The 117,070-nt window shown below is 42.7% G+C and overlaps 4 protein-coding genes, 1 non-coding gene and 1 pseudogene across 20 annotated transcripts; 3 read left to right on the top strand and 3 right to left on the bottom strand.

The window, feature by feature from the left end:
• Window positions 1–21,475: 21,475 nt before the first annotated feature.
• On the top strand, window positions 21,476–79,605 carry Zdhhc20 (zinc finger, DHHC domain containing 20). Of its 13 annotated transcripts, XR_003950906.1 has the most exons (15): window positions 21,476–22,244; window positions 33,848–33,874; window positions 38,311–38,414; window positions 46,666–46,786; window positions 53,698–53,767; window positions 54,647–54,679; window positions 55,577–55,697; window positions 62,127–62,162; window positions 65,245–65,386; window positions 68,993–69,119; window positions 71,389–71,478; window positions 72,712–72,756; window positions 73,102–73,217; window positions 74,640–74,716; window positions 75,661–79,533. XR_003950906.1 is itself a non-coding variant. In XM_006519658.4 (14 exons), the coding sequence occupies exons 1-13, from the start codon at window positions 21,842–21,844 to the stop codon at window positions 74,675–74,677; spliced, it is 1,428 nt and encodes a 475-aa protein (XP_006519721.1). In that variant the 5' UTR covers window positions 21,476–21,841; the 3' UTR covers window positions 74,678–74,716; window positions 76,753–77,257. The 13 variants fall into 13 exon arrangements, 8 of the variants coding, with proteins under 8 accessions (XP_006519721.1, XP_006519722.1, XP_006519723.1 ...); XR_003950907.1 differs by lacking the exon at window positions 62,127–62,162; XR_001781165.2 differs by lacking the exon at window positions 74,640–74,716.
• A 1,492-nt stretch (window positions 79,606–81,097) lies between these two features.
• Window positions 81,098–81,244, top strand: Gm22738 (annotated as a pseudogene).
• Window positions 81,245–83,219: 1,975 nt separating this feature from the next.
• Window positions 83,220–86,079, bottom strand: Mrpl57 (mitochondrial ribosomal protein L57). 2 transcript variants are annotated; one of them, XM_006519478.1, is made up of 2 exons: window positions 85,994–86,079; window positions 83,220–85,798 (listed from the first exon to the last, which is right to left on the bottom strand). In XM_006519478.1, exon 2 carries the CDS (start codon window positions 85,788–85,790, stop codon window positions 85,482–85,484), a length of 309 nt encoding a protein of 102 aa, XP_006519541.1. In that variant the 5' UTR covers window positions 85,791–85,798; window positions 85,994–86,079; the 3' UTR covers window positions 83,220–85,481. The 2 variants fall into 2 exon arrangements, with proteins under 2 accessions (XP_006519541.1, NP_080677.1); NM_026401.2 differs by having other exon boundaries at window positions 83,562–85,798; window positions 85,985–86,068.
• Window positions 86,016–105,749, top strand: Ska3 (spindle and kinetochore associated complex subunit 3). Of its 3 annotated transcripts, none has more exons than XR_383169.4 (9): window positions 86,016–86,297; window positions 89,345–89,406; window positions 90,106–90,271; window positions 91,745–92,153; window positions 95,556–95,662; window positions 100,642–100,727; window positions 102,252–102,364; window positions 104,229–104,332; window positions 104,776–105,749. XR_383169.4 is itself a non-coding variant. In NM_198605.3 (9 exons), the coding sequence occupies exons 1-8, from the start codon at window positions 86,195–86,197 to the stop codon at window positions 104,328–104,330; spliced, it is 1,236 nt and encodes a 411-aa protein (NP_941007.1). In that variant the 5' UTR covers window positions 86,144–86,194; the 3' UTR covers window positions 104,331–104,332; window positions 104,776–105,746. The 3 variants fall into 3 exon arrangements, 2 of the variants coding, with proteins under 2 accessions (XP_006518922.3, NP_941007.1); NM_198605.3 differs by having other exon boundaries at window positions 86,144–86,297; window positions 102,164–102,364; window positions 104,776–105,746; XM_006518859.4 differs by lacking the exon at window positions 102,252–102,364.
• Window positions 105,750–107,326: 1,577 nt separating this feature from the next.
• On the bottom strand, window positions 107,327–114,118 carry Sap18 (Sin3-associated polypeptide 18). Its single transcript, NM_009119.3, has 4 exons — window positions 113,953–114,118; window positions 113,710–113,819; window positions 110,691–110,813; window positions 107,327–110,385 (listed from the first exon to the last, which is right to left on the bottom strand). Exons 1-4 carry the CDS (start codon window positions 114,079–114,081, stop codon window positions 110,229–110,231), a joined length of 519 nt encoding a protein of 172 aa, NP_033145.2. The 5' UTR covers window positions 114,082–114,118; the 3' UTR covers window positions 107,327–110,228.
• Mir3077 (microRNA 3077) lies at window positions 113,820–113,883 on the bottom strand. The gene has a single exon (NR_037238.1). It is a non-coding gene; the product is annotated as a microRNA 3077 (primary transcript).
• Window positions 114,119–117,070: the final 2,952 nt, after the last annotated feature.

Below are 117,070 nucleotides of genomic sequence, written 5' to 3'. Positions count from 1 at the left end.
GGGAGGAGCAGAAAGAGGGGGAGGAGCAGAAGGAGGGGAGGAGCAGAAGGAGGGGGAGGAGCAGAAGGAGGGGAGGAGCAGAAGGAGGGGGAGGGACAGAAAGAGGGGAAGGAGCAGAAGGAGGGGAGGAGCAGAAGGAGGGGAGGAGCAGAAGGAGGGGGAGGAGCAGAAGGAGGGGGAGGAGCAGAAGGAGGGGAGGAGCAGAAGGAGGGGGAGGGACAGAAAGAGGGGAAGGAGCAGAAGGAGGGGAGGAGCAGAAGGAGGGGAGGAGCAGAAGGAGGGAGAAGAGGGAAGAAGCAGCTGATGACTGCATTCACCTTGAGAGGGGAGAGAGCACAAAGATTGGCCTGAGTCCCCAAGAAAGCTCTGAGCAGTATACAAATTAAGACAAGACACCAACCCATACTTACCAGATTGGCAAAAAGTAGGATGTGATCTAGGAGTGTTAGCATGGACTCAGGAAACAAGATCCCTGTGTCTGCTGGCTACACACTGACAATCTTAAGGAAACTTAGAGCAAGCCTGCCTCCTGGCCAAATGTCCCCAGAGAAACATGCTAACGGTCAGAGGGTGGCTCCAAGGGCTTCCTGTCAGGACTGCCTGCACCAGTGTCCACCACTAAAGAAATAAATTGTGCCAAGGAAGATGGCACTGAGTTAGAACTGAACAGCAGGAATATAAGTCCATGTAGTAAGCTGAAGACGCAGGGGGTGAGACCTAGACCGACCACAGTTTATGTAAATCAGCAACTAGAGCTACTGACGTGGCCCAGCAGATAAAGGTGCTTGCCACCAAGCCTGACCATCTGAGTTCAAGCCCTGGAACCCACCTGGTGGGAGGATAGAATACGGTCCTACAAGTTGTCCTCTGACTGCCACATACATGTGCACTATGGATCTCTTTGAGTTCAAGGCCATCCTGGCCTACATAGAGAGCTCCAAGACAGCCAGGGCTACATAAAGAAACCCTGTCTCCAATAAATAAAACTTCAAGAGCCTATGAGATAGTTCAGTGACTAAAGGCACTTGCTGTCAAGGCTGATGACCTGATTTCAGTCCTCGGGACCCACATATTGGAAAGAAAGAACTTGACTCCCAAAAGTTGCCTTGTAATCTCCACATGGCCCTCGCACCCATAAATAAGTAAAAATAAATACATAAATAAAATCTTAATTTAAATTACTTTTTAATGTAGGCACATTAAGAATCATCATAAGAAAGAATACATGTTCTCAAAATGTGGAGTTCAAATTGACAGTACAACCTCAGCCGGGCGTTGGTGGCGCACGCCTTTAATTCCAGCACTCTGGCGGATTTCTGAGTTCGAGGCCAGCCTGGTCTGCAGAGTGGGTTCCAGGACAGCCAGGGCTATACAGAGAAACCCTGTCTCGAAAAAAAAAGAGAGAGAGCGTGACACAGTACAACCTCGTCAGCACCGTAGGATAATTGAGACAAAAAGAGAAAAGTGATCGCAGTCTCAGTGCGGACGCTTTCAAAGAAATAGAATTCAACACGAAAGTCCCACAAGATGGCGCCCTTGCATCCCAAAACCATGCCCAGGCACCCGCACGGAAGAAGGTAGGAGCAAGGCAAGGACTGTCTCAAAGGCCAGTCTGAAAGAAAACACTGCAGGCAGCATGAACTGCCACGCCCTGGTGAGTATTCAGAAGACTGCGCCTGCTGCCCGCTGGTTGGCGACGGGCTGTATTTGAAGAGGAAGGAAATGAAGCCCGGGGCAGTTCCTTCCGAGTCTTCACCACCAGAGCTTTTCTGATGGCGGTGTGCCTTTGTTTTGGTGGAATCGATCCTCCTTCCACGAGAGTGAAGTGAGAGATGACGTTTTTTTGCTTACAGCATTCGGGTTTGCAGAGGATTTGTGAGAAGTATTTGATGGTGAGAAAAACACTAATTCTAAGGCCCAGAAAAAGACAAACTATGACTATTTTCTCCTCAAATATATTGAGTCATAATTTTATCAACTATCATTACAGCATCATTTCAGAGACTAAAATCTGGAAATCACATAAATATCCAGCACCATGAAGAGGGATAAGTAGATTATATGATTGAATTCTTGGCGACCACTTCAAGTGTGAGAGGGTATGCTGGGCTAGTCTTCTGTTAACTTGACACAAGCTTGAGTCACCTGAAAGAAGGGAGCCGCAATTGAGAAAATGCCTCCTTAAGATCCAGCTTTAAGGGTGTTTTGTCAATTAATGATCATGGAGGAGTATCAGGCCCATGTGTGTGGTGCTGTCCCTGGGCAGGTGATCCTGGGTTCTATAAGAAAGCAGACTGAGAAGTCAGTAAGCAGAACCCTCCATGGCCTCTGCATCAGCTCCTGCCTCCAGGTTCCTGCCCTGTCTGAGTTCCAAACCTGACATCCTTTGGTGACGAACAGCAGTGTGGAAGTATAAGCTGAATAAACCCTTTCCTCCCCAGCTTGCTTTTGGTCATGGTGTTTCATTGCAGCAATAGAAACCCTAATTAAGACAGTGTATAAATTAAGTTGCAGGATCCTGCAGATGGAAAAGGGATTGTCTCACTGTTCCAGCCTCCTTTTTCCATACACACTGGGCTCTATGATGCTAGGCAGCGACCTGGGGATGCTGGTTGCCTTTACCTGCTGGCTGGCAGCATCCTGACCTCTGCCCACAGTGAGCAGTACAAGGGAGGCTTCAAGCCTGGGGTTGGAAAACAAGCCCTGTGATATCTCCAGTCTCGGCCTGCATCCCTGCATCATCCCTGCAGTACCAGTCTCTGGCTGCTTTTTTTTTTTTTTTTTTTTTTTTTTTTTTTTTTTGGCAAGCCTAGAACCAACTCCATTGTTTGTGCTCTCCGAAGCCCCACTAGCCTTTTCCTCTGGGCATCCTTTCCTAATCGCGTAGGACTGACTGTTCCTTCAAGCCTCTAGACTACAATAACTCCAACCTCTTGCCTTTATGCTCAGGCCGTGAACATGATAGTTGCTTCCAGCAGGGATTTCTCTGTGTTACTCCAGTGCTCTCTCTGGTTAAAATTCCCTAATACCTATTTCAAACACTTCTTTTTCTTTAATCAAATTTTCTGTTATGCTTTTTAAATTAATTTATTTATTGTATGTGCACCGGTGTTTTGCCTGCGTGTGCGTCTGTGTTGGATTCTGGAGTTACAGACAGCTGTGAGCTGCAGTATGGGTGCTGAAAATTGAACCCAGGTCCTCTGGAAGAACAGCCAGTGCCCTTAACCAATGAGCCCTCTCTCCAGCTCTGCTGTTACAATACTTAATGTGGAGTATGATAAAATGACCCTGAGCCAGGAAATAAAAATAGATGCCTATCTAGAGGGAGGACTGTCTTAGTTACTCTTCTATTTCTGTGATAAGACACCATCACCAAGGCAAATTGCAAAGAGAAACGCTTATTTGGGGCTTAAACTGCCATAGGGTTAGAGCTTATGACCACCGTGGTGTGAAGCACGGCAGCAGGCAGGCAGGCATGGCATTGGAACAGTAGCTGAGAGCTCTCATCTTGAGACACAACCATGAAGAAGGGAGAAAGAAAACATTCAGAATGGGCTAGCTTTTGAACCTCAAAGCCAGACCCTAGCAACACACTTAGTTTAATAAGACCATGCCCCCTAGTCATTTCCAAATAGTTCCAGGAGCATTTGAGGACCATTCTCATTCAAACCGCCACCCAGAGAACAAAGGCCACAGTTCATTTCCTTCCTCTTCCTTCACCCAACAGCAGCTGCTTCTGAGCACTTGTAAACATTCACCAGGGTGTGGCAAGTCTAAAGACTTGGTGCTGTGAATTCTGTGTGAAAGAATTTTTTATTTTGTTTTTGTTCGTTTGTTGAGAGGGTCTGTGTAGCCCTAACTGTCCTAGAACACACTCTTGTAGACCAGGCTTTGAACTCTCGGGTCTGCCTGCCTCTTGTCTTCTGAGTACTGGGATTAAATGTGCATGCCACCATGCCCAGCTACTTATTTCATACCAAGCCTACCCATATATACATGTATTATGCATAAAATTTCACTTAATCCCCATAACAAATGCTATGAAAATGGCACTCGTTATATAGTAGCAGAACCTAGTCTGAGGATAATAGACAAAATCTACAACATCCATTGTTAATGAAAGATGAAATGGAGACTTGAACCCAAATATCTGATTCTACAATCTGTATTTTCCCTACTAAACCCTTAAAGACCTTGTTATGGTCTGGATGCCATTTGACATCCCCAAAAATGCATGATTGAAGCTTGGCCCCCAGTGGAGTGATGTTTAAAGGTGGTTGTGGGGCATTGGACTATGCACAGACAACCTGGTTTCCGGTCAAGGCTAGATGTTGAACCCCTGGACCCGGTGGTGATAATTCACCTACATGAGATGGAAGGAGTTCTCTCATGTCTCCTAGAACCCTGCCTCCTGTCCAAGTTACTGCCCCTTCAGCCCCCACAAGAGAAGCATGGTTAGTAGTCACGTAGACAATGTCCCAAGCTTCTGACCTTCAGGCTAGACTCCTCCCCAGTTACTAGCAACAGAAAAGATAACAGCATACTATAAGAGGGCCTGCTTGGCCTCACCTCACTCTCTTACTCCTCTTATATTTATACTCTTCTTACTTTCTCCTTTCCTCTCCTTTCTCTTCTCTCTCACTCTCTTCCTCTCTCTCCTTCTTACTTTCTAGCCTTTCTTCTTTCTCTCTCCTTTCCCCTTTCTCCTCTTGGCCATGGCCGGTCTCTCTCTCTCTTACCTTTTCTCTTTCTCCCTGCCTTTCTACAATAAAGCTCTAAAACCACAGACTGTCTCTGTTCATCAAGGCCCGCTGTGCAGACTCTCGCCTGTATGGGAACCTCTCCCTCTATGCCCTCTTTCCCATAACTCCAGGGCTACAGGGTGTTGCCCCCAGGGAACCCAGTCAGGGAATGCCCCTTGTCCACCCCCCATCAAGAGGGGTCAGTGGTTTAGATGACCACCCGGGACCGAGTGGAAAGCATCTGACAGCCCTCCCACGTCTGCCTGCCCAGAGCATAGGAGGAATTCTGGCAGGACATGGGCTATCCTCCCTTGTCCTCCCTCCCCTGCCCCCTTTAGTTCCCACAGGTGGTAGGATTTGGAAGAACTGGGACTAACTGGAGAAAGCTAGGTCACTGAGTTGAGGTGGGGTGCTGGGGCCTTCAGAAAGGACTAAAATACTCTCGTGGCTCCTTGATGGAGTCCTTATGAAGGTGAATAGTTAGAAGACAGTGTGTCTAGAGTTTAAATCACTCTCTCCCTTTCATATGCATTCCTTCCATGATGCCCTCTGCAATGATGTAGCTAGAACTATCCCTGGGCTCCCCAGTTTCCAAGACTGAAGCCTCCAGCTTCTTATGCCTCATCAGTACGCCAACTGAAAACCTGAACACAGAGTTCAAAGTCAATTTAACCTTAACTGTGTTCTGGGGATGGGAATGAAGCTTAATGGTAGAGTACTTGCTTTGCATGTTCAAGGCCTTGGGTTCCACTACCAGCACCACAAGCAACAGCAAACCCCACCACTTTCTCTGGCATAGTTCAATCTCTAGTCACAAATGTCTCTTCTATTTGAAAATGTAGAGTAAGCATAACAGCATTCTAATAACACAATGGAGGGCACTGGTTCTAGCTTCATTTCTGTTGCTGTGATAAAATGACCTGGAAAAAAAAACAACAACTCAGGGGAGGAAGAGTTTATATATGCGCACAATTCCATGTTCCAGACCATGTCAGGGAAGTCACCGGTTCACATCACATCCACAGTCAAAGGTAAAGAGAGATGAGTGCATGCATGCTGCTGCTTGATTGATTGTGTTTAGCTCCACTTCTCCCCTCTTACTCAGTCAGGGCCCCATGCCTAGGAAATGGTGCTGCCCATAGTGAGCTGGGTCTTCCCACATAAATTAAGGTCTTCATAGGCATGCTCACAAGCCAGTCCCATCTAGCAGTTACTCAGAGACTATCGTTTATATATCAAGATGATAATTAAATCTAACCATCGTATGCAAGACCTCGATGATTGAAATCATAAGATTAAAATTTTTCATAAGGAAAGCATGGACCTCCTTAATTCCATATCACTTATAAATGTACATGCATTATTCAATCAATGACTATCGTATGGTATCTTTTATGTGCCTGACATTGTGCTAGGCTCACAGCGGTAAACAAATCAGGTGTAATTCCTTCTTCAGAATCTTATGATCTAAGGAGGAAACTATTTTTAACTGAGTCATTACATACAACAGAGTATGTATCCCACCTAAGTGTCCCCCAAAGGGAGTTAGCATAGACAAGAATATAGAGCTACTTGGGCGTTTCAATAGCCTCTTCTGCCACCTCTTGAAACACTCCCCACCTGCACCTCTGTGTCCATGGCAACAGGTCCACTCTGCTTTGCTTTTAGAAACTTGTCGATCTGAATGACCTTACAGAAATGTCAAGCCACAGAGATGGTGAATCTCTATGTTCCCTAAGGGCCTGATCCTTTCTGATCATGGAACTCTTAAGCCTTTTGTGTGAACTGTGACATCAATATATGTTTCCTATGACAGAAATTGAGTCCAGACTTTGTTTATAGCTTACAGGCCATCAATAACTCATTCCTGGACTGATCAATGAACAAGTGACCACAAGCTATCTGTTTAGATTTCCAGAAAATCAGACACAATAACTCACTGTACTAGAGATGTGTAGCCAATTCTCCCTGAACTGAAACATTCTCTCCTGGAAAGAAGAAAGTAAACATTCAACTTAGAGACTCCGAAACCTTAGCAAGTTACAATGTGAGATTCACAGAGACCTCTGCATGGTTCTAGAAGCAGTGATAAATGCTAGGGAGACAAAGCTTTCTAGTTTCTGCCTCAGAGTTGTTCAGGGAGCTCCAGGGACATGGTTGCCTGAGTCACCACCAGCTCTCTTCAGCATTCTGGTGATCATAGCTGTCTTTAAGTCACCAGTCACCAGCACTACTGCAAGAAACCTCTCTCCCATGCTTCCAAGAGCAATGTGGGGGCTAGACTTGGGAGGAATCATTTCTTTGGTTTATCATCATTGCCCTATCTTGAGTGGATAGATTTCCTCCCTCCCCCAATACACACATTTCCCCAGGAAAAGTCACAAGCAGAAATAAATGTAGCAATTGAAGGTGGGAATCTACCAACTTCAGGAGGCAGCCCAGAGATAGCTGGAGTGGTGGAAACAGATCTTTAGAGGACTGTAGAGAAAAAGGTCAAGAGAGAGAAAGAGAGAGAGAAAGAGAGAGAAGAAGAGAAGAGAAGAGAAGAGAAGAGAAGAGAAGAGAAGAGAAGAGAAGAGAAGAGTGTGAGTAGCAGAGGAGAGAGAGTGTCCACTGTGTCAGCAGTGCCTGCATAATAGAGGCACCTGGTGTTCATAGCCTGGGCACTATGTAGAACACTACCTATTTGTAGCTGCACTTCTGCATGTATGGTGAGCTTGTCTACTCTGTGCATGGTTTTGTTGATATATACACAAGCTTCCTGCTTGTATTGACAATTCTAGCAAACGTGCAGAAGATGGGGTTCCCCTTGGCCTTAAAGGGGTACTGCGTGTTGTTACAGTTTTGTCAGAATCCTGGTACAATTTCTTGATTGATAATTGAAAATGAGAGGATCCAGCACATTGTGGGTGGTACTACACACCTAGGCAGGTGGTCCTGATGCTATAAGAAATCAGGCTGAGCAAGTCATGGGGAACAAGCTAGTAAGCAGCACTCCTCCATGATCTATCTCTGCATCAGTTCCTGCCTCCAGGTTCCTGCTCTGAGTCTCTGCCCTGACTTCTCTAGTTTATGCACTACTATACTTTGGAATTATAAGCAAAATAAATCCTTTCCTCACTTTGGTGGTTTGGATAAAAATGGCCCCCATAAGTCTATAGGGAGTGGTGTTATCAAGAAGTAGGCCTTGTTGGAATAGGTGTGACTTTGCTGGGATGTGTCACTAAGTGGTAGGCTTTGAGGTCTCAAACACTCAAGCCACGTGCAGTGTAACAGTTCTCTTCCTGCTGCCTTCGGATCTGGAGAACTGTCAGCTCCTTCTCTTGCACAATATCTGCCTGCGTGCTGCCATGCTTTCTGACATGATGATAATGGACTGAACTTCTGAACTGTAAAGCCAACCCCAATGAAATGTTTTCCTTTTTAAGAGTTACCATGATCATGGTGTCTCTTCACAGCAATAAAATCCAAACTAAGACCCTCCACTGGTTGCATTTGGTCAGTGGTGTTTATCACAGCAATAGAACCCTAACTCAAACAAACATGGAGATGACACCTTGTTTAAGAAAAAAGCAAAAATTACTGAAAGTCTTGTGCAGCTCACAATCATACTCCAAGATGCCTGTAATGCAACATGTTGCCTACTTGATTTCCTTCCCTATAATCCACAACTCCAAGTTCTAAAGAGATGGTTTCATGCTTAAGAGCCTTACTGTTCTTGTAGACAACCCAAGGTTCAGTTCTCTGTTGCAGGATATTTGATCACATTGTGAACCATAAGATTAGGAACTTGGAAAACCTTGTTGTGCCGTGTCTCAGCCCTAACTCCTTTTATCCAAGCCCTAACACCTTTCTGTTTACTGTAAACAAGTAGTTGTGGTGCGTCTCAGCCTGAGCACACACCTTTAACCCCAAGAGCTCTCTGTAAACAGGAGCTAAATAAAGTCAACCCTAGGTCACCAGGTGGAGCGAGCAACCAGCTGACAGGGAGTGAACTAAGGAGACTGAAAGGAGAGTTGTTGAGGTGAAGGGTATTTAAGACATGGAGGAGTTTTCTTCCTTCTGGGACATCAGTGAAGTAGGAAGGTCAGTCAGCTGGTTGCTTTCTCTGCCTCTCTGAGCTACCAAGCTTTCACCACAGTGTTCTGAGTCTTCATTTGGTAAATTGAAGTTTGAGATTGTATTTTTTTAAAACAACAGTTCCCAATACCCACATTAGTCACTTCACAACTACTTGTAACTCCAGTTCCAAGGGGACCCCACACTCTCTGGCTTCTGTGAGCACCTACACTCTCCCAGTGCACATAAAAATTCACATGGACACACATATACATGTACCAATAAAACAAAACAAATCTTTAAAAAGGGAAAAAAATCCACACTGTCATTGTATTCGTGAGAAATCATCATCAAATGAACCTCAATTAAGGACCCTTCTACAAAATACCTGAACAGCACTTTTCTTTTTGTTTGTTTTGGACTGGGGGTGGTGTCAAGGGGGTACAGGGTCTCACTTTAGAGTCCTTCCTGTCTGGCCTGGAGCTTTACACGTACACCGGGCTGACTTTGAATTCACAGTTTAATCTGCCTCTGCCTTCATGAGTATCGACTTCTTTCTTTCCATTCAGGACTTGTCCTCATCTCAGCTCATTCCTTTCCTGAATGGCTCTCTCTCTCTCTCTCTCTCTCTCTCTCTCTCTCTCTCCCTCTCTCTCCCTCTTAAATAAAAGTGTTGGCATTTGAGTCACTTTCTAACTCTTTACAGTAAATAGACGGGGGCCTGCAAGAGGTGCCTGGGGAAGGGGCACCTGCCTTGAAAGGCAAGTGATTTGAATTCAATCCTTGTAACACACTTAAAGGTTGAAGGAGAAAACTGACTCCACATAAACAGTAATAGTAAATTAAATCTAGCAAATGGGCCAAAATAAATGCTATACATATTTTATGGTGCTGAGTATGCATATATGTTTATGTATATGTATATATGTACATATACCCACAAAAAACGATTGTTGAATCAAGCTACTACACCTGTTTTCACCTCAAGTACTAGTTTTATACATAGAGCATTTGGGGCTTACCTTTAACAATTTGTAACATGCAAAATATTGTCTTATCATCATGCTGTGTCATCAAGAACTAAAATGTATACGTCCTCTCTCTCTCTCTCTCTCACTCTCTCTCTCATAAACACCATTCCTCTCTCTGATCCTGTGAATGTGATTGTTCTGAATCCACACACAAGTGAGAATACTGCCTTGTCTTTCTGGTCCTCTTGGCCAGTACTTTTCCAAAGTGTTTATCATGCAAAACAAAGAAAGACTGAGAAACCACATCCAGACTTGGGCTGACTAAAAGGGCCCAAGGCCTACATACACGTGAGAAGTCCTGGAACAGAAAATGGACCTTGGGAACTGTGACATCCCAGTGAAGTGCATGGCTTAGGTTATGCTGTGGGACATGCTAATTTTTGAGTGTGGATAAATATTTGGCAGTTATGTAAGCTGACATTTGGGGAAGCTGGGGGAAGCTTCTACAGAAATTCTCTGTAATATTTTCCAACTAATCTGTAAAAGTAAGATGGTTTCAGAAGTTTAAAAAAAATTTAAGGGGGGGGGATAAAAAACCTTCAGAAGCTAAAACTGTCTACTGAAGCATGTTTTCATCCACTGTATAAAAATTCACCATCACAGATGATATAGATGCTACGGGGCGAACCAACTCAGCCCTGGATCTGGGCCTGGGGGTGGGGGGTGAATGCAGGGGCCACTCTCCCAAGTGCTGCAGTCTTTGAGGGACAGGACCAGCTCCCACACCCTGTTGCTGACTTTGTAGTTAGGCCACCCTTGCTCCCTCCAAAACACAGAGTCGTTGGACCTCTTTGCTCCTCTTCCTGTTGGATAACCATGTGGATAAATCTCATGTCTCTGCTTCTCACTGCCTGGTTAGTTGAGGATGGCCCAACCTAGCTTGTTAGGGCCCATGACAGGTCCAGGTTCTGACCCGTCATCGTCAGCACATAGGTCATGAGCACTCCCCCACAGCCAGTCCTGGACAACCGGGAAGGAGCGAGAAGAGTCTCACCTGAGCTCGTGGATGCTAAGCTTCAGAAACGGAAGCTGTGGAGTGAGCCCCAGAGCACCCAGAGGGATGAAGAGCCATTAGATGTGGCTTTGCAACAAGCCATTAAAATCAATCAAGTTGCCAGTCCTGGTGGCATAGGCCTCCTATCCAAGCCATGCTGGAAGCTTGAGGCAGGAGGATCGCAAGTTCAAGGCCTGCCTGGCTACAGAATGAATTTGAGGCCAGCCTGAGGAATTTTGTGAGACCTGGTCTCAAAATAACAAGTATAGAGAAGGCCAGGGTGCAACTCAGGTATCCAAGGTGTGTGCCACCCTTGATTCAATCCAGTACTACAAAACCAAAACCACAGCCTCAAGTGTGTTAGGCAGAGCAGGTGATGAGGCTCGATGTCTCAGCTGGAATCCTAAAGAAGTAGGCTCTGATGTCACTGAGGAATAGACTTGCCAGTGAGAGCAAACAGGCTAAGTGTTGAGGTCTGCTCCCTCACCCTGTATAGCTGTAGCCATTGCTCCATGCCTGCCAGCTATTTCATAGTGGTACTATAACATGCCTGCTAGTCATTGACACAGAAAAATAACTTGAGTAGGGTCATGCCGATCACATACCCTGTTATTTCTGTAAGAGGTTTGTTAATCTTAAGAAATTCCAAGCTGGGCATGGTGGCGCACGCCTTTAATCCCAGCACTTGGGAGGCAGAGGCAGTCGGATTTCTGAGTTTGAGGCCTGCCTGGTCTACAAAGTGAGTTCCAGGACAGCCAGGGCTACACAGAGAAACCCTGTCTCGAAAAACAAACAAACAAAAAAGAAAAGAAAAGAAGAAGAGACAAGAAAAGAAAGAAATTCCACAAAGCTTTACATAGAACTCATCAAGTTAAAGGCCAGTATGAACTTTCATGTCTAAAATGGCTCGAATCAGAGCTTACCACTGGACAGCATTTCCTGCCCTGAGAAATCTTTGTTGTCATCATTCAGATAATTCTGAGCTACGTCCCTGATATATCCCTGATCCTATCAGTATTAGGGTGTGTATTCAATAAACATCCCTGTCTGACAGAGATGGGTGTTCATTCATGTGAGTCGTGGAGAGACTTTCTGTCCCAACACAAAGAGCAAACGTTTCCTTCTCCAGTGTGCTGACTACTTCCGTGTACTCCCAACAGAAGGTGTGGCCCAGGTTAATGGTGTGTCTTCCTGCCTCTACATTCTAGAAGTAGATCTTCTCAACTCAAATTAAACAAATCCCTCACAGATGTGTCCTCAATTTGGGGGTTTTAGTTTATCCCAGATGTCGTCGACAAGCAAGAACGGCCATCACACTGTGGAGCAGACCAGGGGTGAGGTGAGTGTCCCTGTGGGCAGGGTGAGTGGGAACCCTGAACGGACAGCAGCCAAGAGGCTTGGCCGAGGGAGAGGGGCTCTTGGCCAGCGGTGCTGCCTCTGCGTCTCAGCTGTCTCTCTGCACCTTGCGGCTTTCCTTCATCCTGCGGTGAACTGATGATCTCATTTGCACTACATGCTCTTCAAAGCTCCTTGACAGATGGTGGGAGTTGGAATGTTACAGGTTGGGAACCCAATTTATCTTTGGTTAACCTTCGCTCTGTCAGTGGGCATTTTTTACCCACATTTTTTTTTTATCTCTGTGTATTACCTAAAATTCTTGTGACTGGTAAATCTTCCACCAACACAAAGGTTAAGGATGCTATTAGATCGCACTGGAGACCTAGAGCAGATTTTTCCACTTTGCTGTAAACTGCCTACTTGATATTTCCACCAATGTGTGTGTGTGTGTGTGTGTGTGTGTGTGTTTATTTTAAATGCATTGGTTTAGAATTCTCTATTAGTATAAAACAACATAAAACTGTTACCATGTCGGGGTGGGGGGGTGCCTTTAGGGCAACAGGAATCTATGATACAGGGCCATAATCACTCATATGAGTCCAGATTAAATTATCTCTTATTCCCTTTGAGATAGATGAAAGTCCCGTTTTTGTTCCAACGCCACCTGTATGGCTAATATTTATTGTCAACACACATTCACCAAGGAGAAAAGTCTCTGGGCACAGCTGGGAAGGATTATCTATATTAGATTCATTGGAGCGAGAAGGCTCAACCTGAATGTGGGAGCCACTGCTCTGTGGGCCTAGGTTCTATACTGAACTCAAAGGGGAAAGGGATTCCAGCCCTGAGCACATGCAGATATAGAAGCCTTGAGCTCTTGCAGCCATGACGATCTTCTTTGTGTGAAAGGCTGTACCCTTAAACTGTCAGCCAAAAGAAACATCTCTTTCCTTAATTTGCTTTGGGTTGAGTACTTTGCCCCAATAATGAGGATGCTAATTAGTTCACCACCAAAGTCTGTTCCTGCTCTCATGGCTCCTCCCAACACCTGCACTAAAGAATGAGGACTTACACTTACGCTGTGAAAGAATCTAATTCAGAGTAAGGAGAGAGAGAGAGAGAGACAGACAGACAGACAGAGACAGAGAGACAGAGAGAGAGACAGAGAGAGAGACAGAGAGACAGAGAGAGAACTGGTTTATTGCTTGCATAGAGTGTTACTGATTTCTTTGTATCCGGCCACTTTGCTGAAGCTGTTTATCAGCTGTAGGAATTCTCTGGTGGAAATTTTGGGAGGAGGGGTTTACAAAATCTCTGTTTCCAGAGAAAGATGAGATGAGGCTACATCACTGTGGTGGTTTGTGTGAACCTCAGATAGATCCTGAGTTCAGTGCTAGCCTGGTCTACAGAGCAAGTTCCAGAACAGCCAGGATTACACAGAGAAATCCTGTCTCAAAAAACAAAAATTTAAAAATTAAAAACAAGGAAAATGTACAACCTTGCTTAGATACAAAGGAAACTTATGTAATCCCAGAGACGTTCCTAATATTGGAGAATAGGAAGTCAGATATTATACATATAAAAGTTTCTCCTGGGCTGTGTCAGACTGACAACTGGGGCACTTTATAGCCTGAATGGCACTTCCATCATGGAGTCAGTTGTGCTAAGATCTGGGCCTCTGTTACAGAACTCAGGATCTGGAAGGTAGGAAATGTGGCAGCCTTGGGGCCACACCCAGTGCTTATCCCAATTCTCTCTGGGGATGTATTACTTGTGAGCCGTGCTGGTCACCATCCAGCACTGTCTTCTTCAAACACTTTAATTAATTATTATGCCCTTCTTTTTCTTTTTCATCTTTAATAACCCATCCAGGTGAAGTGACTGGCATAGCACCATCTTGTCCTGACTCATTTTGTGGTTGCTTAGACAGTTCTCAGCTTTCTACTTCCCCAACAGTCATGTCGGGCCTTGACAACGCACTTGAGAATTCCACGTCCCTGCATGGTCCAGATGTATTAACCAAATAATATTTTCACAAAAACCAAAATAACTGAAGAAGTCATACGTCCAAATTAGTTGTCATGTTACTACCGTGCTCCCATCAAAACAAATGTTGTAAGGTTACTCTGACCCTCCTGTACTGTTATGTACAATAGAATACATATATTGTATTGGTTTAATCAGTGTAGTTGTCTGTATCTTTCTCTTGTGGATTTATTATATACAGGGTGAGCATAAGGTGGGGCACAGGACTGGAGCACATGCTTTTTTTTTTTTTTTTTTTTTTTTGAGGCCCTACATAAACTCCCTAGCACACATACAAAAACTCGCAAAGCACACGCACCACCCCCATCCCCACCCCATACACCATCAGCAGGGTGTCTGGGAGTCTAGAACCTGGTCCCTCAGTGAGGAGTACCTGTGAATTGCCTGACTCTACGTTCTCATGCTCCACATGCCTCAACTTGCCTTTTTAGGGTGATAGACTCTACAGAGTCATTTGTTCCTAAAGCAAGACACAGCTCTCCTGCATTTCTCTGGGGGAAAAAAATTGGTTTTTTTTTTTTTATGTTGGTAGTGTGTGGAGGAATGATTCCTCATCCCTTGTGAATTCCACCACGGAGGACTTGTAATAAAAGGTTAGCAACAGAAGAGCGTCCAGATGTATTTACTATTATGTTTTATGTGACACGGAGCCTTTAGAAGTGAATGTCCAAACAGGGAAGCCCGTCTGTTTTTACATGCGATTGGAAGAGAAAAGGTGTGATTTAATGGTAATAAAACAGGAGCTTAGCAAGGCCTGTCTGTTCAGATGCCTCATGGAATCTCCATGTCTCCTGGGCTAATGGTTTCTTTTCCTGTGGTTCAAGGAGGACCCTCTAGTGTGGGGGTTGTATGTTCCACAAACCCCCAGGCACACTGCAGTCTTCTGCTACTTCCCAGCCTCTTTGGTTTTGGTTTTTCAAGACAGGGGTTCCCTGTGTAGCCCCGGCTGTCTAGGTGCTTGCTCTGTAGACCAGGTTGGCCTCTGACTCACAGAGATCTCTCCGCCTCCGCCTCCGCCTCCGCCTCCGCCTCCGCCTCTGCCTCCGCCTCCGCCTCCGAGTTCTGGGATGTGCCACCACAGCCTGTCTTCTGCTGCTGCCTTTTACTTGCATCCTTTCTTAGTATTAGATGTCTTGATGTGTTTTGGGATTCTGCTTTAATTCAGAATATGAACTCTTCTTCGCTCGTTTCCTTCATTGAGACATGGTCTTAACATATCTCAGTCTGCCCTCAAACTCAGTCTGTGTCAAAGACTCGTGGGTGCTGGGAACCCGGGTGTCTGCTGCCACACCTGATTTACCTTAACTCTTTCCACACCCACACCCACACGGCTTATCTAAGCTTATCTAAGCCCCGACCCTTCAACCCAGAGAGAGTGCTTGAACTATATTTAGGTCCCTGCTGGTGGTTGTAATGGAGAACCCAGAAACCAGTCATCAGGCTAGCTGACAGCTGGCAAAAAGGAAGGAGGTGGAGGAGGTCAGAAGGGAGGCCACAGTCTGAGACTGAATACATTGTTTTCCCTATTTCTTTCTTTTCTTTATTGTTTTGTTTTGGCTTAGGCTTTTTGTCCCACCCAGCAGGATCCAGTTATTCGTGGGTGCGAGGGGGACTGCAAACCTGAAGAGAAATGAGCAAGAAAGAGAAGCAGAGACCAAGGAAGATTCCTGTCAAGGTCTCAGTTTATTAGGCTGAAACGCCAGGTTTTAAGCACACAGCAAGGGGAATAGGGAGGGGTTGAGGGGGAATTAATTCTAACTAAGAACAAAGAAGTGGGCATCTGGGGACATGAAGGCCAAATTCAAACTGCAGGCAGGAGGCACTCTGAGTCTTATCTCTGGAATGTAGATCCCTCCTTAACAGCCTTGGGTGTCAGGCTGGGCTCAGCACATAACTCAGGTCCTTAAGAAGTCTTGGGAGTCAGGAAGAGATAAGGAAGAGGGGACTATAATTCAGCTTTTTACGGCCTCAGGTGCCAGGAAGGGAATAGGGAGGAGGGGGTGATGACTGGCTCCTTAGCACAAGGCCATTTGGCTTATTAGTGTGGGAAGCTGTGAAAGGCCTACTTTCTCACGGTATGGTCTCCAACAGCTTTTTTTCGAGACAGGGTTTCTCTGCTGGCTGTCCTGGAACTTACTTTGTAGACCAGGCTGGCCTCGAACTCAGAAATCTGCCTGCCTCTGCCTCCCGAGTGCTGGGATTAAAGACCTGCGCCACCACTCCCAACCTTATTTCTTTTGTTGGTGTGGGACGATAAAGGCTGAGGACAGAGAATGTGATCTTTTCAGTTTCCATTTTCTTCTTTTGCTGCTGTTTTTTGGAGTAATCTGAAGTTAGGGATGGCTTGTCTCTGCAGCCCAAGTTCAGGTTGTCCTCAACTCTCCTGTGGAACTGCCTCCCAGTTGGTCTCCTGGTCTGAAGTTTTTTTTTTTTTTTTCTTCTTTTTACTATTCTTTTACCCGTGGTCAGAGTGACTGTCACTAAACCCAGCTTTTCTGCTCACATTTTCTGCTCACCTTAAGTGAACTCAAAGCAGTTGCAGAGAGGAGTGAAATCATAGCCCAGCAAGGAACAGAAAGGTCTAGGATGCTGGTTCTGATCATTTATTTACATGCAAAAGAACATGAGTTAATGCATGCCCGTGAACACCAAACACAGACACAGTTCCCAAATGTCAGTAGGGAACTACCCTATCCTTGACCCTGCCTTTAAAAGAAAATTACAACCTGCTCTAAAGATGGCATTAAGACCCAGAAGCATTGGGCAGTGGTGGTGGTGCATGTGTTTAATCCCAGCACTCGGGAGGCAGAGGCAGGCAGTTTTCTGAGTTCGAGGCCAGCCTGGTCTACAAAGTGAGTTCCTGGACAGCCATGACTACACAGTCCAAAAAAAAAAAAAAAAAGACCGAAACTGCAGCAGCAGATCTGAAATAGTTTCTATGCCCCTGTTAAAATTGAGTGCATATGTGGCACTCAGAAATCAGAGACTGTTTGGAACATTAGACAGAAACCTGCAAGCATTCATTTTTCAGTTGCCCAATGTTTCTTACCCAGGTGGCACTGGTTCACAATAAATACTCCCCTTTTTTTTTTTTTAAAGATTTATTTATTTATTATATGTAAGTACACTGTAGCTGTCTTCAGACACTCCAGAAGAAGGAGTCAGATCTTGTTACGGATGGTTGTGAGCCACCATGTGGTTGCTGGGATTTGAACTCCTGACCTTCAGAAGAGCAGTCGGGTGCTCTTACCCACCGAGCCATCTCACCAGCCCTAAATACTCCCTTTAAGAACCTTCCAAGGTAGGAGGCAGGATGGTTAATTTCACATTCAAGATTATGTTGTAACTGAGGAGTGCCTTCCTAGAGATAAGAGGAGGCCCTAACCTTCCAGTAGTTAGGAATTTAGCCTTTATTGGAAAGAATCATTATGCCTGTACTAGTTAGGGCAAAGTCACTGGAGTAGCGTTCATCCTTAAGCCAAACTAAGAGAGAAAGGCTGGAAAGTGAAACGCAGGGTGGCAATGAATGGGGATCTTGCAGTGACACAGCCTGTGAGTCAAATAATGCCAAGGACTGTTGGCCACAGCCACAGGGGAAAGAGCAAAGAGGAATTCTTTCTGAACAGTTAGGTGGGGCAGATTCCATCTTTAACCCAGCACACAGGAGGGTGAGACAGGGAGATTGTCAGGCTAAGGACACCCTGGACTATGTCCTGAGTTCCTGTCTCAAAACAATAATAAAATACAAGTAAAAAAGAGTTCTTACTAGCCCTTTCCAAGAGAATGTAGGCCTCTCTTAACACTTTGGCTTAGAGTGTTTTGCTTCCAGAATCTAGAGAATTAATTTCTGTTGTTTTAAGCCTCTAAGCCTCTAGCTCAGAGGTTCTCAACTGTGGGTCTTAACTCCTTTGGCAAACCTCTATCTCTAAAAATATTTACCTTATGATTCATAATGGCAGGAAAATTTCAGTTATGAACTAGCAACAAAAATAATTCTATGTTTGGGGGGTCACCATAACATAAGAAACTGTTAAAAGGTCACAGTGTTAGGAAGGTTGAGACCCATTTCCTGGGCTTGTGATCTGTTATGCTCTTGTAGCCAATGTTATATGTAGGGAGTAAATTAAATCCTGAATGAATGTATGTTGTTGACATGGGTGCAGCCATGTCAAAGACCAATGCTTCAGCCCCATGGGACTGGCAAAGCCTCCTCTGGTTAGAATGAAAATGTTGGTTATGACTAAAAAGTGTCCACTGTCATTTCCACCACTCTCCTAGGATGCTGAGGGCCTGAAGACACCACTATGGAGATTAGCTAAACCTGTCTTGCTCAGCTGTATGCAATAGCCCTCTTTTCTCTTCACCTATATGCAATAACCGGCCTCTTTGTTCCACTGTATATAGTAAGCAAGCTGAGTTTCCAGAGTGTTGTGGAAGGAACGGCCTTCATTTCATATATCTGAATGCTTGGTCATTAGCCAGTGGCACTGCTTGAGAGGGATTGGATGTGGCCTTGGAATGGGTGTGGCCTTATTGGAGGAAGTGTGTCTCACTGGGGGAAGACTTAAAGGTTTCAGTGGTCCAAGCCAGGCCCAGTGGCTTTCTCAATTCCTGCTGCCTGCTGATGAGATGCAGAACTCTTAGCTCCTTCTCCAGCAACATGTCTGTCTGCCTGCCTCCATGCTCCCTGATACGCTGATAATGGACTAAATAAACCTCTGAAACTGTAAGACAACCACAGTAAATGCTTTCCTTAATAAGATTTGCTGAGGTCTTGGTATCTCTTCATAACAGTAGAACATTGACTAAGACACAGGGTCCATCAGAGAGCCCAGACCACCCAGTCTTAGCTCTTCTGTGTATGTCCTTTCTTTGTTCCCTTGGTGACCCATTAGGTCAATCCCTGGAACAGTGAGACTCAGAAGTTATAATGAAGTGACACATGAGAAGTTGCATCTGTTTTACATAGAGGCAGTGAAGGGTGTAAATTTTAGCATAGTTATAAAATTATATAGTTTTATAGTCTTATCTATATAAATAGAAAGATGGCCAGAGGAAAGCGGCTTCATTTCCCACATGCCAGTCATAGCCCTCAGACAGCATTTGGTTGTATTGTTTTGTTTTTCCAGACTTGGTTTCTTTGTGCAGCCCTGGCTGTCCTGGAACTCACTCTGTAGGCCAGACTGGCCTTGAACTCAGAGATCCACCTGCCTCTGGCTCCCACGTGCTGGAGTTAAAGGCTTGCGCCACCACCTGGCAAGACAGCAATATTTTTGTCTTCTTAAAATTTGCTTTTTTTACTTCTTCACTTTACATCCCACTCACTGATCTCCCCCCCCGGCCCCCCCCTCCCCCCCGTCACCCATCCCACAATCCCCTATTGCCCCTCCCTTCTGAGGGGCTAGGGCCCCCCTGTATGTCCCCCACCCTCTCTGGTACATCAAGAGATAGCATTCTTTTTTAAATCTTTAATTTTTTTTTTTTACAGTCCAGTCATTAGCCCCTTCCTGGTCCATCTTCTGACAATTCCGCATCCCATTCCTCCTCCCCCTCCTCCCCTCTCCTGCCTCCAAGAGGATGTCCCCACCCACCCCTCCAGACCTCCCCATTCCCTGGGGTCTCAAGTCTCTCACTGCTGTTTATGTAAAAGACAAAGAAAGGGGGCAGAGAAGGACAGAAAGAAAAGAAACGAGGGAAGAGGCCGGCCAGGGAGCATGTGGAAAGAAAGGGGGGAAGAGACAGCATTCTTTTTTTTTTTTTTTTTTTTCCTGGTTTTTTGAGACAGGGTTTCTCTGTGTAGCCCTGGCTGTCCTGGAACTCACTCTGTAGACCAGGCTGGCCTCAAACTCAGAAATCACTGAGTGCTGGGACTAAAGGTATGTGCTACCACTGCCCAGCTGAGACAGCATTCTTTTTTTTTTTTTTTAAAGATTTATTTTTATTTATATGAATACACTGTAGCTATCTTCAGACACACCAGAAGAGGGCATTGGATCCCATTACAGATGGTTGTGAGCCACCATGTGGTTGCTGGGAATTGAACTCAGGACCTTTGGAAGAGGAGTCAGTGCTCTTAACCACTGAGCCACCTCTCCAGCCCCTGAGACAGCATTCTTAATACTAGTTTTTCTGTCAGTCCTAATTCTGTCAAAACCACCCACCACCCACACACACCTCACTGGGAACTGAACCTATCACCACACATGAGTTTTATGTGGTCTTCCACTGGGCTCCATCCTTAGCCTCCAGATTCCATGTTGTATCTTAATTCTTTGAGACAGTTTTTCTGGGAAAATAGCTGAATTTTACCCACCTTAGTGCCCTAGAGTTGGGTCAATTTTGCCACTAATATGTAGTCAAAAATTTGAAGTCAGAATATGTTTGCTTTTTTTTTTTTTTTTTTTTCTCTAGACAGGGTTTCTCTGTGTAGCTCTGGGTGTCCTGGAACTCACTTTGTAGACCAGGCTGGCCTTGAACTTAGAAATCTACCTGCCTCTCTCTCCCAAGTGCTGGTATTAAAGGTGTGCACTTCTGGGTCCTAATGTCATCTTTAGGGCATGTTGCAATTTTCTTATTGTATACATGTTACTTTAATGTAACAGTAGTGTATGGTGACTAAATATTAATACTCATTTTACTAAGTCTTTATCATACTATAATAGCAGTTACCTTCTTCTTGGAGACTTTAGTAAATAGTCTGTTTTAGCTGACCTCAAACTCACAGAGTTCCACTGTCCTCTTCCTCCTGAGTGTGTGGAATTAAAGGCATGTGCCACTATGCCCAGGGCCAAAACCCAAACCAACCCAAACCAAACTTAAAAACTTTTCATTTGTCCTCAGACAACCCCTGGGCCACACATCCTCATGAGCAGTGGTCCATGCACATCCGCACATAGAATGTAAATAAATGAATGTACTGTGTTTTAAAAGAATGTATGAAATTATTCCTAATGATTGTACATTATGATGTTTCACAGCAAGGCTTCTAGATTCTAAGATTGCAGTCATTACTTAGCAATCTCCAGCTGTAAATATTTGAAAATCCCACTCCAGGAAAGGGCTGTTTCTATATTCTGCTTTCATGGTGTAACCTTAAATGTGGACTCCAAATCAAACTGACCTGTTGTATATGGCTTCCACCTTAAATCTCAGGCTCCTACCAATTCAAACAAAACATGGTGGAGAGAGCGATACGTGGACCAAATTATCCCAGGGGATTCTTCATTGGAGACACATTATAGTCACAGGAGTCTTATATTTAAGTATATATAATATTTTTCTTGCTTGCACGCTTGAGTGATGCACAGCCTTATGTAATAGGGAACCCGACTTGTATGGGTCCTGAAAGACCTAGGGGAAGAGTGTTATACAGAGTGCCACCCAAGGCACACAGGGCAGCTAAGAATTCATTCCTCTCCCCTTGCGCATCCCCATCCCTCTCGTCACCCAGTCCTAGATGGCCTCCTACACATCCTTAGCACTCTCCTCTCTTTTCCACCAAGGCACCCCCAAATCCCATGGGCGGGCCTGAGCAGAAGCCCCGCCCCAACTTCAGGCCCCGCCTCCTTCGGCCGGGTAGCCCCACCCCCTACGGGGATTGCCAGGCGCGGGACTAGGGGCGGAGCGGCAGGATGCGGGGCAGGGGCGGACCCGGTCCAGGCGCCGGGAGGGGCGGAGTTGCAGCGTCGCCCTTCACAGCTCGCAGCGGGATGAGAGGCGGGCCCGGAGGCGGGCCCGAGGGCGGGGTCAGGGGCGGACCCGGGCCAGGCGCAGGGAGGGGCGGAGTTGTGGCGTCGCCCTTCGCCACTGCTTGCGGCGGCGGAGCCTCGGGGGCGGGGAAGCTGGCGACAGGGCCGCTGGGGTCTTGTGGTCCTACAGAATCGTGGGCAGCGGGACCCGGCAGTCAGCAGAGGAACATGGCGCCCTGGACACTCTGGCGCTGCTGCCAACGCGTGGTGGGCTGGGTTCCGGTGCTCTTCATCACCTTTGTGGTCGTCTGGTCCTACTACGCGTACGTGGTGGAGCTGTGCGTGAGTGAGTACGGGAGGCGCGGGCGGCGGGCCGGGCCGCGGGTGGCAGGCCGAGGCCTCGGCGCCGCGTTCTGATTCCGCGGGGCGGCCTGCGCTTCCCCAGCCCGTGGGTTCCACGTCCGAGGGTTCCGGCCCGCGCTTCTCCGGCGGTGGGGGCCCCTGTCCGTGGGTTTCTGCCCACGGCTCGCTGCTCGAGGGGTCCCGAGTTCGGGCCTGCGCGCCGCCCACGCTCCAAGCTTCCGGGTGGCTGCAGTCGCCTTGGGGCTCCCACCCTTCTGTGACGGAATGCTCACAAAGGCCTTTCCTTTTGAACTAGAGAACCCCTTCTGAGACGGCTTGTGAGGTCAGTTTGGCTAAAACACACGCACACACGCACAAAGAAATCTTTTCCTCCCAGATTGTTGCTCCCCAAACTGCGCGAGAAGAAGCGCGTAAGCTGAAAGCAGCCTGGGGGCCTGGGAGGGAGGTGTGTCTCCCGGGTCTGCAGTGTGGGCTCAGCCCCTGGTCTGAGCTGTATTTGACCCTTTTTAATATTCATCTGGGGGTCTCAGTGCTGGATTTACACAAAATGTTGTTTTGAGGCACAAGGAATTGAACAAGAGAGGTGCAAGCTCAATGACTTTTTTTTTTTGCCTGTTTACTTTGTAGGTTTGTATTGCTTATACCTTTAGTTTTAGGGCTTTGGTTTAGTTTTACTTTTGCTATTTTTCTTATTTAATTTTTTTTACCGTATGGTTCTTACCTGATTTCCTGGGATAAAGGAATAGCGTTGCATTATACTTACATGACTTAGCCGATTGGTTCATTGTCATTAACACCCTAGGCCATTACTATGTCAGTGATACTAAATAATTGCCTGTAAGCTTTGAGTGTGCGTTCTATACCTACTGGCTCTTTACTGTGTTCGTCTCCCGTCAGCATTATTAAATAAAACCCTAAGAAAAAGCAGTCCCTTGGTTTCCCAGAAGTGATGTGGTTTTAATTTTCAGACAGAGCCCTCGGTTATCTGAAGGACAGATTTTCTTTGGGGAAAAACATACGGGGTAAATACAAGAATGAAAAAAAAAAAAAATCGGGCTGGTGAGATGGCTCAGCGGGTAAGGGAACTGATTGCTCTTTCGAAGGTCCTGAGTTCAAATCCCAGCAACCACATGGTGGCTCACAACCACCCATAAAGAGATCTGACACCCTCTTTTGGTTCGTCTGAAGTCAGCTACGGTGAACTTACGTATAATAATAAATAAATCACTCAAAAATGGTAGAGCCTAGACCTCAATTGTGGCTTTGGATTTGGCGAGCTCCAAACCAAGTACTTGTTTAAAAACTCAAGTTCTGTTCATAGAAGACCCTGAAGTAGCTGAGCTTCTGCAGGTTTTTATTTTTACAGATTTTTTTTTTTTTTGAGACAGGGTTTCTCTGTATAGCCCTGGTTGTCCTGGAACTCACTTTGTAGACCAGGCTGGCCTTGAACTCAGAAATCCGCCTGCCTCTGCCTCCCGAGTGCTGGGATTAAAGGCGTGCGCCACCACACCCGGCTCTGCAGGTTTTTAAATGGCAGCATCCTTAAGAAAATGACTTTGCTACTTAGAACATTTGATTTAGAAGAAACAGTGTACACCTGCCCTCTTGCTCTTGGGAGGCTGAGGTCCAGGCTAGCCTGGCCTTCAGTGTCTCAGAATAAAACAGCTGGGGCTTTCATCCCAGCACTAGGAATACAAAAGCAGGGGCAGACATATCTATTGAGTTTGAGGCCAGCCTCTTATGCATAGTGAATTCTAGGACAAACAGAGCCATGTAGAGAGACCCTGTCTCAAAACAACACTGTGTGTGTGTGTGTGTGTGTGTGTGTGTGATATACAAGGGTGCACACAGGCCAAGGCTCACTTGAGGAGGTTGGAGGATAACTTTGTGGAGTCAGTTTCTTCCTTCCACGGTAATGTAGGTTCCTAAGACTGAACTCAGGTCAAGTCTGCATGCTAGTTGCTTTACCTGCTGAGCCCTGTCAGTGGCCTAAACAGAACAGTATTTTTTAGAACAGTTATCTCTACAGCTGGGCTCTGAGTAATTTAATTATGGAATACCTTCCCAAATAGTAAATTTGTTGCATATAATAATTTAGACTCCTCTTTTTGAATACCAAAATGTTTGCTAAAATTATTAAATTAGAATTGACTCTATTTAAATGTTTTTATTGTTTTAATTTTGAGACTGGGCCTCTCAGTGTAGTCCTGGCTGTCCTGGAACTTGCTTTGTAGACCAGGCTGGCCTCGAACTCAGAGATTCGAAAGCCTCTGTTGGGATCAAGGGCATGCCCTCCCTCTATCCCACCCTCAACCCCTCACACCACTTCCCCTTATAGTTTTGGAGTTAAAGTTGCTGAAGGAACATTAAACATGTGAATTAGATTCAGATTATACAGCTTAACTTGAAAATAATTTTTATTCAAAAATACCCACTGTGAGGTTAAAAAGTTCAATAAATTTTTAATTATGTCAGTCTCTCATTTTTACATTTCCTACATGTGTGTGTGTGTGCATGTCTCTGGAGTCAGACTTCTGGGAGTCGGTTCTTGGATTCTACTCTGTGGGTTGGGAGTGGTTGAACTTGGGTCATCAGGCTTGGCCGTAAGCCCCTGGACCCAGAGTGTGTCTACGAATAAACGGAAAGGAATATGAATAGAGAACTGCAGTGTGTCAGTGGCGGAGAGGGAGCGAGCGTTTCCTTTACCCTCCTCTTTCCCTTAGTGTCCCAGCAGGGGTTTGTCTGTGGATGTAGGAAGTGAGACTCTGAGCTGTGTGGAAGGAACTTACTGAGCATAGAATTGACTAGGAAGTGATTCAACTAAGCTGCTGTCTTTCAGATCGTGATAAGAGAAGAACCAAAATAATACTGGTTTTAGATTGGGATTCCCTTTTAATTTTTTTTTTTCCTTTCCAAAGCTAATATTTGAGAATGCTAATTAGACATGCTTTGTTTGCTTGCTTGCCATGCTGGGTTGAAACCCAGAGCCTTCCATGAGCTAAGGTAGGCTCTCTACCACTGAGGGCATCCCTAGCTACTATGGCTCTCTTCACAGGTTTCCAGCATTTACCAGGACACTTCTGTCAGTCATTGTGAGCTGTAGGAGTAGTATATGGTCTTGGGCAAGTATATTATAGAGGTGATATAAGCAGCCCTTTTATTTCACTTCTAAGGAAACCTTTTAAAGAGCTGTGTGGTTTCTCCAAGGAGGGAGTGAACTTCCAAGTAGAGATTTAGGAAGAGGGACTGTAATTTCTGAGCTTATATCCGTGTCTTTCATAACATTGCCACATTTATAATGAGGCAAGATAACTGTCACAGGGCCTGGGAGATGGCCCAGGAGTTAAGAGCATTTGCCGTTCTTGTAGAGGACCTGGGTTTGGTTTAGTTTTGTTACCTTTTGACCCAGGTTCACTATGTAGTCCAGGCTGGCCTGGAACTCACAGAGATCCTCCTGCCTCTGCCTCCTGAGTGCTGGAATTAAAGGTGTGCACCAGTTCAGTGTTTTTGTTTTTAAAGTGGTATTTTTCTCTTTTTTGTTTTGTTTGTTTGTTTGTTTGTATTTCTTTTTTTGTTTTGTTTTTTGTTTTTGTAAGTACAGGAACACTTTTCACTCAGCTTTGATAGTTTTCTCTCAGCTAGATTTAAAAAAAAAGATTATATTGCAAAAATGTGCCAATTTTGTTATTATTAAACTGCTGATAGTGTCAGGATTATATGTGCTGTCTAAGAGAAGGAGCCCCCACATCATTATGATGTACAGTTTAAAGATGGTTAACACTTCATGCTCTTCCTGTAAACCAGGAAGCAGTGTAGACTTGGGTGTTCCTGAGCAGAGGAGGACTGCCCACGTTTACATATTGAAATAAGAGGTTAAGAATAACAGCGACTACATTTCAGGATAGATTTCTGTAAGGTAGAAAGCCAGATCTTGAAAATTAACATTTTAAAACAAAAAAATTTGTAATAGTTGGCCTTTTTTTTTTTTCTTTTTCTTTTTTCTTTTGGTTTTCAGGTTTCTCTGTGTAGCCCTGGCTGTCCTGGAACTCACTCTCTAGACCAGGCTGGCCTCAAACTCAGAAATCCACCTGCCTCTGTTTCCCAAGTGCTGGGATTAAAGGTGTGCGCCACCACCGCCTGGCATGGTTGGCCTTTTTAAACATTTTGATACAAGAGCCTGATTTTGTAGTCCAGGGTGACCTCAAACTCACTGTAGCCCCCCTGCTTCCTCCTAAGTGCTCGGATTGTTTACTTGTGTCCCCATGCTCAGCCTGTATTTTGATTTTTCAAGGAATAACTGATATGTTTCCTATAAGTATTTAAAAACTCTTGTTGACTATGCTGGATAGTTCTATGTCAACTTGACACAACTTTAAAGAGAAGGGAACCTTAATAAAAATGCCTTCAGAAGATCGTGCTGTGGGCAAGCCTGTAGGGCATTTTCTTAATTTGTGACTGTTAGGGGAGGGCCCAGCCCATTGTGGGTGGTGCCATCCCTGGGTTGGTGGTCCTGGGCTGAGCAAGCCATGAGGAGCAAGCCAGTAAGTATCTTTTTTTTTTTTTTTTTTGGTGTTTTTGAGACAGGGTTTCTCTGTGTAGTCCTGGCTGTCCTGGAACTCACTTTGTAGACCAGGGTGGCCTCGAACTCAGAAATCCGCCTGTCCACGCCTCCTGAGTGCTGGGATTAAAGGCATGCGCCACCATGCCCGGCGCCGCCAGTAAGTATCTTCCTGCATAGCATGTGTATCAGCTCATGCGTCCAGGCTTCTGCCCTGTTTGAGTTTTAATCCTGACTTTTCTGGATTATGATGTAGAAATGTAGCCAGATAAACCCTTTCCTCACCAAGTTCCTTTTGGTCATGGTGTTTCGGCACAGTAACAGAAACTTTGAGACAATGAGCATAATAAATTTCATCTATACATACTATACTCTTTGTTTTTGTTTTGTGACAGTCTCTCACTATCTAGCTCTGGCTATCTTAGAAGTCTTTATATAAACCAGGCTGGTCTTGAGTTCACAAGAGATCCACTTGGCTCTACCTCATCAAGGTGGTAACATCAAAGATGTGTAGGAGTCTTTTGTATCTTGCCCTTATACGATTCCTTTGCCAGCCCCCAGGTAGCTAGATTGCATCTTTTTTTTTTTCCCCCGAGACAGGGTTTCTCTGTGTAGCCCTGGCTCTCCTGGAACTCACTTTGTAGACCAGGCTGGCCTCAAACTCAGAAATCTGCCTGCCTCTGCTTCCCGAGTGCTGGGATTAAAGGCATGCGCCACCACGCCCGGCTCGATTGCATCTTTTTAAGTCAAAATCAGGCTTATTAAATCTCTGCTTCACAGTCCCCGATAGTTTTCCAGTTTGCTCAGTGAGTTCAGCTGTTTGCATGGCCTACCGCCCTGACTTTGTTTTTTATGCTTCAATTAAATAGTCTACTGTCCGTTCAGGCACAGTCACCTGAGCCCATTCTGCCTCCTGTCCTGCTGTAGCACTGCTTCTCTGCCTGTGACAGGTCTCTGTTTACATCATTGCTCAGTCACCCATGGAGGGCCCCCTGACTCTCCACACAACTGCTCCCTTGTCCAGACTTTTTTTTACCCCATGCCTCTTTTTCTTAGCAGCACGTATGTGTGTGACAGTTGTTTCTCAGCTGAGCACCACGGTTATTGCTGTATTTCTAGAGCCTAAAGTAGGGAAAAGTAAAACAGAACAAACTAGGACCAGGACAGGGCTGGTGATGGCTAGGCAAGACTTCTCAGCCATAGCCTCCGTTTTCTCAGACAGCGATACAGAGGAAGTCAGTGTCCCCTTTGGGTTCTTCGTCTCATCAATAAAAGAATTCAAGAATGGACTCAAATAGAACACAAAGTTTATTAATGTTTAAAAGAGAAACTACAGAGCGGGCAGGCTAGAAACCTCAGCATCTGCCTGAAGGAGGCAAATGGAGGGCAGACAACATGGCTGTGATAAAGGACCAGGAAGCTAAAACTGTTGAGGTAAAAGCCCAAACTTAAGGAAAGAAGGCTTAGGAAAAAGGTGGAAAGAAGAAAGGTTCCAGTTTTGTAGAGAAATCGAAAAAAGTTGGCAGACTTAAGAATCTGTCTGCCGGGCTGGTGAGATGGCTCAGCGGTTAAGAGCACCGACTGCTCTTCCAAAGGTCCTGAGTTCAAATCCCAGCAACCACATTGGTGGCTCACAACCATCTGTAACAAAAATCTGATGACCTCTTCTGGAATGTCTGAAGACAGCTACAGTGTACACACATATAATAAATAAATAAATAAATAAATAAATAAATAAATAAATCTTAAAAAAAAAGAATCTGCCTGCTACCTGTAAGTGTCTATATTAGACTCAGGGATTCTGGGAAAGAAATATCCAGTATCTCATTAAAGAACTGATTATTTCTTCTGTTTCTTGAGCATGACTAAAGTGTGAGTGGGGTGGGCCCTTAGCCAGCGACTGAACCAGCTCAGCTTGAATGTTAGGTCTCCGCCCAGGCCAAGATTCCATTTCTACTCTTAATAGCATAGCTTCAAGAAAGAAAGAAATACAGGTTCTTACTGTGTAGCCTGGCTAACCTGGAACTTATCTGTAGACCAACCTGGCGTTTTCAGCTCACAGAGATCCACCTGCCTCCATCTCCTGAGCAGTGGGATCAAGATTGTGTACTAACACACCCTGATCTTCAGCAGGTTCAAACTTTGCTTTTTCTTAGTTTTGTTAGGTATTTAAAACAGTATATATATTTTAATTATATATTCTAGTTAATGGGGAAGTATATTGGCAGTGGAACAGAATGTGGTATTTAGAAATAGACAATCCTTACAAAAATCTAGAATGTGGTAAAGGTAGTGCCTCAGATCATGGAGGAAAAGATGGGACAACTGGTAAGAGACCACAGTAAGAGAGAAGCAGACCCGTGCCTCACTGTTCCAGGGTTTGATTACACGTGGGTAAATCTCATTTTCCTTCCTGTGTTTCCCTTGATTATAATCTGTCTTGCTTCTGAGGCGCTGTAGTGGAAGCTAGGCCTAGTGCCTGCTTTGCAAGACTTGTTCCACTGGCCTTGTACTTTGACTAGTGAAGGATAAATGGAAAGAGTTCCCTGTGGCCTCACCCAGATTTGCTGCATGTTGTTTCTCCCTCACTGCTTCCTTTAGTCATCGTCTCCTGAGTGTTTGAGAGTAAGCTGTGCATGCCATTTGCCTTCACTGTAAATGTTAACATGTTTGCCAAAGCTTTTGTACATTTGTATTGTATTTGAGCATATACTCGTTTGTCCCCAGACAGTTCATTTCTGCTGTTATGTTTGAACCTTAAATGAGAGAAAACATTTGTCATTCTGTGTTAGCTAATTTGTATAATGTGATTATCTCCATTTCTGTAAACAGCATAACTTTGTTCTTTCTCCTGCTTCACCATCCAGTCAGGGTTACACATTAAAGATGGACATGGTAGTTCATGCCTGCAGTCTCAGCACTCAGGCAGAGACAGGATTGTGAGTTCAAGGCCAACTTCTGTGTAGTGGCTCAAGAGCTCTTTGAGTTGTGAGTTATGTAGTGAGTACAAGGCCAGTCTCTACTACATAGTGAGTTCCCATCTCATAGAACAAAGTTGGTTGTGAGGATGCATAAGAACCTTGGTTTGAGCCACAAATCTGCAAATAAAAAAGGGGGGACTCACAAATTATAGCTGTCCTTTAGTGCCTTTAGTGAAGTGTAACTGTGGCATTTTTAAAATCACAGGCATGCTGTGTAGGATGTCCTTCAGTTTGGTTTCCTTATGATTAGATAGAGTAGCCTGGAGCAGGAGTGCTACAGAAATGATGCTGTGTCACTTTTTAACTCTGTTCACCACTTGAGATGATGTGTGCCAGGTTTTTCATCTGTTAAAGGTGCAATTTTCCTTTTTGTCAGTGTTCTGGTAGGCTTGAATTCCACCGAGCAGATTTGCCTTCTAGGAAGGACTGCTCAGCTGTGGCAAGCGTGGCCAGCAGGCTACAGCCAAGCTCTTTCTGTGTGACTTGCCTCACCCAAGGTCACATCCTTCCTGGCACAGTCTGCCTGCAGTGAGAGAGCTGGAGCTGAGCTGCTCCCTGCAGAGTTCCCTGCTGTGTCACTGCAGAACCTCTGCTGTACTTACAGAGTGTTGTTCCCTTGGCTCTGTCCCACAGTACGTCACCTTTTTGTCCTGTTACATTCCCCAGAAAATAGGTGGCACCTCAGTACAGGGGAACGCCAGGGCCAAGAAGTGGGAGTGGGTGGGTGGAGGAGTGGGGGGGGGGGTATAGGGACTTTGGGATAGCATTGGAAATGTAAATGAGGAAAAATACCTGGTAATAGTAATAATAAAGTAAAGGCTGTTAAGGGCAGGCCTTGTTGGCTACATTTGTGACGGTTTGAGATCAGCTTGTAAAGTGCTTGCCTAGAGCGCATGTAACCCTGGGTTTGAGTCTTAGGACTCTAAACAGAATGTGGTAGTGCTTACCTCAAATTTCAGTATTTATCCTCAGCCATGCAGAGTGTTCAAAGTCAGCTTGGGCCACTGGAGAACCCTGTCTGAAAAACAGAAACTGTAGGCATCAGTTATAATTAAAAACATTAGTGTAGACTTCTGAGCTATTTTATCTTTAAAGTTGCTTATACAGGCTGGAGAGGTGGCTCAGTGGTTAAGAGCACTAACTTTCAGAGGTCCTGAGTTCAACTCCCAGCAACCACACCATGGCTCACAACTACCTGTAATAGGTTCTGATGCCCTCTTCTGGTATGTCTGAAAAGAGCTACAGTGCACTCATATAAATAAAATTAAAAAAAAAAAAAGTGCATACACAGGCCAGGCATGGTGGTACAGATCTTTAATCCCAGCACCTGGGAGGCAGAAGAAGGAAGATTTCTGAGTTCAAGGCCAGCCTGGTTTACACAGTGAGTTCCAGGACAATCTAGTCCTAGACTAGATAGACTGTTTTAAACAGGAACAAAAAAAAGTATACATAGTGGGCTGGAGAGGTGGCTCCCCACTTAGAGTACTGATGCTCTTCAGAGCCAGTTTGAAGCCACATGAATACAGCCAACCATGCACACTTCCAACCATGCACACTTCCAACCATGCACACTTCCAACCATGCACACTTCCAACTCCAGAAGATTTTGACTCCTGACCTCCAAAGACATGAGCTGTGCCTGTGGTCTATAGACATATTGCAAATACAGCACTCATACACAAAATAGTATTTTAAAGTACATAAACTGTAGAAGTTCATCACCAAGAGAAAAGGATGTGACCTGTTGACATACTAGACTGTCATTTACTAGAAAATTCCAATGACTTCTCAAAAAAAAGCCACTAGAACTAAACTGTGAATTTAGCAAGATAAGATAGAAGGTCAGTAAAACTTATTTGTATTTCTAGTGCTACTTTTTCTAATAACATCAAAAACAGAAGGTTAGGAATGAATCTAGCAAGTATACTGGTGGGATAGAAATCTAAAATGGAGATAGCATATTAATTGAATCTCAGATAGTAGTATGAAGATATCTGTTTTCCCCACATCGATTCATAAGATCAATATAAAACTAACCAAAACCAAGGAGAAAATACTGTTGTGTATGGATGTTTTGTCTGCATGTATGTTTATGCACCACATGCATGCAGTGCCAGGAGGGTGTCAAATCCCCTGGCACTGCAGTGATGGATGGTTATGAGCTGCCATGTGGATGCTGGGACCTGAACCCTTAGAAGAGCAGCCACTGCTCCTACCCTCTGAGCCATCAAGGAGGCGTTTTTTTTTTTTTTTTTAAAGATTTATTTATTTATTATATGTAAGTACACTGTAGCTGTCTTCAGACACACCAGAAGAGGGAGTCAGATCTTGTTACGGATGGTTGTGAGCCACCATGTGGTTGCTGGGATTTGAACTCTGGACCTTTGGAAGAGCAGTCGGGTGCTCTTACCCACTGAGCCATCTCACCAGCCCAAGGAGGCGTTTTTATTTTTTGCCTTCCTAGCCAGAAGGCTGGGAACGCACTGAGGGCAATTGTCTTCCTGAGTAGGTGTCTGATTTGGGTTGGCTGTTTCCCACCTCTTACCTGAACACTTGAAATTGGACTCAGCAAATTTGTAAAAGTAGCAAGATCATTTTATTCAAAGAGAAATAAGAGTGGTGCAGATTGTGATGGGGGTACATTGTCAGAACTGACACTAGACCACGTAACTGAATACTAAAGGGCCCTCTTACTTGGGCCTTCTGTTTATGGGGTTCAAGAGTTAATTGGTTACTGTGGGGCATGGTGAGGGTGTTCTCTGTTGTAGTGATGGGTCATTTTTCTGTATTTATGTCCTCTCCCATAATACATCTGAGATTTTAGTTGTATTCATACCTAATGTTAGATAAGCAATAAGATAGTAAATGGTGGATTGCCCTAGGGGTCATAGCATGTACCCAGACCAGTTCAGTCCAGACTGGCTCTTCAGTTATTCTTACTTAGATATATTAGGAATACATTTGAATAGAAACTAAGTTTGTTTAGTTTGAATGTGGGGAGGGTCAGTGATTGCTAGGTGTACTTTTAGGAGAGGAATGCACAGGTGAAGGAACTAGGCTGCAAAGTGCATTATTACAAAATGTTGTACATAACCCAAACCAAGTACACTCCTAGGCTAAATAACCTGGGTTTGCCTGCCTCATTATCCATTTGTTCCAGGAGATTTTTGACTCAGCTCTGTGTGTCATCAGCAGTGATGATGTGAATTCTGATTTGCATAAGAGTTTGTTATTGTATCTGGTCCTTTAGCTCTAACAGTCTAACTAACTTCTCCCTCTTCTGAAATGTGCTCTGAGCCTTAGCTGTAGAGTTGTGTTATGTATTAAAGGACGAGCACTCCATGGTTAGTTCTTCTCTGCATCTTGACCAATTGTGGCTTTCTGTAATTTCCATCTCTTAGATCCATTCATACATCATATACTCTTTTCCTAAATAGGTATGATCACTGTGCATCAGTTAAAAGGAGATTTGTACATGTGTGTGTAGGTCAGAAGTCACTCTTGGCTGTCTTCTCTCAGGAACTGTCCAACTTTGTTTATATTATGTCCTTTCTTCCCATCCAACCATGTCCAGCTGTGTCTACTTATTACACACACACACCCTACCCCATCGCAAATACCACTGATTAGGCTAGGTTGCCTGGCCACCCAGGGATCTGCTGTAACCATAGACTCAGAATTAGACTGCACGTGCTCACCTCCAGCACGCTGATGCTGGGGATTAAGCACATATCCCTGCATATTTGCAGCCAGTGCTTTACCAACTGAATCATCTTCCAGGCTCCAAGAAACTTATGTTGAACACAGTTTTTAGACAGAGGTTGGTAAGGTGTGCTGTAGTCTAATAAAGAGAATAGTCCTGTTTTGCTGTAAGATGAAGGAAAGCACTAAAGAGCTCTGTCAACACACCTGAAGTTTAAAGAGGTCTAAAAATTTTAAGTAATTATATTGTTAAAGGTTTATGAAAATGAAATTAAGATAAATATTCAACCTGAAATCAACTTCATGTGTAAAGTATGTTTATTTTAATTTTTTCTTCTGTTCTAGGTACTATTTCCAGAACAGGAGAGAAAGGTAAGACTCTTCATCTTAACTTCAAGTGGACTTCAGTTGTAGCCGTGTTCTTTTTAGTTAGTAGTGAATAAAGTGTTTTTGTTTTCCTAAAAGGGAATACTTATCTTAAAAGTAATTAAAAGGAGAGAGAACTCTGTTTCTTCCTGGTATACAGTATCTTAAATGGTTAGCATAGCCATGGTTTTGTAAGGCTCCTAGTACTTTACTCTGTGTAAATGCGTGCATTTTTGCCTTGTGTGTTCTTCAGAACTGTCTGTTTCAGCTCCAGTCGCAGTCTTCACTGGGTTGAGGGAGAGCTTTCATAATGCCTAAGTGCTACGAGTGGTTCCATTGTTCATGTGTGTGTTTAAAATAGCACATTACTAGTCACAGATACGTAACCAAATCACCAGACTTGAAATTTGTATTATTAGATCAAGGGAATAAAAGAGTTTATAATGAAGCCGGGTGTGGTGGCGCACGCCTTTAATCTCAGCACTTGGGAGGCAGAGGCAGGCGGGTTTCTGAGTTCGAGGCCAGCCTAGTCTACAAAGTGAGTTCCAGGACAGCCAGGGCTATACAGAGAAACCCTGTCTCAAAAAACCAAAAAAAAAAAAAAAAAAAAAGTTTATAATGGCCAATCAAATAACACCTAGAGGGAAAGATCTTTTCTAAAAAGACTTTCACTAGCATTAAAGAAAACTTTAGGAGTATCATTGAAGTAAACTTTCAAAAATAAATTAGATTTTAACATGCAAAAATCCAGAAGATTTTAAAACAGCTGAACAGTTAACACTTATTAACATTGATTTATTTTATTTTCTCTTTGGTTTTTCAAAACAAGGTTTCTCTGTGTAGTCCTGGCTGTTTTGGAACTTATAGATCTGCCTGCCTCTGCTTTCCCAGTGCTGGGATTACAGGTCAGCACCAGCACCACCCAGCTTAATATTTATTCTTATTACCAGAAATAGTCATGCCTGATTATTTAAAGTTGCTCTTAAGTCTAATTTTCAGCAATAGAAGAACCATAGATTTGGTCTTGGTAGTCCTGTCTTCAACTCATAATTATTTTATGTATGTTGATAGTATAGATACAAAATGCAGAGAATTTCTGAAGATTTTGCTTTGTATATTTTAAGGCCGGGTCTTTTGTATAGTTCAGGCTTCCCAGAACTTGCTTTGTGTCTTGAACTTGAGATCGACCTGCCTTTGCCTTCAAATGGTAACGTTACAGACAAAGCTGAGTCTCCACATGCCAGTGTCATAGGCATATACCATCTGCTCAGCCTTGACATTATTTTTCAAAGTTCTCATATGTATTGATATTCTTGAGGGTTTTTTTTTCTCAATTTATGTATTTATTGTGTATAAGTACACTGTAGCTGTCTTCAGACACACCAGAAGAGGGCGTGAGATCTCATTGCAGACGGTTGTGAGCCTCCATGTGGTTGCTGGGATTTGTGTTCATGGACGGTAGAAATTTCCTAAGGGAAATGTAAAGTAAATGTTAGAACTGTTCAAGATGTGGCTAACCAGTTTATCTTTGAAATTGTTTAGCAAATGCTGTTTCTTCAGGTTTTAAAAATTACAGCATTCCAAATCTAGTCAAATTGTTGGAGACATAGCACAGTGGATCACACTAGAAAAGCCACTGGATTCTTTCCAGTGTCGTTGAGTAAAACTTGGTCACTTGGAGGGACAAAATATAGCTAGTTTCAAATCACTACCACCCTGAGAGTTCTTAGTGTCTGTGTATTGATGTTCTCTTTCTGTAAAAAGTTTCTGTAGGATTTTGAAGTAATCATGCATTTTACTACATGTTAGTCATGTGAAAGGTGAAGTTACTTTGTAGTACATAGTTAATTTTGTTAAAAAATTAACAGTTGAACAGTTTATGTTAGTCTTAGTTGTCAGTAATTAAGTTTAAAGGACTTTGGTGTTATCGTATGCCTTACAGCTGTATAGTTGTGTGTAGATGAAGAATGCTGGCTTGATGTGGGCAGAAGTGAATATGGGGTGAAAGAGAAAGAGAAGGACCCAAATTCATTCCCAAAGAAAACACAATGAAGCAGTGTTTTTTGAGCCCACTGGGTAGACTGAGATTTGGCCTGGCAGGAATGATCAGCACAGAGAAATGCAGCTTGCTGAAGCCCCAGTTTTTAGTATGGATAACAATATTAGTGGAAGTGAAAAGAAAAGAAAGAGCATTTGAAATGTAGAGGAAGCCGTGATTTGTGTTCTATTTTGAATTCAAATCCTAGTTCAGAAGTAGAGATGACTAGTTAAATGCTGGCTGGAAAACTGGAGGAAAACATAATTTCGGTGGAGTGAAGACATAAATGAAGGACTTTAGATTTTTATCAAGCAGTTGTGAATTTCAATTCTGGCCTTAAGATTTCATACAAGTGACATTAAGTAAGAATGAATTTTCTAAGCCTCCTTGTTCACACTCATAAGGTTAGAAAGCAAGCATGTCATCTGCTCAGGCTTTCCATAGGAAAAGGAGCTGAGGCCAGATGTGACTCATGTAACTAGACCCTAGTTACGTAGATACATTGGGGTTTTGCATTTCTTTTTTATTTTTTAAAGATTAATTAGTTAATTAATTTACTTATTTATTATATCTAACTACACTGTAGCTGTCTTCAGATGCACCAGAAGAGGGCGTCAGATCTCATTATGGATGTTTGTGAGCCACCATGTGGTTGCTGGGATTTGAACTCAGGAACTTCAGAAGAGCAGTCGGTGCTCTTACCCACTGAGACATCTCTCCAGCCCAGTGTTTTGCATTTATGAATTTGTCATTTTTAAGTATCTGACTTATTTGAAATGAGGGCTGTAATTGAAGTCTAAGCAAGTGTGAGTACAGAAGAGTGGCCTGTAAAAAGTAAGCTCTGGGGAAGGAGAGGACTTTTGTGGAAGAAATGGCATTTAATCTGACTTTAAAAATGAGTGGAAGTTCAAATTTATCTTCAGAGTGTATATATGGAACACTTCACACCAAAAAGAGTTCATCCCTAGTCCGTGGTTCTCGATTCTTATAAAAGCCAATTCTACTTGTTTCAAATAGAAAGACTATAGAACACAACACAAGGTTAATACCATATCAGCGAGTTGATAGTTGGAGTCCCATGTGTCAAATGTGACCCTAATCTCCTTGGGAAAGATTAGAGCAGAAACTCATGGTAGAAACTTTTTCGTTTCTTATGTTGATTCTAACCTAGACAGAAATTGAGTTATTCAAGTTTCATTATTTTTGGTGATAATAAAAACATTATCTGGGCGTGGTGGCGCACGCCTTTAGTCCCAGCACTGGGGAGGCAGAGGCAGGTGGATTTCTGAGTTCGAGGCCAGCCTGGTCTACAAAGTGAGTTCCAGGACAGCCAGGGAAACCCTGTCTCAAAAAAACCAAACAAAAAAACAAAAACAAAAACAAAAAAAAACCCAAAAAAACAAAAGAACATTTTAACTTTCTATTTCCAATTCCCCCTGGTTCATAGCGATGTGTCCTTTTAAGTAATTTAAAAGTTATTAAAAAATAACATTTAAGTTACAATAATGGCCAGTTATAGGCACACATGTGTTGCACTAACACTCTAGCTGTCCTCACGTAGAAGCAGAGGTAGGAGAGTCATGAATTCCAGGCCACCTTGGACTACATAGTAAGTTCAAGGCCAGCGTGTCAAAAAACTTCAAGAATTCAAACTCAGGGCTGGAGAGATGGCTCAGTGGTTAAGAGCCCTGACTTGCTCTTCCAGAGGTCGTGAGTTCAAATTCCAGCAACCACATGGTAGTTCATAACCATCTGTAATGGGATCCAATGCCCTCTTCTGGTGTGTCTGAGGACAGCTATGGTGTACTTATAATAAATAAGTCTTTAAAAATTCAAACCCGTGTACTTATAATAAATAAATAAATCTTAAAAAAAAATTCAAACCCAACTGGGCATGGTGACACACACACTGCACCAGACCTCAGAAGGTGTTCAAAGATGTTTTTTTGTTTGTTTTTGTTTTTTTCGAGACAGGGTTTCTCTGTGTAGCCCTGGCTGTCCTGGAACTCACTTTGTAGACCAGGCTGGCCTCGAACTCAGAAATCCGCCTGCCTCTGCCTCCCAAGTGCTGGGATTAAAGGCGTGCTCCACCACGCCCGGCTTCAAAGATGTTTTTATCTGAGATCCTCAGCAGCTGAATGTAATCAAGTCTCACCAAATGTAGCTTTTACCCATAAACTTATGGTTTATAAGTAAATTTTATTTTATAACCTCATGCTCTGAAATGCAAATACTGAGTATTTCTTAATATCTTCTTAATGTTATATAATAAAGAAGTTTATATATTTGATATTTAAATAAAAGTTTTTATTAAATCAGATCTCATGACCCAAGTACTGTTTAATGTAATGCATTTTTCTTTTCCCCTGAACTCAATGAAATATTGTTTGTTTTTATTTACCAGGAAAGACCGTTGTTTACCTTGTGGCTTTCCATCTGTTCTTTGTTATGTTTGTATGGTCTTATTGGATGACAATATTCACGTCTCCTGCTAGCCCTTCCAAAGAGGTAAACTGTCAAATGCTTTCACTGGTTATGGAATGATACTCCCTTGTCTTACTATGTTAAAACCTTGCATGAAACACTTGTTCTCTTTCCATTTGTAAAATTCCTTGGTAATGTGACTGTGAGTCATTGGCTTGTTCTCAGCACAATCTAGTGACAGTGGAGGAAGTGTCTACTTATACTAATAGTTTCTGGCATGCTGAATTTTCTTAAACACTAAGTAAAAATTTTTAGGGTCAGAATTCAGTTAGGTAAGTAGAGCTGGTTCTTAGAAACTCAGCATATTTTCTCAGCCATGAACATATGTGCTGTATCTAAAGGATGTGTCGCTGTGGAAAACAGTTATTCAAGGTTCATCTTGCTGTGACTGCATTTCTCTGTTTGGAGGATATATAGGTAAGAGTAATATAGGCAAACATTTAGAAATGTGCAGTAGATTTTGCAACTGAAAACCTCTCTTGCCTTGACACAAATGAATTCTTCCCTCCCTGAAATCTAGTATAGCAAGGTGATCAAATTCTTCTGTAGGCTGGGCATAATGGTGGCACATTCCTATCAATACAGCTTTCAACAGGAGGATTGCAAATTCAAAGCCATCTTTGGATATAGTGAGACCTCAAACAAACAGCATGTACATCCACAAGCATGCGCACACACACACACACACACACACACACACACACATACATTAGAGTTAAGACTGTTTGAGTTTGATTTTTCTTTTTCTCTCTCTTCAACACATTAATTCTGAGCATCAGTTTTCTTGTTAGAAAATCATTCCTGTCTCTGTGGGATACATGTGAGGACTGACTTTTTTTTTAACATATTCCTGCTTCAGGATTAATAGTCAAATATTATGATAGTAATATTGTTTTCCTTCATGTTAATGTTTCAAAATTTGTTAAAAATTATAGACCATATAGTTTAACATACCAACTTTCACTTCATATTTTCAAAGACAATCTATATATAAAAAAATAAAAGTCCTAAGTGTACATTTGATAAGATTTACAAACTAGGCCAGATGTCCTAGATGGAGTTACTGTTGTTGTAATGAAACACCATGACCAAAGCAACTCAGGGAAGAAAGAGTTTATTTGGTTTACACTTCCATATTACTGTTCATAGAAGGAAGTCAGGACAGGAACTCAGCAGGGCAGGAACCTGGAGGCAGGAGCTGATGCAGAGGCCATGGAGGGGAGCCGCTTGCTTACTTGCTTCTCCTCATGACTTGCTCAGCCTGCTTTTTTTACAGAACTCAGGACCCACCAGCCCAGGGATGGCATTACCCACAATGGGCTGGGCCCTCCCATCAATCACTAGTTAAGAACAATTCCTGCAGCCAGATCTTAGGGAGACATTTTTCTCAATTGAGTTTCTCTTCTTTCAGATAACTCTGCTTGTGTTAAGTTGACATAAGAATAGCTAGCGCGTGATGGGTTGTGCTGTAGGATGTTATCCTTTAAGCCCAGCTTTGAGGTACAGAGGCAGGTGGATCTCTGAAGCCAGCCTGGTCTACATAGCAACTTCCAGAGCAGTTGAGCTACTTAATAGAAAGACCATGCCTCAAAAAACAAACAAAAGATTTCACTAAAATTAAATACCTATGTTAACAATCATCTATGCCATTTGAGGGAACAGAATCTTCCCAGCCCTGCATCAGCCTTAGATGTGCACCTAATGATTGGAGAGAAAATAATTCCATATCTTCCCAGCCCTCTCACAGGAAATCTTTCCTCTGCTTTCCTGGTATATAGACTCATAAGTGCTTGTGTGTCTGGCTCAGCTTTAACATTCTAATTGTAGGGTTCATCTATGTTGTTGTAGGCCATTTTCACTATTATTGTTCTGTTGTAGTAGATAACATTGTGTTTCCTGGGCCTGTTGTTTAGGGTGGTTACAGGTAAGGCTGTGTTATTTCCCTTAGGATTGGAAGGCTGCATAAGCTATTGTCTACTTTTACTTTTGGATGCCTGAGTGAGAAGTAAACCATAAATCAAACCTACTGGTTTCTGAGATGTGTTCTTAAAGCATTTGGTAATAATTAGTCCTTAAAGTTATGTTACCAACTTCTGTCTATTTCATCATCTTTTATATTTAAAAAGACCAAATTAACCAGTTCTTAGTAGTGATGACTTGAAAATATAGCACATGGCAGGACATGGTAGTTCACGCCTTTAATCCCAGCACTTGGGAGGCAGAGGCAGGAGGATTTCTGAGTTCTAGGCCAGCCTGGTCTACAGAGTGAGTTCCAGGACAGCCAGGACTACACAGAGAAACCCTGTCTCAAAAAACCAAAAAAAAAAAAAAAAAAGGCAAAACCTAAATTTTTCAGGGGAGTAAAGTTATAAAAACTGGAATTATTTTCTTTCCAATCATTAGGTGCACAGTAAGTAACTGTCTTGCTTCTGATCTGCTGGGTTTAAAGATTAAACAGGAAAATCAGATAGACCTGGTCTTTAGAGTCAGGTGTTAAGTAAGCATGTGGCAGAAAGATTATAATACATTTAGAAAATTGAAGTAACATTCGAAAAAGAGTGATATGGCCTAGCAGAACTGGGTAAAATTACTGTGGGGAGGAAAAACTCCTGTTAGGTGGTGTCCACAGTGTTCTCCTTAGGACTTGGAGTCCTGCTGAGATGTTTGTAAGTCTCCTTCCTCCTGGGCTTCCTGCAGGGAAAATATTTGTTGTTTCCTCTAGTATCCCCATTGTATAAATCAGGCCTGTTTCTGTACAATAGGCAAATGGATTAAAAACCTGAAAGAATGATGAAAGGGTGACTACAGATGAGGATAGCTGGTCGACATTATTCCATCTCCTCAAGAAAGATGGCTGCCTGCTTTCTTTTCTTGTTTTGTTTCTGTAATAATGGTTTTGAGACAGTGCTTTTCTCTGTAACCCAAGGGGCCTTACATTCAAGGTAGACTTCTACCACAGTCTGCCAAGTGCTGGGCTGTAAGCATGAGCCCTATGCCCAGCAAAATATGTTGTCCTTTCTAAAAGGAAAATTGGGCCCACCATTTTCTGGTTGGAAGTGTATAGAGATTGCCAGTCTACTGCATGATAAGAGATGATGTTCACTCACATGGTAACTAACACACCAACCTTACTATGTGAGCCAGCATGCGATTTTATTACCTTTATTGCCTTTGAAAGGTAGCTCTATTCCAGCACCAGGCTATTTTCACACCCTATTGTTTCTCATTGTCCCCTTTGCCAATATTCTTTTTCCTTTGCCTTTCTGGAAAACTCCCTTTTATTTTTAGGGTATACCCTTTTTTATGGTAAATATCCCCCATTATGGTATCTACCACCACCACCTCCATCTCCAAGAATCTTTCTTGAAATCACTATTTTTATCTTACCTTAAAATAAAGATTAAGATAAATCAAGAAAAAATGTTGACGGTTTTATATATGTATATAATGTATTTTGATCATACTCGCTGCCCCCCTTATCTTCTTCCCCAAACCTCTAAACTCTTTTTTTTTTCTGTGTGTGTATGCATGACTCTGTGTGTGTGTGTGCATGTGTGTGTGTGTATGTATGTGTGTGTGTGTGCGTGTGTGTGCGTGCGTGCGTGTGTGTGCGTGCGTGTGTGTGTATGTGTGTGTGCGTGTGTGTGTGTGCATGCGCGCGCGTGTGTGTATGTGCATGTGTGTGCGTGTGTGTGTGCGCGCGTGTGTGTATGTGTGTGTATGTGTGTGTGTGTTTCTGTGCGTGCGTGTGTGTGTTTGTGTGTGTGTGTGTGTGTGTGTGTGTATGTGTGTGTATGTGTATGTGAAAGAGACAGAGAGATTGAGATTATGCCTCACTGAGTTGGATTAGGATGATCTTCCTGAACATGGATATGTGTTATTTACTGGAGCATGAGCAACTTACCTGTAGCCACACCACTGAAGAAAAATGAATCTCCCATCCCTGGTAGCCATTATGTACCATCTCCTCAACTAGGGTAGGGCCTTAGGAGCTTTTTGCCTGTCTGTAATGGGATGTTGACGCAGTCCTGCACAGATAACCGTGAGCCCATGAGTAACAGTGGCCATCTCATGTCCAGTGTTTCTTCATCCTGTCCTTCATTTGTACATTCTTTCTGCCCCCACAGCCTCCACTATGCTTCCTGGGCCTCGGAAGGGATGATGGAGATGTGTTTAGGGCTGACCTGTCAGTAGTCACGTATTCTTAGTGCTTTGTCCAATTATAAGTCTCTGCATTAACCATCAGCCACTGCAAACAAGCTTCTGACCAATGCTGAGAGTGCAGCTCTACTGTATGGGTAAAGACATAAGTATTTATAAGGCAGTTTGGCACCATGTCATCCGTTTGGCAAAACAACAGTAATAGCGGTGGTGTATGTTGTCATCACTGCTCTGCCTGTTAGCCATGCACATTTATCTAGACTTACTACTAGGAATGGATTCCCTCTGTGGAGTGGGCATCAGATCTGTCAGCCATGCAGTTACTGCACCAGTGGACACACCTGGCCTGGCAGGTGCAGACATTTTAGTGCACAAAGTCCTCTGCTGGGAAATCTTTTATCTATCTACCAGCAACCTGATAGCTCCTGTAACTCTATTGCACTGGTTTTTATTTTATAATTCTTTGTTTTGAAGGCAGGATTTCTTTTTATTCATCTTTAGATCTGTGCCATTTGAAACAGTGCTTAGCTGTTGGTTATTTTTATTTTATGTGTATGAGTGTTATACTGCAGGCATGAATGTGCACTGTACATATGTGTGGTGTTGGTGAAGGATTAGGTTGGTGAAGACAGTCGTAAGCTGGTGTGCTGGTTCTGGGAACCAAACTCAGATCCTTTGCAGTGACAGTAGATGTTCTTAATCACCTGCTCAACCGTGGGCCTTGATGTCTTACTGCTGCTGTTTTCATTTGGGAGACCGATTTTTTGTGTAGCTCTGGCTGCTCTGAATTTGCTCTATAGCTCAGGCTACCCTCAACTCAGAGATCTGCCTGTCTCTGCCTCCTGAGTGTTAAAGGTGTGTCCTCGTTGCTATGGCTGGCTTAAATGGTATTTAATACATGTTTATGGTTAGATTCTGAGTGAGCTTGTAGTCTGGCAACACAGGCAACTGGGTCAAGAGGAATGCTTGAATGCAGGAGTTTGAGATGACCCTGAGCAACATAGCATAACTACCCCATTAAAACAATAATGATGTAAAACATCTATTCTTAGTTATTTTGCTGCTGGGGATTGAACCCAGGACTTTGTGCATGCTAAATTCATGCAGAACCAACCTTGATTCATTTACATATTTAAGTGGAATTTTTTGAACATTGGATTTAAGCTAATAAAGGCATCTCTTAGTTTAATTTACATTACAGTCAGTAGTATTGAACATTGTATATTATGGTATCTGAAAGTTTGCATTGACCAAAATTCTTAAGAAAAATTAGTGATGATGGGTAAAAGTGCAGTCGAGCTGAGGTCTGGAATCCTGACGCAGGCTAGATGGGTCAGTCCAGAGGAACTGCAGATACTTGGTCAGAGGCTCTGCAGTGTAATTAGTGAACATCATACCATGAGATTTTACTTCTCTTCCTGAAAGTATCAAGTCTATGAGGCATAGGAAAGTTTGTGAAGACGTTCACCATAAGTAAAACTGTATACGTTTTCTCTGACTGCTCTTTCTGTTCAAGTCATGCTATATAACCTAGGAAGATGTTCTTAATTCTTAGTACACTGTCTTGTTGAGGTTTGGCAAGCAGTGACAGCAGTAGTAAAAAGCTGGAGTAGTCACCTTAGCGGTCGCTAGAAAAAGATTCCAGAGACTACAGACTGTCTTTGCCAGTAATGTGTAATATGAAAATTTCCTCATCTCTTACAGTCATGGTTTCCTGAGCCCAAGCTGTTGTCTTATTTATAACAGTATGTATAGTCCATTCTTAGCAGTGATAGGGCAGTTCCCTGTTTGAGTTAGCATAGATCAAAGTGTTCCTTATGTGGGACTATGGGAAATTCTAGCTAATGAGTCCTTGATTTTTTTAAAAAGAAGGGTCACTATTGTTAAAATCTGAAACATTTTTTTAAAAAGTCTAAGTTATTCTTAGTTTTAAAAAGCAAAACTGTCAGAATTGATTTTTTAAAAAATTAGAAATTCCTAGTTATAAGACATCATGGAAGACCCTTGATTTGTTTGTTTGTTTGTTTGTTTGTTTGTTTTTGGTTTTTCCAGACAGGGTTTCTCTGTATAGATCTGGCAGTCCTGGAACTCACTCTATAGACCAGTCTGGCCTCGAACTCAGAAATCCACCTGTCTCTGCCTCCCAAGTGCTGGGATTAAAGGTGTACGCCACCACTGCCCAGCTAAGATCCTGTCTCAAAAGAAATAAACTAGAGGGAGGACTCCATGGTTTTTTTTGGGGTATTTTGTTGTTGTTGTTGTTGTAGTTGAGGTTTTTCGGTTTTTTTTTTTTTTGTCTTTTTGTGTTTGTTTTGAGTTTTGGCTTTGGGGTTTTTGTTTTTTGAGAGAAAGAGGAAGAACATGAAGTCAGTAGGGAATTGGGAGGGAGGACATAGGAGTTGGGAGGGACAAGAATATATGATAATGTATTTTATGAAAACTATTTTTAAGCTCCCCTCCCCCGCAAACAGACAGACACCTATGAGAGGATTATCTCATTGGGGAGGAGGTTGATAAGGTGGTGAACCTTGGTGAGTCTGAAGAGAATTTAGCACAGGTACTTGCCTTTTAAAAAGTGAAAAAAACCCAAAAACCCAATGGGACTGGAGAGATGACTCAGCAGATAAGAGCACTGGCTGCTTTTCCAGAAGACCTGAGTTTGGTACTGAAAACCCATGACAGATGGTGTCTCAAAAGTCTGTAATCTATCCCCAGAGGATCCGGTGTCTTTGGCTTCTGCCTACACTAACATGCATTCACCCACATACAGGCACACACCTACACATAATTAAAGGAAAAAAAAATTAAAACAATGAAAAGTGTGAGCAATGCTGTTTTTTTTTTTTTTCATTGAGGCATTTGGAAAGACAAACATGGGGCTCTCTGCCAGGGGTTTCACTGTAACTTGAGCATAGCAACCTTGTAAAAATTAAATTCTCTAGAACTTAGCTATGGTCAGAGAAGCTGCTTTTTGTATAGGGTGGTAGCAGTTACTGCAGAGACTCATAACTGGTCGAAATGCTGAGAAGAAATGATTTGTTGAGCGCTCATCTCTAAGTAGGGGCATCTGCATCACTCCCTCTATGGCTCAGGAGCACTGGGGGAAGAACAGGTGAAACAAATCTTGAGAGTGGAGGGAGCTGGACATGGTGCTGCATGCCTGTAGTCTCAGCATGTGGCAGGAGAGGCAGGAGTTCAAGGCTAGCCTGATCTGCAGCTCCAGTTCCAGGACAGCCATGGCTACACAAGAGAAACAAAGAAGGAAAAAGCAGCCTGGGGGGAAGGCTCAGCTGGTAAAGTGCTTGAGTAAAACTTGAATTCAGATCCTTAGCATATAAACTGAATATATACACATCACATTTGTATCTCCAGCACTGGTGCAGCAAAGGCAGGCGCCTGATTCATGGAAGCTTATTGGCTAACCATCCCAGCAAAAAAAAACGATGGGCTGAGTCCAGTAAGAGACTCTGCCTCAAAAAGTAGAGTGAAGAGTGATTGAGAAAAACACCTAGCACTGATCTCTGTCCTCTACACATGTGCACATACACCCACAAACAGAGCATTAGCAGACTTGTGCATACACCCACCTTGAGCACATATATATATATACACCATATATATACATGTTTACATATACATAAACATGCAAGTAGAGAAGAAAGACACTTGGCAGTAACTTACATTTATTTATAAATGTTTCATATTTACTTAGTTATATGTACTTATTTATATACATAGTTGCATAATTATTTTAATTTTACTTACATAATTGTTATAAAAAAGTTTGGTGTTACTAGGCAATCATTCTACCACCAAGCCATATTTCTCAGCCCTCAACATTTTTTTTAAACTGTGATTTATTAAGGATTTAAATTTCACCTGTAAAAGGCAAAGGTGCAAAAATCGTGGAGTTCCTGTGCTAAGCCGTCCTTAGTAGGAAGTGCTAATACTTTTCATCTGTAGGGTTTTTTGTTAAAGTGTACACGAAGTTAAGTTCGAAGTTTGTTTTGTTTTCATGTTTTTATTTGGGAGTCCTCCCCCTATTGCAGGTAAAACTTTTTCAAAGCACACTAGGTAAGAAGTACAAATGTAGTCGTTGTCTTTCTCCATCTAGTTCTACTTGTCAAACTCTGAGAAGGAGCGTTATGAGAAGGAGTTCAGCCAAGAAAGACAGCAAGACATTTTGAGAAGAGCGGCAAGAGACCTGCCTATCTACACCACATCAGCTTCAAAGGGTAAGAGAAGCAGGCTGGACTTTGAAAGGAGTTTTAAATGTGCATGTTTCTATTAGGATAGATCTGCTTGACTTGACTGACCACAATTTCCTGTTGACTGCATCTTGTGTGGTATTTCAGATGTAAGGCAACTTCTCAAAGGGGTTCAATGTGAATCTGGGTTTAGTTTGTCTTGTTGCCTGTTTTCACTCTAACACTCAGCCTTCTCTGCTAGAGCTTTCAAATCCTGTTCCTACTACACTGCCGTTTGAAAGTTCTGATTTAAATTTAACTATTGTATGTCAGTGTATAAATAAGAAATCAAGAAAGTGTGAAATATGGGGAGAAGTAAAGACAATGGGGAGAAAATTTACCAAGATACGAGTTTTGAGGCCAAGCTATGAACTCTGCTGGCTAGTTTTATGTCAACATGACACAAACTAGAATCATCAGAAAGGAGGGAACTTCAACTGAGAAAATGAGGTCAGGCAAGCCTGTAGAGCATTTTCTTAATTAGTGGTGGACGAGGAACCTAGCCCATTGTGAGTGGTTCCATTCCTAGGCTGATGGTCCTCGGTTCTATAAAAAAAAGCAGGTGGAGCAAGCCGGTAAGCAGCACCCTTACATGGCCTCTACATCAGTTCCTGCCTCCGGGTTCTAGCCATACTTGCGTTCCTGCCCTGACATCCTTCAGTGAACAGCGATGTGGAAGTGTAATCCAGATCCTTTCCTTCTGGCCTTGTGTTGATCAGGTGTTTCGTTACAGCAGTAGCAATCCTAACAAGCCCCATTCATTTTCCTGGTTCTAGCCTGCCTGTTTCCTCTGGGACACTGCCCCTCAGGGTCGATGAGACATTCTTCCCTTTACTTTGGTTTAACTCTCTGATAGAGAGGAGTCAGAGATGCTGTTGAGCTGGTCACTTTCTATACTAGAGGGAATTGTTTAAGTTATATAACTTGTTAATTGGTTCAGACAAGATAGTACCAGATTAATGGTTCCTTTGTGCTGAGGTGTACAGAACTCATTGAAGTTCACAATAACCCCATGGGGTAGATATTGTAGTCCCATGTGTACACGGGAAAGTAAGATACAGACCTGGGATAATCTTGTCACCATAATGAGGACCAGCCCAGGAAGCTGAGAGACCAGTGAAAAGCAGCAGAGGAACCAGAACCTAGGTTGGGAGTTATTGCCAGACTTCCTGACAGAAGCATGGGCTAGCCTTAAACTCCGATCCTCCTGCCTCGGCCACTGGAGGGCTGGGATGGAGTCAGGCATATTGCAGGCATTTGAGTGCAGTTATAAACATCTATATGGCCATTTATAGCATGCTAGCAGACTGCAGGAAAACCAACTGTGATCGCTCTGGGGGAGTCCTTGTACTGTGTGACTCAGGATGGCAGTAGATAATGTCAATGGACACAGGTTGAATTACTTGTTCAAGATCATCACAAGGCTGTATGTGAAGAAACAGGAATTGAATTCAAGTATTCTAATTTTGGAACCAAATGAACTTCTCAGGAACAGAGCACACAATCAAGGAGCTTACTGTTGTGGCTGTGTATAAACCCTGACTCAAAGTTTTAAACTGAGTATAGTGGTTCACACCTTTAATCCCATCAGACAGAGTATGAGGCTATCCTGGTCTTACATAATGAGTTACATTATTACATAGGTAGGCTCTGTCTCAAAAAACAAAACAAGGGCTGGAGAGATAGCTCAGGGGTTAAGAGCACTGACTGTTCTTCCAGAGATCCAGAGTTCAATTCCCAAAATCAATTCCCATTACAGCAATAGCAATCCTAACAAGCCCAATTCATTTTCCTGGTTCTAGCCTGCCTAGATGGCTAGATGGCTAGATGGTAGCTCACAACCATCTGTAATGGAATCTGATGCCCTCTTCTGGTGTGTCTGAAGACATTGACAGTGTATTCACATATATAAAATAAATAAAAACAAAACAAACAAAAAAAAAGAAACAGAGCAAGAAAAGTTTTAATTATCTGCAATATTTTAAGGAGTCTATTGGGATTCTAAAGATGGAAAACAGATGGTGGGTTGGAGACATGGCTCAGTGGGTAAGAGTGCTTGCCATGAGGACCTGAGTTTGAGTCTCTGACACCCACGTAAAAATCCCAGGATTGCAGTGTGTGCCTGTAACACTGCAGGGTGAGGACAGGAACTTCCTGTGAGCACCAGCCAGCCAGCCTAGCCAAAGCAGCAAGCTTCCTGCTCAGGATGAGATGCTGTGTCCAGGCAACGGAAGAGTTTTTCCTGGCCTCCATACAAGTGTGTACAACACTTATACCATACCACACACAGACAACACATGATAAATGATGCAACTTGCTTTTTACAGTACAGAATAAACACATCTCTTGAAGATAAAGCCTTCATTTTTCTTTATTAGTGCTGTGCAAGTCACTTAAACATTTGAAGCCCAAGTCACCTCAGTAGCCCCAGAAGGCACAGTTTGATGCTGCCGGCAGTGCAGTCTGAAGAGTTAGTTCTTTCAGAGGGCTCAAGGTCAGGCCAGGGTTTATGACTTATGCACAGAATTTCAGGATGGATCAGGATAAAGCAGAGTTGAAGTTTATTAAGAAAAAGTTTCCGGCAGGTAAGATGGCTCAAGCTGTTAAGACTGGTAGTTGCTGGGGCTGCAGAGATGGCTCAGCGGTTAAGAGCACTGACTGCACTTTCAGGGGTCCTGAGTTCAAATCCCAGCAACCACATGGTGTTTCACAACCATCTCTAATGGGATCTGATGCCCTCTTCTGGGGTCTGAAGACAGCTACAGTGTACTTAGATAAAATAAATAAATACATTTAAATTTAAAAAAAAATGCTGGCTGCTCTTCCAGAGGTTCTGAGTTCAATTCCTAGCAACCACATGGTGATTCACAACCATCTATAAAGGGATCTGATGCCCCCCCTCTTCCAGCATGTAGGAATACATGCAGGCAGAACACTCATACATTAAAAAAGTTAGTTTCATGGGGCTGTAGAGGGTGGAGGATGGGGTTAAGTGTTCCTGCTGCTTCTGTGGAGGACCTATGGGTTTGTCTCCCAGCATCAAACCAAACATCACGTTTGCTGGGAAATCACCTGTACCCATATGCATATCATCACAGAAACACATTACACATAATTAAAGGCAATCTCTTAAAACTTAGTATAGCTATACACTCGTGCTAGGGAGGGGCAGGCTTAGGATACACAATTTATATCTGAGATAAAAGTCTTCTAATTGGACAGAAAGGGGAAGTGTTGTGGATAGCCCTGGGGTTGCTTGTATGTTGATAGTAATTCTGCTCTCCTGGGAGGGGCTTTGGACAAGGAGTGAGTCATACTCAGGTGACTTCTTGTGAACCAATCCCCTGATGAATAAAGGAGCCAATCACTGGATGAGTAGGGGACTTCCGGTTGGAGGGGGAAAGAGAGGAAGAGGAGAGGGTTAGGTTATTTTGGATGGGGATAGCATGAGGACAAGATGTAATTGCTTGTGTCTCCCAGTTTCAATGGCGGATCAGTCAGAATTCGGATTTTAGTTGCTGTACCCTGCAAATGAGTTATTGTTTCTGAACTAAGTTTGTGTCTCATGGGTTTGCCAGATGTGCACCACAAAGACAGCCATGGCTATACAGAGAAACAAAGAAGGAAAAAGCAGCCTGGGGGGAAGGCTGGGTCTGGCAAGGTAGCTATCAGCCAGTGGAAACTTAGCAAGCTGGGTAGAGACCATGGGGAGCTCTGGGCCAGAGAGTCTCCATGAGATAAAAACAGGTCAGCCATTGCCTGCCAGTGCATACATAGCTGGCCAGCCCACTGAGGCAGAGCCTTACCAGCACAACTGTGGGAAGGTGCCTGGTTCCTGCAACAGATAGCCTAAGAGGGGATTCCAGGCATCTTTTCAGCCTATCTTCATTTCTGGCACATTTTATCAACAAAGCTGCACCTTGGATTCCTTTGGTTTTTCGAGACAGGGTTCTCTGTGTAGCCCTGGCTGTCCTGAAACTCACTCTGTAGACCAGGCTGGCCTCAAACTCAGAAATCCACCTGCCTCTGCCCCCCCAGTGCTGGGATCAAAGGCGTGCTCCACCACCACCCAGCTGCACCTTGGATTCTTAAGATTTCAGAAGGATTTGACATTTTGCCCCAGCACATCCCAGGAGCCCTCTGTCAGAGTTCATTATTCACCTGGGCATGTGCCTTTCTATTCATTGTCTGTCTGTCCAGTCAGAGCCATTTTTGTGTTTCTAGCTTTGGAAGGATACTTGTACTTTAATGAGTTGTTTGAACCTTCAAACTCATAGAAAACAGATTTCCATTTAAAATCTAGTGTCATGGAAGCAGGAGACAGGTTTGCAGGTGGGCAGTATTTGCCATGTATAGGAACTCTGATGAACACCCTAGCCACACTCTGCTGCATCTTTCCTCAGTACTGTCCTTGTCTGGCTGCTCTGTACAAAAACTGCAGCTGTTTCATTAGCTTCAACTGCTCATTTATTAAGCATTGTTTTGTTTCTTTCTCCCATTATCCCTCCTTTAGACAGGGTTTCACCATGTAGCCCTAAAGCTCATCATAATCTACCTGTCTCTGCCTTCCAAGTGCTGGATTAAATTCTTGCAATACCACAGCTGACTGCAACCCATTGTTCTTACAGGGCCTGCCACGCAGATCTGTGCACAGCTGTCACAGATAGAGTGGAGAGAGGATGTAGAGGAAAGGGAACATGAGGAGCGAGCTTAACTGCTTTCCGATCCTGAGTGTACTAAACACGTAGCCTTATGTTTCTGTTTCCTGTGTGGACTCAGCATTATTGGCACCATCTTCAGGGTTCTGTCTTTTCCTTAATGGGATATGTATTTTATGTGGAAAATTCTTGTTTTGCAGAATAGTATGCCATACAGATATACCATGAAGTATAAGGCCATTTTCATCTATAAAATGATTCTTGGGGATTGGAGAAATAGATGGTTCAGCAGTTAAGAGCTCTGGCTGATTTTTCAGAGGACCCAGGTTCAATTCCCAGCTCTCAACTGCCTGTAATTTCAGTTCCTTAAGGATCTGATGCCCTCTTATGGCCTTCAAGGCCACCAAACACAAACCAGTTTTACAGAACATACATTCACGCAAAATACACCCAAAAAAAGACAAAATTCAAAAACCAAAAATAAAGACAACAACAATAACAACAAACCCCAGAAAATCTTCCTCGTATTTCATTATTTAAAATAGCTGTAATAAGTATCCTAATTTGTCTTTTCGTTTGTTTGTTTGTTTGTTTGTTTTGTTTTTCGAGACAGAGTTTCTCTGTGTAGCTCTGGCTGTCCTGGAACTTACTCTGTAGACCAGGCTGGCCTCGAACTCAGAACTCCACCTGTCTCTGCCTCCCAAGTGCTGGGATTAAAGGCTTGCGCCACCACTGCCTGGCCTAATTTGTCACTTTAAAAAAAATTTATTTTTTTATTAGGTTTTGGTATGTGTATCTGCTTGTAGGCTTGTATACTTGGAGGCCAGAGGTCTGGAGCTGAAGTTATAGATGGTTTGGAGCCACTTGACATGTGTGCTGGGAACTTAACTTTGATCCTCTGTAAGAGCAAGCAGTTTTCTAATGGCAGACTGTTACTTCTAAATAGAATCTTTATTTTTCAAAACAGTGTTTCATTTTGTTTCCTCTGAAGTTTCCTGTATCCCAGACTGGCCTCAAACTTCCCAGTGTAATTATTTGCTCATGACCTTGAACTTGTGCAGGCCTGCATGTCTTGTACATGCAGTGGTATGCTTCAGATCTTAGGCTTTGTGCATGAATGCTAGGCTGGCATTGTTCCATGTGCACTGCATCCTCAGTCTCTAACCCTTTGTTTTCTCAGATGCTGTAAAGTTGGACTACTGCCCTTACTGTCTGATGTCATTGTCTAATATGCTATTTATTTTTGCCTGTTAGTCCCTAGAGTATAGAGTGTATAAGCTTCACAAAGCAGGGATTTTTGTTTAGAATACCTGGCACATAGTAGGTGATCAGTGTCTTTTGAACAGTAGGATGTGAATTAGGTAATAGTGTAACATGTATTAGAATTTATTTATAAAGAAGTTTTCATTTTTATTCCAGAAATGCATTGTCATTGGTCTAGGGTAGGGGTGGATGCAGACAGGAGGTATTTAGAGGGGCTTTAAATAAAGCTGTTTCAAAACTTCAAAATCAGAATGCTTAAAATGCCTCTTAAGTACATCAATAAGCTGTTATAGACACTATGCTATATCACCAAGCATTGGGCTTGGGACTCTGGACTGGAGTTCTTGCCTGGTTCTGTTATTAATCATGGCATTTGGCCTTCTTCGAGTCACCTACTTTGCATCTACTTTATTTAGTTTGAAAGCTTCTGAGAGGATACATCATGTAGTCCCCTTTCTTTTGACATTTTGAGAAGCTCTCTGGTGTACTCTGGTATTTTTAAACTAATCACTGTTAGTTTCCAGAGTATATTTTGAAAATCAAGCTTTATAAAAATGAGTTAAGTTTACACATTGTCTTAGTTTGGGTTTTATGGCTGTGAAGAGACACCATGACCACAGCAACTCTTACAAAGGCAAACATTTCATTGTTGCTGCTTTTCAGTTTGAGAGGTTCAGTCCATTATCATCATGGTGGGAAGCATTGCATCATGCAGGCAGACATGGTGCTGGAGAAGGCCCTGACAGTTTTATATCTTGATCCACAGGCAGCAGTAATGAATGAGCCACTAGACCTGGTTTTGAGCTTATGAGACCTCAAACCCCACCCTCTAGTGACACGCTTCCTCCAACAAAGCCACAACAACTCCAACAAGGCCATGCCTCCTAATAGAGCCACTCTCTGTGGACCTTTGGGGACCATTTTTATTCAAACCACCACACACACCTTTGAGTTTCTTCTTTTTTTTTCTCTCTCTAGCTATCCGATATTGTGAAAAATGTCAGTTGATTAAACCTGACCGAGCCCATCACTGCTCAGCATGTGACAGGTGAGTGCTACTCAGTTTGCTTTCTTAGTGCCACCCTAGTCCTAGGTAACAGACAGACATTACATGCTTCCTCATACTTAGCAAAGCCATTTCATCTTTTCCTGTCACTTGATGTTAATATAGAACTATCATAAATGATTATGTAAGCTAAAATATACTAGAAGAGATTCTCTGCTGGTTGAATAGAATTTTAATTTTAAATAAGCTCTCTGTACTGTGCTTCATGTGATGTTAAGGAGCCAGTGGCTACAGCCGCCTTGTAAAGTATGATTGATTACTTCTTGAATTAGAGACCATGATAGTTTCTTGTTTTTGTTATCAATGTTGATATGAAAAAAATCAATGAAGTAAATACTATAATTGTTTTTATCTGCCATCACTTCCATTTTAAGCCTTGTTTTCATGTGAGAAGTTAGTTTAAAACCCTGACTAATCCAAGCCGCTTAGACAAGCTGTGCTACTTTCTGGGTATTAGGCTTATCATTCTTACATTATTTGTGAGATCTGTAGTTGGTTGCTGGAATTTTAACTCCAGACCTCTGGAAGAACAGTCAGGGCTCTTTACTGCGGAGGTAGCTCTCAGCTCTTAGCTGATGTTTCAATTGGGCCTTTGTAATGTACCAGAAGTCATCCCCACATCTGAATAATAAGATGTCATTGGTCTGGTCCAGTGAGCTAGATGCACTGGACTGACTTCACAGTGTAAAAACCTTGTGACTGTTTACCCGTGGAGGTGCTTACAGAATCTCAAAAGTTACCTGATGTTTCTAGGTTGCCTCATAAGATTTAGTTATAAGGGAATATTTTTAAATTCAGTAAAATAATGAGAAACTAGAATCACAATTTTTCTGTATGAATTTTCGTATGCTTGCTTCCTAGATGTGTTCTTAAGATGGATCATCACTGTCCATGGTATGTATGAAAAATAGTAGACATTGCCTAAACCAAGGGGGCCAGGGTTGGGCATCAGAAGCAGGAATTGAAAATGATTTTTTTTTTCTTAGTAATCCCTTTTTTAAAATCTCGTGATGCTGTTTTTTAACTCCAGAGTCCCAGCACATTCTAAGCACGTGCTCTGTACAACTGAAACCAACCATACACCCAGCTCTAATATTCCTATATTTGATTCAGTTCAATTATTTATATTTGAGCTCAATTAAATTACTAATATATACATAAACATACACACATGTATATATAATAGGGATCTATATTTTTTTCTTTAAAAATACCTTCTGATAAATACATAATTCAGATGTTGATATGTTAAAAGTTAACATTAGAGTTGCAAAATTTATATGTTAATTTAAAACATATCCATAGTTAAGGTAGTGTGTTTTCTACTTTTTGTTTGTTTGGTTGGTTTTAGTTTTGGTTTTTCGAGACAGGGTTTCTCTGTGTAGCCCTGGCTGTCCTGGAACTCACTTTGTAGACCAGGTGGCCTCGAACTCAAAAATCCACTGCCTCTGCCTCCTGAGTGCTGGGATTAAAGGCGTGTGCCACCATGCTGGGCTTTGTTTTCTATTTCTTACTTGACCTATTGCCAAGTAATGATGACATAAAGCTTTCTGGTCCTCTTTTTCCTTCCTATGACTAAAAGGCAGACATTAATCTACTGTCTTAGCCATGTCTGTGAGGTTAGTAACATCAAGTATATTCCTACTTCTGTAAGCTGCCAGAATTTCCACATCTCACAGATGAGACAGCTTCAAACGTCCTTCTCCCACAAGCCTGAGACCACATTTGCATTCTGATTCTGTGCTTATGCTTTGTCTTCTTTTTATAATGTTACTTTCTGTATTCTTCCAGGGTGAATAACTGTGTGGGATTTACTAATTACAAATTCTTCATGCTGTTTTTGTTGTATTCTCTACTATATTGCCTTTTTGTGGCTGCAACAGTTTTAGAGTATTTTATAAAATTTTGGACGGTAAGTCTTTTTTTTTTGTCTTAAACATATGTAAAAGATATGTATTTGAAAGAGTCACTTAGTACTTTTTATAAGTAGATCAGATTAGATTTTATAATGGTGCAGTCAGGACTATACTTTCCTTCATATAAATTGCATGTGTACTTGTAAATACGTGTTTATTTCATAGACTACAGGTGTCTCTGTGATGCAGATTGCCAAAAGAGCTGTTTTAAAGAGGTCACTACTTTCACTTGACTTGATAAGGCTCAGAATGATATCCTTGGGCCAGACTAATACTTGCTTCCTGTTTGCATACTTTTTAAAAAAGATTTATTTATTTATTTATTTATTATAAGTACTAAGTACACTGTAGCTATCTTCAGACTCACCAGAAGAGGGCATCAGATCTCATTACAGATGGTTGTGAGCCACCATGTGGTTGCTGGGATTTGAACTCAGGACCTTCAGAAGAATAGTCAGTGCTCTTAGCTGCTGAGCCATCTCTCCAGCCCTTTTTCTCAGAATTTAAAAAAAGATTTATTTTTATTTTGTGCATTTGGATGCTTTGCCATATACATAGATGCACCAGGTATGTGCCTGATTCCAGCAGAGGCCAGAGCAGGGTGTCAGATCCTCTGGAAGTAGAGTTACAGGAGATTGTGAGCTGACATGTATGTTCTGGGAGTTAAACCTGGGTCCTCTTCAGGAGCAGCCAGGCTCTTAAACAGCTGAAATGTCTCTCCAACCCCAACTTCTCAGATTTTTTAAAAATAGCAAGTAGTTGAAAATAATCAAATGTTTTAACAACAAGGGACTAAAGTTTGATTTATCTGTGAGAGGAAAGCATACAGAAACAAGCACCCAGTAGGGCGGTAACCGGGAGTGACCTCTGGACTATGCTGTGAACAAGGAACAAGGCATACGGGAGTGCAAATAGTATGTGATGGTGTCTGGGGAAAAGTAACCTGTGAGTGTGTCCTGGCCTCTCTGGAAATGTTAGAGAGCTGCTGACAGTGCTCTCTGCTCAGAAGGGCCGACAGGAGAAGAGACCTGCTGATTCTTGTTCTCTTAGGAGTGTTAGGTACCATTGCAAATGCTTATCTATTCAGAATATGTGATCAAGTTAAAACCTTTTTAATTTGTAAATTTATATTCTTGAGGGGAAAATAACTACAAAAGTGTAAAAAGAACTCTATCTTAGAAGTAGTTATTAATAACATTTTCTTGGTATTTGATTTTTATATGTTTATGTGCTATTGATATAATTTAGAAGTAACTTTAAAATATATATTCTACCCTTTCATTAAATCTTTAAATATCTGGATATACTTCATCTATTTTGCCCCCTGGTGTCATCATTCCCATTAAATATAGGCTCAGTCCTTACTGTCACACTGCTGAACCCAGTATCCAACCTTCAGTTGGTAATTACTCTGAGTTCTTGTAGAAGCAGGCAGATCTATATAACTATATATTCTTATAATTTAAACTCTATGAAGGCAAGAAATTTTTTCCTTTTCATCAGTAGAACATCTAGGATGTTACCTGGCACCCAACACAATAGGTGTTTAATAAATGTTTGCTGAATAGTAAAATAGCCAAAGGAAGTTAGCTTAGGTTGCTCTTTCAATTGTGAAATCTGGAATAATACTAACTGCACAGAAGTGATAGGTTAAATTAATGTAAACATGTTCCAAATGAAAAGCATCCAGTAGATGTCTGTCTGTCTGTCTGTGTGATGGTCTTAAATTAGCCAATCTAATCTAGAACTCACCATGTAACCTAAGCAGGCAGTCCTCCTGCCTCAGCCTTTGGTTTTATTTTTCTCATTGTATGTCTCAACCTATTCCTGTCCTAACCATGTCTGTGTCCTGATGCCATGTTTTTATACTCCTTTTTTAAAGTGTAGCTACCGCCTGTTGACTTACAATCAGAGTACTTAACTTTGTTAACTCTGCACATGTAAGACTGTGCTTATTATTCATAGCCATATCTTTTTATGAGCTCGATCTTTTGTCTACTTTTTCTGATTAGTTTTATTTTCAAGATTTATTATGTGTATAGTCTTCTGGCTGCATGTACACCTGCAGGCAAGAAGAGATATCAGATCTCATTACAGATGGTTGTGAGCCACCATGTGGTTACTAGGAATTGAACTCAGGACCTCTAGAAGAGCAGCCAGTACTCTTAACCTCTGAGCCATCTCTCCAGCTCCTTTCTGATAGGTCTTTGTTTCCATAGAAAAGATACTGATCTTTATTCATGATCTTGGTATAGATGAGACTTTCTTTAGTAAAATATAGACATCTCCAGCGATAAAAACAAAGTTCATAATTTAGGCAGCACTAAAATTGGCACAGTTTCTCCTACCAGGAGCCACTGTGCATCTATAGACCTGTACTCTGTTGGCTGAGACAGGTTTGCCTGGGCCCAGGCTGTAGACAGCTTTTGCCACATAGCACAGCAAAATCTCCTGGGTGAAAGGCAGCCACAGTGTTCATGCCTATCGTAGTCAGGGTTTCTATTCCTGGACAAAACATCATGACCAAGTAGCAAGTTGGGGAGGAAAGGGTTTATTCAGCTTACATCTCCAAACCACTGTTCGTTGCTAAAGGAAGTCAGGACTGTAACTCAAGCAGGTCAGGAAGCAGGAGCTGATGCAGAGGCCATGGAGGGATGTTTCTTACTGGCTTGCTTCCCCTGGCTTGCTCAGCCTGCTCTCTTATAGAACCCAAGACTGCCAGCCACAAAGGGGCCCTCCCTCCTTGATCACTAATTGAGAAAATGCCCCACAGCTGAATCTCATGGAGGCATTTCCTCACCTGAAGCTCCTTTCTCTGTGATAACTCCAGCTGTGTCAGGTTGACCCAAAGCCAGCCAGTACAATGCCCCTAACATTCTTCAGTGTCTTCCTGGCACTGGCTCCTTGAAGATACTCCTCGTCCTCTGACTCTTGCTGAAAAGTTTCCGTTCACGTTTAGCTTGTATCTTCTAAACACATTTTGTTTTTCTCAAAGTTTGCTATTTTTAAGCTCTTTTCGTTCATGTTTCTGGCTGCTCTCTGATATGAGACTGTTTCCTTCTCGCACCTTTATTGTTTACATTTTCACAGTTAAACCGTGATTTGGCAGAGGAATAACTGTGGCATACAAATATGTCCATGTATACTATTTCTAACACCTGGAAAATTTTAAGATGTATATGCGTTTTCTTATTATCCAGCTCTGGTGAGGCCCACAGAGCTAGAGCCTATTGCTACTGAGAAGATAATTACTCAAAGGCCCCAAAGAGAACAGACACAAGGCCTAGTAGAAGTGTGGTTGGTTATTCAGGGGGATCGGTGAGTGCAAGAGCTTTTGGAGTCTAAAAAGCTTTAGGATTAGCCAGTTTGAATAATCTCAATGGATTCTTGGATGACTAAACTAGAGGATACTGCTTCCTGGTGGGAGTGGCCACAGGAATGGCAGGCTTGGAGTTTAGGCTCTGGATTGATTAGCATATGAAAGTTGCCCTCTTGGAGTGATGAGTTCTTGTCTAAGTACTGGCCAGCTTGTGAGGGCCGTATCTGTCCAAGTCAGTGAAGCACCAAGATCCCAGAGTGCCTGTACAAGAAGAGAAGGAGCCATGGTTGTACAGAGGGTTGTTGTTACTGCAGTTATCAGGGTGAGAAGCTGAGATTGGAGAAATTAAGTAGCACCCAAGGTCACATACTTCATAGCATAGAAAACTGGAATTTAAGGTCAGAGCTGTATTGCAGAGTCCAGGTACTTCTCAAGGTCACTTGTCAGTTAAAGCAGTGTACAGCACCGAGTCATGGAACACAGTTATGTCTAGGAAATATCTTTATATTTTAGAGATTTTACTAAAATACTGTAATTGAGGGAGCCTGGAAAGAAGATGGCTCATTGATTTAGACCACTTGTTGCTCTTACAGAGGGAACCCCATATCTACATGCTGGCTCACATCCACTTAAAGTCACGAACACGGTTTTCTTACATAGGTGTACACAAAACCCACTCATTAAAATCAATTCCTTAAAAATGTGGGTTTTTAGACTTTGAGCAAACTTCATCTGGCATCCTCTGCACACCTTTCATCCCAGCACTCAGGAAGCAGAGCAGGTGATCTCTCTGAGTTTGAAGCCAGTCTGGCCTACAGACTGAGTTCCAGAGTAGCTGGAACTGTATGTGAGACCTTGTCTCAAAAACAAGAACCCGATCAGCTTCTGCTCAGGGATAGATTGTGAGCATCTGGGCCTTGGCCCTTCAGCAGCATCAGGGGATGCAGCCTAGCACTGTCCAAAGAAAGTGCTTCCTCGTGGACTTCCACAGAAACAAGTTTCAGACAAATCAGAGTTAGTGAGTTTACTGAGTAGAGAGAAGATATAGTACATACATGCATAAGAATAGCAGTTCTCAACCTGTGGGTCATGAATATCAGATATCAGTCAGATATTTACATTATGATTCATAACACTAGCAAAACTATAGTTACAACATAGCAACAAAAATACTTTTATGCTTGGGAATCACCACAATAAATATGAGGAACTGTATTAAAGGGTTACAATATCAGGAAGGTTGAGAATCACTGCTTTACAGTTAAGCACTGGTGGTGAAAGATGGTCAGGAAATCACATCGCGCTCTCAAGGTGTGGATGTGGGTTCTCCAGGGTTACATGTAGATAGCCTTGTGATGGTTGCTTGTGATTTTGTGGCTAAGTTACATTATTTGAAAGATGTAATCTAGAAGAGTTTAAGATGAAGCCAAGTTGAAAACTTTGCTAGAGTTTAATTAGTAAGACAAAACTGAACTAGCTTAGTTACTACTCTTAAAGAACATGCTTCTGTGCGCTTGAAGCTAATGTGGTTTCCATTGCAAGTTGTAGGCCAGCCAGAGAACCACATGGTAAGACCCTGCCTCTAAAACCAAAATGAAATCTTAAGAGTAGTTTTTGACGTGTACTTTTTTAGACTTAGGGCTGACAGGAGAGTGCTAATACAGATAAATTCAAGGTCACAAACATTGTGTCCAAAATATGCAAAGTTTTAAACATCTTTTGCTGAGGTAAATCTCCAACCCAAATATTCCCTGACAATGAAAACACGACTCAGTTAATATGAATACATCCTGTGCACCTAGATTGGGCAGATCTACCGCTACACTGCCATCTTCCACATCTATGAGACCCCTTAGAACTTGCAGTTTCTCCAGGCCATGTGCTTCTGCTCCACTTGTCTTCCTCCTCCTTCTCCACGTCCTCTCCCTCTTCCATTTTCTTCACCTTCCACTCCACCTTCCCTTTTATCTGCCCAATCATCAGCTCTCCTTTATTTTACAACTTAAGGTGGGAAGCAGGTTTACAGGAAATCACCTGAGTGCTGACTCATTCCTTGTTCACAACCACTCACTGGAGAACAGAATTAACATCAAATATAATTAGCCCCTGAGCTATTCACAACAATCTTTGTTTGAGAGTAAGAAAGACAAGCCTCTGTTGGTAAAGTTTCTGGACTCTCAGTACAGGGTGAAAACTGGACCTCGGGGTTAAGCAGCCAATCTACCTTCCCATACCTGGGCACTTGAAATAGAGTAGATTGCATATTAGAGTGAGTGCACACGATGGGGCTCACGGTGAAGGGAAGATATGAACCAAGGCAGAAGGGAACTGGTAGATGTTTGAGGGAAGGAAGAGCTTTAAGTCTATAGGTGTTACTGGAGTGTCTTGGCTACACTCAGGGAACCTTTTCTCTGTGTATTCTTGTCCTGGAACTCAACTGTAGGCCAGGCTAGACTCAGAAATCTGCCTACTTCTGCTTCCCAAGTACTGGGATTAAAGGTGTGCACTACCACCACCCAGCTCCTAGGGATCTTTTTATAACTAAATTAAACTCAGGAAGGATACTAAGGGAAAGCCCAGGATTCTGGTAGGGCTAAGTGATAGAGGGACCTTCGAGATCTCTGGTGTTAGAAGAGTGAGTGTGCGTCTTGTGTCTGTCTGTCTCCAGAAAAGTGGGAAAAAGTGACATGCTATGACTTGTAAAAGCTTCTGGTTGCTGAGCTGAGTCAGAGGCTGCCACTGTCTCCCCAGTGAGACAGGCAGCAGTGAAGTTGCTGAGTCATCAGGTCTCATTTCTAGAACCACTAAGAACCCAGAGGTTCAAGAGTTACATACAGATGTATGTCATAAATGTTAATTAGTTCTTTTAGACACGAGTGTCTTTTATAATTAGATGGGAAAGTGCATGTTTAGAGGGGCTCTGAGATGTGCTTGAAGAGAGAAATGTTTATACTTGTTTTTTCTTACTTTTTGGGAAAATGTAGATCCTAAATTAGAGGGCAGCTTCTTATATTCTTTCCAAATGCACACAGCTGATAAAGCTTAGTTTCCAGGATAAGGATTTTATAACTTAATTTTCTTAATGCATTGTCTTTGTTTGCACAAGCTTTGCCGCAGGAAATCTACAGAGAATTGCCCAAAGGTAAAACACATTGTTGCCATGACATTCTCATAATCTTTTACAGAGTGAATGTATATAATTAAAATTTGCTCTACAATTGGCAAGATAGACTATTTACTGTGTTTTAAATGTGTAGTGGTTTCTCTGGGGAAAAAAGAGAGGTATCAGAATAATGCAAGATTGTGGGGGAAATGATGTTCAGTGATGCAGCTTTTGAGGCCACAGATTCAATCTCCAACACACACACACACACTAACAGATTTTCAGTTAAGTCTGTGTGTAGTGTGTTATGTGTGTGGTATATGCACATGAGTGTGCAGGTGCTCACACATGTGGGAGGACATATTGGATGTCTTCCATTTGCACTTTAGTGCCTTGAGTCAGGGCCTCCCACTGAAGCAGAAGCTCTCTGACTAGGGAGCTTTCTTGGTCTGCCTCTCTCCGACCTTTACATGGGTGTGAGTAGCCATTCCCACTACTTATGTGAGTGCTTCCAGAAAAAATACCTATACCCTCCTAGCTTTCTAACTCCTTTGTTAAACACTTTTTGTTTTAAATTAAAAATTTTAAATTATAGTTGTGCGTATGATGTGTGTACATGCATGCAGGCACACGTGTGGAGGTAAGAGGTTACGTTTGGAAGCCAGTTCTCCTTTAAACATGGGTTCTAGAGATAGAATTTGGGATGTTGGGCTTGAACAAGCATATTTTAACCTCTTGAGCCTTCTTGCTGCCCCTTTGGTCAGAAATTAAAAAAAATAAAACGGCTCACGTGCGTGAGTGAATTCCATAGACAGGTTTTTTGTTTGTTTGTTTTGTTTTTTTCGAGACAGGGTTTCCCTGTGTAGCCCTGGCTGTCCTGGAACTCACTCTGTAGACCAGGCTGGCCCGGAACTCAGAAATCCACCTGCCTCTGCCTCCCAAGTGCTGGGATTAAAGGTGTGCACCACCACACCCAGCCCATAGACAGATCTTTTGAGCTAGAGTTGTAAGTAGTTGTGGACCATTGAGGTAGGTGCTGAGAACCTCTGGAAAAGCAGCCAGAACTCTTTTTTTTTTTTTTTTCTTTTTTAAGATTTATTTATTCATATGAGTACACACCATTGCTCTCTCGACACACCAGAAGAGGGCATCAGATCCATTACAGATGATTGTGAGCCACCATGTGGCTGCTGGGAATTGTACTCAAGACCTCTGGAAGAGCACAGTCAGAGCCCCCCCCCTTTTTTTTTTCTTAAAAAGAAGTCATCTCTCCAGTCTGTTGTAGTTACCCTCAACCCCGCCCCCTTTTTGAGATAGGGTCTCTCTCCTTGTACTCCTGGCTATCCTAATATGTAGATCAGGATACATTCCAAAGTGCCTCAGACTCACAGAAGTTGTCCTGCCTCTGCCTCCCAAGTGCTGGCATTAAAGGTATGTGGTACCATACCTAGCCCATTAACTAGTTTTTAAATTAAGTAGGGCGACCTGTTGTGAAAGCCTAGGAGACCTGCCAATACAGTTTTTGTTGTAGTATGCCTCGGCCTACATGAACCGGGTATTTCTGGAAGGCAGGCTGGGGCTGAAAGAGACTAGACTGTGAGAGAAATAATACGGCCAAGACAAGTTTTCTCTGATCAAGGCCCGAGAGTTTACTAAGAGACTGTGCTTAAAAGGGGGAAGGTCCCCCGCGCCCGCCCCGAGTCCTTGGTGCTTTGTCGCCATGCTGTTGCTTATTCAGGAATGTCTCAGGAAGACAGGTTCAGCCTCTCTGAGGGTAGCAGCATCTTGAAGAAGAGCAGGGCAGTTGTCACTTCAAAAGAAGCCAGCCAAGTCGGAAAGCTGCACTGCAGGTGGCCCCACCTCAGTGGCAACAAGGTCTGTACCAGACCGCTTCAGGCTGGGGGAGGCTACAGGTTTTGAGACAGTCTCGTGTGTCCCAAGATGACCTTGAATTTACTGTACAGTCAAAGAAGACCTTGAACTTCTGGTCCTCCTGCTTCTTTTTTTTTTTTTTTTTTGGTGTTTTTTGAGACAGGGTTTCTTTGTGTAGCCTGCCTCTGCCTCCCAAGTGCTGGGATTAAAGGTGTGTCCCACCACGCCCGGCTGGTCCTCCTGCTTCTTATTCTTGAGTACTAGAACTACAGGGATGCACCACCATGTCCAGTTTCCTGTCTTGCTAGGGGCTGAACCTAGGACTCCATGAATACTAGGCAAACATTTTTTTCTGACTGAACCATACCTCCAGCCCTTTTATGGTTTTATTTTAAGAGCAAATATTTGAAGGCTTCTTCCTAGCCATATTTCTGTAAGAAGGAATGACAGAAACTGTTCATTCTTCAATACCTTATGGCAACTCTTACAAATGACAGTTACCTACACAGACTCCCGAGAAAAAGAAACAAGGTTGAGAAGGTGGGCATCAGCACATCTAAGAACAGGGGCAGCTTGGAGGAGAGACACGCAGAAGTAGAACTGAATATATCACATTCCACTTGTTTTTAATGCATATATAATAAAGGAAATGGAAGTACTCATGTTCCTCTGGATGTTGAGGGAAATCTGAATATGTATATAGGGTGTCAAAAAAAATTGCTAGGGAAAGAGTCCATCTTCTCATTTTATGGCTGAATTATTAGGTGTTTAATGACTTTAAATTATTTATTTACTTATTTACTTTATATTAATAAATAAATATGTGTATGGGTGGATATTTGCCTGCCTTTATATCTGTGTACCATGTAAGTACATGCCTGGTGCCCCCAGAGGTCAGAAGAGGGTGTTGGATCTCCTAGGACTGGAATTGCAGACAGTGGTAAGATGCCATGTAGTGCTGGGAAGAACAGTCAGTGCTCTTAACCCTGAGCTGTCTCTCCAGCCCCTAGGGACAGTTTATAAATTACTGGAGTGTTTATGGGCTCAGCCTGCTATGATGGACCCATTGTTTGCTTCTGTAGTCATTGTTTCAGAAAACATGGTCTTATTTTATTACTCTTCAGGTATGACTTTTTTTTTCTTTTTTTTTTTTTTTTTTGGCGGAATCAGTCTTTATGAAGAACCAGAATAAGTTGCACTTTAGAGATTCAGTATCCTTACAATTAACCCTTCTTTCTTCTTTCCTCAGAATGAACCAACAGTTTTAAATTTCCCCAGCGCAAAGTTCCACGTACTGTTCCTTTTTTTTGTGTCTGCAATGTTCTTCGTCAGTGTGCTCTCACTATTTAGCTACCATTGCTGGCTGGTTGGAAAAAATAGAACGACAATAGGTAAATAGACTAAAGTATATGTTGCTTTTTAAATGACCACAAATGAATGTGGATTGAATGTATAGAAAGATGGTAGTAGGTGATAAAGAGATGAAGAGTAATAGTGTGCTTAAACTTGACTGTGTTGGGAACAGTGGGTGTGTAAGGCTGGTGTTGAAGAGAAGTGCAGGAGTGACTGTATGTATAGGACTTCAGTAATGTGTTATATAGCAAAGTTTATGGTTTATACATTATAAGTAAAAGCTATTATTCTGAATGATAGACAGATTCTCATGTGTTAAGGTAGTTCACTCTCAGACCCAAACCATTTTAAATCCTCAGTTTGTTTTCTTGCTTGGACAGAGCAGCATACTCCTGTGTATTCTTGACCCCACAGACACAGCCTGACTGGCATATGTTCTAAAGGTTGACTTAGAATTTCTGTTGCTGTGAAGAGACACCATGACCACAGCAACTTTTATAAAGGAAAACATGAAATTGGGGCTAGTTTACAGTTTCAGAGATTTAGTTCGTTATTGTTTTAGCAGAAAGCATGGCGGCGCATAGGCAGACATAGCTGAGAATTCTATGCCTGGATTGGAAGAGAGAACAACACTGGGCCTACTCTGAGCCTCTGAGACCTTAAAGCCTGCCCTCTGTGAAAAACTTTCCCTAAGACCACACTTCCAACAGTGCCATACCCTGTGAGTCTGTGGGGGCCATTTTCATTGAACCACTACTATACATCTTCCATTTTTGTTTCATTTTTTGGTGAAATTTAGTACATATGGTATTTTTGTTGCTGCATTTTTTCTTTTCCTTTTTTTCTAATTTTTAAAATAAAAGTACAAAGCTGGAGTGATGGCTGATAGGTAATGGTGTCTGCTGTGTGCCGTGCTTGGTGATGATCTGAGTTCAGTCTGAAGAACACACATGAGAGAGGAAAAGAGAGCCGACTCCCACCAATTGTCCTCTGACCTCCACATGTGTTCAGTGACGTGTGTGTGTGTGTGTGTGTGTGTGTGTGTGAGTGTGTGACTGTGTGTGTGTGAGAGAGAGAGAGAGAGAGAGAGAGAGAGAGAGAAACCAGTTTATGTCATGAGTTAGCCTATGTGCATATACTTCCAAAATTATAGAAATAAGCACTGTTTCAAAGAGTATCATTAATTCCAATCCAATGTAATATAATCTGATATTTTTGTATAGTCTAGTTCAGCCACAGTGAGATCAAGGCCAGGCTAAGACTGTCAGAAACAAAAAAAACAAAGATGACCTAACTGAGGGTAGAAACACTGGTGGTAAGGTCAGTCGGCCTCCTCCTCGGCTGTTTTCCTTAGAAATCTAGATTTTCTTTGGTGAGGGGAAGATGGGGTTGGATTTTCAAGACTGGGCTTCTCGTTGTAGCCCTGGTTGTCCTGGAACTCATTCTGTAGACCAGGCTGGCTTGAAAATCAGAGATCTACCTGCCTCTGCCTCCCAAGTGCTGGGACTAAAGGTGTGCGCCACCACCTGATTTTCTCTATTCTATTCTTACTATTTTGAGTCCTTCAGAGAAAAATGTTGAGAAGCCACAAGCAATCTCCCATCTTCTCACCTTTCTTGCCTTCTATACATATCTTTCCCACCCATGAGTGCCAGCCTTCCTGCAAGATTTATCTTAGAACTCTGTCTAAGACTCTGTCTTTTCCTCTAGATTGCCCTGCTTTTATTGGCTGTTCTATACTGTCAGTCTGGTTCCATCCTGTCAGCTTGTAAGATGCTGAAGGGCTTTGTCTTAAAAAACAAAGTACAGCTTTTCTTGTGATATCAGTATTTGCCTAGACCTCACTCTGGATCTCTTTACACTAAAGCTTGAAGCAGTGGTCTGTAATCTCCCTCTTTTGTCCCATTTTCTAAGCATTCTGAACTCCATTCCTCCCATCTTCACCTAAGCTACCCTTACCCCAGGACACACAGCCTCTGTCCTCCTACAAGACTGGCTGCCTTTACTTCTGTACTCACAAGGGCACAGGATTCTCAGTGCTTAGTAAATGTAGGTTTTGCTAGACTAGATTTGTAGAAATTCTACCTAATCCAAACAAATAAATCCAAGTACCTGTGTTGTTAGGAATATATAGGAAGTTCACCAATAAAGAGTGAACAAGTTCCCATTCTCCCGCTGCCTCTTCTGCATCAGACTCCATCAGACTCCTGAACCATACTGACAGGAGCATGTTATCCTCCGAGAGGCTCCACCCAGCAGCTGACTCAGACAGATACAGACATCCACAGCCAAACAGTGGAGGGAGCTTGGGGACTCTTATGGAAGAATAGGAGAAAGGATTGCCACCTCAAATTGGATAGGAACTCCACAGGAAGACAACAGAATCACCTAACCGGGGACTTTGGGGCTCTCAGAGTCTGAACTACCAACCAGAAAACATAGAGTTGGACCTAGGCCTCCCCGCTCATATGTAGATGTGCAGCTTGGTCTTCATGTGGGTCTTGAACAACTGAACTGGAATGGGGGCTCTCCCAAAAGCTGTTGCCTGCATGTGGGGTATGTTCTACTAGCTGGGCTGCCTTGCCTGGACTCAGTCAGAGAGGAAGTGCCCAGATCATAGACACTTGAAGTGTCAGGGTGGGGGAGATATCCAGCCCACCCATCCCCCTCAGAGTAGAAGGGAAGGAAGGATTGTGGGAGGGGGTGACTGGGAGGGGAGCAGTGAGCAGGATGTAAAATGAATAGGTTAAAAAAAAAAAAAAAGGTTAAGAGCACTGACTGCCCTTCTGAAGGTCCTGAGTTCAAATCCCAGCAACCACATGGTGGTTCACAACCACCCATAATGAGATCTGACGCCCTCTTCTGGTGTGTCTGAAGACCGCTACAGTATACTTAGATATAATAATAAATATTAAAAAAAATTTTTTTTTAAAGTCAACAAGTTCCAGTGCCTTAAAAATAAATTGAAATACAATAAATCAAGTGAAGTAAAATATCTTTACTAAAGGCTAGGTATCTAGCTCAGCGGGAGAGCACTTGACTGGCATGTGCAAGGGCTCAGTTCCTAGCACCATAAAATAGAATAAACCTAAAGTATAATGTTCAAGGACTGCTTTTTTCCAGACAGTGTATGGCTGGGCATGGCAGCCCACACCTTTAAGTTCAGCACTTGGGAGGCAGAAGCAGGTGCATTTTTGTAGGTTCAAGGCTAGCTTGGTCTACATAGTGGGTTCCAAGATAGCTAGAGCTACACAGAGAGACCCTAGTTATTTAGTTATTGATTTATTTATAAACAAATAAATGTAACTTAGGTAATTATTTGGGCCTTTCATTTTGGAGGGTTAAAATATATTTTCATCAAGTAAGTCAAATTTATCTTTTTTAAAGTAGATTTTATGTTAATTAACATAATTGTGTATATGCTGAGATATCTAGAATGTAACAATCAGATTGGGATAATTTGCCATTTCAGATGTTTATCATTCCTTGTTACTTCTGTTACCACAATGTTTATAGTTGTCTATGTCAAAAACATTGGCAAGAAGTTACTATTTCTCATTTCCTTCATAAGTTTAAATACACAAGATTTATTCATGTATGTATACATGCTTGAGTTTAGTTTTTTTTTTCCTTTTTTTAAACAGAATCATTTCGTGCACCTATGTTTTCTTATGGAATAGATGGAAATGGTTTCTCTCTTGGATGCAGTAAAAATTGGAGACAAGTCTTTGGTGATGAAAAGAAATATTGGCTAGTTCCAATATTCTCAAGGTAAGTTACAAAATGTAGGGCTCAGTGGTAGCCTCTGCCTCTAGATAAATATTTTAAGTATACATAAAATTATATATTTGCTTTTTTAAAAATTAGGTACAATAAGTATACATTTGAATGGAGAGTAGAAAAATAGAAATAACTTTTAAAAAGCTCTTCAAAATGAAATTAAATCACTTTTAGGGATATATGTTTTTATAGATTACAGAACAGAAATAAAGTGTGTGTATAGGTGTTCTCTCTTTTTTTTTTCTCTTTTTTGGGGCGCAGGGGGCGTTTGAGACAGGGTTTCTCTGTGTAGCCCTGGCTGTCCTGGAACTCACTCTGTAGACCAGGCTGGCCTCAAACTCGGAAATCCACCTGCATCTGCCTCTCAAGTTCTGGGATTAAAGGCGTGCACCACCACTGCCCAGCTCTCTCTTTTTTTAAAGGTTTGTTTTATGTATGGGTACTCTATCTGCATGTACACCTGCGTGCCAGAAAAGGGCACCAGATCTCAATCTAGATGGTTGTGAGCCACTATGTGGTTGCTGGGGAATAAACTCAGGACCCCTGGAGGAGTTCTCTAACCTCAGAGCCATCTCTCCAGACCTTTTCTTTTTAAAATATGAGGCAAGAGTATCACTATGTTGCCCTGTCTGGTCTGGAACTCACAAAGATACACTGTCTGCCTCCAGAGGGCATGTAGAAAGGCCTGGCCCACCACATCCAACATAGCTCTGCTTTCCTAAAGTCTGAACACTTAATTGGTTTTACCTGAGGTTAAATGATATATGTACTAACCCTAGTCCTAACGCTGAGATCTGTAGGTGTGCTGGGTGGAAGCTCCCACTGCAGGAGGCTCGTCAGGAGTTGGACGCCAGTCTGAGTTATATAATCATAGTCAGACCCTGACTCTAAAGGAGGGCAGGGCAATTGTAGGGGCTTTTCTATCTGAAAATGGCTTTCTTGCCTTCATTTTTATTTTTTATTTTTATTTTGGTGTAGACCCCTACATGCTGCTTTACTGTCTTCCGGCTTGCCTTATTTTCTGCTGACAGATATAATCACTTTTTTTTTTTTTTTTTTTTTTTATACTTCATATGCCTTCTTCACATACTTTGTGGTTTTTTGAAACAGGGTTTCTCTGTGTAGCCCTGGCTCTCCTGAAACTCACTTTGTAGACCATGCTGGCCTTGAACTCAGAAATCCGCCTGCCTCTGCCTCCCAAATGCTGGGATTAAAGGCGTGCACCACCATGCCCGGCCTAATCACTACTTTTTGTTAATCACAAAATCTTAATTGTGATAAAATTTAGTGTAGCTTTTTAAAAGACTTATTTTGTTTGGGATTACTTGAAGTTAGGGTTGGGGGGGTGTTTTGTTTTGTTTTGTTTTGTTGTCTATTTGTTTTGTTTCTTTGTTTTTTTAGTTTGGTTTTCTTTTGGTTTGTGGTTTTTTTTTCCCTAGCTAAACTAGCCTTGAGTTCCGATCTGTCCATTGGTCTCCCCAGCGTTGGGATTATAGGTTTGCACACATGCCCAGCTGGGTGAATCTGTCCCTGGCTTTGAAATTCTCACCAGTAGAGAGGAACTGCTAGCAGTGTCTCTTGGGTCTCCTCCCCACTTTAGGGATTCCTCCTGGCCCTATCTGGAGCTGCTTCCCACAGCTCTGTGATACTGTCTGCTGCTGCATGTATGTGTGTGTTTCATTTTCTGTAAACCTTATTACTATATATTCAAGTCCACTCTTTGGGTGTGCTTTATTGTTTCCTGTTTTCAGTGAAGTTTTCTACTCCCGTTGAATGAAATGCACGCTATCTGGTTATTAGGATATTTTCTGTGAGCAGTAAATTTATAATTGGAGTGGGTTCTCCTTTTTGTTGTCAAATACCTACTGAGTTTTTATATGTGTGTATATATGTGTCATGTGTGTTCCTGGTGTCTACAGGGGTGAGAAAATGGTATCAGATCCCCTGGAACTGGAGATAGCTATAGTTGTGCCATGTGGGTGCTAAGAATTGAACTGGGTGCTATAGAGGAGCAGGCAGTGCTCTTAACCCGCATTGTGATCTTAATCAGCATTAAAGACACTGATTCTAAGTACATGTGAGTTATAAGAGAAAAGGCTGTCTTCAAGCAGTAACTTCTAAACTTAGAAATCTTGGGATTTGATCTCTGACTTGACACATTTTAGTAATGTATTTCTATCATGCCTCTGAAAAGCAAATCTTAAATTGAACCTTTGTTGTTAAGTGAGTACAAAAATAATGACTATTTTTCATTGTACAGTTTGGGTGATGGTTGCAGTTTTCCAGCTCGCCTTGTGGGGATGGATCCAGAACAAGCTTCTGTTGCAAACCAGAGTGACTACGTCAGAAGGTGTGTTTCCAAGATTCCAATATTCATTATAAAACAACCTAATGTCTGTGTTGTACATGAATGAGTCATACACAAACAGTAGCACTCTAGGAAGCAGACAGAAAAAGGGACAAAAAAAATCTATTAACAGAGGACTGATATGTTAGGTGCCTGATATTCTTAGTATAAATCTTTGAACAACTCAAACACAAGTGGAGCAGAGCATATCTGTAGTGTCTGGGAAAACCAGGAAGCCAGTAAATATACTATGTCTTCATCCTAAGAAGATACCCTTTAAGATCTCATTATATTGGCTTATACCAAGTTGAATTTTTGAAAAGAAAATTTTAACAACCACTGCCATTATTCTAATAATCATAAATTTTGATAACTAGATTTTAATTACATCAGAATAAGTAATGAGAATTTTGAAAGTATAAATGTTTTCTTACTCAAAGGAAATTTCTTAACATAGTTGTATATCAGGAAAATTGATTCATAAATTCATATTTCAACACAACAAAAATGAAAGGAGAAAGAGGGCATTAAGCGCCATAGGATGCTGACATCAGCAGGCGACTTAGCGCTGCACCAAAGCTTTTGGCCCTTCAGCTCCAGCATTCACTGTGGGTCTAAGTCACTCGAGTCACAGCATTCACTGTGGGTCTGAGTCACTCGAGTCACAGCATTCACTGTGGGTCTGAGTCACTCGAGTCACAGCATTCACTGTGGGTCTGAGTCACTCGAGTCACAGCATTCACTGTGGGTCTGAGTCACTCGAGTCACAGCATTCACTGTGGGTCTGAGTCACTCGAGTCACAGCATTCACTGTGGGTCTGAGTCACTCGAGTCACAGCATTCACTGTGGGTCTGAGTCACTCGAGTCACAGCATTCACTGTGGGTCTGTCACAGCATTCACTGTGGGTCTGTCACAGCATTCACTGTGGGTCTGAGTCACTCGAGTCACAGCATTCACTGTGGGTCTGTCACAGCATTCACTGTGGGTCTGTCACAGCATTCACTGTGGGTCTGAGTCACTCGAGTCTGTCTGTCTGGAGACCAAGGATGATGAGAGCCGTTTCCTTGCCTTGGGTTTCGAGGGTGGAGCTGGTGTATAAAGCACCAGCAGAGAGTCTGTCCCATAAGCACCTGCCCATGCGTTTCCTCTTTCCTTCCTCCATTCCCTCTTCCCTGGATCTCTTAGTTAGAATAATAAGTCTACGATAAATCACTGAATCATTTTTTCCCCTTAGATCTAAACTGCAGAGGTAGAAAGCAGAAAACTTGGGAGATGACAGGTAACTTTTGTACGGGCCACAGACATAGCTCTTCACCTGTCCTTGTGCTACTACAGCTCCCGATTAACAAGTGTTACAAGCCCTTCCCACCAGCCTCGGAAGCTGGTTTTCAGTCTAACTGGTTTCTTTGGCAGTGCTGGAATATACACTTTTGGGCCCAGAGAGCCATCATTGGGGTGGGGGTTGTGGGCATTTTCTCTTGGAGAGAGCCTTTTCAGAGTGCTAAGATCTCATGAGTGGCCCTCACATATTTCAGAGAAGGAATACTAATTTGCTGCTTATTAATTATTAAATATCCTTAATTGAGCATTAAACTATTCACTAAATTGTCTGCTCCTTTTTCAGTATTGGCTCAAATCAACCTTTTCCTATCAAACCACTTAGTGAATCAAAAAACCGCTTATTGGACAGTGAATCTCAGTGGCTAGAGAATGGAGCTGAAGAAGGAGTCACCAAATCAGGTACTAATTCTCATCTGGTTCACAGGAAAGTCACCAGATTAAACAAATACAGTAGAAAACCAAAACTGAGAAAACGGAACTTAGGAACCTGAGAAGCTGCATGCCCGAGATTTGTTGGGAAAGGGGCGGAGGCACAGTGGCTAATTGTACTCTGCTCTCCATTCAGTCAGCCTGTTTCCCAGACACTCGTTTCTGTACCAGTCTATAAAGAAAGTTAGCTTGGCATTGGCTAATCTGAATAGTATTTTAAGAACTTTTTCTTTTAGTGTTCTAGTATATACTTAGTTGAAAACAATTTTTGAAAAGCATTGTACTCGCCGGGCAGTGGTGGAGCACGCCTTTAATCCCAGCAGGCGGAGGCAGGCAGATTTCTGAGTTCCAGGCCAGCCTGGTCTACAGAGTGAGCTCCAGGACAGCCAGGGCTACACAGAGGAACCCTGTCTCAAAAAAAAAAAAAAAAAAAAAAGAAAGAAAGAAAGAAAGAAGGAAGGAAGGAAAGAAGAAAAGCATCGTACTTAACTGGGTGTGATGGCACAAGCCGATAATTCTAGTTCTTGGGAGGATGAGGCAAGAGGATCACCATTTCTACACAAGCCTTGACTCCTTGTGAAACCTTTCCTAAGAATGTAGGGAGCTTTGTAGTCTTTACAGAATATTGTGGACAAGACTTTAGCCTTTCTTACCGACTCGCTTTGTGAAGTGTGAGTGCAGTGTAGAACGGCTGCTCAGACTAAGTAGACTCTCTGGTCAGAACTGAGTTTGCAGTATCATCTGACCACTTACCTCCCACGACAAGTCCAAATCCTGTCTCAGGCTATCTCAGGTGCTTCTTGATTCCAGTGGTTATATGGCCGTCAGTAATCGGTGTGCATTATAGGAAACAGTTTGAGATACTCACATCAGCTCACAGTGACTTCAGGAAGTATCCTATGAACTGTCTGAACGCCTCTGATCCTTGTGCAGAGGGCAAGGACTCACTAGAGCTTTGAGAAGCATTTAGAACTTTTCCCTTACCAATCTTGGTGGCACACCCTTGTATCACTGTACTCAAAAGCTGAACTGAAGGATTTCCATGGATTCAAGACCAAAGTGGGCCACACAAAGTGAGAACCTAGTGTCAGAAACACCACATAAAGAACTACAGGGAATCTGTTAGTCAGTGTTGTAGGGTCTTTAAGATTAGTCAGCTCCTAGGTAAGGTAATGGGGAGAGGTGTTTCCTGGATTTCTTAATCACAGCTGCTTAACATCCTGAGCATCTTACAAGTTCACACAGCAAGCAGAAGGACAGCTGATGAGCTCTAACACTGCACTGACACCTGCGTTCTACCTCTTTATACTCACATGTTATTTTAATGCAATAAGCTCAGCATTTCGCTAGAAACTTAATACTTCTGTCTTATAATTAATTATATGTTTACAGGGACAAATAACCATGTTACAGTGGAAATAGAAAATTGAGTACTACTTGTTCATAACTAACCATTTGATGAGTGCAAGGTAAGACAATATAATATCCTTTGGCAAATGTAGTTTATTTGCATATTTCATCTCAAAACAAATTTTAATTTTTTTCAACTATGATACCCAAATCAAGCAGTTCTGTCCTATGACTCCAAATATGACTTCTTCCAAAAATCTAATTTTCCTAATTACTTCTAACACAGTGTTACTAACAGTTTGTTGGTGGATTAATGAAAAAACTAGTTGATAATGAAAAAGAGTGGTTTGTCGTTATTTGAAGGCGTTTGCTCAAGTGGAGATTAAAGGCTGACAGCAGGCTTCTGGATTTATTGATGATAGTTTTGTAAGACACAGCAACAAAGTATTGTCTCAGACCCATGGCCCAGAACAACACATACTGAGCCCCTTCATCCTGGCTACTTTTATTTTTTCCCAGAGGATCTCATCTCTGGTCTTCCAAATGTGACGTCTGCATCCTGCACTCTAGGCTTATCATGAGGTCAGGACAAGGACTCAGAGCCTATGCAATGATAGAGACAGGGCCCAAGGCCAATGACAGATTGAGATCCAGGCTCCAGGGCCAGGGGCTCCAAGTCTCACATCTGGCAGAATTGGCTACACTATGAAGAGAAGCTTGCTTGCAGGGTCTACATATTGAGCACACTCCTGTCCATCCCAGGCACTTGGAGCTAAAGTTACCAGCCAGTGAGTCCTGCATCCTGTACTGCTTATGTAGCCAGAGAGTCCCCAACTAAAGTTTGTCTAGCGATAGGCCAATGTGAGGTGTCCAAGCAGGCAGGCAGGCAGGCCGCGCTGAGGGCAAGTAGGAAGCTTGCTCGTTCCCTTCTTCACTGCTAACTGGAGGCTGTATTGTTATAGTGTAGAACTCAAGAATTTGATTCCTAACTTGTTTATCCACAGGGCTCTTAGGAAATAAAAAATTGGCTTTTAGCTAATAATTCAATTTCTGTCTTTTGTAGGTATATAAAAACACATTTTGGACTATTTTCAATTTTATTTGCAAGAAAATGATGGATGGAATGAAATACTTGAAGTGTAACAGAAGATATATTTTTAAAAGGAAATGTTTGTACAGTTTGATGGATCCACAGAAGCACTGCAGAGCGGAAAGATGCCTTAATTTTTAGTGTCCATTTGTGTGACATTGCCTCACAGCTCAAAAGTGACTTAATTTTCCTTTGGAAATAACACCTGTTTTACAATGCTATCGTCACGTGTTAACATGCCATATGTATTTTAAACATCTGAGTTACAACATTAGAGCTATTTCTTAGTATCCACATAAATTTTCACCCCAAAAACACAAACTAAAAAGTTGTCTGTGGTGAAGTATACCTAGGGAAAACGGGGGCTAAAAATGATGCCCAAATCACTGATTCTTGTGCTGTATAAGGGAAAGAAATACCGCTTTTTTTATTAGATGTTTACTAATTTATAATTACTGTTTTATACTTTTCAACATTTTAATAAAGATTTTTTAATTATTGGCTATAAAATAACACTCAAAGAAGGATTCAGGTACCTAAATATAATCATTTAGAACATTGAAGATATTAATATAATTCAGTGAAGGTTTAGTTAGAAGCATTAATACTTCTAATTAGTACTTTTAAAAGCCAAGTGGCACATGCCTATAATCCCAGCATTCAGAAGGCTGAGGTAATATTCTGTGATTTTGAGTCTAGCATTGGTTGCATAGAGACCGTATCTAAAACACAGAATAATACAGCCATGTGGTGTAGTGTGAGCCCAAGGCTCAAAGGAAACATGGTAGGAAACAACTACACGTTGGTATTCTCTGCTCTTTAATTACTAGTTGTTGAGTGTTCAAGGGAAGTTTTTATGGGCAGGGAAGCACAGAGGTTCACGTGCTATCCAAAGACCTAACACATATATGAATAGGTGGGAGTGACTAGAAAAAAAGAGAATGAAAGAAGGAGTATTATAAACAAGTAAACAAATTTTCATCCCTAAAAGTATATAGACTACAACATGCTATTAAATAGGATTTCATTTAGGCAATGTCTAAAAATTACTGTGGTCGTTTACAGGAATCCTGTAGCCGAGTCAACAGCAACTCAAATGCAGTTCAGATAAGGATGAAATATGTAAAACAAAACCACGACGTCCCAGGCTTGGGCTGGAGAAATGTCTCAGTAGATAAAGGCCCTTGCCCTCAGACCTACAACCTGACATCAGCCACATTCTGGAAGAAGATACCTAACTCCCACACATTGTCCTCTGGCATTTACATGTGCACTATGGTGCACATAGACTCTTTAAAAGATAGTACGTTTTTAGCGTCTAGTGGCTTTAATAGAAATGGCTGTATTGAGGAGATTAGTCCACTGGTCTGTCAAAAGGCAATGTAGAGATGCTATTTTTGGTTTATACCGTTTATCAAAGAAACAAACGCCAGGCGTGGTGGCGCACGCCTTTAATCCCAGCACTTGGGAGGCAGAGGCAGGTGGATTTCTGAGTTCGAGGCCGGCCTGGTCTACAGAGTGAGTTCCAGGACAGCCAGGGCTACACAGAGAAACCCAGTCTTGAAAAACCAAAAAAAAAAGAAAGAAAAAAAGAAAGAAAGAAAGAAAGAAAGAAAGAAAGAAAGAAAGAAAGAAATGAAACAATCCCAAATGATTGCTTGAGGTGGACCAGCAGAGAGACGTCTCTGATGTGCTGCTGTCTAGGATGTGGCTATGCAGTGTCTGTGTGCACAATAGGACTGTGGAGAAGGCATCCTGCAGGAGTTGGACTATAGGACTCCCAACATTACCCAGTGCTGAAGTTTGCAGATAACCTTGCTTTTTATTTACCCACCAAGTAGCTGTCAAGTCCTCTGAATATCAAATATTATACTAAAGATAGCGCTGTGATTTCCAAATCCTGCATAAATCAAGATCGCTGCTGTTCTAACTTTGCGATTTGGGAAGTTTACTGAATTCCCATTGACTGCACTAATTATGAATCTTAAGTAACTTTCCCTTTGGACCAAAGGAGTGAGTCAGCTTTGGCACCATGGTTTAAAGTTGTATGTAGTATGAATTCCTCTTCATTTCAGCTCTTTTGACTTTCATTCTATAAAAACAGTGACTTAAGAGATAGCAGTTACTGCTAGGCATGCTGGCGCCTGCTGGCCGTCTCAGCACTTGGGAGTGTGAATCAGGTTGGTCTAGCTCACTCTCAGCACCACCAGCAGCCTGTGCTGCATGAAGCCTGTGCTAAACAGCCCGAGAGGAAACGAAGATCAATTACTAACCAGAAATACAACTTCAATTTGGTAGTGTGCATGCTACTTTCAGAAATATTCTAGTATTTCAGTGTTTCTATATTTATACCAAGGGATTTGCATGCACCTGGCATAGTTTGCCCCTTTAACATACTATTACGTAGAAGTATCAAATTTCTGAGTTCTTATCATTTGTTTATTAGCAGAGTAAAACCATTTCTAGTTTTCCACTTTGGTAGCCTTTATAGCCAGCTTTTTGCCACATTCTAAAATATTTAGCTGCCTTTTGTTGTTTCGGTTTTGTTTCATTTTAGTGCTGGGAATCAAATCCAGGGCCTTCTGCATACTAGGCAAGTCCCCTACCACTGAGCTACATCCCTGGCCCGAGCTGAAGCTGTTCATACGTGTCAGTGGCCGCTCATTAGGGACCAGCAAGGGACCAGCATGGGAATCAGGGAAGGCTGGCTGTTTAGTATGTGAACTGGCATTGCGTCTGCTATCAGGGGGGGACTACATTGAAACAGAGCTTTGCCAAAATTTCAAACACTTGAACATTTGTGAAGAAAATGGAGTTGAATTTCAGGTCTTGCCCTTGCCATTAAAAACATCAGACAGGAGACTTGGTTTACTGGGTACAGAGGTACTTGACTGTTGAGTACCTGCGGCACCTGACCCTGTCACTGTGCCAACCAAAGCAGCTGCAGTGTACCAGCTATTGACATGAACATGTTTACAAAGTTGAGTTTTGTCTTCATAAAAGAATGATTTTTAAAAAACTTTTTACATAGTTATGACTCAATGTGTTTAAAGCATAACAAGTTAGCTTAAATATATGGTCTTTACTTGAATTTTAATTCTTACAGATAGCAAATTTTGACTGTTTACAGGAATGCTTGAAATGAGTCAAGAGATCTCTAATTCTCTCTGAAGCAAAACTGATACAGGCTTAGTGTTCGAGCCTGTGTATTTGTGGCATTGGATAGGCAGTAACTCAAAACTACGTTTCGCTTACATCTTGTTCTATAAAGTAGTACTTTTGCGTGGATAAGTATTTTTAACTGATATTAAGAAATCATATTTTTGCATTTCAGTCAAACTAGTAAGAACATACGTAAAAGTACAAATGAGATGTAAATCTGAAATTCATGTTTCATATGATCAAGCTGTATTTTTAAATTCAAATTTAAAATACAATAGAGATTCAGAAAGGTCCATATTTTTCTAATGACTTCATGCTATATTATTTTCTTGAGTTACGTAAAGCAAGGAATTGTATTTGTATTAAGGAGCTAAGGAAGCTGTTAGTTTATTATATTTGTACATGATTACAGACAAGCCTATGCCCATTTAAAAGAAAAGATGGATACTATTTAAGGTGATATTTAATATGTTTTTCTATAAACAAGTTTGAAATATAGTTTGCCTTAGTTGTCTTATCAGTAGCATAGCCTTCTATTTATTTCTCATTATGTGAACCTGGACTATGACCAGTGACTCTTGTCTCTGTATTTTGGATGGCCTAACCTACATTACTATGTGTGCATTTTACAACTTTTTTTTTTCAGAAACCATAATTACTTTATTAATAAACAGATAAAGATATTGTCTTGTTTTTTAATGGTTTTGTTGCCATTATATTTGTCAAATGAGAAAATAATTGTCATTTTGATCCGCATGGAAATCTGTTACAGGTGTTGTTTAGTTCAGTGGTTCTCAGCTTTCCTAATGCTGTGACCCTCTAGTTTATCATGTTGTGGTGACCCCCAACCATAAAATTGTTTTTGTTGCTGCTTCATAACTAATTTTGCTATTGTTATGAATTATAACATAAAAATCTGGTTTTTTCATGGTCTTAGGCAACCTCTGTGAAGGGTCATGACCCCCAGGTTGAGAACTGCTGGTTTAGTTGCAGAGCTTATTAATTTTTGGAAACTCTGAGACAGTTAAATTGTAGTTTAAAATTTTATTCAAAACCTAAAAGGTTTAATTGGGCTTTTACCGAACAGCCAGGCTATACAGAGAAACCTTGTCTCAAAAAGCCAAAACAAAAACAAAAACTCAAGAACCTGTAAGAACCAATAGAGAGACCCACATAGATGAACACCTTCTCTGGTGCAGAAGTACACTGTCTCAGGCCACTCTTGGTGGTGCACAACTATAAGAAGCAGAGGCAGGAGGATGTCTGTGAGTTGAACCTAATCTGGTCTACATAAAAAGTTCCAGGAAAGCCAGGGCTACATGGTTGAGACCATTAGGTGATATCCCAAAATGCACAAAGACAGCAACTCTTTGATGCCATGGTCTTTATGGTTATTTAATAGTTCTTTGACCTTGTGTTCACAACTCTCACCTAATGGTTTTTCATTTTGTATTGTTGTTTAAGATTTATTGGGGATCCCCATCCCAAGCCTCTTATGAGAAAGTGTCTCTCAGTGCCCTGGAATCCATGAAGCTAGAGTTAAAGGCAGTTGGGAGCCACTCAGTGTTCCTCTGGAACAGTGGGAAGCACACTCCTGAGCACTCAGCCAACTATCCAACTCCCTAATAGCTTTTATGTGGTATTTCTGCTCGATGCCCCACCCAGGCTACATTTCACCCTTCATCCTGTAGCTACCTGGCCTCCCTTCATCACAGGCTGACACCCTTAGTACCTCCACCGTACTAAGTTTCTATTACTGTTTTCCTGTTGCTGTACTGTTACTTGGCTCCAATCAACTGCAGATAGACTCTTGAATTTTTGTTTTGCTGTAGTAGCCTCCCATAAAATAAACTCTGAAAAGTCAGAAAGGGACTAATGAATTTCATGTCCATTAGTTTTTTTCTTTGGTGGTGTCTTAAATACCTCTAACTTCAAATATATTAACCAGGAGCTAGAGAGAGTGCTCTGTGGTTGATTAAGAGCACATACTGCACCTCCAGGTGGGAGGAGTCAGCTACCAGCACCTATAATGGTGACTGTGATTCCAGCTCAGGGGGATCCAACACCTGGCCTCAGTATGTGCATATGCCCACACACACAACACACAATTAAAAATAATTTTAAAGGGTCAGAGTTTAATGTTTTAGTGCCTTTAGTAGTCTTGGCAGAGCAGATAGGTTTGGCAGTGGTCATTCTTTAGTTCTTTCTTATCTTCAGGAGTTGTACTTCATAAGAATATTCATTACATATACTTATCTGGCAGAGAGTTTTTACCATGATCATGAAGATGGTTTTCCCAAGGTGAGGCTTATCCATTGCCATCTGTATGTGCTGACCCCTGCAGTTTCCTCAAATGTGTGAAACTCGGATTTGAAATTTGTGGTAATGCATTGTCTCCCCTAAAAGGAAAAAAGAAACCTCTACAGTACTGTTAGAAGCCACAAAAGACTGAAGTGCTGTGTGTCTGACTCCACTACTGTTTGTGTGATGTGTCTAAAACATGCTTGACCAACCCCTAAGAGAGCTTCGAGTTGAGAGCTGCCACTTCTTTTTATACTCTTCTACCAGGTGCCTATGTTGGTTTAAAAAAAAAAATTGGTCTTGGTCTGTATCAATGGTGACAAGATGCTAGACCATTGAGCGACCTGTGAGGAGACACTGCCTTTTTCACATAGCCCATACATTCTACAGGGCTTTCGGTTATTTTAAAACGTCTAGGCCAGCAAGATAGCTCTGAAGTAAAGGCAGTTGCCTCCAAGCTGAAATCCTGGGTTTGGTTTCAGGAAGCCAAATGTGCACAGTAGCTTGTGCATGTGTAAACACACAAATGTAATAAATAGTCCAAAAATTAGCTAAATTGTTATGGTAGTAATCAAAGGAAAACATTTTGAGTATATGAAGACTTAAGCATTGATAGCCGGGTGTGGTGGCGCACACCTTTAATCCCAGCACTCGGGAGGCAGAGGCAGGTGGATTTCTGAGTTCGAGGCCAGCCTGGTCTACAAAGTGAGTTCCAGGACAGCTAGGGCTATGCAGAGAAACCCTGTCTCAAAAAACCAAAACAACAAAAAACAAACAAACAAAAAAACAAGCATTGATGAAATGCAGCCCTGAGATGCAACCTCTGAATTATCAATACCTGAAGGAATTTATACAGGAATGATAGAGAAAGCTAGTTGTTTGGAGAGCTTTTTACAAAGCAGTAAATGAGGAAGACCTATGTCTGTTACACTCGAGACACCAAGAAGCCATTAAAAGATTTTGTAGAGTCGAAATTGGAGCACTCCCCAGGTGTGGTGGACAGGCCTTTAATCCCAGCACTTGGGAGGTAAATACCTGGACTTTTATGAGTTCAAGGCCAGCCTGGCCTACATAGTAAGTTCCAGCCAGGACTACATAACAAAAAAAACAAATGAAGTACATCCTTGGGAAAATGGCAGCTATTGAGTGCCTTCCCGAGAATGGATGAGCAGCAGGAATAGGCCCTAGCTTCCCTGGTAAGGGAGGCCTGAGGTGACAAAATGCTGGGTGGCCAGTGAGGGAAACCAAGACTGCTGTGAGCTCTGGGATATGGGCATGGAGTAAGAAGTGGTAGCTCACAACTGTAACCCCAGCACTTGGGGACTTGATGCAGGGTTGCTCAAATTCATTTTGAGCCATATAATGAGACTGTCTCAAGGGGGAAAAATAAAAACTTAACCAGAAAACCTTGGTTTATGACTTACTTCATTTGACCACTGGCAGTAAAAGCCATGTATTTGGAAGATTCATCATTTCTTAGTGAGCCTGGACATAGAGTAAACTAGCTACCAGCAGCCTTTTCTTGGCTTTTTTGTTTAGTCTTTTTCCTGTTCTAGGCCTCCAGCCTGGGCCTTTGCACATGGTAAGCAAGCAGACAGCTAGCCCTGCCTGTCCTGGAACTCACTCTGTAAACCAGGCTGGCCTTGAACTCAGGGATCTGTCTGCTTCTCCCTCCCAAGTGCTGGGATTAAGTGTGCACCCTCACCGCCTGGCTTCAACCTTTTCAAATGAAAGTGATGCCTGTATCATGTAGCCCTTTCAAAGTTTTGGAGATGTTTTGTGTGTGCTGGAAGTACAGTTTGAAAAAACTCCTATAATCCCAGCACTGGAGGACAGTGACTATTTGTAGGTCAGCAGTCTCTGGATCATACTTTATTCTTCTTTCACTGTTTAATTTTGCTACCATAAACAGTACAGCAAGAAACAAATTCACTAGTATCTTCTGTGTTACTGCTGAGCATAAAGTGGTACAGTATTAATGGACACCATTTTGACAGTGGCAGTGTACAAAGGATTCATTACCACTTTTAAGACTGTTCCACACACTGTAGTCATTAAGAATGCATGTATACTGACATGCTTGACAGCAAGGTTTATTGGAGAAAAAAAAATAAATGTCCATTACCAATAGATGTTAACAGGCATATCTATATTATTGTGCATGTAATAGAAATATGGGATCTGTATAGATTCACAAAAAGGCCCATGATACACTAATGCAGTCAACAAGCAAGTTTGCTAGGCATGGTGGTGCATACTTACAATCCCAGCAATTGAGGGGAAGAGGCAGGAGGATCACTGACTTCAAGGCCAGCCTGGGCTACACATTTAAAAAAAGGAAGTTCAAATCGTTGAAAAATGTAACCACCAGAATGGATGGCAAAGGAAATAAATTACATTATGCATTTTTAAAAAGCCAATATAAATTATTTTACTTACAGATCCTTCTTCCCAAAAACAGAGATGAACAATAGTGGGGAAGTCAGGTTTCTACAAAGAGAATGAAGGATGCTATAGCAATGGAACCATGGTTATATGACAACTAAGTAGACTTGTACACATAAACATGGGTGCATATGCAAAGCTCTACAGAGTATAGCAATTTCTAGGTTTTGATATGGTTAGAGGAAAAATGTTACTTGGTTATAGTTACAATGGACTTGTACTTTTTTCTCTTGGTAACTTTATGAAATCACCAACTCAAAAGATTAAAAAGGATTGGGTATGGTAGTATATAGCACTAGGGAGACAGAGATCGGTGCCCATCTAAATTTGAGGCCAAGACTATACAGTAAGATCTGTATTAAAAAAATAATACTATACAGAGAAACCCTGTCTTGAAAAATCAAAAAAAATATATTAATAATAAAAAAATCCCAAGTTGCTCTGCATCTGTAGACCCAGAAACTCGGGAGACTCGGTCAGGAGGATCAATTCAGTCCATAAGTTCAACAACCTACACAGACCTACTCAAAAAAGTTGTGTGCACAGGTGGTGGTGGTACACACCTTTATTCCAGCACTTAAGAGGCAAGAGGAAGGCAGTTCTCTATGAGTTTGAGGCCAGCCTGGTCTACAGAGTGAGTCTGACAACATCTAGGGCCACACAGAGAAAACCTGTCTTGAAAAACAAACCAACAACATTAAAAAAAAAAACAAAAAACCAAAAACGGTGTTTTTAAACAAACTTTAAAAAAAAATTGCACTGTTTGTATCCATTTAGGAGTTCCAGGCTAAGGTGGGCAATATAGACGAGCTCAAAAAACCAAACAAACAGAAATTTTCCTGTTAACAGTTCTAGTAAACATCTTTACTTCACACGTCCACTCACAGAATCCAAATTCTAAAAGAAAACACTCTTCTTTTGGGAAATGGTCTCATCTATCTCAGGCTGGCCTCAAATTTGCATGGAAGTTGACCTAACACTTCAGATCCTACTTCCACTTACAGAATGCTGTGAAATCAAAGGCAGGCTCTATTCTAGAGCAGTGGTTCTCAACCTCCCTTACACTCTTTAATACAGTTCCTCATGTTGTGGTGACTCCAACCATAACATTATTTTCATTGTTACTTCACAACTGTAATTTTGCTGTTATCATAATACAAATCTCTGATACTCAGCCTCATGAAAGGGTTCTGCAACCACCACAAGGGGTCATGCCCAACAGGTTGAGAATGGCTATCCTAGACAGAAAGTAAGAAAACACCCCTTGTACAACAAAGCTCTAGCCAAGTACCTCAGCCTTAAGACTCATCAGTTTGTAGTTTTACAGCATTTAAATCTAAAAGGTGCAAGGTATGGTGGCACTTGCCTTTAGTCACAGCACTTGGGAGGCAGAGGCCAGTAGATCTCGGAGGTCAAGGCCAGCCTAGCCTATACAGCAAGTTCTATGGCTATATAGTGAGACAAACAAAAAAAAAAAAAACCCCACATTTTACAGAAGGGCAGGGAACCATGCCTGTAATTCCAGTAGCTAGGCACAGGGAGGGCTGCTGCAAGCTTTAGGCCAGAAAAAATAAAAAACAACCCTGAAAATAGACCGATTATGCACATATGGAGCCTCAAACAGTCTCTTTTGGCCTTCTGAGTCTAGGTCTTACTAACTACATCAGCAAAGATTTTCCTGCCTCCACCTCTTAATGTTGGGATTACAGGTGTGAAACAAACGCCTAGGTAGGGTCCCAAGTATTCCGTATGAGACAACTATTAATCAATCATGTTTGCTTTAATAAGATACTGGTCGAAGGGGTCACACTGGTACATAAATTACATTTTCTCAGCTCCAGGACCAAGTAAGGATAGAGCAGTCCGGTATCCATAATCTTGAAGGGTTAGGACCATTTCTTCGAGATGTTGAGATGGTCTAGCTGGTCTGCAATGTATCTATGCTTAGGGAACTTGGAAGTGGCCGCTGCCTTGATGGCTTCAAAAGCCTGGGCCCGTCGCTCCGCGGCGTGGCCGCACTCCTGCTCTGCTGTCATGTAGGGCATGCTGAGCCAGTAGTGGTTCTCGGCCTCCACCTCCAGGCGACGGATCATGCTCTCCTTCGCTTGGAAAGACACGGTACGCGGCCGCCGGTGCTTCCCGATCCACTGCCTGCCCGGAATGCGGCCGCGGAGGAGGACAGCGGTGAGGAACATGGTGCCTCCTGAGGAAATGACACGAAAGCCGCGGTCGCTGAGCCCCGGACCCGGGAAGCGAGCAACCGGCGTGCCAAGCTTGCGCCCACATCCCGCGGCCGAATCCAGAGCACGCTCGGCCTCTCGCCGGAAGTGAGTGGCCGGGAGCCGACTACACTGCAGGATATGGGGGTGGGGGCTCCCCGAAAACCCACCTCGCGTACCAACCGGCCCGGGACACGCTCCCCTCGGCGCTCCGCGTCCCCCGACCGATGCGGCGGCGCGCTGCTTCCGGTCTCTCTGGGGCCCTGATGCTAGAGTTCCGCTCTCGCGAGAGACGCCTTCTGCGCCTGCGCAGGATTCAAATGTGTAGCGCGTTCGTTCGAGGGGACTGGAGGTCAGCAGTCGGCTCGGCGGCCCTCAGCATGAACCCCATCCAGAGTTTCCACTGTAAGCTGCGGGGTCTGGCCACCACGCTGGACAGCGAGACGGCCCGGCTGCTGAGAGCGCTGGACGGCGAGGACAGCGGTGAGTGGGCGCGGGCGGGAGAGTGCGGTTCTCAGCGGGCGGTGTCGTCCAAGGGGCGTAGCTGATCTGTGATGGAAACTGTGCGGACAAATTCTCCTTGTGGCCGCAGGCGAGCGGGTGGTTGGGTGTTTGTTAACAACATCCAGTGGCAACTGTATTAAGACGCACTAAAACCCTGTTTTCTGTACGTGTAAAGTCATTTCGTCTCACTCGAATGGGCCCCTATTGAAGCAAGCATCTGCATTTTCTCCACTAACACTCTATTTGAAGTACAAATACTCGGCACTGCTGTTTTTTTGTTTGTTTTAAGATTTGTTTATATATGTATATGAATGCTCTATTTGCGTGGATGCAGGCACGACAGAAAAGGGCAGCAGATCCCATTATACATGGTCGTGAGCCACCTTGTAGTTGCTGGGAATTGAACTTAGGACCTCCAGAATTGGAGCCAGTATTCTTAGCCACTGAGCCATCTCTCCCGCCTCTTGTTTTATTTTTTAATAATAAAATTAAACATCATTTCTAACTTGTACTAGAGATTTTTTTCTTTTTTCTTTTTTCTTTTTTTTTTTTTTCGAGACAGGGTTTCTCTGTGTAGCCCTGGCTGTCCTGGACCTCACTTTGTAGACCAGGCTGGCCTCGAACTCGGAAATCCGCCTGCCTCTGCCTCCCGAGTGCTGGGATTAAAGGTGTGCGCCACCAAGCCCAGCCTGAGATTTTTTTAAAAAGTTGCAAGGTCACGGAGTGGCGTCCGCCATGAATCCCAACACTCAAGAAGCTGAAGGAGGTAGATTTTTGCGAGTTCCAGGCTAGCACCTGACCAATCAACCAGGCTTAGTGAGACCCTGTCCAAAAAAAAAAAAAAAAAGAAAGAAAGAAAAAAAAGAAAAAAAATCGATGCAAAAGTAGTTCAGATTTTGAGATTATCATAAAATGTCATAAATGTAATCTGTCTCGCACCCAGTAGGTCGAATGTAGTGGCACTTGCCTTTAATCCCAGCACTCTAGAAGGCATAGGCTGGCAGATCTCTGAGTTTGAGGCCAGCTTGATCTACAAATCGAGTTCCAGGACATCCAGGGATATACAGGAAACCCCTGTTTTGAAAAACAGAAACAAAGCAAAAATTGCACCCCGTAGACACAGATTCCTCTTACTTATAACTAACTCTCCATTTGGAAATGTTTTGGAGACTATAAAAGTAACATGTACTGTAGGAAATTTCAAATACAGAAAAGTAAAAAGAGTATATGTATTTTCTATTTAATTCGTAACAGACATCACTTACTGTTGTAGCTTTTTTTTTGTAACTGTTCTTATTTTAGGGAATTAAAATATGCTTTATTTGTTTATGTTGTTGAGCTAATTCGGCATACTATACTAAAGTTCATTAGTATTTCAACTGTATAAAAGTTCTTTTCACCAAGTGTTTGTTAGTCTGTAGTCTCACTAAAACATTACCTCTGCACAAACTTCATTTACTTTTTGTTTATTTGTTTTACAAGAAAATGTTGTAATAATTCTTTAATAAGTAAAAAAAAAAAATACAGGGAGTATTGCCAGCGTCTTCACTTTCAAAACTGTTCTGACTAATTTTATGTCAATTTGGCACAGGCTGGAATGGTCTGAGAGTGGGGAGCCTCAGTTGAGAAAATGCCTTCATAAGGCTGGGCTGCAGACAAGCCTGGAGAGTATCCTCTTAATTAGTGAGTGATGTGGGTGGTGCCATCCCTGGGCTGGTGCCCATGGTTCCATACGTACAGGTTGAGCTCATAAGCTGCACCCTTTTATGGCCTCTGCATCAGTTCCTGCCTGACATCCATTGATGATGAGCAGTGATGTGGAAGTATAAGCCAAATACATACCCTTTCTCCCCAAGTTTCTTTTGATTGTGGTGTTTCATCACAGCAGTGATAACCTAAGACAGTGACTATAGTGTTAAATCACTAAATGAACTTAATACATTATCTTTGAGATAATTTACATACGCTAAAACTTTTTAAAGAATGCGTTTCATTGGTACAGTCAGAGCTGTGCGACTGCTAGTAAGGAGGGTTTAGAGTTTAATAACTTCCAGACTCCCCAAAACTTTATTACAGAAGCCTTGTGTCTGTCTTTATGGGTGTTGTTTTTCTCTCCCTCTCTCCCCCTCCCCCTCTCTCTTCCTCTCTCTTTTTGTTTTATGTTTGTTGTTGTTTTTATTTTTGTTTTTCAAGATAGAATTTTTCTGTATAGCCCTGGCTCTCCTGGAACTCACCCTGTGGACCAGGCTGGCCTTGAATTCAGAGTTCCTCCTACCTTTGCCTCCTGAATGCTGTGATTAAAAGCATGCCCCACTGCCACCTGTCATGTGTTTCTCTGTTATCGTCAGTAAACCCAAACTCTGATTCATTAAGAAAGAAAACAACTCTTTGCCAGTAGACAGTTGTCCCCCATAATCCTATTACAGTCCATGCTACAGGCTTTAGGCAACCTTGTGTCTACTTCTGTGCAGTGGACCTGACTCTTCTGGACCTTTCCTGTAATAGGAGCCCTAGAATATTGTCCTTTAGCCTCGTTCTCACCGTCATCCACATTGTGGAGTAAAGCCCGAGTCAAGTCTTATTCCATTGCATCATTTGCTACATGGTGTGTTTATGTGCTTATACTTGGTGCTAGGTGTGCTTTATCTTGGTGAGTTGACTATGTAGTTCTTGCCTTGTTGATCAGAGTCTAGTCTGGCCTTGAAGCCATGCAGATCCATCTACCTTTGCCTCCCTCTTCTGGATCAAAGGCATGGGTTGCTGTACCTGGAGAGTTATGTAATTTATGTGTGCTGTAGTTCCTTGAAGGCTTTTATTCTTTGTTTCTATTTTTGTTTTTCAAGACAGCTTCTCTGTATCCCTGGCTATCCTGGAACTCCGCATGCTTCTGCCTCTCCAAGTGCTGGTGTTAAAGGTGTGCATCACCACTGCCCAGCAGGATTTTTCTGGTTAAGAAACTGCATTGATATGTTGTTGTTTTGTTTTGTTTTCCTCGTATTTATTTAACATTTTTTCCTTGCTTGAAGACTTTGAAGATTCTCCAGGGAGAATTTTGCATGACCTTCATTCAGAAGTCCAGACTCTAAAGGTACTATTAACTTAAACTTTTTCTATGTGGGTACTTTTCTCTAGCCTTAGTTGGGATGGGTCTAGGGTCACCCAGAGGTCACCAACCTAACAGAGAATAAGATTTTAATAAGAAGAGCTTATTTGGATACTGGTACCTGAACTGATTGGCGCCAGGGCTGCATCTGAGAGTACATCAAAGATAAGCAGTTAGTCCAGGGTTTATGAAAGCAAACCGCCGGGCGGTGGTGAGGCAGAGGCAGGCGGATTTCTGAGTTCGAGAGAGAAACCCTGTCTTGAAAACAAACAAACAAACAAACAAACAATAATAAAATAAATGCAAACCCCCTAGATTACATCTGCTATTCCTGCATGTCGGCAAGGCCTCATTTAACATATATGTCTAACAGTTGTCCTAATCATCTTTTTTGAGCAGAGTGAGCAAACTTGATTACAAAAGCAGAAATAACAGTCTTAGGACCTATTATCTAGCAAGAACGGCAGATCTTCCAAGATCAGTCATTTTTAAGAATAGTCTTCAGTGTCTGGGAGAAGGGGGACGGCTACAGCTTGTACAAGCTAGGGGCTTACATACTAGAAAGCATTTTTGCTTTTTGGTCTCTCAAGCATAGTTAAGTTTAAACTTAAACATAATAATAACCACCACAAAGTAAACTTGAAAGTTAGAAAATGTGTAATATCTTTGCTTTCCTCCTGAAAGGATAATGTTAATGCTCTTCTCGATGAAGCAAGATTGGAGAACCAAGAAAGCACAAGGTTCAAAAAGGCAACAAAAATACTGATGGAAAAAAACTCAGCAGACGTCAGAAAACTAAGAGAGTTTTTCCAGAAGTATGGCTACCAAGCGCGTGACAAGGAGGATTCAGGTTTGGTTGATTGATCCCCTCGAATCTCAGTGTGGACACAGGCAGAATGATCAAGACAACTGGGGGCTCAGCCGGGGCTAGTTCAGCACACTGCCAGGCAGTTCTACCTGGGAAGTCACCCCCCTGGTCCTGACAGTAGTAGCAAGACTTGGCAGTAAGAGGTCAAACTTCCCTTGCTCTCCTTCCACAGTGGTAGATGAGAGCTTTTGAGCTGTTGAGAATGAAAAAGCGCAGGTAAAGTCACCGGACAAGATGGATAAAACACACCTGGTTAGCTCTGCCAGGAAGTAGCTGGAGAGCCACACAGGAATTTTCCATTTCTTTTTTTATTCAGATTCTTCTTCTGCAGAACAAGATGTTTAAGCTATATAAATTGATAATTTTTTTTTAAAAAGGACTGGTTATTGTGCCCTGGAGACTTCATAAAGCAAGAGATGCTGTAGTCCTAGCTCTGAGGGAGGAGGGTCACCAGTTCAAAAGTGGTACTAGTTGGAGCCTAATTACTGACCTTGCTCCTCAGTGCAAGGTGGGGATAACTAATGTGTCCACTTCATGGGGTTCTATAAAGACCAGTTAGAGCTGAGCACATTGCAGCTTCCGGCCTGTCTGTTGCCAGTGTTGCCTGCTGCCGCCGCCATTCTGCACACACCTCTGAGCTGCTGGCTTTCATATGCTTCAGTATCATGGTCTTTTATGAAGATGATCATTGTAGTAAGACAGCATTAATGAAATCCAATAAGTATATATGTGTGTGGTAACTATGTTAGTCAACATGATATATCAGAATTCAGTTTACTTTTGAAGTTAGAAAATGTGTAATATAATTTGATTTCCTTGTAAAAGGAGCATAGATTCAAATACTGCTCCTTCCCTCTGTACCTGAGTGCTTAACAGTTAAGTCTAGGACTGGCAAGGTGCCTCTGGGTAAAGGAACTGTCGCCAGTCCTGACGATCTGCGTGTGATCTCCAGAACCCACAAGGAGAGATTAGATATCACCACGTGTACACTGTCTGCCTGCCTCTCTGTCTGTCTGTCTCTCTCTCTGTCTCTGTCTCTCTCTCTCTCTCACATGCACACACACAAATGTATTTGTAAATTTTTACAAAATTAAAAGATTAAAGTAATACTGTTAACAGTTTGTGTTAAATCTAGAACAGTTGATTATATACTAATTTCATATTAATACTTTCAGAAAATACTAAGACTGATCAGTAAATCACATTGAGGAAGTAAGAAATTGGATCTTTGTGGGTATTGATTTTTTAAAATAATTTCATTTCTTTAAAGTATCTCGATAGAATACAAGGAGATAAGATGTATATGTCAGACTCTCAGAAGAGACAGTTGAAATGAAAACTTAAGAGAATCTACTGACATGGAACATTTTGGGCGACTATTCTGTGATGTTTTAATAATCAAGAAATTCTGTCTGATGTTTAGCCAGGATTCACCTCTTTGACTTTTCCTCCCAGGCTGTGAGCACAGAGTGAACAACTCCACCCCAGAGTTAGCTGTGTGTAAAGACATTCAAAAGGCCGGTGTGAAGGAGCTGTCTGATCCCTGTGTTCCGAGCGGTTCTGTTTCTGAAGAGCCTCTGCGAAGCCCACAGCTCTCAGACTTTGGACTTCAGCGGTACATAATTTCCCAAGTCCCAGCCAACCCTCCCCAGACAGCTGCCAGCCTCAAAGAAGAACGTGTAGCTGAGACCCCTCCTGCCAAAGACCCCTCTGTTCAAGTGCTGAAGACCCCGCGGTGTGCTCTAAGGATGGATGATTTTGAGTGTGAAACTCCTAAATTAGAACACTTTGGTATATCTGAACATACTATGTGTTTAAATGAAGATTACACAATGGGACTTAAAAATATGAAGAACATTAAAAGGTTAGTAACTCGAGGGTTTTATTTTTTTTTAAGGTTTATTTTTATGATTTTTTAATTCCATGTGTGGGTGTGTGCTGGTGAGTGCAGAGCCACTGGATGCCCTTGGGACTGGAGGTGCAGGCATTTGTGAGCTCCCTGAGTATGGATGCTGGGAACCAAGCTCAGGTCCTACAGGAGTAGTATGTGATGCTAACTGCTGAGCTAGCTATCCAGCCCCTTGGAAATATGTTTGTTAATTCTTTGAAAACTTTATACAGTGTTTTTTTTTTTTTATAGTCCCCTAATTCCTCTAGCATCACCCTCCCCCAATTCATGGCTTTTTTTTTTTTTTTTTAAATAACCCATGGAGTCTGATTTGTGCTTCCTGCATAGTGCTGGCGCATAGTCTACCTACCAGGGACCACACCTCTCCCAGCAGTTAACAGTTGCCTGTGACTCCTCGCCTAAGGGTGGGACTTTGCAACCTTCCTCCTGCATGTTGGGATTTTGTGCATTCTGTCAAAACTGTTGTGAGTTCATATATGCAATTGCCCTCTTGTACCAGGAAAGCACTATTGCAATGTAGCCCTCTACTGCCTCTTCCACAATGACCCCTGACCTCTTATCCTCCTCATGTTGGCTACTTGTGTGTCTCTGTGTTAATGTTCATCTGAAAAAAGGAGCTTTTCCAAGCTGGATATTCATGGACGGGAGGCAGAAGTAGGCTGATCTGTGGGATTTCAAGGCCATCCTGGTCTACAGAGTAAGTTTCAAGACAGCCAAGGCTATGTAGAGAGACCCTATCTCAAAGAACTAAAATAAAAACAAAAACAAAAAAACCTGAAGCTTCTCTGAATATCAGACTGGGTATGGTGGTGCTGGCTTTTTTTAATCCAGCACTCAAGAGGCATATATCCAAGTTTGAGGCCAGCCTGGTCTACATATCAAATTCCAGGACAGCCAGGGCTACAGAGAGAGAACCTGTCTCAAAAAAGAAAGGGTGGGTATGTCCATGTCCACTAATCTGTGGCATGGCAATGTCACTGAGCCTCAGTTTAGTACTCTGTCCATGGAGCAGAATTAATAAAAGTAGGTTTTCCTCCTAAGATCCATCTAGCCACAGGTTATTGTCCCCAATAGTAGTTTTATGCATCTGTTTTACCTTGATATTAGGCCATAATTTCAGTTAGAAAGTGTTTTATTTCTGAAACTCCAGTGGGTATATCTTGTCTGTAATGTGTGGGAGTCTATGAGCCTCACTAACAAATAGCTCCAAAAGGTAACCTATTCCAGGTACTGGGTTTTTGTTTTGTTTTTTTATCTGATAGCCTATGGTGTCTCAGGGGTCATGACCAGTGTCCCTGATAGAGGATAACTCCTTTTAAACTTTCTGTACGTGTGTATGTATTAGGAAGTGTCTACAGTAGGAAGTCTCCATGACTTTTTCAAAGATCTTTAGTGTTAGTTTGCCTTATCCTGCCTTTATCTCATCTCACATCCCTCACACCACTTTATCCTTCTTATTCTATTATTCCCCCCCGCCCCAATGCTGTTTCTGCTGTCCTTAAAAGCTACTTCTCATGTCCCCTTAGCAGGTGCCCCTGCATTTTCCACATACAAGAGGAGACATGTTTACATTTCAGGGTCTGGGTTGCCTCATTCAGAACGATGGCTTACAGCTCCATCCATTTCCCTGCAAATGTCCTAATTTCATTTTTATCAGGTGAATAATGACCCGCTGTGTAAGTGCACCGCATTTCAAATCTGTTACCAGCTGATGAGCACGTAGGCTACTTCCATCTCCAGGTTGTCCTGAAGAAAGCAGCGGTGAAGATAGCTGAGCAGATATCTCTGTAGTAGGAAACTCACAGGAGTAGTGGGGCTGAGTGATATGGAAGAGCTATTTCTAGCTTTACACCCCCAGCTTTATACAGACCACCCACACTTGATTTTCATAGTGGCAGCACCTGCTTGCACTCCCACCAGCAGTAAATGAGGGAGTTCCCCTTTCCTGGCATCTGAGCCCACAAAACTTGGGGGTTTGTGTTTGTCAGTTTTTGTTGTTGATTTTGTTTGTTTGTTTGTTTGAGTCTCTCTAACATGTCCTGGATGACCTGAGCTCAGGTTGCCCTGCCCCTGCTTCAGAATGCTGAGAGCAAAGGTGTGCACCACCATTGCCTTCGTCACTTCTTATTTTTACTCCTAGCCTCTGAGACTGGAGTAAGATGAGCTGCCCCTGATGACTGTGCCAGGAGCCAAAGTGGGGTCTTCTGGAAGGGCAGGAGACTCTGAGCCATCTCTCCAGGCAACTCTTAGAAAGATTTCAGCTACTTCATATTGTAAATCCTTTTTTTTTTTCCGATTTTTTTATTAGATATTTTCTTCATTTACATTTCAAATGCTATCCCGAATGTCCTGTATTTCCCCCCACCCCCACCCCCGATTTTAAATCTCTCTTTTTTTTTGTTTCTTTTTTTTTTGTTTCTTCGAGACAGGGTTTCTCTGTGTAGCCCTGGCTGTCCTGGAACTCACTTTGTAGACCAGGCTGGCCTCGAACTCAGAAATCTGCCTGCCTCTGCCTCCCGAGTGCTCAGATTAAAGGCGTGCACCACCACGCCCGACTTAAATCTCTTGAATCACTAATTTCATCAGTAAAGCGTGAGCTATTGATTTCCTTAGAGAATGTAAGGAGTGGTAGAACCCACACTGCATGCAGTGTTTTCTTCTGTGTCTCCACAACTGAGCAAATCTGTCTTAATAAAATGACAGACTCAGTCTTTTTACTCCAAAATAATGACAGGTTTTTAAAGTTTTCATTTTATTTTGTGTGTTTGGGTGTTTTGCCTGGATCTGTGTCTTGTGCACCTTGGACCTGTGAGGCAGAGAGAGCTTGAAATTCCCTGGGGTTAGAGTTAGAGGTGGCTGCTGGGAATTGAACCCTGCTCCTCTGGAAGAGCAGCCAGTGATCTCACTGGGCCAGCTCTCCACCCCCAACTTGTTATTGAACTTCTAATAATTTTGCTTTCTATCAGACTAATAAAAAAAATTCTTCTATACTAGGTTATTAATGAAGTCTTGCTTTGCTACTTACTGTCTTTATATGCTGGGTAACAAAATTCCACTGTAAGAGGTCGTTAGTCCTCGTCAAGGTGATCAAGACAAGTATCATTTGTCTCTCAAGTGCTAGGATTGCATGTCTGTACCTCCAACCCGTGCTTTACATTTGAATATTCAAAGTGAATGTGTATATTACTTTAAATATTTAAAGTAAAAGATAATAGTTTTAAATCTATCTTTTTAATTATTTTAATGATGGCTTCCATTGGTCCTTATTTCATAAACCAAACTGAGCTACTCCAGACTGAAATAAGTGAGATGAAGTTTTTCTACAAAGGTTGAATGTTAACTCTTGTGACTTTTCAGTTCCCTTTTGAGTGGTGTCAGTGGAGAAGCCATAGGAACTGGGCCTGTGACCAGTGATAATTCTTTTGCCATTCCTGGTCCCATAATCCAGCAGATGGAAGAAAACGGTGAGTTTAATGTTTAGCTTCTCCGTTGTACTCTTTCCTAATTACTTTTGTAAGCAATGATTCTCTAGTTTTTGATAGCTTTCTGCATCTTTTTAGTGTGTAGTGTGGTGGGCTGTCCTGATGCTGTTTGTATTCTGATGTTAATTCTGCCTCCTCAAGAGGAGTCGCCTCCTGGGCGATCGCGAATGAATGAACCTTCTCCCCATTTTAACCTGTGTGTGGCCTGGAGAAGTAAGTCACAAGCAGCAAGGGGTCTTAGCTGGGGACTAAGTACATTCAGTGCTAGGTCTGCCCAATCGAGGCATATGGCTTATAACCATAATAACTGGGTTGTGTGTTTTTATATGGGCTTATTGGAGTTGGAAATTACAGCAACACGTAGTACTCGTTTTATTTGCTGCCATTCCATTTAGGTTTAGCTTGACTTCATAGAAGACAGATTTTTTTAAAAAAGATTTATTTATTTTCATGCATATGAGTACACCGTATCTGTACAGATGGTTGTTAGCCTTCATGTGGTTGTTGGGGATTGTACTTAGGACCTCTGTCGCTCAGTTTGACCTGCTTGCTCCGGCTCAAAGATTCATTATTATACATAAGTACACTGTAGTTGTCTTCAGACGCACTAGGAGAGGATGTCAGATCTCATTATGGGTGGTTGTGAGCCACCATGTGGTTGCTGGGATTTGAACTCAGGACCTTCAGAAGAGCAGTCTTGCCTGCTGAGCCATCTCATCAGCCCCAGATAGATTTTTATAATAGTTCTTTCCTTTCTTTTCTTTCCTTTCCTTTCCTTTCCTTCTTTCTTTCATGTTTATGTGCCTTGTACCCTTGGGGACCAGCAGAGGGCATTGGAACTGGAATTATAGGCAGTTGTGAGCCACCGTGTGGGTGCTGGGAACTGGAACTGGGTCCTCTGCAAGAGCAGCTGAGCCATCTGTCCAGCCCCAGTAGGCGTTCAGTATTACTGTGATTGTGTGCAGTGTGTGTCAGGTTTTTGTTCTCCACATTTTAACCTACTGTGGTTGGACGTGTTCATGTGGGCTTGTGTGGAGGCCAGAGGATGACTAGAGCATCTCCCTCGGTTGTTCATCACCTTGGTTTCTGAAACAGGTTATCTCATCAAATCTGGAGCCTATTAGTTTGGCTAGGCTGACTGGCCAGTGAGCTTCAGGAATGTGCCTGCCCCCCCACCCCACCCCCCCCAGCACTGGAGTTGCAAGCACATATTGCCATGTCCAGCTTTGCACATTGGTGCTAGAGATCTGAACTCAGGTCCTCATGCTTGCAGAGCAGGCTCTTCTCTGACTGGGCAAGCTCATTTTACCAGGTTTGGTGAGGCACGCCGGTGATTCCCTCACTAGGGAGGAACGGCCAAGTCTGAGGTCAGCGTGGGCTACTTTGAGATTGTCTCAGAAACCATAACATTCCACACCCCCCAAAAAATTTATTTATATATATATATATTTATATATAGAGAGACAGACAGACAGGGACAGACAGAATGTTTTTTTGTCTATGAGTGTACCGCGTGTGCCCCTAGAGCCTGTGGCAGTGCTAAGAGAAGTTAGATCCTCTGGACTACCGTGTGGGTGCTGGGGAACTGAATTCAAGTCTGGAAGAACAGCCGGTGCTCTTAGCCATCGAGCCATATCTTCAGAACCTGTTTACTTTTTAATTTTTGCAAATCTGTGAGCGCTCCTCTTCATTGACAGATGTTCAAAACTGTCTTTATCATATCTTTCCAAAGTTTTGTACTTATTTTTTTTTGAAGTGTTAATTGAATGATGTGTTATTACATTTATAAGCACTGCTGGTACAAGCAAGTTTAGAAATGTAGCTGGCTCATACTCACAGTAGCTTATAGTTCTGTAAGGAAGAGCATGACTGTATTAAAGAAATAGCAGTTGGTGAAAGAAGGAAAACAGGTTCAGTACTGTATTAAAAGGAAAACACTGGGCAGGGCAGTAACAGAAGAGCTGCCTGCCAACGTGCTTTGGTTTTTGTTTTTTGTTTTTTTTTTTAATTTTTAAAAAATGCATATGGGTATTTTGTCTGCATGTATTCTGTGCACCAAGTAAATGCATATCTGGCACCTTCAGAGGCCCGAAGAGGGTGTTGAGTCCCCTGGAACTTGAGTTGCAGGTACTTGTAAACTGCTGTGTGGGCACTGAGGAATTGAACCCTAGTCTTCTGGAAGAGCAGCAAGTGTCCTAACCACTGAGCTATCTTCCCGGCTCCCCAGATACTACTTTAAGAAAAATGAAGTTAGGGCCGCAGAGATAACTCAGCAGTTAAGAGTACTAGCTATTTGCTGGTTTGGTCGGTGTAGTCAAATGCTAAATACTGGCCCCAAGATCTGACTGCAGCCCCGAGGAGCATATTCTCTCATACACCAGATGATGTTGTAGAACCTTTGCTTGCCTATATGTTCTGCCTGGTTAAATAAAAATGGCTGGCAGCAGTTACTGGGGAGAATGGAGGTAGGCGGGACCACTCGGCTAAAGGCAGGGCGGAGGGAAGATGGAGAACCAGGAAATGGCCTGAAGCCAGTCCAGCACGGACAGGATGACTATTGGCAAGTAACTTGGGGAACACACCTGGGAAATAGCCAGTCTATCACAGAAATAGTTTAGGGGTGATGGCCAGTAATTGTACTAAGGCTAATTAAATAAATCTTAGGACTGTCTCGATTATTGGGGTGCTGGTGAGGTCATAATAAGAACTAATAGGGTTATTAACTATCCAACAGTACCTGTTCTCCCAGGGTTGATTGATAGCAACAATGGTGCTCAAAACCACGTATAACTTTAATTCCAGGGGCTCTGATGTCCTTTCCTGACCTCCATAAGCACAAACATGCACAGACATATATGCAAACAAAATACCCATACATATAAAATAAAGGCAAACCTTTACACATTTTTTAAATGTGATTGGATCATGCCCTTATGTCATATTCAGAAGTCAATTCCCTATAAAGTCAAGTTTTGGTTGTTTTTTGTTTTTTAAAGTATGGCTGGGGAGAAACTTAGTTGGCAAATCACTTGCCACACGAACAGAAGGACTGAATAGGGTTTAGGCCCCAAAATTTCCATAAAGATCCATGCATGGAACCCTGTCTCAGAAAACCAGAGAGGGGGGAGGGGGAGAGGGAAAGGAGAAGAGAGAAGGAAAATCCAGGTGTGATATCTGCATGTTAACACCAGCACTTGGGGAGGTAGATGAACCCCAAAGCTCATTGGCTTGACATCCTAGCCAAATCTGTGAGCTTCAAAAAACAAAAGTAGAAGCTGGATGGTTCACACCTGTAATCCCAGCCTCGGGGAAAAGGCAGGTGGATCTCTGAGTTCAAGGCCAGCCTGATCTACAGAGTGTGTTCTATGACAGTCCAGGGCTACACTCTAAAGAAATAGTGTCTTGAAGGAAACAAAAGCAAGATGGAGTGCAGTTGGCAAGACTTGCTCCTCTAGCCTGCATAGTCATGTGCACTAAGACACCTGTGTACCCACCAGTCACTCACCCAAAACGATACAGGAGAAAGTATTGTTTTAGCAGTGTCTTACCTTGAGTCTTAAACTCACAGCAGTCCTCTTGCCTCAACCTGAGTCCTGGGGTCAAAGGTGTGAACCACTGTGACATATTAAAATACTTTTTTAGAAAAGAGTTACTTATTTTTACTTTTTGTGTATGTTGGGCCGGCATGTGTATGCCTGTGCACCATGTGTATGTAGCACCCACCAAGGGCAGAAGGGGACACTGAAATCCTGGAGCTCATGCGACAGATGGTTGGTTGTGAGCTGTCATGTGGGTGCTGGGAAGCAAGCCTAGAACCTCTACCTGAGCAGCAAGTGCTCTTAACCACTGAACTAACTACCTCTTCAGCCCTGGCTTCACCCTTTCTGACCCTCCTCCTCCTACTACTCCATCTCTCAAGTTCACCGCCACACCAAGCTTTCTGTACTGGTGGGGTTTGAACTCGGGGCTTTGTGCATGTGAGGCAAACACCACAACAATTGACGTTTGCTTGCTTGTTTATGTTACATTTTTATAATGTTTATTTATTTTGTGTGTGTGTGTGTATTCCATATGATGTTTGTATGCGGGTATGTGTGTGTGCTTGCCATAGTGTGTGGAAGCCAGAGGAAAACTTTCTTGAATCATTGTTTGATGTGGGAATTGAACATAAGGTTTATGTGGCAAGTGACTTTATCTGCTGAGTCATGGCCACTTTACGTGGCTTTAAATAAATTATTTATAGTTATCTTACTGGTTTCTTTTTTTGATGGTAGGAACTGAACCTAAGACCTACGCAAACACTCCTAACAACTGAGTTAAATCCACAATCTAAATTTTTCCCCAAACTAAGAGATAGTTTGTCCCTGTTACGTATTCCAGCTGAGCTCAGTGTGCTGCTCTTGTATCCTGCAACCTGCATAATGCAAATGATCAGTGTATGCGCGACCTTGACAGCATGGGTTTTCTTGTCCAGCCAAACCACACACCATACCTAGAGCTTTTAGTAACAAGGTTTGCAAGCTAAATTGACAATGCTTTTAACTTAGAATTTGGAATCTGGAGGCTGGGGAAACGGCCCACTCACTGGTTAGCACACACTGCAGGAGCACAGTTGTGTTGGACTCAGATTGCATTCCCAGCAACCACATCTAACTTATGTGCACACACCCACACGCACAAGCATACGCATATACATGATTTTTTTAAACAGTTGAAATCCTGGGCTGGAGAGATGGCTCAGTAGTTGAGAGCACTCACTGACTGCTCTTCCAGAGGATCTGGGTTCAGTTCCCAGCAACCACATGGTGGCTCACAACCATCTGTAATGGGATCCGATGCCCTCTTCTGGTGTGTCTGAAAACAGCAACAGTGTACTCACATAAATAAAATAAATAAGTCTTTAAAAAAAAGTTGAAATACTAATTTCAACTTAATTTTCATGCCTATTTTATGTCTTCTAGATGTGGAATACGTAAGTTCACCATTGCCACCTAAATTCTGCACTCCTGGTTTGAAAATTCCTTCTACAATGGACAGAACAGATTTGGTAAAATTCCACTAAAGCGCATATCTTCTGCTTATGACTTTACTTCTGGACACAGTGTGGGTAACAAGTCAGCCCAGGGCCACTCTTAGGGATGCGTGGGCAGGGCACTGCTGGGAGGTAGTCTAGCACCGGAAATAAGGAGCCAGTATCTTTCTCAGATATCTAAATTTGTTGAAAGCAAATTGGTGCAGATCTGTAACAGTGTAGAGAGGAGTGTGGAAGCATGGAACCAATGTGACTGGCTAATGACAAAGCAACAGAATGAATGTATGAAGCACATCTGAGAGCTGAGGCCATGAATCTTGTCATAGTCTAAATCAGAAGACTGAAAAGAAATGATTTTCAAGAAGTGTGACGCTTAAAGATAAAGGATTACACAAACATATGATCTAAGAAGAAAGAATGAATAGAAACAGGTCAAACTGGTTCTCTCCAGGGAACAGACTGTTGATATTGGTGGGAATGTTCTGTTGTTTTTAGTATTTGGTATGGCAGCCACTATTCAGATAAAGTTTTTAAGCTCATAAAATGTGGCTTAGTCTCCCTGAGCTGTGGCTAAAAATACTGGTACAGTGCAGCTGTAGGTCAACTGCGTCATATTAACAGGGTGGCCACTGCACATGCTGGCCATTTTCAGTTAATTTACATCTTTTGGTGCTGTGTGTGTGTGTGTGTTTGCTATGTTGTTTTTGAGAGAAAGGTCTCATGTAGCTCACCAGTGACCTTGCCCTTGCTCCTTAGCTGAGGATTGAGTGTGACCTCCTCACCCTCCTGCACACACCACACACCCACTTGTCGTGTTTCTGTTCCTGTGGAAGGCACCCTGTTGATGAGATATTCCTAACTCTGCTGTCTTCATTAACTTGAGACTTAGCACGAGTTAATGGACGCTCAGCCTACCTTGGATGTGGGATGGAGCGTGCATGTGTGCAGACAGTGTGCACGAATGTTCCGTTCTGAGCTGGCTTTCATGCCTAGCCAGGCTAGCCTTTCCTCCCATTGCTCCTGTACTCTCTACCTTAGCACCTAAAATCTGCACTGGTTTGAAACTTCCCATTGTAGAGATCACCCAAGTTTGGTAAAGTTCATTAAGTTGAAAGCACTAATCTTCCTTAGGCCTCAGATACCTGGTCCCTCAGTCCAGCTCTCCTGACTCAGGCTTGTGCTGCTGAGGTGGGGTGGGGAGTCTGTCTGTCCATCTTTGGAGCTCAGCCTCTGTTCTATTGAGTTGTTCCAGTTAACTTAGATTAGTAGTGAAGATAGAAGGTTGTCTTCTGCATATGGTTTTCTTGATTTGGGGAGCATTCAGTCAGGAAGATGGGATCATTCAGGGTCTGCCTTAGTAGACTCCCAACAGAACTAATTGAATTTAAGAAAAAAAATTATAACATTATTATTTTCTTACCATAATTTAATGATTCATTTTTATTCTGTAGGTATCTATAGATTATCCACTATCAAAGCCAAATAGTTCATCAACTGATTTGGAAATTAAAGATTGTGTTCCGTTAATTTTAAATTCAGATGAATGCTATCAGAGTTTTGCAGAGCCCCCTTCTTCAGCAATTACTTCTTGTGAAAATTTTGCAACACCATCTCCTCCGAAAGTTACTGCGATTCCAGAAGACATTCTCCAGGTCATTTTCTAGGTTTTTTTTTTCCTAATATTTTCAAAATTATATATCTGTGTTAGAAAACTGCAATCGCATATAAACTGTCATATTTGCCATCATGCTTTGGGTATTGAGAAAAACCTTAAGGCTTTCCTGAACCAGTCAGAAGTTTCTAACTTGGTGTTAGTAATATTACTCTCCTGGGGTACTTTGTCTTGTAGCTTGTTCTACAGTGTATTGTTTCTGTTAGTTTTTAATCTGTAGTTGCTATATTAGCTATCGTCCAATTAAAAGTGGGAGTGTCCTTTGCCCTATAATTCTCCATAGCAAGGTCTCATTAATAACACGTGCCTGCATTTCTCAAACTGTCAGTGTGCAGGCACATAGCATTGATTCACATAGTATTAAAATATTTGACTGTGGAGTATGGCACCACCAGCTAGTAGACACTACAAGAGGACTAGTCTGACTCTAGTCTGCTTTATAGTGTTGAGCAGTTAGTGCTGGGGTGCAGCGAAGTCCTGTGTGACTGGGGTGCCATGAGAGCAGTAAACTGTGAGACATCTATTTTTAATTGTGTGTATATTGTGGGTGTGTAGGTGTGTACCTTTGAATGCAGGTGCCTGAGTAGTCAGAAGAGGGAGGCAGAGCTAGCGTTAGAGGCAATAGTAAGCTGTCCAAAGTCGGAGCTGGGAACTGAACTCTGGTCCTCTGTAAGAGCTTAACTGCTATCTCCAGTCCCACCACCTGACTGCTTGCTTTCTTAGAGGAGAAAGTAGGTAAGGAGCCACCTGATTTATGAGCACATGTGGGGGTTACTACTTCCTGCTGGAGGGCTTCTTCCTATGAGGGTACGGAAACCTTGTCTTTGTCTTAGTGGTTGCTTCTTTTTAGGGGTGAAACACTGGGGCTTGTGTATGGTATAGAAGCACTTGGCCACTTTGTCACCTGCCCAGTCCCAGGGACACCTTACACTCAGTGTGCTCCTTCCAGTTTTTCCTTTCCATGTTTTAATTGTGTAAGTTTATTATACATGGTAATGTGTTATTATTATTATTATACATGGTAATGGTTTTCATGGTGACATTTTCATATATGTACATAATATATTCATGTTTACAGATATATGCAAACACCCATTTCCTTCTCTTGTTTCGCTATTGCAGATCTCCTTCCCCTTCCCAACAGCGCCCTCTGTCTTTATGTTGAGAGAGACTCTGAAGGAGAGATGAGCATGACTGAGGGCTTGTTTATGAGTGGCTATGCCACTGGCGTCAGGGCTTCACTCTCATTCACTGTGTCTCGGTTCCCAAGGAAGAGCTGGGGCCTGTGAGCCTCCCCGTCCATGAGGGTGCTCACTTGCTGTCTACAGTGCACAGACTCACAGCTGCTGCATATATTCTCTTCAGTGCATTGGGGAGTCTTCCTGTCTTTTTTTTTTTTTTTTTTTTTCATCCTCATCAAGACTTAACATGGCTCTCGGGATATTTCCATTAACTTCAGTAAATGTGTCTTTAGACTTTAGACATCAAACTTCCATATGAAGTTAAAATCTTATATATTTTTTTTACTATTCAATGTCTGTGTGAATTGCTGTTGTTTGTTTTTGTTTTTTTGTTTTTTCGAGACAGGGTTTCTCTGTATAACCCTGGCTGTCCTGGAACTCACTCTGTAGACCAGGCTGGCCTCAAACTCAGAAATCCGCCTGCCTCTGCCTCCCGAGTGCTGGGATTAAAGGCGTGCGCCACCATGCCCAGCTTGTTTTGTTTTGTTTTGTTTTTAAGTATTGTAAGTAACCCTTAAGTTCATGGCTTTTCTTGAATGTTTCTAACACCTTGCCTATTTGTCATTGACATGACCTGATAAAAAGAAATGTGTTTTGTTTTAGATGATAACAAAGCACAGCTCAAACCTAGCTTCTCCCTTGGATGTTAAAGTGATGCCACGGAGGAAGGGCACCCGAGGCGCTGCCAACAAGGAAAACTGGTAACGGTGAGTAAGAACACACCCGCAGACTGTGCCCGTGCCTGGGTTACCCAAGACATTTGACAAGTAGGGTGAGAGTGGTGGCCAGGTCCCATTCCCTTCACAGTGCCATAAACCGACCCTGGGATCCCACATTCCCAGATAATTATAAGTCTGCTTGTGCAATAATGAACCCACCACTCCTAACACCCTCCATTTGAAATTTAACTTTCATTATCAGTTCTTGAAGTAGTCTTAGTGTATAACTTTGGCTGGCCTGGAACTTGCTACATAGACCAGGCTGGCCTAAAATCACAGAGATCTGCCTGCCTGCTTTGGCAAATGTCGCCACATAGCTTTTTTTCTTTTATAGTGTGTGGGTGTGTAAAGTATAAAATACTTAGCTACGATGTTGCCTTCTGTTCTGATGTCTCTTAATTGTCCTTACTTGATTTTGTTTCTGTTTGTAGGAATTCTACAGTGGATACATCCAATACAGAAGCTAGACAGAACAGGAAAGTGAGCTGGACTAAGGTTCTCAGGATTATAACTGGTTAGCACAGACCAGTAGAAGTGGAGAGAGGGCTCCTGCTGGCAGTCAGTCTTCTTTCTCCCAGTCTCTCTTATTTCATTCTTACGGGAATGTTTCCGTTTCACCGCACTGTGGTGGCCTTTCCAGCTTGACCACCCAGCAGATCCCGATTCTACCTGGAAGATTCTGAACACCTACTCTGAGCCAGAAGCCTTGGGAACGTCTTGATTCTGGAACTATCTAATGGCCTTTGAGCCCAAGATCCTTCTGATCCAAGAACAGTTAGAAAGTAATTCTCCAAGTTCATGACAGTGCTACTTGGGAGAGCTTTGTGCTGCAGCCAGGTAGGGAATGAGGAGCTGGTGTTCTGAAGAGTCCAGCTACAATTTTGAGAAATAATTGGCAAATACCAGTTGACTGACTAGTTTTGGGAATTTCTTTCTCCCAATACAGGGTTTCTCTGTGTAGCTGTGGCAGTCCTGAAACTTACTCTGTAGACCAGGCTAGATCCTCCTGTCTCTGCCTCTTGAGTAGAAATTAAAGATGTGTACCACCACCGTCTGGCAGCTTTAGGAAATTTTGTGTGGCATAAAGATTATTCTAATTGTGCATTGAAAATCAAGTGGAGAGCTAGAGAGATGGCTCAGTGGTTAAGAGCACTGACTGTTCTTCCAGAGGTCCTGAGTTCAATTCCCAGCAACCACATGGTGGTAACAACCATCTGTAATGGGATCCGTTGCCCTCTTCTGGCGTGTCTAAAGACCGCTACAATGTACTCATCTACATAAATAATTCTGTTTAAAAAAAAATCAAGTGGAAAAATTCCAGGATAATACTAATAAGTGCTTGTATTTTTTGTTGTTGTTGTTATTGTACATAATGTAAAATAAATGATTTTCTGAGTAGCCCACCTTTTATGTTGCCAACTCTGAAATTTCTTTCAGCCCTTACTACATGGCATTTGTAGTGAAGAGTCCCCATAGCTGAATGGTTCTGCTGTTGTAGAGAGAGGGTCTGGGGAGATGGCTCAGGGGTTAAAAGCACTTGCTCTTGCAGAGAGCCCAGTTTTGATTCCGGGTACCTACGTGGTGGTTTACAACTATCTATAACTCCAGTTGCAAGGGATCTGATGCCCTCTTCTGACTTCCATGGGCACAAAACACACATAAAGTACAGTGGATAAATCTAATAATTTTTAAGGATCCAGGGAAGAAGAGAGTGTTCTAGGAAATATTGAGAAGGAGACTAGTATACAAAGGGCTAACGTTTCATGGCTGCTGAGAATTCAGAGACTTCGTTTTACTGTTCAGTTTGCCAAAGATGATGTTAATTTTAGACATGAAGTTTGGGATGGACTGAAGAAAGGACAGAAGAGGTAGGGAGTAGCTAGCTCCAGGCAGCCCTTTTAGGGCAGAGGCAAAGTCGCTATACAAGGTTCGTTTCCCTGGCCTTCACCCTCAGCTTTGTCACTTAGAATGGTGATGATACTTCTAGCTCACTGTGGTCCTTCTGGGGAATTTCCCCACTGGTCTTATTAAATGAGATCTGTCTTTACTGAGGCCTAGGTGACTGCTCTCCTGCAATGTGCAGTTTAGCCACACCAGTCTTCAGCATCCTGCCTTGGATCTTAACACTGGCTGCTCTGCCTAGATATTTCTTTCCTGCCTGCTCTCCTCATTCTCTCCTGTCTCTGAGCAACTGACACCTGACATTGTTTGCTCTACACTTAAAAACTTACAACCCAGTTCTAGATTCAACCAAGCAGCTTTGCAGTTTCTAAGCATGCCAATCAGTGCTGGGGACTTTCAGAACCATGGAAGGAGAGCTTGCTTTTCTGAACATGCAGAGGCACAACTAAGGTGACATCCATTGTGAGCTGGTCTCAGGCCAGCCAGCTGTACCCTGCACTTTCCATAAAATGATAAGCCCCCACCCTCTAAGCTAGTTGTAGTTTTGTTATTGCAAACAAACCACCGAAAAGTATTGGAGGCTGGTTCCAGATCCCAGTATAGCTCTTGGGTGTTATACTGTCATACTACATAGGACTTACATAGCCAAGTATAAATTCATGTTCATCTCCCAAATGAGTTACCTGCTGCTGAGAGCCTCTGCCTTGGTCTCATGTTTACTGAACATAGTGTGACTTACTCAGATTTAACTGTCATGTGTGCTTCTAAATGCTGTGTTTATTAGCATATGTAGTTCTTACATTTGAAGTAGGAAACTGGCACTTCAAATGAAGTTGAGCATTAATTTTTTTTTTTTCTTTGTGTGTGTGTCCTACACTGTTTTGCACAGCCCCGATGGTCTCTAAAATCTGGGATGTCCTTTCCTTAGCTCTCACCTTGTTCTGTAACCTGACATTTCTCCCTCCTTACCATCAGATCTTGCCGATAGTACATAAAAAGTTGGGTGAAAGGCCTGGAGTGCAGCTCAGTGGTAGTGGTGCCTAATGTGCAGGGCCCTACATTTGATTAAAACTGCGGAAGTTGTGGGCATTGGTCCCTCTTAGGTTTATTGAATCCTTTATCTGGTATAGCCATCTCACATTTTGGAGACAGACAAGCTCACACCATATCCAGAACTGAACCGTGTAGTTTCAGCAATCCTCTTCTTCTTGACACTTGTCATAAGCATCGCGACATCCTTTTCATCCTTACTCTTGATTTTTTGAGAGGCTTTGTCTGATCTTTGTACTTAAGTCCTTGGCACCTGTCAGTGGTGAAAAGCTTGAGTCAAGTGAATCAGGAACACTGCAAGTTTCTCAAACTGAGATAGCCTCTGAAAGTTCACCTCATTCACATTTAAATTATTTTAGCTGGGTACAACCAGACCTATAAGCCCAACAACAGGATGGTCAGGAATTCCAGTACAGAAAAACCCTTTAAGTCACTGTACATGAAGTTTACTTGGAAGTGAAAGCAGAATAGGGTTATACAACCAACCTATGATGCAGAGTAGAGGGACAGGCTGTGTCCCACTTTGGAAACAGTTAATGCTCACTGAAAACTCCCTGTGCACAAAGTTCTCTATTCCACTGACTCCCACACTGGAATGTTATGCAGCTGGGCAAGGGGGGTTGGTTCATACCTTTAATACCAGCACTAGGGAGGCAAGAGGCAGGAGATCTCTGAATTTAAGGCCAGCCCGGTCTACAGATTTTGAATTCTAGTACGGCCAAGGCTACACAAAGAAACCCTGTCTTAAAAAAATAAAAGGCTCTGCATTATCACCACAGCACCTTTTCTGGGTAAAGACTTCTTATTAATGTGACTTTTTAAGTGTTTAATATTAAAACTGTTCTTTGGCCTGGACGTGGTCTTATCTTACACATACCTTTAATCCCAGTATAGAAAGCAAAGGCAGGTCAGAAATCTGAATTCTAGGCCAGCATGGCCTACAAAGTGGGAGACCCCGTCTCACAAACAAGAGCTACAGGGAGCACTTGTTGCTTATGCCAAGGACTCAAGTTCAGTTCCCTGAAGCCACAGAGAGACTTACAACCAGTTGTAATGCTAGTTCGGGGGTCTGACAGCTTCTGACCTCTGAAAGGTCTGTACAGACATAGTGCACATATACACAGGCAAACTTATAAAGTGACAATCGGAAAAACCCAGAATGTAAAGATGCTCTCTGGGCCACTGAGATGGCTCAGTGAAGGAGTCTACTCTATCAAGCATGACAACCTGAATTTCATCCTCGGGACTCAATAGTGGATCCAGAGAACCAACTTCTAAAACTTGTCCTGACTTCCACACACCCCTTCCCCCAAAATAAATGTAATTTTACTTTGATTATTCTTGGGTTTTTGCTTACTGGCCCTAGGAATTTCCTTCTTTGGGAGAAAAAAAGAATTCATGATTTTGTTCTGAGACTGGTTACCTGGTCAAGATTAAGCCTACTAGAATACTTTTAGAAATTTACTTGTCAACTCTAGGAAATCATAGCCATTGGCAAGTGTTTAAGCCAACAGACCAGATAGGCAGTCACTCTGCTGTTTTTTTTTTTTTAAGATTTATTTTATTAATATATGTAAGTACACTGTAGCTGTCTTCAGACACTCCAGAAGAGGGAGTCAGATCTTGTTGCGGATGGTTGTGAACTGCCATGTGGTTCTTGGGATTTGAACTCTGGACCTACGGAAGAGCAATCGGGTGCTCTTACCCACTGAGCCATCTCACCAGCCCCCACTCTGCTGTTCTTAACCACCTTCGTGGTGGAAACTATAGTCATGTATTAAGATTGGGGTTTGCAATCGTATAGAATTCAATAAAGCAGGGCCAGTTGTTCCTAATGCCCATCATGAGCTAACCAAGCAGCCACACCTTTAGCAGCCACAGGAATCAGTCACTGCAGCTCAGTTGTGCAGGTTTTGTGAGACATGCTTAGCAGTGTGGCTCAGCTGTCCCACATAAGCTAGGAATAGAAATGCGTATCAAAGAGTAACTACTTAGTAGCTTTTCCCTCTCACTCGCCCTCCCTTCAGGTGCATGTGCCAGCATGCACATTACACATCTAATAGGAAACAATGACTTCGGGCTCAGCCATCCCATTTACTCTGTAACTACTACTCTAAAGTCTACTGCAAATGTTTAGCTTTCATAGTTCTCCAGTGAGGTCTCCAGCACTCAACAGGCTGTATTTCCATTCTCGGCTCAAGGTAAGCCTCCCTCATAGCCTAGTTTGGATTCATTTCCTCCCTTCACTTGGTGCCCAGAGGCAAAAAGGGGGTCAGATCCCTTAGGACTGGAGCTGTGAGCCATCATACAGATATTGGGAACAGACCTGGGTCCTCTGCAAGAACAAGTGTTCTTAGCCGGGCGTGGTGGCGGATTTTTGAGTTCGAGGCCAGCCTGGTCTACAAAGTGAGTTCCAGGACAGCCAGGGCTACACAGAGAAACTCTGTCTCCGGGAAAAAAAAAAAAAGAAAAGAACAAGTGTTCTTAACCTCTGAGCCATCTCTCCAGCCCTTGCCACCTACTTTTTCGATCATCTAATGCCACAAACATATTCACCACTTTATACAACCCCATGGCTTTCTTATTTTGCCTCTTTAGGGCTTAAAATGCCCTCTACTGCTGAATAAACCCCTACATTATCAGGTGAGACTCAAGCCTCCATTAACTTTTACACCTGGGCTGATTGAACACATGTATTTCACAATACAGCTTTATACAGAATGCTAAGAGCACTTTTCTTCATATTTTACATAAGGGCTTAAAACATATGGACTTTAATATACCAAAGTACATCCAACTCTAATTCCTAAATAAATGTGTTACAATTTGTTGAAAATTTAAAGGCTTAATGGCAAAGTCCGGGGGAAGAAAGGATTAAGTAAGTTTATTTTACAAACTGGCTGAAAAATAACTTCAAGAAAGTCAATAGACTTCAGTAGGGTCTCATCCTCCCTGACGAAGGCGGCGCCCGATTTGGAGGCGTGATGGCTATGTCCAGATAATCCCCTATTTGGAACTTCTGTGACTGCAGGGTCATGGAGTCATCAGTGCCCTTCCTGCCAGACATGGTGCTGCCAATCTCCTTAACTCTGCAGAAAAGAAAGCCAACGGTTAGTGGACTAGAACTGTATCAACAGAACGGTGCAGACTACAGGGGTGATGTATCTCCAGAATTCAAGTGAAGCCAGATCTGAATATAAGCCTATAGCTACCACTACTGTCACTAAAGACAGACACGAAAGGCATTATCCCAAAGCCAGGCATGGTGACATGTGCTTATAATTCCAACACAGCTGCATCTTATCAGAAAGAGAATATATATGTGTGTTGCTGGGGAGGGGACCTGATTTGCAAAATGCAGAAATAACAGGAATTAAAATAACAAGTCACCTACCGATATCCAGGTCTTTTAAGATCCATAAAAACAATTGCAAAATTGAAGTGTGTGCCCTTCTTTCTGGCTTCTGGGTAGACTTCCTTCACTAAACTAGTCAGTTCTTTCAAGGTTGCATCCATCCTGAATTTTTTGAAGAGATAATTATGATGAATATTAGTATAACAAGGACATTAAAAACAGCAAGTTGTGCATCCAATGAGTCATTCGTAGTCCAGTGCTGCACACTATATGATGGCAAGATGGCCTGGCAGGGAAGTCAGTTTGCTGTACAATCCTGGCAACCTGTGTCAACCCAAATAAGGGTCAAAAGGAGAGAACCAACTTCCACAGTTGTCTTCTGACCTCCACAAATCAAGCATCTCATGGAATGTGTGCACGCGCGCGCACACACACACACACCCCTAATAATAACAAAGAAAAAATTGCCTTGAATATTTCCTGAGCTGTCCTCCATGGGGGAAAACAACATCAATAAAATAAAAATCCTGCTACAAGGGCTTAAGGCTAAGGCCTTGTTCTGAGACTACATAACATCATCTGGCTCAGCCATCTACTTATCTGCAAGTAACCAGTACAAATTATTCAACTACACAAAATAACTATTTTCTAAGATACACAATCTCCCATACATTACAGCATCTGAAAGTGGAGTGCATCCTAGAACCAGTGTGCTACAACAGCATCTTCCTAAGTATATGTAATTTCTTGTTCTCTCATAGAATCTTAATGATGGAGGCAAGGCAAGATGGCTGCTTAGCGGGCAAAAGTGCTTGCTGACAGGCTGACAACCTTAGTTTGATCCTTGGAACCCACGTGATGTAAAGAGAACTGCCTTCCAAACCTGTGCTCTGACCTCCACACATGTGCTACGACACTCCCATACGCCACACATACACAAAATAAATCTGCCAGTGGGACGGCTCAGCAGGTAGTCACTTACTACATAAGCTGGCTGTCCCAAGTTCAATCCCCAGAACTCTCAAGTAAATGTGGATAGAAAAATATTCCAAAAGATGTCCTCTGACATAAAAGCTGTAGCACTTACACAATGCACCTATAACACAAAAATAACCAAAAAAAAATTTTTTTTTAAAATAAAGGAATCCTAAAGCCAAGAACATGAAATGTTAAGACAAACTGCAGGCCCCTTTTACAACTTAAGCCATTATTAAATTAAAAATACTTATCTGAACTCAGAACTAAATACAGTCCCTTGTGCTAATACAGCACAATCCAGGGCAAGGTAACTGAAAATGTAAACATGGCAGCAACAGTCAGTTTAGTTCATCTTTACACTGCTTTTGCCAACAAAGAGGTAAGTGAAAGGCAAAGTTGAAATAGCATTCTGTGCACTGGAACAAACGGCAGAACCCTAGAGAGACACTTCAGAATGACAACCCTGATGGAACGGTACCAAGGAGAGAGCTAAAGAACGCCCTGCAGTGTTACTGTGAACGTTACAAATCTCCACATCGCCGTACTCAATGCATGGAGGGAAAATACCCAGAAGGACCACACTGTCCCCCGTTTTCTGCGCCAGGTATTTATTTCTCCATGTTCCTGTAACAGAACTCAGTCTTTCAGACGGAGGGACACTGTCACTCTTGCAGAAGAACTGAGTTCAACTCCCGCACCAACAGAGCAGCTCACAGCCATTTCTAACTCCAGTCCCAGAGATCTGATACCCACTTGTGACCTCAGTAGGCACCAGGCATTTATGCGGGGCACACACATACATGAAGGTAAACACACATATACATAAAAAACAAATTACAATTTGGAAGATATAATATCGAAACTGACACAAACTATACATACACCAGTGTGCATAGTTCAAGTAAAATCTTATTTTTTCATAACTGTATGTAGTTCACTGTGTAATAAAATAAGTTATAAAACTTCAGACAACTGTTACCTTCTTATGTATTTTTGCAACTAAATTTTACCTGGCCAGAATTCATACTCTATTCTGCAATTAACTCCGAAATTTTATATATCGTTCCTAGTGAACTTCAATGCTGGCATAAACTCTGATTTTCTTTTGAGGCAATTTTTAAAAATTAAACAAGCTTTTACAGTCTGAGTGCCCTAGCAGAAGAAGGGTAAGCTTTATAGCAGAAAGTCTCAAGAGCATATGCTGAAAGGTGTGTACAGTAAACACTACATTTTTAAAGTGAAAAACTTGATTATTCCAAGATTTTGATATCCATGTGGTTCTGGAACAATCTCTACAGATAACAGAGAGATAACCCTCTTTAGAAAGCTGGGCTCACGGAATAGAAAAGCAGCACTTAAGCAAAGTCCGGGCAAGCTGGAAAATTCATTTGTTGGGGGACACGGAATTTTAGTATGTGGAGAGTGGCTTAAATTCAGCCGCTACTCAGTAGTTTTCCCTTATAAATTCAATCACTAGCTCGTGTTTTGGATGGGGGTGGGGGGATGGGGGGTTGTTTGTCTGTTTTCCCGAGAAAGGGACTCTTTTGTGGTGTATCTTACCACCGCAACAAAAATGTATTAAAATTCGCCTTTGCTGCTTTTCCAAAGCTATTACAGTGTCAACCTGACACAATCCAAAGGACAAGCCTGTAACGGTCCTAGCTGCGTGGGTCCTGAGCAAGGCAGGTACTCGGAGATGAAACACTTGGGACAGCCGTCCTCACCGTGCAAACACCAAACGCTTTGACACCAAGGGCCGGGGCAGAAAGGGCTCGGTGTTGATGGTGCTTTTTAATATCTTGGTGCTGCGTGGCTCGAGGCTTCCCATTGCCTCCACTCTGCGAACACGGTTCACTCAACAGCCATCTCCCTCCCCGTCCTCTACCATCTTATCCTACCGCACCGTAAGCTACCTACGTATCCTTTTGTACCGGGCGGCCACACGGCGAGAGCGACGCCGGTCAGTTCACTCTGACCTAACGTTTCATCCCCACTCCCGAAAGGCGTCACACGGCGGGCGAGCCCGCCCTGGCTGTCCCCGAGGACGCAGCCCGCCAGGCCCGGGTCCCGCGCGGCTCACCAGGTGTAGATCTGCAGCTCGCTCGAAGGCACGTTCCCGCGGGAGAACTCGTCCATTCGGTGGTGGCGGCCGTTGTTGGTGGTGAAGACCCGCAGCAGGAGCGGGCAGGTCTGCGGAGAAGCAGGGAGTCAGCCTCGGGCGCGCCATTTGGCCTGCCCGCCCACCCGTCCGCAGGCCGCGCCCGCCCTCCCGCCAGCTCGCCGCTGCTGCCACCTCTGCCCCGCAGCCGCCCGCAACCCGCACCTTCTCGCGGTCGATCGGCTTCTCCGGCTCCTTCTTAATTTCCTCCTGGGTAACGCGCGACTCCACCGCCATCTTCCTCCTTCGGCCCGGGAGACGCTCGCCCTGACCTCCGACCCCTGCGGCGAGCATGAGCTAGTCGTCTCTCGCGAGGAAAGGCACGAGGTTTTATAGGAAACGAGTGGCAAGGCGGGGCATCGCATGGCGCAGGCGTATTTCCGTATGTGTGGGTGCACACGCACGCACGCGCGCGCGTACGTGTTGCCTTGGGGAGAGGGGTGGGGCACACGCATGCGCAGTGCTCTACAGGCGTCTTGATCGTTCTTAGTTGTTTTCTTACGTGCTCACTGCCCAGGTCAGCTTAACGTAATATTTTCATGCGTAGTGATGAAAATGTGTAGCGATCACGAAAAACTTAAGAAAATTCACATGACATGTAAAAATATGAACCAGGTAGTCATAGTGATGATAAACCGACTGAACTGGTTAATATGGACCCCCAGTGCAGAAAGGTACTGCAAGGCCAGCGAAATGATACCTTTTCTGTAGATGATGGGGTAAAGCTGTCTGTTTAGGGGCTATGAATGAAATAGGCTCTTTTTATGTCACGCAAAATTCAAGAGAGGCAAATCCAGCGGCATGGTGATGCATACCTTCACCTGGTCTTCAGAGTGTCAGGACAGTCAGGGCTATGTGGAGAGAGCCTGTTTCAAAACAAAAACTACAAAAGTATCAGTGAGAAAGACTGATTGAAAAAACCTTCATGCCGGCCAGTGGTGGCGCACTCCTTTAATCCCAGTACTTGGGAGGCAGAGGCAGGCTGACTTCTGCATTTGAGGCCAGCCTGGTCTACAGAGTGAGTTCCAGGACAGTCAGGGCTACACAGAGAAACCCTGTCTCAGAAAAAGAAAGAAAGAAAGAAAGAAAGAAAGAAAGAAAGAAAGAAAGAGAGAGAGAGAGAGAGAGAGAGAGAGAGAGAGAAAGAAGGAAAGATAGAAAGGAAGGAAGGAAGGAAGAAAGAAACCTTCACAATATGCTATAGATACTAAAACATAAACCCCATAGCTCCATTTTAAAGCAGTTGCTTTAAAAATGAAATCTAGACAGTAAGCATGTAAGGTTCGGAATGTCACTGCTAACCCAGAGAGTTCGTTAAAGATCTGGTGACTGCTTTTAATAGATTGCTTTACAAACAAATCGGATGTAGTATATCTGCAAAAATTAGACACTGCCAGTAGCAGCTGTTGGCCTTGGCACTTCTGAACTCCGGTGAGAAGGCAAGCTGGCACACACTTTGGATTCTTTAGGGTTCCTTGCTAGTCATCCTCTAGTCCTTACAACCCCTTCTTGCTGATAGACTCTAGAGAAAATCTTTGCTAGGAGTATATCCAGAGACATTATGAGAATGCTCTTCACTTGAGGTTCTTACAGAGGACCAGGCTACAATTCAAAACACCTGTAACTCCAGTTCCAGAGGCTCTGATGTCCTCTTCTGGCTTCCTTTGGGCACTGCATGCATGTGGTGCACAGACATGAAAACAGTCAAAACACCCATACACACAGCATAAAAATAAACAGATTTAAGAGGATGTAGAATGCTCATAACTTCAGACAGAAGCTGCTCCTGTAGCGAGGACAAGCCAGGCCTTACTAAATCCTCTATCTAGGACCTCCTTCCCTAAACTGCTGTGCTCCTAGTCGTTAACAGACCCAAGGCAGGGTGGGACAACACAACTTGCTAAATCTCTGCCTAAATTCCTGTCTTGTACCTTCACTATCTGCTAAATTCAGAGGTCCTCCGCCTTGTAGACACCTCTACTTCTACATCTTTATTATAAGCTGCTTTCCTTACTTCTGGGACGACTGCTGGATCCCCATCATACCGCTGCATCCTCTGCCAAGTGGCCAGATTACCAATCCATCACAGGACACCTCTCTGCCAAATCTGGAGTTTTCATTACTTAAAATATTAGCCATAAGGTGGATCTCTGTGGGTTTGAAGCCAGCCTGGTCTGCAGAGTGAGTTCCAGAATAGCCAGGACTATGAAGACCTGTCTCGAAGAAACACACACACACACACACACACACACACAGAGAGAGAGAGAGAGAGAGAGAGAGAGAGAGAGAGAGAGAGTCAGAGACACAGAGACAGAGAACAAAAGAAAGAAAACAGAAAAAAAAACCCACCAACAACAAAATCCACACCAATGAATTGATAAAAAGAAAAAAAAAGTAAAAAAAAGTTAGGATGTCATTCATTTTGTAGAGTTCTTGCTTAGCATACTCAAGGCCCTAGATTTGATCTCCAGCAATTCAAAAACTAAGCATAGTTGCATATGCCTTTATTCCTTTATCTCCACATTTGGGTGATAGGAAGATAAAGAGTTCAAGTCATCTTTGACTACAAAGTAAATTTGAGGCTAAAATAAATATAAGACACTGCTTCAGAACACAGGAGGGAAGAAGAACTACTCCAAGGGATGTAGTGGCTATTCCTGGTTGTCAACTTGACTATATTTGGAATGAACTACAATCCAGAATTGGACAACTCACCTGTGATCCTAATCTGGAGGCAGAGAGATACAAGTTTCTGACCTAGATTTTGTCATGGAAATCTTGAGATATAATGACTATGAATCCCAGAAGATTAAGAAAGGGAGATCTCTGAGTTCAAAGTCATCTGGGACAAAGAAAGTCCCAGATCCAGGCATGGTGGCACACACCTTTAATCTGGGCCACACATCCTGCTGGAGACCTACATAAGGACATTGGAAGAAAGAAGATTTACTCTCTCTCTCTCTCTCTCTCTCTCTCTCTCCTTCACCTGCTTGCTTTGTGGGACTGAGCAACTGCTAGATCTTTGGACTTCCATTTACAGCTGCTGCTGACCATTGTTGGGAGTTGGACTACAGACTGTAAGTCATCAACTAATTCCCTAACTATATAGAGACTACCAATAAGTTCTGTGACTCTAGAGAACCCTGACTAATACAGAAATTGGTACCAGCATAGTGAAGTATTCCTGTGACAACCTGACCATGTTTTGAGGAGGACTGTGGAAGGACTTTGGAACTTTCAGCTAGAAGAGCCATTGGGATGCTAAGAGCTCTGTGGGGTGTTC

This window comes from Mus musculus, chromosome 14 (assembly GCF_000001635.26).
Source record: "Mus musculus strain C57BL/6J chromosome 14, GRCm38.p6 C57BL/6J".
Taxonomy (NCBI): Eukaryota; Metazoa; Chordata; class Mammalia; order Rodentia; family Muridae; genus Mus; species Mus musculus.
Note: the sequence above shows the minus strand (reverse complement) of the source record. Positions and strands in the feature narration are given on the sequence as shown.

Bases quoted from the DNA above. Each gene is read 5' to 3' on its own strand.
- Zdhhc20 (XM_006519658.4), top strand. From the start codon at position 21,842: ATGCGGGGCAGGGGCGGACCCGGTCCAGGCGCCGGGAGGGGCGGAGTT. The intron at 38,415-46,665 runs GTAAACTGTCAA...TTCTCCATCTAG, and splicing joins CTGCTAGCCCTTCCAAAGAG to TTCTACTTGTCAAACTCTGA. The intron at 73,218-74,639 runs GTACTAATTCTC...ATATGTTTACAG, and splicing joins AGAAGGAGTCACCAAATCAG to GGACAAATAACCATGTTACA.
- Mrpl57 (XM_006519478.1), bottom strand. From the start codon at position 85,790: ATGTTCCTCACCGCTGTCCTCCTCCGCGGCCGCATTCCGGGCAGGCAG.
- Ska3 (NM_198605.3), top strand. From the start codon at position 86,195: ATGAACCCCATCCAGAGTTTCCACTGTAAGCTGCGGGGTCTGGCCACC. The intron at 86,298-89,344 runs GTGAGTGGGCGC...CCTTGCTTGAAG, and splicing joins GCTGGACGGCGAGGACAGCG to ACTTTGAAGATTCTCCAGGG. The intron at 89,407-90,105 runs GTACTATTAACT...TCCTCCTGAAAG, and splicing joins CAGAAGTCCAGACTCTAAAG to GATAATGTTAATGCTCTTCT.
- Sap18 (NM_009119.3), bottom strand. From the start codon at position 114,081: ATGCTCGCCGCAGGGGTCGGAGGTCAGGGCGAGCGTCTCCCGGGCCGA. The intron at 110,814-113,709 runs GTGAGCCGCGCG...CAAAAAATTCAG, and splicing joins GAGCTGCAGATCTACACCTG to GATGGATGCAACCTTGAAAG. The intron at 110,386-110,690 runs GTAGGTGACTTG...TCTTTTCTGCAG, and splicing joins CTTAAAAGACCTGGATATCG to AGTTAAGGAGATTGGCAGCA.